This window comes from Agelaius tricolor, unplaced genomic scaffold (assembly GCF_023055355.1).
Source record: "Agelaius tricolor isolate 1412-34295 unplaced genomic scaffold, bAgeTri1.0.p SCAF_2, whole genome shotgun sequence".
Lineage (NCBI taxonomy): Eukaryota > Metazoa > Chordata > Aves > Passeriformes > Icteridae > Agelaius > Agelaius tricolor.
This window is the reverse complement of record NW_027269262.1, coordinates 17399447-17543625: the sequence shown is the minus strand read 5'-3', so window position 1 is coordinate 17543625 and position 144179 is coordinate 17399447. Positions and strand designations below refer to the sequence as shown.

Sequence of the window (144179 nt, the reverse complement as noted above, 5' to 3'; positions counted from 1 at the left end):
ACATCTGTTGTCCATCATTCTTCTGCTCAGCCACCCAGATGCTGTTGACAAGTTGTATGTAAATCGTGCTGACAATTTGTTCAATGTCTTTCCTGCTGTGACTGAGGTTGTTCTGCTGATGCCATCTATCAGATGTACAGGACATCGTGGTCCTGCAAGAATGGCTCCAACTGTTTTGTTGGTCAATGAGCAATGGTAGTCATTAAACCAGTGAAAAAGTTTCTCTACCTAGAATATGTCTCTATCTTTCAGAAGGAATTGTTACGTCTTTCCCTCATTCTGTGTGAAATTGAACATTAGTTACTGAATATTATGCATACTAGAAAATTCTAAATTGCTTTCTATGCCTTTTTCCTCTACCTTTATAGTGACAATGGCAGATATTTCTCTACTCTTGTGTTTTAAAATTATTTACATCTCAAGCATGTGACATACAAGTGGGAAATTGCACATACATTATTGTATAAATGTCAGGCTTTTTAGTTTGGAAATGCTGCTATAAAATCTTTACATTGATAGAAAGGGGATTTATACCTCTTATCAGGCTTAAATTTTCATCTTCCTAATTTTTACCCTGAATTAATCAAAAAGATTTTGATATGTGTTAGGGGCAGGAGAGGAAAAAATGTTAAGTGGTTTTTTTTTTTTGTTTTTGTTTTTGTTTTTGGTTTTTTTTGTCCTTTTTTTTTGTTTGTTTTGTTTTTTGTTTGTTTTTTTATTGTAGGTTTCCCAAATAATGAGCTAAACCACTGGATTTTAATAGGTCAATATAAAACTGCTATAGATTATTTTAAATCCCCTCTACTGTGAATGGAAAAAAAAATGTGTAGAATGTTATCCTACTTAAAGACATGGGCATATATTTATGGACTTTTTATGAGATGGATAATGCATAGTTCTTGTGTGACAAATAAAGCCTTGCAGATTAGTCATGATTGGGTTTAGTACGTTGATATTAATGGATTGGTGGTGGGACTCCCATGGTCAAATGGGAATGAATACAAGTTACATAGGATGGCCAGAAGAATCACAGAAAAAATGTATAATGATCTCTGAGTGCTCCCTGAGAAGTACTGAATATACTGCTAAAATTATGTTACCCTTAATGCATAAATATTCCAATAAACTTGCAGGAACATGTAGAATAAGAAAGACAGAATACATTGTATACCTGCAGACTGTGTCTCTATATTGAAAGAAACCTATTCTTTATAATTAAGTTAAATGTATGTCAATTGGGCTATACTTTGATTAATGTAAATTGCAATGTTTCCCATTTAATGATATTAAAAAAAAAAAATACTCCATTCAGAAAGATATTCAGAAAGCCAGCAAAAATAATGACAATGTAGCATAGTCCCTGAAACTTCACAGCAACATCCTTAAAAATGCACTTATTTACAAACTTTATTTCAGTTTGTTAAAATCTTTTAAAAAGTTAAAAATTGGCTGGGTTTAGTCCAAATTTCTCTAGTTTTTTTCCCCCTTATGGACTTTTGTTACTAAAAATCTTTGTATCATCAACAGCAGAAGTACTATTTCTAAATAAATATTAATCCATTCTAAAATAATTCTAATTAGAAAGGTAGAAAATAATGGTACTTATTCTGAAGTGCCACTATTTATTGGTTTTCATCATGATTCTAATGGATTTTAAATGTCACTAAAATTATTTATTTTTCAAATCAAAAATCAATAAAGATTTGGAGTCCAGCTTGCAAGAAAATTAGAGGCAAAAAAATCAGGCACTTTATACTTTGTGACAGATCTTTTTCATAAATTTATCCTTTTTAAGAGCGTATTTCATCACACTGAATAATAATGTGTATTTGCAACAAGATACACAACAGAAATAGTTCTTGAGATGGAGGATTAATGCAGCATTATGGTTCTACATCTGGGTTCTAAGTCTGAATGACATGCATTATCAGAAAACAAGTAAGAGGTCTGAATTCTGCAAACTTTTCTGAAATTAGGAACCCAGGCCTTCCTATGTTTCCAGCTCCAATCAGAAATAATATTTAAATTGCAATAATACAATAACAATAATTACAATAATAATATTAAAATTGCAAAGGAGATTGGAAATAAACTGCATGGAGCAGTGAAGCCCTGTTTTATTAGATTTATGTATATCATATAGTGTACTTAATTTCTGTTAAATGGTGCAGAATACCATGCAATGAAAACATTCATTCATTGAAGAAAGTAGAAAGTGCAGTAGGCAGACAACAAATTGTAAACTTCTGTCCAGTAATATACCTAAAAATAATATTCTAGTTATGTCTGGGAAGATAAAAACCCAAACCACAAAAGCCTAACCAACAAAAACAAAATCAAAACAACAATAACAAAACCACAAACAAACAAACAAAAACAAGCCAAAAAACCACCCCAAAATTAGAGTTTACTTTTGTGTGCCTCTAATTAATGAAAAGTGACTCGGAAAGAGTTCACAGTTTATTACTTTAATTTTTTTTCTGTTCCAAAAAATGTAGTTGGTACATTTTGTTTCTCTACTGCCACTCATCTGACCTCTTCAAATGACAAATGGCTAAAGTATTTTTACAGTCTTTTTAAGAAACCAGCAAGTACCTTATGTGTGTATATTGGGTTTATGTGGCTGGATTTTGGTAGTGGAGGGATGACAGAAGTGGCTTCTCTGAGAAACTGCCAGAAGCTTCCCCTGTGTCCAGTAGAGACAAAGCCAGAGGGCTCCAAGACAAACCTGCCTCTGTGATAACACCTTTCAGAAGGGGAAAAAGTTACTGCATCAGAACAGCTGGAGCCAGAGAAGAGGAGAATGAGAATATGTGAGAGAAACAACTGCAGACACCAATATGTTAAAAGAGTAAAACATGAAACAGAGAGCTCTTTCAAATGTGCTTCTGTCACTCCTGCATTCTGGTGAAAGAGTGCTCAACCAGTGTTATCAACTGCATACATAGCAGCTGTAGACTCTCTTGTAAATGTGGACAAGGTAAAACATTGTGATTTTATTTACCTTCAAGCTTCTGTTAACATTTAAACATGGCCATGAAATGTTACTTGCTGAGCTCAACAGCTCCAGTGCAGGCACATCCTACAGCTGAGCAGAGATGAACTTCACAGCAACTTCTGGAGCCAGGGAATGTGCAGGAGAGCACTGAGACCACCATGGAGACAGCAGCTTGCCCTAGGGTGGTGTCAATGTGAGCGGAGCCAGCACTGACAGCAGCTGCTCCCATGTGCTGGTGTTCACAGGGGTCTCAGGTTGAGGGAAGAGACGAGAATCTTGACTCCATGTTTCAGAAGGCTGATTTATTATTTTATGATATATATGATATTAAAACTATACTAAAAGAATAGAAGAAAGGATTTCATCAGAAGGCTAGCAAGTAATAGAAAAGAATTAAAACAAAAGTTCGTGACTTTCAGAGAGTTCAAGCCAGCTAACTGGGATTGGCCATTAATTAGAAACGACCAACATAGACCAATCAAAGATGCACCTGTTGCATTCCACAGCAGCAGATAATTATTGTTTACATTTTGTTTCTGAGGCCTCTCAGCTTCTCAGGAGAAAAAATCCTAACAAAAGGATATTTCATAAAATGTGTCTGTGACACTCCCACTCTGTCATACGGGGCCCACAGGGAGTGCAAGTGACCAGGAATGTGGTGAACGGAGCAGGCAAACAGGGCATGGCGCAACACCTTGCTAAAGCCTGTGCAACAGGGAGGACTTGTCTCTCACCATCTGGGAGCATCAAATAGAGGCAATGACCAGCCCCAGAATTTTGTGACAAGAGGTCACAAAGAGGTCTTTTCATCACCAGTCTCATGCCTGCATACTTTCTCAGCTCTGGTTTTGGCAGGCTGAAGAGTTCATTCTCCTGTCCACTGTTGTGCCATGTCAGAGGCCTCCAGCCAGATCTTCTGTAGCTCTCTGCATCTCAGGCTGCCCAGCATGCCTGATGTCTCTCTGGGCTGACAATCATTCCTTTTTGCTGCTGTTGCTGAGCTATGTTGTCAGGTGAAGGAGCTACAGAAGGAAGTGAGCAGTCTGTGAAGCATTCCTGAGAATGAGTGAGAGACAGGTAGGCTATCCAGGGAAATATTACAGTCCCAGGATCTCAGAAGTGGAGATACAGGTGGACTGAGAACCCTGACAAGTAGTTAGTCAAGGATCTTTTTGAACATGAAGGCTGGAGGCTGGTCACTGCCCATACTAGGAGGAGGACTCCTACTGCTGAAAACTTAGAATCATAGATTCATTTCCTTGGTATCTGCACAGAAGTAAGGAAGTGCATGTAATTTTTATCTGGAAACTGAAAAAAACCACTGGGAATAGGGTCTAAAATATAGGTCTTCCCATCAAGGTGATCAGTTAGTTACAAACTAAAATCCTTTCTTTTAAATCACATAATTCTTGCATTTCTCTCTGTACAATGATCAAGTTCCACTAGGAAAGGAGAAGAAGGGATGTAACTTATGACTGGTTCAAAACCAAATAAATTATTTTTGTACTTTTGCATTTTGAAGACTTTATGTATTCTGAGCAAATTCACTCAGTGTTGAGGACTTGCTACAGTTCTAAGATATATTATTGCTATTTCTTTATAACAGGAAAAGTAATTAAAATAAATCATTGTTTGAAGCTCAAAAATCAACAAAATTTTCTCTGGAGGCTTCAAATTACTTATTTCAATTATATTATCTAAATGTTGCCCAACCCTATGGCAATATCTATGCTACTTCTTCAGAAAGACTGAAAGGCTCCTATAAATACCCAGTTTGGGATGCACTTGTGGAGCAGGTGAGTCCTCAGGTTATTTCCAAAATAAACACATGGATCTTAAAATGGATTAATCTGCATATTTTCTGCCACGTTGAAAGTATTTTTGTTTCAGAAACTAAAAAAATGGAAAGTGAAAAATGGGATACTTAATATTTTTGTAAAGCAATGACAATTTCCATTTTCAGCACCCCAAAACGTAGGGAAGTTGAATCAAGAAAACTTATCAGACATCTAAATGTCTGAAAAGACATACTAATGCTGATAAAAGCTACAACGTCAGTAAATTTATAAAGATAATGACTGGCATGAAATAGTTCCAACTAGTTATTTAATATTCAACTTTTTGGCTCATGTTTTTTTGCTAAATTCCTGACATCTCCTTTTTTGAAATAGCTTTCATATAGAAGTCAAAGCAATTTTATAATCTCAAACAATAATTTCATGTTTTTAGGATACTGATGTTAGTTCATGATTCATTTCTTCAACATAGCCAATACCAAGAATCTTGGTAGGAGTGAGAAGCATTGCTTGCTTTTTTAAAAGTCTTTTTTCTTTTGTCCCATCATTTTATAATTCTTGATGTAATCTGTGAATGCCTTTAATTATTTGATTCTGTGTGTGACACAGTAACAATAAAACCATGCTGCAAAAGAAAAAAATACAGGAAACAATGTGTACCTATGGAAAATGGATGAAAAAAGGTTACTTTTGTTTTTTAAACTTATATTTCACAGCTGATATACACCAAAGATTTAGAGCATATTCCAGACTTGATTTTGGTATTCATTTTGCTTACTTTTTTCCTTCACAGTCCTTTACCTTTTAAAATATTCTTACTATAATACCATTTAGTATTTAGGGAATTGGTCTTACAGCTAAATTTGAACCCAGAGTGCTTCTTACTCCACAAAGCATTTATGCCTGGATTTGAATATGATAGGTTTGAATTTGTTTTCTAGTTTAGACCAGGTCCATTACATTCAGATTACTTCATATTTCTCCTGTGACATTAAATTCTTTTCTGTAATGGTGCTCATTACTTGAAACAATTCATATAAGTATCCTTTCAGCAACACTGTTTTTAATTTCAGTAATGTATTTTTTTTCCTAGAGATGAATGCCAAAGTCTTTATTTCAGTTTGTTTTATTGTGCCCATGAAGGAAATGAAAGCATTTGGGAAACCATTACAAGTAGCCAGATATTTGTCATAACAGTGTGAACAGTAAGGTTTCCATCACTTGTTCTCTTTCTAAAATATTTAGAAGAGTTTTGGGGGGACAGTAATATTTTTAGCCAAATATAGGACACAAATGATATAGGACTAGTTAGGAAACACAAAATTGAGGTTATAGATCAGTACTGATGACAGTAATAGGATTCACAAAAGTGAATTTTCCAGCTTTGGATATATAAATGGGGGTGGGAAAAAACGTACTTTTAGAGGCATAAGTCTATTTCCACATTTAGTAGGTACTGGAATATGAATACTTCCTATTTCAATTTGGTATGGGGTTTTTATAAGTTTTCCTCTGGAAAGTTTGGTAAAAAAGGATGCTCCAAATGAGTTACAGTCAGATTGTCACAACTGTTCCTATTGGGAAATGTACAGTGGAAACAATTTCATGCAGATCTTCTTTCTATTAAACTTAATTTTTTTCAGGAATAATTCTGAAGGTGAGAAACAGATGGAAATGTTAAAATGGATGGAAGTCCACGGACTAATTTAGTTCTGCAAGTGTTAACACTTGATATACTGAAGTATGATTAACAATACTAAAGTTCTCTAGAAACGTGATATTTCGTGTTGCCCTCTTGATGGGGAGGGGAATTCCTGCAGTCACATGTAATTCAAATTGAGTGAACCTCCCACAAAACAAGCCACAAGGTCAACAGCTCTCTTAATAAAGATAAGACTTTTCTTTTTGTTTTTTTTAAATATTTTACTTAGGAAAGCACAATTATTTTAAAATGCAATAAGGTCCTTTGTGAAATATTCTCTGAAAGATAAGCAGAGCAACTTGAATCCAGAAAATGGATATTTAAAACGTAGAGATAATGAAACTTATAGTATTTGTTCAAAGTTCTGTTTAGAATGGTTTCAAATTAACTTTTGGTGGGAGGCTGCTGTTATCAGAAATTTTTTATGATTTTCTAAAGCAACAAGAATTAAGAGATCAGTGTCAGCCTTCTACCTTTCAGTTTTTGTTATTGCTTTTTAACCCATGAACACTTAGAACCAAATGTCCCAAAGATGCAGAAGTCATAGAATTAACTTCATGTAAGTTAGACAGTTGGAAGACAAGTAAAAAAGGAGAAAGCTTCTGTGACCTCCAGAACAATGACTGGCCTGTTACTTGGTGTCTGTTGATCAGGAATGAAAATGTGGATACTTTGATAGAAATGAGTGGAAGAGGTATTGGAAGAAATATAGGAAATATAAGTAGGAGAGACAAGGTCCTTGCAAAAATGAAGAAGGGAAATATGAGTAATTTTTTCATCTCTAGGGAATTAGGTTTAATTATTTCATATGCCCTTGCAACAGCTTCTTTATTGTTAGGAAAAAAAAGTACTGGAGCTGCTCTGAAAAATGAAGTCAGTTACAAGAAAGATTAAATAAGACAGGTACCTTCCATTTCATGAGAATCATTTTATGACCCTGGGCAACCAACCATGATTTTCAGCAGTGATTATTTATGTTATGATCTTTATTCTTCTAATAGCCAATACGAGATGCAAAGGACCTAATGGTCAGCAATTACTAAACACAGCCTTTGAAATGTAGAATCTCTTTTTTTTTTTAAAAACAGAGAGATTACAGGCAGAATGCTTCTTCCTTTCAGCCATTGTCATGAGAAAATTAAAAAGCCTGGTTGCTGTCAGATGAACCATGTTGTGCTTTTATATTCATTCTACAGCTGTCTTGTTTAGTAATTAGGATTCTTTAATTGGTGAAATATTCCCTGGAGACATGGTTGTATATTATACTACCTACAGCTACACTTAACAGTTATCTTCCCTATGTTTTCTTCCTGATTATTTAATTTCTATAATAAATAATTAAGTAGTGCTCAGATTGCCAGCATAAGGACTTAATGGTGTAAGCTAGAAGATATAAACTTGAAATGCTGTTTGTAATATAAATGGGAAGAGAAAATAAATTACCTGGGATTTCAATATGCAAAAATTTTACAAAGACTGAAAACATTACCAGGGTCATCATAATCAGTCACTTAATTATCGATCATTCTATAAAGATGTATCATAATTTTCAAAAATCTCATTAAGAAAAAAACACAAGGCCATATCAAAAGTAAAACATTATTAAATGAAGTGCAGTACTGTCCTAGTTTCAGTCAGAACACAGTCCATTTTTTCAGCAGCCAGTAAGGATGCTTGGTCAGACCCAAGCATTATTTAATGCCATATCATGGGATGAGATGCAAGGGGCAGGAGTAAGGGACTTACTCCACGTGGGAGAAAGCAGGATGTGGTGGGGAAGAGCCAGTCAGTATTTTGTCATGGTTTTTCTATGTAAATAGTGTCTTACTAATATACCTTTTTAATACTGTTGCTGTTACTGTTTTTTATCTTATTGCTGTTTCCAGTAAACTGTTCCTATCTCAAACCCTAATTTTCACATTTTAGAGACTCCAGTTTTCAACTCCACTACTGGAGTGGGAATGTGGGGGAGAATGGGTGGGGAACGTGCAAGCAGCATCTCTTTTGGGAGAGCCTTGATTGCAGGGGGCACTAAGATGAAAAGTGCCATTCCTGAACCGTGACAAGCACAAACACTGTAAGTGTCATCTTACAAGTACTGGAAGTCTGAAGTTCATGTCTACCAGTGCCATGCTTTTGTGTCTGTAGCAATAAATAATGAGGCAGGTTGCTAAAATGTGCGACTGCCATCTAGTCTCACCCACTTGTCTTCTTGGAGTGTCAGAAAAAGTTCTCATGGAACTTCAATATTTCTATAGCCTGAGTTTTGTGTATTATTTTGTATAATATTTCATAGATTATATATGTATATTTTATTCCTGCATACTTACAGGTTAATACAGAAAGAAGCAAAATACTGTATAAATATATATACAGTATATATAAATACATATACAGTTTATACAGGTATAAAAGGAAATTAAAAAAAATTAAATTAAGATGCTTAGACTGATTGTGCTTTTATTAGTTGTATAGACTTTGATCATAATTATGATGAAGCCAAACTGTTCCATATATGTTGTTGAAGAAGGTATTCCCATAAGATACCTCAGGATGTTCTGAATATCTTTATTCTTAGTCTGGCGACTGTGCTTTAATTTTCATGTAATTTCATTTCAGTGTGTCACTGTTGTATGTATAGTTGTTAAATGCGAGTTTAGGAAATAAATGTATTTCCATCAAAAATCTGGTTCTGGAAGCAATTACTGGAGAAAAGGATATTTTGAGGATAGGCTTTAATGGAACTTTATGCCCTGAATACAGATCAAGTAAGTGTTTTGGCCAAACTAAGTGAAGGATATGTGCTATTCTTAGGAGAATCCCTCTGTTCCCACCTTTATAAAAGGAGCCTTAGAAAGAAACACATCTAGGATGTGTGATGTGGAAATCTGTTTTAACAACAAGCCTTGTAATTGTGTAGCCATTATTCAATCGCCCATTTTGCCTCTAGAGGCACAGGAAATGGGTTCCTACACATCCATTCAGGAAGGATAAGGTTGCCAGGAAGACTCTTGCACTATATGACACTATATTATCATTTTCTAAATAGAAATATTTCAAAAAGATAGGCTTAATTCTTAGGAATATGGAATCTAAATACTTCTAATTTGTAATAAACTAGTAGGCTTTATATAGCTGTGAAATGTTTCTCAACATTTTATTTTTGGATTGCTCACACTTAATAACAAGATTTTGTAAGTTTTGTTGCTCTTATTTTCTTCTCGTTCATTGCTCTCTGTGAGTCTTGTTTTTAAAAGCCTGTTAGGGCATTAGTTATTGATGTTTGTTTTACACTGGGCCCTTCTGGGGGCTTCCTGGATGGGGGAAACCCTCCTGTAGCAGTTCTGTGCCAGGAAAAAGGAGATACATGAGACTTTTTCAGTCTTTAGCTTCTTGTTTACTGTTATCTTATGTAAAGTTTTGCACACTGTCCACACCAGGCTCAGTGCGCTGGAAAAGCACTGCAAAATGGCCCCGAAATGTACAGTTTCAAGGTATTTTAAAGTTGTTTCATCCAATTAACTCTTAAAATGTACATTATTTCTGCTTATCTACCCATAACTCATCCCTTGACTGTACACATAACCTCTGCACTGTGCTTTCCTTGACCGATCACCCTGCGCCACCAACGCTGCAGAAAATGGAACAGATGAAGAAGAAGACAGGGACTACATCCAAATTCCTCCATCTTGCTTCTTATCTGCACCATACTAAAAATCCCTAAAGCTAAATTTCTCCCCCAAGTGGCATACTGTACTACTCTCTACTATCTATTTCACACGTTGGTAGACTCCAGTCTATCTCAAAGCCTTAGAAGCCCTCTCCATGGGAGAAGGTTAAAGGCAGTGTTTCTCTGGGGGTCAGAACACCCCAGAGCAGACAGAGAAATATTCCCTGGGCCCCAGATTCCTACAAAAGTCTGCTTTTTTTCTTGTTGTTTTTTTATTATTATTTAAATCTTGATTTTTTTTCTTTGTTTTTCTTTGTTGTGGTTTTTTTTTTTATTAAAGGTATATTCTATCATATTATTTTTTTACAGGAAAGAAGTTAGTACTTCTCTGTATTTGAGACTGGAGAAAATGTTAAATTATTTTCTTGTTATTATGAACAAAACATGCATGAAGAAAATTATTTAAAAATTAATAACCTAAGATATCTTGTAGTACAAATATTCAACAAATATAAGAAGGCTGTATGGCTCTCATGTATTATACATAATCACTAACATCTCTATGTTGTGCTATACGGTGTTCATTGTAACAGCCTATTATGTAGTCAGAAAAGTTTATACTACCTTTCCATGATTAATAAATTTTTTATATTGTCTTGGTCACCCGAGGACATATATATCTTATTTAAATGCAGTAACCATTACAGAAATGTTGTACATATGTTATTAATATTAAGATAATAATTAGAAAGATTATTTCTATTATAGATATAAAATTAATATGTCCATAATAATTAAAATATTTTAATATTAAGAAAAGTGAACAAAGATGCCATTGTTATATACAGTCCTAGCATCTAGTCCTTATATACATATAGTATAATTACTACAATGTACAAATAAAAACAAAATGTTCCATAAATGCAGTAGACACATTTTTATGTAAAGTGAAGAACATTTTGAAATAATTCCTACCATCCAACAAAATTTAAAATCTCTGTGTATAAAGATCCATGCTATATTTAGGTACATATTCTTCACATCTAGATTTCATCAGTGAGAACATATCCTAATTAATAGATTTGTTTAGGTTGGAAAAGACCTTTAAGATCATCATATTAAACAGTTAAGCCAGCACTGATATGTCCACCACTAAACCATATCCCTGGGTGTCACATCTGTATGTCTTTTAAATGCCTTAGCTTCTTTAGTCCCTGCCTTGAGGTCCATCCGCTCATTAGATGTGGGAAGAGAGGTTGCCAATGAAGACTGAGGCAAAAATGTTGTTAAGTACCTCACCCTTCTCCTTGTGAATTTTCTTTGACCTTCATTTTCTGGCTGACATATCTGTAGAATCCTTTGTCATTGTTATTATTATTATTATTATTATTAATTATTATTATTATTATTATTATTATTGGTGTCCTTTCCTGAGCTCTAGCTGTGCCTCAGACTTCCTGGCTTTACTCAGCCATGCCAGTGTCTTACCTTTCTTTTCTGATTTTCTGCACCAGGGCATCAAGAGCTCTTGCACACTATGAAAAGGATCTTTAAATATCTGCCTTCTCCTGCTCTTGTCCCTAATCTCTCAGGGCAGTTTCCCTGGGAGTCCTATTGACTAACTCTATGACCTCTTTGAAAGCTGGAAGTTTGCTTTCCTAAAATTCAGGGTCTTGACTTTACCCTTTGCCCACCCTATAACCCACAGGTCTGTGAACTCCACCAGTGCATGATCACTCCAGGTAAAGTTCCCTCAAATCTTGATGTCATTGATCAACTCACTTGCATTGGTAGCCATCAGGTCCAGTATTGCATCCACTCTTGTAGGGTTGTCTACTACCTGGCATAAGAAGTTATCTTCAGTTCACTTCAGGAATCTCTTGCATTGCCTACAGCTTATTGTGCTATTTCCCAAGCAGATGTCAGAATGGTTGAAGATCCTCACCAGGACAAGAGGCTGAGAATGTGGTGCCTCCCACAGCTGGAGCAAAAAGGCCTTGTTAATAGGCTTTTCTTGACCAGGCAGACTTTAGTAGACACAAACAACATTCCATTTCTTGCCTCAGTCTCTAGTTATTCCTCATAATCTTTCAACTTGCTCATGGCTGTTCTTCAGAGACAGCTTTATGTATTTCTGTTCATTTTTTGATGTAGAGGACAACCCCTCCACCTTTCCTCCCTCTCCTGTCCCTGCTGAACAGCCTGAAGCCACTGATAGCCAGACTCTCAGCTTTGTATTCATATAATCAAGTTTCAATTATGGTAACTAGGTTGCATCTTTTCAGCAGCACGGTGGCTTCCAACTCCCGTTTGCTGACAATGCTCCATGCGTAACTCTGGAAGCACTTCAGCTATCACCTTCTTAGAGGAATGCACCTTAAGTCCTTTGAGGTATTTCAGCAGTATTTCCCTGTTGGTTCTTATTACTCCATGAGCCCCTTGCCCATCTATGTAAGATGCCAAGTATGCTCCAGCATGACTCAGAGCAGTAGAGGCTAAGAGCCCTCTCAAGCAGCATGTCCCTCTACCCTTTGAGGAAGGTGATTCTCAAAACTGGACATCCAATACCCAAAAATATTTCACAGACATAAAGGAACTTGTAATATCTAGACTTTAGATAGTGTAAAGACCTACTTTTAGAATCTTTCTAGATTTTAACAATAAAAGAAAACATGAAAGGAACTATGGAATGCGAAAACCGGAATACTGGAATAGAATGGATTATCCCAATGGGAAGGAACCTAAAATATCAAAGTGCCTGACCATTTCAGAGTTGACCATAAACTAAAGCATGTTATTAAGGACAGTGTCCACATTCCTCTTAGGCATTGACAGGCTTGGTGCATCAACCACATCTCTAAAAAGTATTTAAGTGTTTGACCACCCTCATGGTTAATAAATGCTTTATGATATCCAGTCTAAATATCCCCTAGTGCATTTTTTTTCCTCTACACCCTATCACTGGATCAAGGAGAAGAAATCAGTTCCTTCCTTCCTGTCCACTTCCCTTTCTCAGGAAAACGTAGAGCTTTGACGTCAGCCATCAGCCTCCTTTTCTCCAAGCTAGGCAAGTCCAAAATATCCAGCAGAAAGAAGCACTTTAACTAGCCAAATTTTGTTGATTGGTGGCAATTTTTATGGATAACATGCCATATTTTACCAGTTTGGGTAGCCCTCCAGTGATCCTTATCCAGAAGCCAAAGTAATGGATAACCTTCCTGAAGCAGCACCTTTGGCCATGGACAGTCTTTCCCTTAGAAGATGGCTGCTAAGAAGACTTTGGCACCTGTCCAGGTGTCATGAAATTAGCATAACTTTAGTAGCTGTTACACATCCAACACCTTTTTTACAGGCAATTTTGCACATGGACTGTCAATTCAAAGATTTCCTTGATGTAAAGTTTTTGAAGGTGCACTGAAGAGGTGATAAGTGGAAACGTATATCCCACACAGTGGAAGAATAAGTAATATTTTGTCTTCACATTTCATACTTCTACAGGTTGACAGAATATAAAGATGTATTGAAAAGCGCCTGCAGGTAATTGAGAAATACCGGAAAGTACTGAGGAGATTAGGTCAGTGAATATTTGATTTTTAATCTAAAATATGAATTTTTGTAATAATACTAAGGAAACTGTAATCTTTTCACTCATATATACTAATATTCTGATGCTGGCAAACTGTGTGAAATATATTTTTGTCAGACAAGGTATAGTGGAGATCTTATGAATGGATAGTTGCAGAAACTTCCTTAGAAGATAATAAATGAATCTAATTTTAAAGAGATGCTGAGATGATCCTAAGTAAGGTACAAGCTTAGCCTACTTTTTCTCTCACATTTTACTTAGAATGTTTTGTGCTAGCTAATCAACTGATATTAATCATTCAGGTACCATGAAATACGTACAAGCCCTAGGGGCAGTACTGTTACATTTATCTTATTGTGACAGAACTGGTGCAGAACTGCCTTAAGATATCTGTATTCCTACAGTGTGTGTAATGTCACCTGGAGCTACCCCATGAACATGTGGCAGACTAATCAATTCTGTGAGCTTGCTCCTTCTCTCCTCACTGGTTCAGGGAGTGTAGGATGGAGGCAGAAAGAGAGGAAAAATTATGACTTTAAAGTAAATGTCTCTGGAAGGGTGAAAAAACATGGAAAACTCTCATTTGTGCAGGAACTGTCATATTTCTATCCTATGCCATAAACGAAAAGCTAGAGGCCTTTCTTTATCTTTCTTTCTTTCTTTCTTTCTTTCTTTCTTTCTTTCTTTCTTTCTTTCTTTCTTTCTCTTCTATTGATCATCAAGCATTCCTAAAAGAATTGCTCTTTTTCATTTTCCACTTGATGTTTTTTTGTGAAGAACAGGCACATGAGAGGGGTTATATTTAGTGAGTAAGGCTGACAACAAAAGGTTTTCACTACCTGGATAATCCATTTAGTATTTTAATGCATTTTTTTACAATCTCTTCCTCCATATATATCGAATGGGCCAAAGTACATGGAAACAAATCCTTAATTGCAGTGTGTCAAAATGAAAAACATAGCTTGAAATAAGGCACATGAAAATGCAAATTTTAGGGGTGTTTTGATATTTGGCTTGTTGACTGTTTGCTCCATTTAATTATTATTCACGATAAAAATGTAAGTATGTGGTATTTCCCAGGCTTTTGCCTGATGAAAAGGTGTGGACTTGTTCATATCAATTCTAGGTCAATATTATTCTGCTTACAGCCTGGCAAAATATTATTTGATGTAATTTGATCTTCATGGGTTAGAACAGTGTTCTGACCCCTTGTGAAGGCTGTATATTAATTTTGTTCTTCTAGTACAATTTCTTGTTTCTACATGTGTTTGTTCAAAGACACACAACTTAATAAATTTGGCAACTTTTTAAATTCTCAACAATATTGGAAAACTGAAGATGGATTAATGTAGTGTCTTGGGGCCTCTCGCTGGTCTGAGTGACCCCATGAAATGTTAGAAAGTCTCTTTTCTCAGCCCAGTGGTCAAAGAAGGAGTCAGAGCTCTTCAGTTCTCGGTCTCAAGGTTGTTTATTGTTCTTTATCTATAAAAATCTTTCTCCTGTCTAGCTGAGGTCCACTCAGCAAGACAGTCAGAGGCATTCTTCCTGCCCCCGGGGTGGTGTTATGTCTTTATACTAAAAACTACATATACAATGTTTACAATTACTTTCCAATACCTATCACCTATGTTAGACAGTGAGCTTCTACTCTAAACTAATCTAAAAGTGCCAACATCACAGCAGAAGATGGAGGCCAAGAAGAAGAAGGAGAAAGGCTGGACACACCCAGATCCCTCCATCTTGCCCCCTGAACCCCCATTCTAAAAACCCAAAAATCTACTTTTTCATCCCATGATAAATTCACTATCATTCTACTTAATCTGTCATGGCCTGCAGATCTTCATCTAAGGTTGGTAACTTGCTCCACGGGTCATAATCAAAACCACAGGCATTTTGGGCTCTGTGCCAGGGTCTCTGAGCCCCCTGGCAGGGGTCTTGGCTGCTCAGGACAGCCAGAGGAATTCTGGCAATCTAGGGTCTGATTTTAACATTCCTTAAATGGGACTTGAAAATAAAATGACAAGTTCTGCAACCCTCCTTCTCTTATTTATTTGTTTGGCCATAATAATATGCACTTATTGCAGAAAATTATAAGTCAAGAGAAATCTTCAGATTTGTAGCTCTAGAATTTGCTTTGTACAATGATAGAAAAATCTTGGTGAAGAAAAATTTCAGGACTTAGTTCACAAGAATGAAGCATAGAAAAAACTAAAAAAAACCCAAGAAACTGATTTTTCTTGCAACAGGTTTATACTACTCTTTTGATCCTTTTTTTAAGCTTTAGCAGAATTAATCCTGATATGTAGTAATTAAAGGGTAATAAAAAATCACATCCTAAGATATAATTTCAAAGTATAGCCTGAAATAGGTATACTCTGGCAGTCTTAGCTTCAAGCAAGTAAAGACTGGAAACAAAAGTATAACATTCCTCAAAAAATTACATCTATTTAATAGGGAAACTAGAATTCCTTCTTATTCAAATAATGTGTATCAATCACATGAAAATTCAAACTCTTTTTACTGTTCTAATTACATATACCATTCCTATTCAGATTAATGCTTCAAGGAAATATTTAGATGCTTCTAATTTTAAACTACAGGATTTAAGTGAAAAATTGAAGGTTCTTTGCCATATAACAATCTCATTGCTATTCCTGGATCTATACTGCCTAGGAAGGAGTCGTATGGTTTAGTAAAGACCTGCAGTCAGTGGAGTGGAAAAGAAAGTGCATTAGACCAGAAATAGTAACCTCTAAAGGAATTGTGCCATCAACACAAAAAGTATAAATGTTATATACAGCAGAGTATTTGAATTTCTCTTGTACATTTTGTATATACAAACATACAAAACCCAAAATACCGTGAATGCACACATATAAAAACAGACTTTAAAATAGAATTTAGCTGTTCATTAAGAGATATTTAAAATAAATTACATCCAAATAGCCAATATGTGCTACTTTTCCACACAGCAAAATGAGTTTTCCCTGCCAGACTTAAAATGGGTAATGACTTGTTTTCTAATGCAGATAGATTAACCATCCAAAAATTTCTCTTAATTCTTGTGATGGGCCTTAGTTTAAGTCAGAGCATCCTAATCCTGTCTGTCACCTTTTCTTTTGTAATTTCAATTCACCTAGTTTCTTCATGCTTAAATATTTCCGCAAAGTTTTGCTTTGCCAACACTTGGAGAGAAAAATTAAATACTCAAAAACATACATCAAGCTCAAGACTAATTTTGAGCTTTTTCTTGAAAAGTCACCTTCTCCTCCAAGTAAGTCTCTTTCTATTACACATATCTCAAACATGAAGTGGGTATTTTTGGATTGCATTACATCTTATGTGAGCCACCAGATCAGGTCCTGAGTTCATCTTAATCTTCATATAAGTGTTCTCAGATACAAGCTTGCAGCCATTAAAGTTCCCTTCCAACAAAAGCAAAGCATGTTTGCTTCTGCTTGCTAACTTTCCAATTGTTCTATTGATCCTATGATTTTTTTCTGACCCAAACAGGAAAAAAAAAGGTTCTGCAGGATTGCAGTGATTAATTTACTCTCTGTTTGTTCCATTCCTCAACAGTCAGGTTTAAGTGTCAGAGTTAGCATGTAGGAGGTGTCAGGAATGTTGCAGAATTTCAGGAAATGCACAAGAGAACCTTGTGAAGAATAAAACCTCTGTTTCTGGTGTCAGGAAGCTACTAAATGGACTCACCTGTATTTTTCAGCCATGATCCATTTCCCTGTTTGCTAGGCAATGATTTCAATAGTTTTACATAAATAAACATTTGTGGTGTGTTCAGACTTCCTGTTTGTTCTACCTGTGAGTTTGAAAGGCTCTCATAAATACATCTGTGATTTCATCAGACAGAAGAAAACCAGACACCAAACAATTCAGTACCAATAAGGATATTTATATTGACACATTTCCTATGTTCATTATCACTGTCATTCTCCTGAAAGGTTAATGTCTTCACAAACTCATTTGGACTCACTTAACACATAAAAAAAACATTTTTCACTTCCATCTGCACAATGAAATTAAATCATAATATTCTCAAATGACGAGGTCATGTAAAAAAACCATGTTAAAAAATAAAGCCAACAAACCAAAACTCAAAAAAACTACCAAAAAAACAAAACTAATTTCCATTGTTTTTCAGAGTTCTGATTTCCATTTGTGTCTGGCCATCTTATCCAGAGTAAGACTAAAAGCTGACATGTTAAGGGGAGAAAGAGGAGTAGAAGCTATTCCTGTCCAAAATACAAACAAGAATATGCTCACAGGGTTCCAGATCTTGAGTAAAAGTATTGTTTAAGTAAAAGCTGTGGCAAAGTATTTAAGCGAATACTCTTATTGTGGTATCTGGATATCTGGAGCTGTGTGCTTTCACCACCTTAAGGACTCTTCTGGTCCAGTTATTAATTTGTCAATGAGATACAACAAAGAATGTACCAAAAAAATGTGTTCATCACCCATCATGTAAAGCTGCCTGATGTTTTAGTTGTTGTCTAGTGAAAAAAAATTTATTTATATATATACATACACACACATGCATTTTTATACAGAGGTGCCTGTATTTAGGGAGAAAGTGGAAAAGAAGTCAATAAAATTTTAGGCAGTCCCAGTAGTCAAGGTAATAATGCCTATCGTCCATTCACAAGGCTTTAGATTGACACATTATTCCTAAGTTTAAGACATCTAATAATGCTTTAGTTCACATTTTTAAGGGTGTTAAGTTGGCATTTGGACAATTTTGAGGATACTTCTTGTATGTCTCTCATTAAGAGGCTAGGTACTTTCCAAGGGTAAACACAAAATCTGATAAAATTGACAACAGAAGCAATGTATAATGAGCTAAGAAAATTCATAAGGAATGTCGGGATTGTCTCTAGGACCCTTGAGTAAGATGTTGTCAGCTGAAAATGAGCTAAGACAATTCTTCTAATTGCTGAAGAGATACTTGGCAGATTTGCAAGTTATCACCATAATTTGTTTTTCAATCTATGCAAAATGCATGTGTGAAGCAGCACATGCACGTTAACTTGCTATATCTAATGGGAATACCATCACCATATGGCAGTTTTCCATTACTTCTAGCCCTATATAGGTAAGTACAATTCTACCCCTCGCTGCTGAAAGACTGCTCACAGTTGGAAAAGCATAATGATGTGAAAAGAATGACTGGAGAGACAGGACTCACAGCTGGAACCTGAAGGGTTTGAAGAAAACCAGGTTGGACCCAGCCAGTTTAATTACTGAATTACCTATGTTTCTTATTTCTAGAAGGTATCTTTGTATCAAAAGTGATCAATGACTTTTTATTCAATAACAAAACCCAGAAGAAATCAAGAAAGATGCTGCATTCTTTCTTATGAATAAAACCAAATCATAGATTCCCAGAACCCTTAGGTTTAAAAAAGACCTCCATGATCACTGAGTTTGACCTATGACTGAACACCGTAATGTCAACTGAACCACAGGGAATGTGTTGAACACCTCCAGTGATGGTGGCTCTACCACTTCCCTGGGGAGACTGTTTCAATGCTTAATCACCCTTTCAGTGAAGAAATTCTTCCTGATGACCAATCTGAACCTCCCCCTGGCATATCTTGGGACCATTTACTCTTGCCCTATTGCTAGCTGACACTGAAAAATGGCAGCTCCCACCTGGCTATGGCCTCCTTTCAGGTAGTTGTAGAGAGTGGCAGGGTCTTTCCTGAGCCTCTCACAAGACTTCCTCTCCAGACCCTTCATCACCTCCATTGACCTTCTCTGGACATGCTCTAGCACCTCAATGTCTTTCTTTTGGTGAAGGACCCAGAACTGGACATAGGACTTGAGGTGCAGCTTCAGCAGCACTGAGTACATGGGGACAATCACTGCCCTGGTGCTGCTGGCCACGCTGCTGCTGACATAGGCCAGGATGCTATTGACCTTCCTGGCCACCTGGGAGCTTGCTGGATCATTTTCAGCTGCTGTTGACCAGCACCCCCAGATTCTCTTCTGCTGGGCTACTTTCCAGAGCAGACACTCTGCTCCCACTACAGGGAGTGTAGTGTTGTAGTAGTAGTGTTGCATGGAGTCATTGTGACTCAAGTGTTGGACCTGGCACTTTACTTATTGAGCTACATACAATTGGCCTCGGCCCATGAATCCAGCGTGTCCATATCCCTCTGCAGAGCCCTCCTACTTTACAGCAGATTAACACTCCCACCAATTTAGTGCCATCCTGCATGGATGTGCTCAATCCATCAGACAGACCATTGACTGGCCCCAATCCTGAGCCCTGGGGAACGCCACTCTTGACTGGTAGCCAGCTGCATGTAACTCCATTCACCAGGTAGACTAAATCCACAACTTTTCCTTTATCTACTAGGCAAGTCATGAAGTTTTGTTTACTTAAAATTTTCCAAATATCTATTCCTAACTTTTTCAGTTGCGAACAATATGTTGCAACATATACTCGTTTTGTTACTTTGGTTTGCATTAAAAATCCCAAAAACAAACAAACAAACAAATGCAACCCCACCCCCCTCCCGCCAAACCTGTCTACAGTTTAGTGTCTCAGAACATATTTTATGCATAAATAATAATGACTCAATTTTCACATTCCTATCTGGAAAGGTTTTTCCACCCTCACCCTGGCAAAAGATCAAAAAAGTTAATGTGAATCCCACAGAGTAACAGATAGGCTTATGAGACCTCTGGTCACCAACATTCCTTGTCCATACATTTAGGAGACAATGTGTTTAATCACAAGTTAAACAAAACCTCTCACAGGAGTATTGCAGTCTGGTAAAAACAAGTTTCAAGGAAACATTTCACATCTGCATTTTATTTTTTTCTCTGTGATAGCACTGTATGTTGGTAGATTCCACATGCAGTTGATCACAGCTGTCTAATTCTTAGCCAAAATCTCAGAAATTACCTAGAGAAAAGAAAACAGCATGCAGACAGTCAAACCCTGCATGACATCATGTACAGCAGTGGGTGTTTCAGAGTCAGAATTCAGGTTTTGACTTTCAAAGAGGAGAAGTTCTACCTCACAAGATTATGCCATTCAGTTTATAGTGCAAACCCTCTCACAGTCCCTGACAATTAAAGACCTGTGAAAAATGTGTGAAATAACTAATTAGCATGAAAGTAAGGAGCAGTTCAGAAGGTATAACATCTGCAGAAGTGAGGTGTGAAACACTTTTTCAGAAGGGTTAAATGAAATTACAATCAGTGGTTTTCAAAGAAAATTCCTGGCTATTTTCCCCCTATCCTGAATTTGGCCAACAAAGGATATCTTAAGGGAAAAAAAAAAGCACTCAATGTTTATCTGAAAAAAGTATGCCAAAATTTGATTATTTCCTGTTAAAAACCCAAAGAAATTAATTGAAATGTGTTTGCTTTCCTTCAAAATTTGCATGGGAGCATATTAGATCAGTTTCACTGCTGTAAATGCTATGAAGACAGAAGCTGAATTGGCGAAATCAGGTGTTTTATTGCCATGTTTTAGAAAGCATTTCGGAAAAGATGAGATGCTATACAAAATTATATTTTTTCTCAGCCTGAAAAATATGTGTTCCATAGCCTGCAACAGCTGACGTAGCTTTCTTAGAGAAATAATATATCCTGCCTTTAATACTGCAAGTGTCATAGTAAAGAATGCTTCACATTTAATGAGAAAGGAATAAGATTTCAGAAAAGCTGTGAACACCATTGCATCTTCATACTTTGTTGTTTAAAAAAACCAGTACAGATCCTTTACACATGAAATGAACCTTCCCAAAGGTTTTACATGGAAAGGATGAATAGTTACAGCCTCTGACATCAGACATTGGATTTGGCTGACCAAGAATAGCAGCCAAGTCTTGAGCAGGATAACATGGCTGGCTGAAGAAGAACTAAAACTGTTCTGAGACTTCAGAACTCTTCAGAACCCAGAAGAGATGCTATCGAGCCACAATTTTTTTTGCCATATTTACAATTTATGTAAAATATACTGAGTGGGTCCTAATAGAACATCACTCAAAGTTGTAGCATGGGACTGGGACATGAGAGATCTTTTCTATGGAGATAGCATTAGGTAATATGAACAACAACAAAAAGAAAAAATGAAGAGCATTCTAACAGATATTTCTAACAGATAGCATGTAAAACCACTAAACAAACACCTGGATTCACCTTTTCCTAATTCTTTCTAATGTTTTAGGTTTTGCATTGATAACATTACTACAGGACATCTAGTCATGAGTATAATTTAAATAAAAGTCTTAAAATAATAGAGTTGAAAAAGCAATTATTACAGCAATATAATCTTCCATGCAGGGTCAGTTTAGGTCATCATTATGTGATTGAGTCCAAAACAGTAAGGTGAAAGCAGTTTGGCAGCATTTTTGCAAAATATGCCTCTGCTTGAAGCATCAGTCCAGTTGAAAAAAGATAATGTCTGAACGGGGGTGGGGGCAAATGGGGAAAGGCAGATGAAAGACACATAAATCAGAATAGGAGGATTTGAAGCCCATTAAAAAAAAATAAAAAGCTTTTCATTTCCAAATATAGAGTATCAGATTTTGTTGTGATTTTACTTCTTTTCAGTTGGCACATCAGTTATACTGAAAAGCAATAGAAATGTTTCACCATGTACTGATGCATTTTCCTAAAGCAAAGCCTCACTAAATTAATAAAACGTACAATAACAGTTTTGAATATGCTAACACAAACATATTTTAATTCTCAATGTAACTCACTTTTTTCTAACACAAAACAGTGTTGAAGTAAAATATTATATATGGGATGTTGTTCACTTGGTCATGAGGATTAATTGTCATTAATTCAAATAATGGTTAATTTTGTATTTGTAAAATAAATTTATCTAGTGAAGAAATTTCCAATGCTCTAATTTATAGTTTGTGAGCCATTTCCTATATATCTCTTAGTGAGATAATAATATGCATGTCCTGTGTAGTCAGAAATCTACATGACATGTTTCTTGAGCTATTCCATCTTTGTGAAATTGATACTTCTAATGATGTGCTGAAATGTGTCAGATATGTTTCAACAGAGCGACATAATCAGAGCTCTCTTACAAAGAGGGATGATACACCGTTATTGTGAAAATGTTATGAAATATACTAATACTTGTGAAAAATAATTTCTTTTATTCCTGTACACTTTTAAAATGTGTCTTCCTAAAATAAAATATGCAGTTAACACAGGAGTTAGGAGTTCAGTTTATACAAGGCAATATCGTAAGACCTAATTTTAAGTAACTTGATTTTTTTTTCATGCTGTAAAAATATCATTGTTGCTTGCTGAATATTTGGTTTTCTATTTAAGTATACTCAAGATGATATAACTGAAATATGCTGATATTTGCATATCATCAAGAAAACAGATGATAACTTGCAGAGGCATTAGAAATATAGAGCTTCTCACTGAAAGTCAGAAATATTTGTTTGCAGAGAATGTGTTTTAGACAGCTGTATCTTGAATGCCTCCTGAATGGCTTGGGTGATATTTTTGAAAAGTATGCAGTTCAGGTTTGTTGTTCTTGTAAGTCTTCTGGTTGTTCTTCGTAAGTCTTCTGGTTCAAGAAGAAGCTGTAACCACATATGTTAGAATTAAGTAATAGCTGTGCTCTGCTATTAACATATATATATCTGATTCTCAAAGTAATTGTGAAATATTAACAATGGAATTTCCCTGAAATATAGTAATAACAGGAAGGGATATGGGTCATCTGCAGTCACAGTAATGCCAGGCAGAGATACAGATAATTTTAGGTCTTGGTTTTCTGAAAGTAATAAGTAAAAAAAAAAAAAACAAACAAAAAACAACTTTATATTGCTTCTAGTTGTTTTTATGAATCAGGGAAGAGTCATAGACTTTGGACTTGAAATTTTCTTTTCCCTAGTCTCATTTTGCTCCTTAACCATCTAGAACTGATGCCTTTAAAGGAAATGAATGGTGCTTCTCTCCAGAACTGCACCAGGATATGGTAGTAGGATCTACTACAGCTTCTTTTCAAATGTAATCCCCCTCATGCTCAGTACACAATTTATGCCAATATCTAATGAAGAAGAGAGTTAAAAAATCCATAGCCCATTGTTTTTCTTTTTAAAACTCTGTGACTGCTCTTCTTTACTGAAGGACTAATGAGGAAAAAGTCGACTATCAGAATGAATAAACAAGTTGATTTTACTAGTACATACTGGTTTCTCAAAACAAATTTATTTTAATCATATGTTTTTATCTTTGCAAGTTCGACTTCCTTGATTGTGCATGAAAAATCCCACTACAGTTATGAAAGAGAAGAAACACCCGGAATTCATAAAGTAAATGGTCCTGACTAGCTCAAACTGCATCCTGCTGAAATTACATTAAAGTTGTCTTATCACTTTAGGGTTCTACTTTCTTTAATATCAGCAGAGGAATATCAAGGTGCCTAAAAATAATCAGTTAGGCTGTGAATGGCTCGTTTGTGCTTAACTGAACTGAATCTATTTGAGGTATCCACTGGAAGAAATAAAGCTGAACTAATGATAGAAGGAAACATTGGCCATTTCTTCAGGTTATACAACAATATTTTATTGCTACATTATTTCAATACTTTTTCCTGTAATAACAGTGCAAAAAAAACCACCAAGCCCAAAACATTTTTCAGCTTTCACTATTTTGTAAATAAAAAATAATTTATATTCAACCTCTAGTGGCAGCATGAATTGCTGTTAATTCATTTCACAGCATTTGGGTGCTAGAAAAAAACTAGACCACTCCCCTCTCCTGACATTTTACTTTTAAACATAAAATGTTTTTCCTTTAATATCTTATGTAAGATAATTGTGCATTAAATGGCTTAGATATATATAAATAGCTGACAGTGGCCAGGAGTAGTTATTTTCAGTGGGCTTAAAGAGATTTTATCTGCACATATGAATGTTGATTGCTACTGCTTTTACTTATATTAATTAAATTAAGGGATGTAATCACAGAAATATTTTGTTTTCATTGAAATGGAGAGACCTGACAAATAGCTACAAAGCTGAATCTCAACTGTGCAGATTCTTGTAAGCTCTGTAGGTTGATTTGTTTTTCCTTACATAAAAACTTTGAGAAAGGTTTCCTCTGTTTTTCAGTTGCAGGTCTTCAAAATTACTCCTAATTCTGGTTTTAGGCACCTTCAATGAAGCTTACTGGCATTCATTTTAACAGAGTTAAAGCATTCTTTGTGTGGTTTGCAACATGATGCACTTGATGCTGAAAGAAATAACATCCTTCTGTAACGAGCATAATCAGGCAGGTTGGTAGCTCTGGAACCACAAAGATTTGAATTTAGAAAGCAGATACACAGGACTGTTTGCACACTGTCTCAGTCAAAAACCAGTTCCAGTTTGCAAGCATGTTTTACATTGGCAAAAGTGTGTACTGAACCAAAGGTAGAAGATTAGAGCACTTTATAAGAGCAATTTTGCATTAGATATTTGATTTTATTCTGACAGTTCTTAAGAGTAGGGGTAAGGCATATGGTATTAGTCAGAACATGCCTGTGAATAAATATGACAGCAATAAGTCATATTCTTATTTGAGGGTTTCTTAATGTGTTATCCAAAAGGAATAAATACTGAAAAGATTGCTACATTTACTTTTAAGAATATTTACAATTTATTATTCAATCATGTTTTTACCCTATGAACTGGAATTTTAGGGAAATAGAATTTTCTTTTATGTGTCTGCTGATAAAAAGGCCTTTTTAAAATGTTTTATAGTTGAAGGTTTGGGGTATATTTTTTTCTATTTTCCTATACAACAGATAAGAACTCTGAAGTTTTACTAATATTAATATTAATAGAAGATTCTATTTTTTTCAGGGAACAATAATCTGGCAGGCCCTTATTTACAGTAAACAAACAAAACCCTAAATTTTCCTTACATTTTAAATTAGCTAAATCTACAAGGGAATCTTAGACCAGTCAGATTATCAAATTTTATGTATGAAATGGTTCCTTACACGTTACAATATAGGTACAACTGAATCAGGAAAAATCTGATTGACTTTATCACATACTAATGGGAATAACAAGTAAACTTATTATTAGTTATCAAAATTAAAGCTGTAAAGGCGACTCAGAAAATTCTGTTATTGAGGCTGTGCTTATTTCTTTATTTTATATGTGTGTTATAGGCGAGTTTTAATCATGTGGTGTTTTTTTCAGGTGTCTTTTTCTCTGCTGAAAAAGAGACTGCACTTCATAAGCAACTATTGACTTTGTCCAATGAGTACCCAAATATTTAATTCATCTTATTCTCTATAGAAGGGGCTATCAAGTATTTTTCTGTGGTTTGTTTGCTTGTTTGTTTTGGCCCTCCTATTGTACTTTCCACTATAGAAGACCAGTGTTTGACAATTAATTGAACAATAAAAAATCCTCATGGTCTAAAAGCCTTATTTATATGTCTTTTAAAAATAAGATCTGTGGAATAACTACTAAAGAAAATACCTCCCAGCTGAGATAGGTAGCTGTGAATTCTTGGTTTGAAGGACTGATGGTTTTGCCACAAGCTTGGAGCTCAGAAATTCAAAACTATATAGGTTATGGTTCTCAATATTTATTTTATTTTAAGACTCTCCAGTAGGAATAAAAATAGAAGACTGCTTCCTTGGGAAGTGGTATTTTGTTGGAATATTTTTACTACAAATGACAATCTCTGTATGAAATGAGGCAAATCTCTACAGAAAATAGTCATTTTACAGTAGCCTCTAACTATTCCCAAAACAAGTTTACCCAATGTGGAACTGAGGAAAATAGAGAAAGCAAAAATAAAATATGGGCGCATAAGAGCTACCATAATGCTTGGAGTACATGGAAATTTGCATTAAGGAAGAAGATTTTTCTCTCTCTCTAGTTCACTAATATGGAAGAAGGCCAGAGTGAGGCCTTAACTACAAAGGAACACTTTTTTACAAGAACGGTTTTTTGGATTACATAATTAAAGGTCAGAAGACAACCTTCATGATTTTCTTTTTTTCTGTCATCCAGCCTCATTTGTGCCAAGGCTGCTCAGGTCACTGTTTTGAGCTGGTGATGCAGGAAGGTTTCTATGTCTTTGGTATAATTGTGCATAGCAGTTTCCCAAAGTTTCTCTGCTGGGAGTGTCGTTCAGAAAGGTTACTGTGACATTTTGAAAACTGTGTCTTATTAACAGGAATGAAACATGTTTGTTTCCCTTTTCATCCATCAATATTGTACACATATTTACATATGTTGTGATATGTTTATCTAGAACATTAATACATACTTGTATACATATATATATATATGGAATATTGATGTTAGAAATAGTATTTTCTTTGGGTCATATTTTGCTTTGAATGTAACATAAAGAGTAGTAAGCAAAACTACTTCTCAAACATGAATTATTTGAAGGAGAGAAAGAAGTTGAGCCACAATTTCCTTCCAATAATAGTTTTCAGCAGTCTCTCAGTTATGAACAAGGTTTACTAAATAAGGTGATACTTATGGCAGCTAAATAAACTATAAAATCCTTGACTATGTCTGATGGAATTTCATGTAGAGGGAAATATTTTAAATTTCAATTTATATATCATCTCATTAAACCTAGTGTTTGTTAGCTATTATGTCAGCCATGTCCTAGAAAAGTATCCACTTGTATCCACAAAGTATAAATTTGAATTAATTTATATTTTGGCCCCACTTATATTAAAGTGTAACTGTAATGAAGGGAAGGTGAGTTTAGCTGAGTAAAGGTAAAATAGAGCTTTTCTGTCAGTGATGTTTAACATTTTCCTGGTCTACTTCTCTTCTGCATACTGTTAAAACACTTTCCGGCATGACAATTTAGCAGCACTTAGAGATGTATTGAAAGAATGTCAAGGATTTTTGATCCACTTGATCCATTGAGAATTATATGGTGGGATTTTTTGCTGGGGACAGAGGGAAGGTCATAAAAATGACAATGTATTAATCATTGTAACAGAAATCCAAATGTCTAGGTCATCAAAGCCTGTTTTTGATGGTGGCCAGCTGTGGGTGGTTAGGAAGACTGAAAGCATAAAGTAAGCATGTAGTGATAATTACATATAGAAGTTTCTTCTATGATCACTGGCAGTGTAAAATTGTTGGGCTTCTTGATTGATTATACATGGAGGGGCTTTTGAAACATTTCCTTCAATGATTTTGTAATCTATTTAAGCAGCTGGCATCTAAAAAATCTTGCAGCAAGGAAATCCACAGTCTAAAGTGTGTTTTGTATCTGAAAATAACCTCCTTTTCTTTTTTAACCTGGTAATTTTTTTTTTTGTTTTTATTATAAGATTCCTGATTCTGTTATTGAGAAACACAGTGAATATTAGATCCTGCATAAAATTCATGTTTTCATAGACATCTATTTCCTATCAGCTGGAAAATCCCAGCCTGCCTTGTTCTTTATAAAGAAACCATTTTCTGACTTTGATCATCGCTCGCTTGCCCTCTTCTTTCTTTTTTGCTAGATGGAGAACACCCTGTCTGAGGGAGGATATGCTAATGACAACAACAAAACCTTCACTATAAGGACATGCCAGTTAGTAGCATAAAATTTATTCTTCTTTTCCTAATAATTCTTAATACATTATTTCCTTTATTTACTTAGCACTGAGGTAAGACTTTCCCACAATGAGCTATAACTACGAGATCTCATTTGTGAATAACCATGTTGTACCACTTCATCCCTTCTCATTCTTTTGAATGGCCTTTTTATTTACTGGTCTTAATAACAATCTCAAATAAGCTCTCGTACCAATTATTCATTTCCTTTGCCAGATCAAAAGATCAGATCTAAAAGAATTCCACTTTTTTCCATCCTCTATTAGGATTATTTAATGTTTACTTTAATTAATTTTTCTGTATTTTGTTGAGGAGATTTTCTAGCTTAATTTCTTTTGAAATGTTGATGATAGACCTTGTCAAATACCTTCTGGAAAGCCCAGCAGATTATGAAATCTAAAGCTCCCTCTTCTGTATGTAAGAAGTGTAACTCCCTTGATTCATAGCATTCAAATGAAATTCCTGCGAGTGGCCAAATCTTAATTTCTGTCCTTGTGAACAAGCAGGGTACCACACTATCTGGAAACCAGCCAAAATTAAGAAAGTTCATTGATTATGTAATGTTTTACAATTCTGAAATGAGTAGGATGAGACAAACAATTGCAACATGAATATGATGGAGATATTTCTTATGCACCTATGTTAAACACACTGAAGTTCCTCAGTAAATTAAAGTTTTTTCAACAGTGTCATGACTTTCAAATCTTTTCAGGTGTTACCGATTATTTAATTTGTATTTTCTATACTTTCTGTGACTGCAAAGTTGCAAGTTGTGCTACCTGTTTAGAACATAAAAGATACTTTCTAGATTCAGCTACTGACTTTTCTCTGACCTTTTAGTGACTATAATAAATTAGAATTTGTTCTGCTTCCCTCAAAAAGTTTTGATAGAAGTTTCCACACAGAGTAGCTAGACATGGGTGCAAAAATATTTATAAAATGCTTACCTTCCAAAACTTAATAATTAAACAAGATACCAATTAGCAAACATTAATGGAAATGTACAAATTTTTTTTGCCAAATATAAGTTCAAAATTTATACGATTTCTGGTTTGCAGACAAAAAAGGAATATTTCATATTAATTTTCAGATATATTTTTAGTTTGTCCTTGTTGACTAGAGTTTACATCAATTTAAAGACAATGAATTTTCTCAAAATTTAAATGATTGTTTTGATTTTTTTTTTTTTGAGGGGAAAAATTCAGGAGAAACTGACATTCTGAAAAAATATTGGTTTAAAAACTGTCATTTTGATTTAATAGTTGATTACATTCTTTTAAAATGGAAAGAAAAATAGCTATGAAGAAGGGAAAACAAAAGAATTAAAAAAATTCTCTCTGGCTTATTGTATTTGTGAATTCCCATGTTATTAGCTCTATCTTCTGTCATGTAGAAAGTGACTTTTCATACAGCTTAACCATATTAGAATAGAGTTTATATAAGCCTCTAAAAAACTGGAGAGACAATAGAGAAGCCCAGAATACTTTGCTGGAAAAATAAAAGTTGCATTCACATGTCTCCTTGTGTTTCCAATTATTTCCTTATGTTTACTATTTATAGGATGGCTTTGAACATAACAGATAACACTGTTACGACTAAGTGAAATTGTTTTAGACTGAACATCTATTTGTGCATCTTGCTATGAACACATTACAGCTGAGTGATTTCTGTGCTGTTCAAGCCTGATAATGATAATATAGTGTTTGAAGGCTTCTGGTAACTTTTATTTCCTGTTCTCTAGTTCAACTTATTTGACACAAAGTAAGGAAACCTCAACTCTTTATATTTTTATATAACATGTATGCTACTAACTAGCTTCCTGAAAGGTTCATTGTGGTTTTTTTTTAAATTTATTTTGAATAGTTAGTGATGGGCCAAAAGAGTGTTTGCTTTTTATTCAATATTGGATAAACTTAGAGAAACACTGTCAAAAATTTTAATTCTGATAGAATAAGGGCAAACCAGTCTGAAGCAACCTGGAAAAATGATTGTATTTAATTTTCTCCATCATTCATGATGATTCTTCTGGGTCTCTTCCAACACAGAATATTCTGTTATTAGCATAATAAGCAGCTCTGTAGCCATTAACAAGTATTTATGTAGTTTACCCAGTAGGAGCAAATTATAATAACAGGTTTGAAGAGAAATAATGTAGAAAAATTGGTCCTCTTTCTTCCAACTTTGTGTGATAGGTAGAACAGGAAGAATTTAAGAAGTAATAGGAACATGTAATTCAAAGGCAACTGAGTCACACTGGACAATGAGTGGGAGGAATGAAGGGTAAACTCTTGACAGACAGTAATGCAATTGATAAATAGTTTGGCCTGGGAATATTATTACATATGATTGAAGGAGAAATGATGGAAATATGACATGCTGTAAGAGCGAATGAGTTAAAAACATCTGCATATACAGAGATGGAAGTGGTGGATATTACCTGATATTTGCAACATGAGGATTTTGGTGGTTTAAGTGCTTGTTTTATACTCTGGAGCTTTTTTACTCTCCTTAGACTGTTCTTCCCATCAACAACTTTCCTGAAGGCCCTATGAAATATTACTCTTTACATTCTTGTCACTAATATAAGATCTTGTGCACATCCGCTTCCATAAAATCCCTTTAAATATACTGGTTTTTTTCAACACACTCTAAGAACTCATTGTCAATTGCATGTCCAGTGGCTACAATTGTTTTTATATACTTCTGGCTTTTTAAACATTCATAAGGTGTCTTGTTATAAATAACTTGTAAGTTCCAACTGAAATGCAATATTAATGTATTTTCTTTGTTTCTGTGGTTGTGTGGCAATTTTGTCTTAAGAAAATATAGAAAATTAATTCAGTCTTAACAATACCATGATTTTGTTTACTACATGTTGGTATATTTTGTTAATTTTCATCTGATTTCATGTGGCTAAGCTTAGCAGATACTACTTGGGAAGCAGGTATCCTGTTTTACAACTTTTCCATTTTGAGTTGTCCAGGAGTTTCGCTTTCCAATTCCTCACTATCTTAAGGGTACAAGAAGACATTTGTAATAGTACCTTTGATTCCTAAACTTTCCTAAAAGGTACTGAGAAATAAATGTCCAAGGATATGGCAGCAAATAAAAAAAATTATACTATTTATATGATAATGTTAGTAGGATTTTTATATATGGTCATATACTTTCACAATATATACTAATATTTTATTTAATAGAACACACATGATTAAATTTTAAACTTTAGATTCAGATTCTGCTGAATAGTTATAAAATAACTTCCTCTAACACAGTGACTGAAAAATATTTCCTTATGTTTATTACTTGGATATTAGTACTGTAATGCAAATCAAAGTCATAGAGTCTTACTTGATGTTTGCTGATATAGATGAATAGTGAGGGAGATGTGTATTTGCTTTTTCTTTCTGGAAACAAACCAGAAATTTTATATGTAGAAGTGTTGTCTGGACCTGTTTAACTTTTTTGTTGTTGTTGTTGTTGGGGTTTTTTTTTTGTTTGTTTTTTGTTTTGTTTTGTTTTGTTTTGCTTTTTAGCAAAGAGGTAAAAACCCCAGATGTTTTACAGCCTATTTAACCTTCTGTCCTAGTATGTACTCAGTTAAATACATAGCAGGCCACTGATCTCAGTGTGGCTGTAGACTAAATTAGTTTTGGAAGAGTGTCTTTTGTCCATTTATATATTTAATGGCTGGATATTATTTGTTTGTTTCTTCTTATTGCATGCTGTTGAAGGACTAATGGGGATTTGGAAGAAATAAATTAGGTCCTGTTCACTAAATGGTCATAAAGAAGATCAACTGTTTGCATCACCTGTAAGACTTTTAAAAAACTTTGTAATGCTGATTATGTAAGACATGTCTTAATATTCTTAGATTCATATTCTAGTAAAGAATTTAAAAAATCATTAGTTAATAAAAGTACTACTGATTGAAATTAAGAAAAATCCATAATATTCACAGTTTGTTAATAGATCAAATAGTTAGCCTGATATCAGGTCAATAAAAATTTTGTCTCCATTGCACCAAAATAGATTGCTAAATAGTAGTGTATTCAGCTTTCAGCTTCACTAGGTTTTATCAGCCCTTTAAGGAGAAGAAATATCCAACTAAAAGAGAATGCAACATTTCGCTTTTCAAAGGACTAATGTATTTCCAATATCTCTTGGTGTTATGCCAATAATTAGCTAAGAGAAAGTGAGGAGGAATAAACCTTCAGGTGTTTTTCTCCCACAGTAGCTAATACAGACCTTTTAACATACTGCTTTGGCTCTGAAATGATTTAATCTCAGCAGCATTTCAAAATGGTCTTCAGTGCTTGTCTAGTACAAAACTTGCATAACCTAAAAATTATGGGAAAGGAAGAAGCATTTCAAAATGTTTTCGGATACCTACTCTGTTTTGTGATAGCTAAAGTATATTTTTGGTTACTGTTGACTAGTTGCTCAGGTTGCTTTTTACCAGACTTGAGAAAACTCAGTAAATTGAGGGAAGGGGATGCTGGTTTTCGTGACACTTTCTCAGTCTTCACATTGACAGCTTTAAAAGTGGTTGAAAAAGAACACATAGTGCTTGTCAGTAAATGTCTTTGGAAAAATAGAGCTTAAAAAGGATTGAGCATCTTTTTATGCTTTATCTGTTGCACTTACAGATCACTTCTGATGATGATGTAAGTATGATTCAAAATGGAGAACTATAGAACAAATAAACTGAGATTTTGAAACTAATGTTATGTGTTTGGATACATAAATTGTGCCAGCATGTTTTTAGAATAAGGCTATTCGAGGCGACACAAGATAGTAATTCATCTTTCCAGACTAGAATATGATTAGTTTAGTTAAAAAATAAAACCAAAAAAAATTCTCACAAACATTGAACTGTAGAAAGTAGCTCTTCTGAGCAAGCAAGTAATTGTATAACTTGCTCCTGTCTCAGTGAGCTTAAGCACTTCAGACTATGTTGTATGTATGGAGAATACTTCAGCACAGAAGTATTAGCACTTGGTTGTGATCTCACTGGAAAAATTCCATTTCTCTTCAAGTTTGAAACTCATGGTGAGAACAGGCAGGCAAACATTAGCATAGTTGTAAAAACTGGTTTATTTTTTAAAAATAAATACAAAAATATAAATATAAAACATTGGCAGATAGAATTTGATGAAATGAAGTTGCACAAACTTTTTTTTTAAACCAGCTGCATATTACACTTATTAACACCACGTGTACATTTTTTTTTATTTTAATGTACAGAACAGGACATATTGGATTTTTTTCTTCTTCGCCATCTTAAAAGCTGCACTTGCAGGAATAGGACATGTACCTAACAGAAGCGGCTTGTACATGAGGTTGCTTAAGGGATTATCACCCTGTTCAAATTTCTGAAGGTAAGATATTTTTTATTTTACTTACTAAATGTACAACACTGAATTTCCATAGCTTTGGCTCTTGGAAGTTTGATTAAATAAAATGTTGTATATATTCCAAGTGGCATCCTACTAGAAAGAATGAATGACATGAATGGACAAGTTTAAAACAAATTTTAAAAGGAAACCATTGTGCTGAGTGGCAGGAAAATTTTCCCGAATGTTAAATACTGTTGAGTGCAGAAGGTGTCTGTAAAATTACTTCCGCTCAAAGGAAAAGAAAAAAGTAGCCTACTGTAGGTTAAGAAGTGTCTTTGTCACTTTCTCCTCCACCGTACATCTCAGCTAGCTTATTAAACCGAGGGCCCCACTCTCGGAGGTAATCATAGTTTTGGTCTCCTTCGGTAGTACCTGACTCCAAGGAGCTCAAGGATTCAGCTATGGAATCATTTCCTTCATAGGCATAGGTTGCAAGTGAGTCATACGGCGGCGCGGAGGGATCAGTGTCGTGCTCTTTTAGCCTTTGGTTAATGAAATCTCGGACATCCGTGTTGTCTGGTGCCGAAGGAGTCCTCCGTGGCACAAATAACGTTTCAGGGATAATGTCTCGCCGAAGCTTCTTATCTTCGATAGCTGCAGGATTCCTCAGTGTGCCGATATCAAAGGCTTGGGTGTCTTCCTCTCCACCGCCTTCGTCATTGTAACTCACAATGTTGTCTCTGATGTCCTCTTTAGAGAGGATCAAAGGCTCCTTCTTTCGTTGCCTCTTCAGAGCAGCAAATAGCACCACTATAACTTAAAGAGGGAAACAAAGAATGGGTAAAGATCTCTATTTAACAATTTCTTAGCAGCAAATCCACTGGGTGCAAGAACGACATTTCAGCTACATTTCACCAACCCATTTTTTTCTGATAACTGGATAAACACCTCTATCTGTATAATGGTAGCACAATAAAGTCTATATCAAAAACCTATTTTGCACACATTGTGTGCTCTGCTGTACTGGACCATGAGCTTGTCTGCATGCTCCTTCTGTAGCTGTAATGAGCTTTAAAATAGCCAGGTCTATTCTGAAGATATTTTTCCTTTTTCAAGCTCAAAGGATATTGTTAAAAAGTGGGTTTGAGTTGAATTATAGGTCATTAAGTGTTATTCTGCAAACCACAAAATGGAGGTTTTACAAAATTTTTCTTTTTTTTTTATTACTGAAACCACTGGATAGACAGGGCTTTGATGTAGTAAAATTGCTGCTTACTGTTATATTATATGTGAAATATATACTGCATATTGATTTTTAGTAGTTATTTAAATGAAAAAGAGACTTTTCCTCAAAAAAAATTAAAATGAGAGACATGAAAGCAATTTTTGATTATACTTTTCATCCTCTCTGATCTTTCTTTTTTTGGGCAACTTAACGAAAGAACATAAATGAGCTTCTGGTTTCACAGTGATAGTTTAACAGTCTGGGACTCGAATTCTTATTTACGGTGTTAAATTAGGAGATAACAACGATAACGAGGGTTTGGCCTTGCTTTTTCCTTTTTATTTTAAGCTGCAGTTATATTCTTCTCGCAAAATCCAGGACCATTAACTCTATCCACCTGCATAATTTTGTGAAATGAGTCAGGCCTTTAATATTTGTTCCTGGGTAGGGGACGACACATTTCTCCCCTTACCTAGCAGGATAATGATGCAGAGGAGAATGGCCACCAGCGCTCCCGTGCTGAGGCCGGCAGGGAGCAGCAAGGCCTCGGCGCTGCAGGACTGCATGTTCCCCCGGCTGTCACAGGCGCACACCCGGATGGTCAGCGTGCCCGTGCTGCTCTGGATCGGGTAGTCGTTGTCCGAGATCACCACTGGGAGAAGGTAAGTGCTTATTTCATGCCGACTAAAGCCATTCCTCCTCGTCAAAATCCTGGCAGTGTTATCTAGATCGATTAAAAGATACTGTTGTAGGCTATACAAACAGAAACCATATCACTTATAGTAGATGCAAATAATCGTGTTTTATATGACTTCAAAACAGATCCTGATATCATAGTGATATCTCTGTTTTTCTAACAACATTCTCATTTGATCAGAAAGCTATTTATAAGTTTTTAGGTACATCTGGCCTGCTTCTCTGTGCCTCTGCACCACTTTGGCGTGTGATTTGAAAAGAGGATTTCTCAAAGCTTAAAATGTTTTATAGATTAATGCATGCAGTTCATGACACAGTTACAGTTCAGGGCTGAAATCCTGAGATGCAGCAACCAACCGAGGAAAAAGAGCCTTCCACTTTGTGCAGTTCAACAAGTACTCTGTTCTAGAAGATTCTTTCTATGGATCATCTGTGACAACACCCACAGGAATGCTGTCAACTCAGTATGAGATTTGTTAAACCAAACCGCTTTCAACACACTATAGAACAATGAATTATGTACCTTAGCACATGAAGTAGGGCTTTTTTTGGATAGAAATTGTCTTAGGAATTCAGAAAATGTGAAAGATGTTAGGTATCCTGCACATTTTTGAGAAGTGAACTTGCTAAACTGTATCTGTAGCAGACAAATCTTAGTTGTGTGCAAGATACTTCAGCACCGAAAGGTGTCCGCAGAGTGGCCATAGGGAAGGGAAGGAAGAGAAGGAATGAATAACAGGGAGAGACTATTTCTTCTACTGTTAGAACCACAATGCTAGAGTGGCAGTCAATACCAGAGCTGATAACTGTTTCATCCAAAAGACAGAAAATACAGGTTTAATGTGCACTAAAAAGAAAATTTAATTTTCATCATATTTGTGAGTTGCCTGAGCTATGTGGTTAACTATTTTGATAGATAACTTCAGGCACAACTAAAATAACCCATGTGCAAAAATAACTACAGATAATAAGGAAATATCAAGATCTATACCTCTCTGTACTCAGGGCCTAGTCACCAAGATAGAACCTTTGTTTAAAATATTAAATCATGTATTTTTTCATAGACTTCAAGATGTGAAACATAAAGTTTTTCTTTCTTGCTTCCCTTCACTGGTTTTAGGTATTTCAACGTTATTTGTTTTCACTCAACATCAAAAAGTCTCTTACGGATCTTTAAACACCTCTTCTGCAAAGGATTTTATAAGGTATGCAAAATATTTTATTTAATTACTTAAATTTCCCTACCATTAGAAGTTTTTTTTTTCTGCTGTTTTTTGTAGTCTACTACATCCTGAAATATTCACCAGGAACAGAGGATTATTCCCTTTGCCTTTATGCCTTTGACACATTTGAAGGCTGATACCATGTCCTCTCTCATTTATGTCTTCTGTAATCTAGAGTCCTCTCGATTAATCATACTAATAATGAAAGCCAAAATTCATAGTCTCACTTCCCCAACAGAAGCTTCTGAAAATTTTCTCTGATAAAGACAGATTGAGCAAGGATCAAAAGAAAAGCCAAAGTGGCTCTCAGAACCATTATTTTCATCAATGGTCAGAAAGAAGCAAAACAGAAGGCCAGGGGAATCAGAACAATGTCACAAAAGGCTAAAGTGAAAAATCTCAACTTTCAGCTGAAGACATTTTTGAAAGCTTTTTTCTTTTGTAGTCAAGTATTTAGTCTGTCTCTTACCCCAAACCAACACTTTTCTGATTTTCTTCATAACTTTTTTTAAATCACATTTTTGCTTTACACAAATACAAGTGTAGATGTCCTAAACCTCATTCAGGTAAAGTATTCTTGGTAGCAGCAACCTTCACAACTTCTCTACATATTGATAGACATCAAAAGCAAATATATTTCAGGAATGTAGCCAGACAGAAAAGATAAAACTCCTTCCTTGGAACAGGCATGAATTTTACCTTCATTGTCCTGAACAGTGAAGTTAGGGTTAACGGCAGCTAAACTGAAGAAAAATTTTTGTCCACCAAGAGGGTCATCTTTGTCTACTGCACTTATGGTTTGAATAAGCTGCAGGAAAAAAAGCAAGCAAACAAACAACAACAACAACAAAAAGACCAAATACACCTAGGTTTTTGATAGAGCTGTCTGATCAAAGAAGATGAAAAGCATTGGAATAACTTAGCATTCATACATATTGACTTAATATTTATTCTGTAAAATAAAAAACCAAACAAATGTTCAACAAGTGTCTTATATAAGTTTTTTTGAAAAAGAACATCTGTATTTTTCATGTGATAGAATATGTGCACCCATATTATTGGAGCTACATAGTGGACAAAAATTGCCAAAAATAGTTTTAGCTGTAGCTGGTAGTTGTTATACTTCATCTTTGATTCATCATTTTAAATTCAAATCAACACCTAAGACTGTAATTCACATGAAGTTTTCTATTTTTGTGATAAAAATGGCACTTTATCAAAGCGTTTTTTTTGAAAGGGAAGTTAATGCTTCAAATTACATTTCTACATTCAAACATTTTTTCTTAAACATGATTTTTCTATTTATTAGTATAGGAGAACACACCAACATGATTCCTGAGATTAAAAATTCCAGTTATATTTTATACATATTTCTACTCTTGTAAAACATTGTAGCACACCCTAGAGTTGCACAAGTTTGGAGTGGGATGAGAATCAGGTGTCATAATTCAGAGAGTAAGCTGCACCAGGTCAGTTCCATACTCAGACTCAGAGCTTTCTGCAATGCCTACAACAAATTTGGGCTATTTTTGGGGACAGTAATGGCAACCCCTTTATCAGTACTTCTTCACATGTCAGGCAAGTGAATATGTGGCTTTTTCAGTGAAATTTCTATACCTAAGAGTGGCTAAATATTGTTTCCCAAGAAAAATGATTTTTTTTACTATTATTTTTTAGTTTATTGCCTATTTTCAGTCTGGGGCTTTTTTTTATACTATGGCATATAAAGTTAATTTAAGTCTGGACTTTTGTGCATGCATGCTTGAAGGTTCAGTTATGTTCTTAAGTTTAACTTCCAAATATAGATTATCTTTAGTCTAGATCATTTTTATTCTTCATTTCTTATCCATCATTTTAAATTGCACTGCTCTTTCAACCATGGAATTACATCTAATTTTTAACACTATTCCTTCCCTGTGGTGTACTTGTTAAACCCTGTTTGTTTTTCCTCTTCCAGTTCTTCCAAATACAGCCATTTCTCTTCATATCACAGCTTTTGTCAGGTCTGATCATCTTTCACATCAACAACTGCAGTGCACTCCTGTTTGCCTTAAAAAACGCATGACTAACTCCCAATTTCTCTCTTGTCCATCCAGAAAATAGCAGTAAATATCTTGAGGAGGCAAGGATGGGATTTCTTTTAATAGAGCAGCTTCCTTGCTTTTTCAACAGGAGTTTTGTCTTTCTCTAAATCTGTTTTCTTACATAATCCTCCAATAACTTTCTATATGAATAAAACTGATAATGCAAGCATAGAATATTATTTGTTTTTGAAGAATGAATATTTTAATTATTTAGTGAGCAATTACCATATGAATTTTAATAGATATTTACAAAATGAAATAAAAAAACCCACTAGTTTATTTTATTTAACAACTAAAGACCATGAATATGGTCAGTTGCAGGTGTTAGGCTATTGAAAATCAACTGATTTGCTGAGTGTTCATTATCATAGTTTTTTTTTAAAAGAGCATGTAGAATTGAAAGCATTATATTGCAGCTTGAAAACAGCTTCCGGATAATATTGATTACTATTTTAACGTGATAAATCCTGTTTTACATGTGGTTTCCAAAAGGTCTTTTCTCTTAGACCTGCCAGCCATGGGAGACCCCAATTACCTTGTAAATAAGGGTATAAGACTCTTAAATTGTTTCTTTCTAGAAATGGCACTAAGCAGTAACTGCAGGGAAGCCAAGGATGTTACTCTGTATGATAACAGGTAGGAAATTAATGGCACAGTAGCAGTCATGAGGGTCATTAGCCACTAAAAAACTGATAAACCACTGGAAACAAGTTTGCTATATGGTCTGCTTATTCCAACAAAATTAATCTTTCTGCTTGGTAGGACTTCAGCAAGCATCAGTTCCATCAACTGTTTAGGTAGATGTTTTCTTCTAAAATATACTATATTTTTGCTTTTAACTTTAGGACAAACAAAATATAATGTGCTATTGAGAAAAAGAAAGCAGGACACTTTAGAAATTCTACATCAATTTGCAGTTCAGAAACTTTTCCAAGTGAAAAAATTAAACCTTTGAGAGTTTTTGAAAAAGGTAAGGCAAAGACAAAATTCTGACACTCATAAAACCACTGGAAAGTATAAGATCTATGGCTATATAGTGAAGAAACTAAAGAATGAATCAGGGGAATTGGGAAAGAAAGAGAACAAAATTTCAAGTAAATTGATCACAAATTGTGATTTGTCAAAAAAATGAAAGATGCAATAAACAGAGATAAAATAATATTTCAGCATTAAAGGATTTAAGAAATTTTTACAGAAATATCTGAAATATAGGAAGGGAAAATTGAAAGCTAGAAAAAAACTTCAGGGATTTTAGTTTTTCAATAGATATGAATTTTAGCTATTTTTAGAAAGACACTTGGTGAATATAACAAGGAAATTTCTGGAAATATGAAGATCCCAAAAGCCGTGTTTAAGCAAGATTATGATGAGAAAAGGATATCCTTTTCCTGATATGGACTGTTATATGGCTCAAATGAGCTGATAACATGAAAAGCAGCATAAAAATAATTGGTTCAAGAAACCTGGTGTGTTTATATAATCTATACTGAACTAAGGTATCAGAAAAAGGAAAATAGACCCCATGATTCATATTTTAAAATGTCTTTGAAAGAGAATCCATCATGAGCTAGACCTATTTACATAACATTTGACCATGTGAAAAGGTATGTATGGATTAGGTAAAAATGAAGGCTAGTAACAGCAAGACAATAACAAGCCTTTTAGACATCACACTGGACTTGAAAAAGGTGAGGCTGTCCCAGTGCTGGCTGTGCCGAGGCTGTGCCGAGGCCGTGCCGGGGCTGCCCAGGCCGGCCCCAGGTGGTGCCAGAGGCTGCAACAGCCCCAAATTGAGTCTGTTTTGCCAGTGATGGTAATTTTTAAGTTTGTCTCAAGCCATTTATTTTTCATCTTTTCTCCCCCTGTACTGTTGAGGGGGAAGGAAGTGGCTTGTTGGGCACTTGGCTGCTGACCAAGGGCAACAGCTGCCTTCCTTTTTTTGGCAGATCATTTACAGATAAAGAAGAAGGGCCTCTCTTCTGACATCTACTATAGGGAAAATGAATATCTAGAAAAGTTTTGCTTAGCTTCCATGCAAGATGTGTCTAAAGCAAGACTGACTTCTGCTTTCTAAACTGATCCTTATCTTCTACATTAGAGGATCTTTGGAGGCTGGCAGCTGAGCTGCCAGACGTGTGACAGCTGGGAGCTGACAAAACCAGTGGGATTCCATCTGTCCAGATGCCCAGCTCCTGGCTCTTCTCACCTGGGGGCAGAGGACAGCTGAACTTCTTTGGTTGCAGGGCTGCAGCAGTCTGAGCATTTTGCTGCTTTATTTCCCTGAACTCCTTTTGAGTCAGCCTTGTGTAGGTCACACGAATGCCTGTGTCCTCTTTATGCCATCACACCAAGACTGTCCTCATTTTTAGGGGGGGGTCAAAAGAACAGAAACCACCAAAATAGCATTCTGCCAGAGGTGCTGCTTGTGTATAGCTTGAGCTTTTTGAGATAGGATATTTGCATTTGTAAATTCATGGTAGGATCTGACATCAGCAGTAATAGCAAGCAGGAAAATAATCACAGGCCCTTTGAGTCATTCAGACTACAAAAGTCACATTTTTCTCTTGCTATATATTTGCATATATATGTAGGTTTGTAGACATGGATTTATGTGCACCTCCCTAGGTATCACATATAGTATGTGTATGTTTTTATATATATATATATGTATAAAATTTAGGTTTCTGTACAAATTAAGCAAATGGAAAAGTATAATATTCATTATAATATCTGTCTTTAGTAGATGGGAAATGCTGAAATGAATACAACAGAATCTGTGATTGATGAAGCATCATCAGTTTCAGTTACCTAATAGATATAAATTTCATGGATCAAATGTAATTATGAAAACGTGAAAGGGAAGAAAAATAGCAGAACTGTGGGAGGAATCAAGCTCAGGGAACCATGTTCAGTTTGAATTGATTACATTCTCTCAGGACAGATTGAATTCGAAAACTAAAAAGTCTTATTTATGAGCTGCCAGTAAACAAGAAGAATATAATTACATTCAAATAGATTATTCGTGTTATCCTGCATTACATTTTTTCTCTTCCTGAGAATTGTTTTCTTTAAGCAATCATTTGCAATTCAGATTTCGTAAAAAATGTTTATATTTATGGTCCTCTCAATAACCTTGGCAGGTTTTTTCTGATAAAGACACTATTGAGCCCTATAACAATTTAAATAAGCATTTGTGGATGTGCAAACTTATTTAGCATCTCATTTATTAGTTATAAGTGATTAGTGCTATTTTATTCAACTTTTTAACTGACAGCCTATTCTGATTGTAAACAATACAACAATGCAATGTTGAAATACTTTTATATTTACTTTTAAATTATACTAACTTTTATAGTCTAGATAGCACAGAAAAAAACCTGTTCCTTAAAATACATTTAATATATTTACATGGAAATTTAACTGCTCTCTTAACATTTCCTGTGCGCTCTAGAACTAGTAACCTGCTGCACAGAAAAAATTCTGAAAACTCAGATAGGTAAAATTTGTGGATTCATGTGGTTTTTTTGGTTTTTTCTTTTGTACCATTTGATGGTTTTTTTGTTAAACTGGAAGAGGAAAATTCAAAGTTCTTCTTTTACAAGTCTTAATACTTATGTCATATTGAAAATTATTAAAACATTATTTTAGCATTTATAGTTGACACTTCAGCTGTCCAAAATTCTACATTTTTGGCTACATTTCTCTTTATCTAACACATTGAATTCTCTTGTAACTGCCACAGCAGACAAATGCACTTGCTCAGTACCTTTATATATTTTGTGCATTATAAATTTGGGCCTCAAGTTCTTTGTTGTAAGTTCAAACTGAAGTCTCTTTGGAAGGAAGAATGGCAACCTGAATGCAAAATTTGCAATACAACCTGAATGTTATACCTGTGGGACTCCAACAGTTAAGACAAGCTGGCACTTGTACCACATTCTATTCATATGTACTGAGAGGGTTGCACTGAGGTACTACTGCTACCATTTTAAAGGTTTTATTATTGGCTGATTATGCTCTGGGACATGTAATAGGAAAAAAAAATTTAGAAGTTCTAATAAGTCACTGCCTATTGGACATTAGGTATTAAGCAGTACAGTCATTTCACTTAAATTGAAGTACACATTGTGTAGCCTCGAAGAAGAAAAAGAAAATATTATGTTACCATTTTAAAAATGCATGTTTTCTTTACAGAAATTTTTGGTGTGATAATGAAAGATGAATCTAACAATTGAAAAAAGAAAATTGTGACAGATTTTTGGTTTGTTTCCACTGTCAGCATGGATTGAAATATATCTGAATTTTGCTATTGGAGAATTATTAAAAGATATGGATAAAAGTTTTTAGTTACATATAATGTTCTACTTTGTGAAATTAAGGACAAAGTGAATCATGACCATGTCATGGACATATCTCATCAGGATTTAAAAGCAGTACAAGGTTAGGTAAGAAAAAGTGGTGATTGAAACACTGATGTGCTTGTAACATATTGACATTTCACCTAAACCTCACTTACAGAGCTTCTTTGCTTTCATTTTGAACACATCAAAAACTAATTTATATATGATTTTTCTTAAGCAATAGGCAGGAATGATCTACAATTGAGTTCTGTAGCAAAACTGGATGGTGGGAAGTGTTTATCAAAGGCATACCTGTCCAGCTCTTGCATTTTCACAGACAAAAGTGTCGTAGAATACAGCAAACTGTGGGGCATTGTCATTAACATCCAAAATTCTTACATAGACAGGAACACGAGTAGTATCTTTGGGGTTGTCTGACAGTAGAAGAGAGAAGAAACATGAGATCATTTTCTTATTAAGAGTTTTCTGTTTTCTTCCAAATTTCATGAGCAATACACATGCAAGACGAAGTTTGAATCTGGTCAATATTTAGTGTACAAACCAGTAACAAGGCAGAATCAGGCCTTCTGAAAAACAAAGGAATTATTTGTGTAGAGTAAAAAAAAGAAGTATTGGGATCTAGTGAGCAATTAAGTTTTACATGAAGATAGGGGGCTGCAAATGTTAATAATATATTCAAATATTGTATATGAAAAGTATGCCCACTACTACAGTAACAAATTTGATCTCTTGGTGGGCTTAAGGTTTTGTATGGTTTTGATCTTTAATTTTAAAATTCTTTGTTTATTGGGTTTGTTTTACAGAGAAATGATACCAAGGACATCATTTGTGCATTGTGTTGGTTTTGGCTGGGTTAGAGTTAATTTAGTCTATGACATGCATACATACTTTGAAAAAATTTTAAGTCTGACTTTCCTCTCTTACCCCTCAAAGAAATTCCAACAAAACAAATGAAAGTACTCCTCCAAAAATTTGGTAAAGAATTTATTATAATAAGATTTTTTAATGCTTAAATTGCCTTAAAAAATATGAATGTAAATTTTCATACCTTAGGTTCAGAAACAAGAATAACGTCCCCCTTGCCAAATGCCAAGATACTATTATTATTATTTAGAGTGCTGTTTTGTTAGTATAGGTTAATTCAGGAATATAACAGTCCCTGTTCTCACTTGCTGATCTTGTTGCCATACCAAAAATAATAAATAATTCCTGGGTGTAAAAAGTGCAGATGTTTCTTGGAATTCTGCTGTGTTGTAACTAAGCAGCATATGATTTTTAAATATTAATGGAACTGGATAAGTAACAAAAGTAACAGATTGTTCCAAATTACTGATTTTGCCCCCTCTTCTTCTGCTTTAAATAAAACAAAAGACATTTAGGAGCAGCTGGAATTACATTGGCTTGTTATCAGTAACAACTTTGCTAAAGAGTATGAAGTGGATCTTTTTTGACATCCTGAATTATTTAAATTTCCAGGTTTAGGATGCAGTTTTTCATAGCCTTCTCTATGTTCGTGCTAACTTTCCAAATCAGTTCTAACACTGCTTTCATTCTGTCATGCTTCACAGGTAGCATTTTAAAATATTTAAAGATCTCTCCCTTTTCACTTCTTTCTCCAAAATTAACATATCTCTGTGGAGAATGCTAGCTACTCCAGATATGTCCATAATGTAAATTTGCTCTAAGTTTACTGACAAGTAGATAAGTTTAGCACTAAGATCTAGTCATGCAAGGATGCTAAGTTTCATCATTATATAAATCTGAAAATAATTTGTACAACATTAGACAGCACTCTAAATGCTTGCAAACTCAGGACAAAGCATCAAAAGAAAAAAAAAATTTTTTTTTAAAAAAACCCCAAACTACTGTGGTTTTTTTGTTTGTTTGTTTGTTTTTTTTAACACAGAATGTATAATTGGCAGGACACAATGCTCCATTTAGTCCTCTGCAGTGTAACTCTTGCCAGACACATTTCACTGCTGACCAGTACTTTTTCCTTTGTTTTTTTTTAACTGATACAGAATTAGCCCTAAAAAAATTAGTGACTTTGAGAGGAAGTGATTCTTAAATGCTGATTTCAAAGATCAGACCTTTGTCCCTTAGAAAATTTTCTGTCCATTGATTAAAGCTATTCTCAATAATGTAGTAGGTTTAGGAGAATATCTGTTCTTCTCTTTATACTCTTAACATGAAAATATCTACAGACAGGTGTTTTAAATGGTCCAAGAAATGCTACAGCTTTGGGATGAAACTGAATGGAACTTGTAAGATATATTGATTCTAAGAGCTGTAGGTGTAGATACCATAGGAAGAGATAATGAAAGTATTTCTAAGGAAATGAAGAAAATAATAGAGACAAAAACATAGATTACTATGCTAAACTCGACTATTTTAACAGCAAAATCATGTTATTGTCTTCCAAGAAAAGGAATAAAAATAATTACTCCAGTCTTATAATTTAATTGGCCAACATTTCAGAAGTAACTTGGATATTAAAGGTCAGTGATGGAGGTAGCTGAGGAAAAGAGCAATGAGGAGACAGCTGCTGTTAGCTACCCCACAGTTCACTTTTCCAGAACATCTAGTATAAAGGGAGAGGGAGAAAATAAAGGAAGGGTTTTCATCACAAAGATGCAGCTGTAACTTTACAGGCTAAGGAAAACTGAGAGGAAAAAGAAAAACCAAATTAGCTTACTAATCTCAGCTGCTATTACACTAAGATTGTGCCATTGGGATATCTCACGGTCAAGTGGCTTAGAAGTATAGATGGACCCGTTTCCAGAATGAATGTTAAATATTCTGTCAAGGTCAGTGTGACGATCCAGAGAAAACCTAAATATGACAACAAAATAGAAAGCACCATCAAAATTATAAAAAGTGAAAGAAAACATATATTTCACAAGTCACTACAGGTTTTATGTTCTATATGACAAAGGTTAGTTTTGAAAAGATATATATTTAGTTTCTATAAATACTTCTCAAAATTCTGAATGTTAGCTCCATAGAACAAGGAATTAAAATTTGGATTTTAAGAATGTGATGCAATAGTGTAATATTTGATAACTGGAGCTTTTACAAGATTATAGGAGAATTATTTTAAAAAATCAGAATTTCAATGTATAATTAAAGAATTAATATAATCCTGAAAGGAAAATGGTCTTTGATATACTGTTTCTTCAGACTGAGATGGACAGCTAATTTACAAGCTGTTCAAAATTATTGCTATAAGCTCAGCTTCTGCTATTTAGGATGTATTAATTCACTAGAGATCAAGATTAAAAAAACATGTATAAAAATAAGTCCACATGCAGAACTTTCATGCATAGATCTTAAAGGACCTTCTATATTTCTATAGTTGCTGTACTTCTGGCAGGCATGATGTCCACCAACATGCTATGGTAGTGTCAAACAGTATCAGAAAATTTCTCTTTCCTCGTTTTTTTCTTTTTTTTTTTTTAATATTTAACATTGCCTTCAAATTAGAATTGGAATGGAATAAATTGCAGGATTTTGTCAAATACAGAATGATTTTTAGAATACGTGTCAGAATTTGGCCAAATTTTTTTAAAAGTTAAATAGTACACTTGTACAGTACAATAGAAACAAATGCTTATGTTTCTATGAAAATTCATGAGTGATCTAAACTGTTAATCAAGTGCATCTGGTTTCATTTATAGTACTTAACTAAATTGAGACAAATAAAAAAGTGCTGTTATATGAAAACAACATCTATACAGTTTTGGTGGCTGTTGTTTGCTCACTCCACTACACACAATTGCAGTAAATATAAAAGACGAACAAATAAAACCCCAATGAATAAGTCAATGCCAAAATGAATATGAAAACAACAAAAAAAGGAAATTAGAACAGCCAATGAAAACTTCTGATAGTGCAATAAAGACTTACTCAAATGTTTTTGGTTTTTTTACTACTAGCTTACTTTAATAACTCTTAACTAGAATAAAACAAAAACGTACTATTTTCTAGAGAAATTATAAAGAAGAGAATTATAAAGAGAAATTATTAAGACTATTTGGCTTATATGGTAAGCATTTCATTTTACTTCATACATGATGTTAGTTTTATTGAAGACTAGAACTTGTTTCATCAGCACTCTAAAAGCTTTTCACAGTGCAAAGTAAAAAGCAACCCTGATGGGCCTTCTTGAAATCAAGTTTTTATGAATTGTGACACTGGAAAATATTTTGTGTGTCTCTTGAGTGCAAGTAAATTGCTGTTGCCTGACATATTTGTAGGTTTACAGATAGCACCATTCTCAATTCTGTCTATCTCTGGGACACTAATAAATAATAGAAAAAACCTCTATCTGAAATTAATGTTGAATTACTATTTATCTTAATTTCTTTAGCAAAAAATATGTTTAGACACTGAAGTATTACCTTATTGGACTTGAGGCAGAATCAGGATCCCGTGCCATTACTGTTCCTATTATTGTCCCCAACTCAATGTCTTCATGCACCTCAAAAAGGTAAGAAGACCTGCTGAAAACAGGAGGCTCATCTACATCTTCTACAGAAATTTTCACAATAATTGTGTCTTTGAAAGGCCCAAGGTAATAGAAACGGGGATCCACATGGGTATTTTCAGCTTCTACTTTCAAAGTATAAAGTCGTCTTGTCTCATAGTCCAGTGGCTAAAAATGAAAATTGCGATAAATTTTATTAAATAAGATTTACATATTGGCAGATGTTGACCTATGTACATAATGGAAACTGAAGAGGGCTCAAGCCTTATCAGATCCTACCCCTGCATTCTGGGAGCACCAACACAGTTAATATTTTCCCCACCACAGGAGTCACTTTGTCAAATAAGAAATTACATTGTTTTTAGAAGAAGTATCTTTTCCTGTATATTAGTTAAATTATCGCAGCATGAATGATAAAAAGATTTTCAGTGCAAATTAACCAATTATTCAGGGAATTCTGCAGCTGTTTCATAAGAATATGGATTTGAAACAATCATATAACCATTTAAAAAGCTTGAGATACTGACTGGAAATACAAACATTCCAGAACAAGGTATTTAACACTAATGTTTCATAGGAAATTCTGTAAACTCCTGAATAATCAAAATGACCAGAGTATTGGTATCGTCAAGCCCATATGGTGGGCCTTAAATATCAGGAATATTTTAGGTGTCTTTTGAGGAAGGTATGTATGTCAAAGCTCTCTATATTTAGAGAAAAAGTGGGGTTTAATCTTGTTCCTTTTCATTTAATTTAATGAATCCAACATCAGAAGGGTTTTTTTTTTGAAAATATATTTGACATTTTTGTCAGCAGTTCCTTTTAAAATGGGAGGAGGAGCAGTTCACGGTTATAATTAGAAATCATTTTGGATAGAAAATAATTCTATTCCTTCAAATTTTTCTAGCTGTCATAGATGAAAAGTGTTAGCTAATTAATGATTCTAAGGAAATGAGCAAGCTGAAAATCTACCTTTCTGACACAAAGAAGACTTTATTAACTCCCACAGATTCTCAAAGAGATATAGAACTGGTGGTTTTCATTCATCAAAATGGGTGGTTGATAGCTTATTTTTTTCTGCCTAGCTGCTTTTAAATATTAATTAATGCTCACTAAAGATGCCAAAGTGACAGGTTATAGATTGAAGTACACTATTCAAAAGCAGAAAGATGCAGTCCAGCGCATGAGAAAGAATGAGTTTCCCCACTGCCTCAGACTTGTTTTAAACAAGTAGTCAGAGCAGATGGGAGTGTATCTATGAATACAAATGAGGAAAACAACTATTTAACCTAGATCTGAGGCTATTGCTGTGTCTGTAAAGTGTATCATTCAGCTGTTAAGGGACACTGGCTTCAATCCTAAAAGCAAAGAAGACATGCTAGTCCTAATTTATTCTAATTAGTTTAATCTGGCAGAATGTGCACCATGAATATGTAAACTTGCTACTACAACATTCACATCTGATTTGGATATATCTACCTACAGTGCAAAACATGGGTATGAAACCTGTGGATTATACAGGCATTCCAGCACATCCACAGTAATGAAGAAAAGTCTTGGCCAAATATATGAAATTGTGGAAAATCAATTATTTGGTCTGTGAGAAATTGTATAGAAAAATTTGTATAGAAAAAGTTCTTTTATAGCACATAATAAATTCAGACTTAATAACTTGGAAACTTTGTAAAGGAACACAAGCTATTTGTAGTTATTCACACTGAAAACAGAAATTACAATCAAAGTGGATAAATAACAACAAAAAGAAAAGAGACTATTTTAATTAATCAATGAACTCAGCATTCTCATCTCCTTCCTTGCTTGTTAGTGTTGTTGTCTGTGGTATTGAATAAACTACTTATTCATGACTGAGAGAGCATCCTGAAAAATGCAAATTCTGTCAGACTGTTAATAACAAAATCAGAAGATCTTGTTCATTAGTATTTATTGACATTTTTGGAACTGCTGTATTATAATTTAGGAAATTTCTTGTGCTTGATTCAGCGACTAGATTTTTTTCAAGATGCTATTGATTTAATGTAATTGTGTGAAAATCTGAAGCAAGCAAGAAAAGAACATCTCAAGAGAAGCCTTCACAAACTAGGAAAAGAAAAACTATTAGACCTCAAACTTTTCTTTTTTTAGTTTTTTTTTTTCCCAGATAAACAACTACACTGACTATGAACAAAATAAAACACAGAAATTAAAAAGGAACATTCTTTGCAGAACTTCTCTCTTCCTTGGTTGCCATTATCAAGAATGGGAAGGTATCTTTTATATCACTGTTTATTTCATTATTCTATGCTTAAGAACATTTGTTTGGAAAGCTAATATAAACAATGTTTTATCTTAAAAATGGTGCCTGGACTCTTTGAAGTTCATCTCAAAGTCCCAAGGACAAGGACCAAGGGACTTCTGGAAGGGAAATTTTTGAGGAGTAGGAGAGTAGCATTTCTACTTGTGAGATAGACTTAGAAAACAAGCATCTGGAAGTGCTCTGACAGTGCAAAACAGAGGGCAGAACTAAAGCTAGCTCTGGATCAGGAACAATACCTTCATTACATACACATTGCTCATGTGGCAGCCCTCTCACACATTGGAAACAGGAACAAAACCATGTCCTTTGTAACTCATGTCTGTGTTCTGGAGCACAGATCTCATCTCACCCAAGCAGATGAGGATCTCACAGAGAAGGAATCTGTGTCTCTCATTAGTGAGTGAGCTGCTGATTGCTTACTGAAGAAAACAGGTAATAGAAATACTTAAGAAGTCTGCATTTGAAATCACAGATAATTAGTGCTAAAACATTGGGGCTGGTCCACTTTTTCATACTTTGCTTACAACAATGCTTTGAACCTATGCATACCTTAGATATGGTCACCACCTTTTATTTCCAGTTCACCTTAAAGGGAAATAGTACCTTTCAGTCACTGATGGGGGATGCTTGCAAATGTTAAGCAATTAGCATGTGTTATCACATTATGTAAGCAATGAACACTTGTGACATAACATTGACATAAAAATCATTTAATGAATGCTGTTAACAGACACCTTTCGCACAGTGATGATGCCTTCCTGTGTGTCCTTCTGTGTCACAATATCAAACATATCAGTCCCATCACCATCTATAATTCTGTACTCTACTTCTGCATTCTTTCCAGTGTCTGCATCTGTGGCTTTAACGCTGCCAATGGCTGTCCCAACTGGGGAGGACTCAGGAATGCGGAGATGGATGGTACCTGTCAAAGAGACAAAGAGCCATTCAGGACCCCCACAAGCTGGTACACATGCATGAAGTAACACTGTGTGACACAATGGCTGGTAACATAATTGTTTGTGTATTTTTTTGTTCTAGAGAACTTGCCATTTAATACTGAGGCAATGGAGAAAATACAAGGCAGAGAACTATCCAGAGAAAAGTTTTATATAGAAGACTGAAAACAAAATTGTTGAAAAAACATTCATAGAAAATAGGGTTGAGAAAGACCTTTATTCAATCTCAGAGAAGAATCAACTATATCTGCACTCTTCTTGCCTTTCTTTTCCTTGTAAGTTTCTTGTTCTCATTTTTCTTTCATTCCTGAAAATCATCTGGAAAGACTGCTGTGTGTTCTTTCTCAGTTTCACTCTTCTTTTTTACCCCTTAATATCTAAGGGCAATCTTTGAGATATATATTACATGTATTTTATCACGGAAACAATAACAAGAATAGAATTCCTTGATTTTACTGGCCAATTCTATGCAACAGATGGACATTTCAGCTTTCAAAATTAGATAGCAAGATATCATATTAAATAAATTTGAATAACACATTAATGCAGGGGGAGGTATTTTAAAAATCTGCGAGCAGAAATTGTGCCTATACTTGTTAAAGCAGTTAATTCATACTGAAATAGGCTTATGAATATTACAATTCTTGGTTCGTGCTACTTTTCTTATCTCAGTTATATCCCTTTATGGTAGTGTCATACAGCTGATAAAATACATAGGAATAAAACTGTCATCATTCAGACATGCTGCAGTAAATTGAAATAAGTATCTTACCATATATTTTAGCATTCTATGTCCTAGCCTTAGTGTGAAAACTGTAAATAAGCATTGAGATATTTGATCCCATCTGTTGGAACATATGCTACAAAAACACGTGGGGGACATAATACGGTATGAAGAATTCTCAGAAAAAATATTTTAAAATTAATGCATCTCCAGTTGTCATTCCAAAGATGAAAGTGAATGCATCAAATCTCTCTTGGAAAGCATTTTCTTCTATGGTCTTTGTTAAGTTTACCAAGATTGTCTGTTCTACTTAGACACTACCTCAGTTAAAGGAGCTAGAAGTATGCTTGAAATAACACAAAAATGGAAATTGTAAAGGGCAGCAACCACAACAGTAAAAAGCTGGACAGGCTACACATAAAGCAACACATAAATACATTGCCCAAATAAGTAGTACAGAAAAGTCCATCAAGGGCATATTAGTTTTGTGCAATCAAGAAGAGTCATGGGGAGAGATTGGCATGGCTGTATGGGAAGGTCACTGGCAATGTGATTTTTACCATAATTCAGGAAAGCATGAGTCATTTGAGGATTATTGGTGTATTACAAGCCATCTACAGAGTGACACTTAGTACAAAAAACCCTATTATTTATTGGGTCATTAGAGATTTTTTTTCTGCTTCTACAGAGTTATTTTTTTCTGTTCTATTATGGTATTATGTTCCCCTTTGACAGACCTAAAAAAGAAAAAATGCAAAAATTGAAAAATAAATGCATTCACATTTAGTTTGCAATTAAACACTGAATGAAAAATATTGAAATATTTAAATTTAATTTCTTCATATAATTTTACTTAAGCATATTTTAATATGAAAGGGACATATAGCAGCTGAATGAATTCTTTATGGCCATGTACACCCATTCTATTTGTATGTGATTATTTTGGCTCAGTCACAGTTTGATGTTCAGTTGAGTATTTTAACTTGCATATTCTCTAATATTTTCATTACCTTTCTCTAATATCTAAACCTGTAATACTTCACTAGTAGAGAATCTCTCTCTAATCACCTAATGGTAAAAAAAAAAGCAAAAGTAAAATTATCCCTAGTTTAGTACTTAAGCAGTACTGTAGGAGACTATGGTGAAAGACTGTTGGTTTTTTTAATCCCCAATTAATATGTTATAATTATTTTTATGAGGTGTCAACTACTCTCCATTTTTCTTTTTTCAGGACTTAAAACTATCTCCCTATACCTTGTGGACACTACTTGGACTCCCAGAGCAATACCCAAGTCATTATTTAGTCTACAAAGTTGTAAGAGCTCATATCATGAATTGCTAATAAGGTAGTGGAAACAGAGAGGGAACATAACCAGAAACTTATCCTCTAAAAGATAATTTTTAATCTAGCCTATCTATTTCTGGAAATCTCCACCATAGTATGAGACGCTTCATTTTATTCCTTTTGTCACTGAATACATTTCATTGACTAAGTATGGGATGCAGTGCAGCTTTGGACACGGTATCAGAATACAAAGTACACCAAAGTAGACTCATCCTTGCAAAACTCTGCTGTCAATCTTATTTCTTCCTTCTCAAGGAAAGCAGTTTACTCTTTGCATTTACTCCAGTGAATGATGTCCTTTCATTTGTCTGTCAGGAAAAGAAATGGGAGGATCAAGGAAAGGAATACTTTTCCATAGACTAAGGAGAGCAGAAATCAACTTGAGGATTACAGTCTACACACTTGGGATTGAAAATACTTCAGTCAGTCATAAAGAATGAAAAACCAGTCTCATTTTTCCATTTACCCTTCTTCCCATTCACTCTTGAATAGGCATATAATGTAAGGGCAGAAATTATAAATTACCACAGGCTATAGTCTCACAGGATACATGGGCTGCCATAATTCAGGTGCACTGAGTTTCACTGAGTTTCAGACTTCTAAGTCCATAAATCACATTTTCTGTTTATCACTGGTCAACAGTATCTCCTTACTTCTGAGAACACCTGGAAGTATTATAGTTGAAACAAAGATCCAGTGTTTGAGGTGTTTGAAGACCTTTCTGTAGCACCTTGAAAAAGTTTTAAATCTCATCACCACTGTTATCTATTTGGGTTTTAGTATATTTTTAAGAAGAGAAAAATATTCTGAAGAATCCTTGTTTCATAATGCAAACAACAGAGGAATTAGGGGTTCTTCTATATTTATTTTTTTAGAATGTATGATACAATACATTATGTCAAATTTTCCCCAATATTAATATGAGTTTCTTGTGGGAGACATATAAGCTGATATTAAACATTTTATTGAAACATATAGCTGTAATATGCTGTGGAAACATAATGGGAATTCTAATACTTAGCCTGATAATTTATAAATCCGATATGAATATTATTGTTTCATTAACCTAATACATCTGGGTTTTTTTATTATTGGAATAGAATAAGAATAATTTAACTTAATCAGTTTCAATTCCAGCAGTCTCACTGAACTCTGTTAAAATCACAAATCGTTATGTCTACTTCCATTTTGAGGCTAAATATATATATTTTTAAAGTCAATAGCTATTTTTACTTTCATATATTTAGTAAAATATGTCATCCTTATAAATGTTTTAGTTTTCATCTCCAATGAAACATGCATTTATATCTAACAAAGAAATTGGAAGAGAGAAAGTAGAGAGAAAAATCAAACAAAAACAACAAAAGCCCATGAAAGCAAAATTAAGTTTCTTTAAAGCAAATGACATGTCTGATTTAAACTGACATTAAAGAAAAATGCAGAGATGCTACATCAAATCCTTCTCTATCTCAAATATTATGTTGGAATCCCAGATAAGTCATGTTAAAATGGTCTGGAAAGTTGATTCCATCATTCTAACTTCTAATTTACCACACTGTTTAAGAAACAAGAAAAAAGAGAAAAGTATAAATATGCACTCTTGAAGCTTCTATGCTGTCTTAAGTTTAACTTATTTTTTTTTTCCTGCAAGGCTTTGAACATGGCACCTCTTTGAATGGCCTTCTTCAGTGTGTCTCCAGAGAAGAGTAATACAGCATTCCTGTCCTACACAACAATGGAAATACCATAATCTTCTATATACATATTGAAACAATAAAAATAATTTTTAAAAATTGTGGGAAAATGAAAAAAATAAAATTATAAATTAACAATAAATTCTGTTTAGAATATGACCTTTGTAGAAATGCACAAGTTCTACTTATTTAATGGTGTATGGCTTTTTTTTTTGTTAAAGTGTGAATATGAAATTACATGCTGATAAACATCTTGGCTGAATGCATATATATTAACTTCAATATTAAATTGAACATAATTATGTACTCCAGTTCTGCCATAAGGAGCATAATTTGAAGCTGATTCTGTTATTTTGATCAAGAAGAGTGCATCAGTAACTACTGGATTGAATAGAATAATACAGAGTGTATAAAATGTGTGGTGAGGATACTCTAAATCCTTTACATACTAAGTAAATCTAAATCATCGCACAAATACTGCAACTTCAATTTATGCAAAAGGCTTCAAATGTATTTAAAATGCTTAACTGTTACAAGTTCAATGCTACATAGTTTAATATTTTCATATCAGATAGAGACCAAAAATATTTTTACATTTTGGTTTGAGGATACAAAGTCTTGACAGTGGTAGTATCAAGCAGCAAAAAGCATTATAAAAACCTTCACTAAAGCTGTAAAAAACAAACAAACAAAAAGTTTAATGTAATTTGCTTTAATTTGGGAAATTTTGTATATTGTTTTGTAGCTCTATAGCTGAAAAGTACAAATCTGTCTGATTCCCTTTGAGTAATTTCTTTTCCACATTCTTCATGATTAAATATTTAAGCAGATACCTCAATTCAAACATTTCTGCATATCTAGAATTACAACATGTCTTATTCTCCAGTGGGAGAGAATGTAGGATTTAAGCAATAGGTAAGGAAAGAGCAAAAAACATTGATTTAATGCTCTTACGATTCCACCTACTATTGCTCCCCATATTCCTGGGAGGAATTCCAGGTTTACTGCAGTTATGTTTCATCATGTAACTGTTTCTTAACAAAAAAAAAAGCTTTAACATTTAATATACTGCTTTAATAATAATAATCAGCACATAAGCCTTTTGTTTATATGCGCCCCATAATCTAGATTTACTCTAAATTAAACCAGATGGTGACTGCTTAACTGTTCCAGCACAAGTCAACTATTAAATGCAGCTTACTCTGGGGGAAGCGAGGTGGATTGTCGTTGACATCAGTCAGTGTGATGTTCACCGTGGTGGTCCCTGATAATCCACCCATCTGGCCTCCCATGTCCTTTGCCTGGATAACTACTTGGTATTGCTCCCTGTTTTCTCTGTTCATGTTCGGCAACGCTGTCCTGATGATGCCTAAAAGAAATAAATTGGAAAACAGAATCGCTAATAATGTATTTGTTGCTTATCTTTTTTATATTAGTCTTGAAATAAATCTCTAAAATATTCATTTAATGTTTCGAAGAACAAATTTCTGTCCATAAGTATTATAGTAGTCTTATAATTATAGTAGTCTTTAGTACAGGCTATGTCTTGGTTGAGTACTTGTTCTACATCACAGGTACTTTTCCAGTTTCATGCTAAAAATGCTTCAAGATATTTGTGTCAAAGGTTTAGGAGAAAGAACATATTTTATTAATCTAAGTAGAATCATTAGGGAAAAAAAGAACAATATTTTCTAAGGAAAAAAACCTTTATGCCTGCCTTTATCAGAAATGTTGTTATTTAAATCTTAAGCAATAAATAGTCCCACTGTGAAATTACTTATACTTCATAATTTCAGATGTCTTGAGTTTTTATATGTATTATAAAAGTTATAAATAATGAGAAAAAGCAAGAAATGCTCTTTCATTTCAGTTAGTTTTTAATTACATTTTTTATGTGATCCAAGGTCTTTTAAATGAAAGAAAAAGTTTAAAGTTTATGGTAAATGAAAATAATGAAAATATTTATTACCTGTTTCTGGTTCCACAGAGAAATATGGCTGCCCTTGAAGTATGCTGTAAATTATTCTGGCACTGTTTCCATATGAAGGGTCATCAGCATCAGTAGCTGTTACTTGGACCACAGAAGTACCTGGAACATCCAAAGCCAACTTAGTTGCATATGACACTACACGGAGGTGTTAGAGCATCAATTTCCATTCCAACAGACACCAAAGAAAATGTCAGCTAATACTAATTGGATTTTCCAAATATATTTGTGATCTTCTAGTCAACATTAGGAACATTCTTCCTTATTCAGGGTCTCCTTCTACATAAATTGAAAATAAACTTCCGTAATCCCAAGTGTGATTGAGATTTAATTAGAAAATATAAACAATAGCTCTGTCTGAGCTGAAATCTTATCCTTACCTAGCTACAACAATTTCATGTATTCACATCCTCTTTGCAGAAGACACTTTTTTACTTGGAATAAATGCCTTCATTCCATTGCCTAGAATGGGTTTAGGGTGTTTTGTGGTTTGTTTTCTTTTTATTTTCTTTTGTTCAATGATATGAGTATGATATGAAATTACACATGCAGGAGCATGACAGAAAAAGATGATTAAACAGGTCATTGGAACTTGTGAAAAACAAGGCACCGGTTCTCCCTGTTTCTAAGTGTTTCTACAGATAGATATTACCAGAAGACACACTGTCATATGAACTTTAAAATCTGCTGATTATTTAGATTACAGAAAATTTCCTAACCTTAAAGACCTTTTCTAAATTTTAGTAGAATATACCAATCCTTTAAAACATGAAATGTTTGCCGTTACCACTGACAGTTTTTCCACAATCAAAATATATTCTACATCATGTTCAACTCTTCCATCACAGAAACAAAGTATAAACAAGGATCCCCCCAACTGTGCATCCATAAAGTGGAGATACTATTTTAAGTATATAGGAAAGAATTGGAAAAAAAAAAAAAAAAGGAAAAACAATCATCGTAAGCACATGACTGGCTAGCCATGGGCTAATCTGAGGATCTTCTAGAAGACTTCAAAACTTGTTTCTCCCAATTCTTTCAAAATTCTTTTCCCCACCAAATATGAAAAAGGCACCTGGAATCCAGGACCCTTGGCACAACTATTTAATCCCTCACATTATCTGCATTGTCTGTCCAGATTACATACTTATTCTAACATACACAGAAAAACATAAAAAAGTAAAAGTAAATGCTATTTCTCCATTTATTTGGGATTTTATGACATGACAACAAACCCACTTTTTACAAGTAAATTGTTCAATCATAGCACCAATATCAAGGGAATAAGCATGTGCCTAACTGTTGAAACAGAGATGAGTTCTCCGAAATGTTCAGTTTTCAACTGCTAGAGAATCAAAATACTTGGTTCAGTGAGTCCTTAAAAGTACTGGCTTCTCATAAAGAAGGCAGAATGGGCTGGTTATAATCATGAATTTAGCAGAGAAAAGACCCAAACATAAAATAAAATTTTAAAATGTAAAAACTGCTACACAAGTGTAAAGAAATTAAGAGAAAATAACTTTCTATTGTATTACAGATTGCATCTAAAAAATGGCTGAATCCAAAAATCTGATTTTTTTTTTAAAAAATAAGAATGTGGGGATGACAGGTCTGTTCTAAAAGCTTTGTCTCTATGATTCTCTATGTCTCATGTCTTCAGCCTTACTGAACTCCATGTGTAGATAATATGTCTATATAACTATTCTGCTAAAAGGGGAATAGGCCTTTTGCTTAATATATTTAAGTTCTGAAGAGTGTTGTCTTGATTCTGAAATGCACTTTCGCACCATCCTACTACTATAGAGAAACTGCAGTGCTAGAATGCATACCTGTTCCTAAAGAATACCTTCTCTGAAATAGCAGTTGTGTAAAAGAAGGATAAGACAAACCATCTTCAGTAACTGAAGTGCTGCAAGTTAAAAAAAAGGGCAAAAAACCCCCAAGCCACTGAGTATGCTGACCAACACGTGTGCAAGTAAAGTTTACAACTCCTCCATTTCATATCCATACCAACAGAGAACAGTCATAATCAACACATATGTCACAACAGCCTGATGTGTTAATCAGAAACTTCTACATTGTAAATACATGAAAATAAATACTATATTACATGTAACTGAATAATTTATTTTTTCTAGTTTTCACATTCCCTTCACTTGTCAAACTAAACGTATCTATTAATAGGTCAATTGTATGAGACTTTTGTTTCATTTTAGTTTAAAAATATAAGGAAAACCAATTTTGAAGAATAATTTGGAAGGAAACTGAAGAAATTGTTTAATAAATTTAAAATATATTTTAAACAAATCAATTTTAAATGCAATAATATGTGTCTAACAGTTACTGCTGTCTTATTTGGGTGTCATAATGAATATATTAATTAATACTCTCAGCGCACATGCACATGAAACAGCAAATTACATCATCTATACTTCTCCCCAGCTGGAATTAACATGGCTGCATATATACACCCCCAAAAAAACCTGTCAGAAACTTCTGAAAACTGTAGATTTGTACCTATTCCCTTTAAAGTCTGTGGAAAGAGACTTGGGCTCCTTAATTTCATTGCTATCACACCATGCAATTGGTGGGTTATGTTCAGGACAATGTACACTCTATTACCCAAATACAGTAAGGATGAACTTTACTTTTTAATGTTACCTCAGCACTTTGGTTTTTATGGGTCTGGTACCTGGGAGGAGAAGTGCAAGGGCACTACTACACTTCCAAGTGCCATTGAGGATGCAGAACTCCCCTTGCTATGAGAGGAAAATAGATGTGCTCCTCAGGCTTCCACAGGGGATCAGCAATTCCTGTAAAAACCTGACAGAAACCACATCAAGAAGTAAACAGGAGTAGTGCCATCAGTGTATCAATTACATTCTGCACATCATCTGTCAAAGCACCAGCTGGTTTTGCTTTGCTTCAGTACACTGAAGACCACTGATGCTCAATAAAACAAATGTATTGTTTGTTCTGGTAGGAAACCTGGACCAGAAATCCAAAGGCATTGAAGATGATCAGTTATGCCAGGGCTTAAAAACTACAGTGTAGGGATCACTTAATAATCATCACTTAGTCTAGATCATGCTCTGTCTTTTACATAGTCACAGGTCGCTTCTGATGAAGCTGGTCTTTGACTTTCAGAATTTAAAGCCTAATCTGACCTCTATAGCAGTGCATAAAGGAGACAGTGATTACATACAGGAGAGATGGAGATGGACATTTTACAAGGGCATGTAGTGATAGGACACGGGCGAATGGCTTCAAACTGAAAGACACCAGGTTTAGATAAGATATAAAGAACAAATTCTTTACTGTGAGGGTGGTGAGGCACTGGAACAGGTTTTCCAGAGAAGCTTTAGCTGCCCCATCCTTGGCAGTGCTCAGTGCCTGGTTGGATGGGGTTCTGAGCAATGAGGTCAGTAGGTGACATCCCTCCCATGGCAGGGGAACTGGAACTAGAAGATCTTTAAGGTCCCTTCCAACTCAAACCATTCTATGAATCTATGAATAAGGCACCATCTACATTATTAATAACACACCAGTGAATTCTGTTATTTTCTTCTGGCATAATTGCCTATTTTACATACCATGAAGTAGAATTTAGCAGTGGTAAACTTGGCCCAGACACAAACAGTCTCTTGGCAGATTATTGTAGTTCTCAGAAGGCATATTTTAACATATCTTTAATTGTAGTGTTTGACTCTCCCTTGAGTCTAGGACTATAAAAGTAATTAATATATTTGGCCCTTGCTGCTGTTTTCTGCAAGCATCTTCAAACACAATACAAGTATTAATGACTTTGACCTCACAATTCATTTATGATGCATACATATTAGATAAAAATCACTGGAAATAATTATCTAGGAAAAGGAATCCACAAAATATCCACTGTGGAGCTGGATTGTAAGCTTAGGTTTTGTTTTCTTTACTCCCAGCTGAGTTATGTGATACTTGACTAGAGTAAGTACCCTCTATAGTAAATTATCCATACAAAAAACAAGCCAAATTAATAGAAATTTTCTGCTGTTTTTAGTGGAAAAGACAGGAAATAATGACACCTATTTTCCCCAGAAATAATGACAAATGTTTTCCACTGAAATAATCTATTTTAAGCTGCAGAATACAGAAAAGAACTGAAAAGGGCTGCATGTTCAGAGAACTCAGCATCAGAAGGATCTTTGACTACAAGATAGTCTTGTAACTTAGAAAAAAATAAGTTGCAAACAAGCACAGGAGTGGATAATTTCAATTCTTTTAAGATGTCCTTTTTAAGGAAAAATGTTTTAGCTTGGTGGGTTTTTGTTTTGTTTTGGGTTTTTTTTTTAAACTTTTTGTTTCATCTCCTAATGGCAGGATTTGTGTGCAGAGTGAAATTAAACTCTGTAAAAAAATAAAAAAAAAAATCCTGATTTGGGTTTTTGAAATGTCCTAAGTCAGAAGATGCAAAAGGGTTTGTTGAGAGAACTTTGTATGAAAAAAAAAAAAGATTTTGAAATATCTTTCTAAGTAGGAAACCAGAAGGAGGTGTTGTAAGATGAATTCCATGGCAGAGAGGACTAAGCATTGGGAACTGGTGAATAGCACTAATAAGGGAGTATAGAAGAAGCTGGGGTAAAAAGTTAAGCAGCTCTAACTGCTGTCTCAAGAGAAAGAAAATATATAACAAGAGGTAGAGATGACAGACCAACAGGGCACCCTGTACATCACATGTAAACCCAGAAGGAGGTTACATCTTCTGAATATCATATATTGATATCCCTAATTTAGAAGCAGAAAAGTTACAAGATGCAATAAGGATAGGGAATGATTATAGAATATATAGGCTGTGAAGATATATAAATATATAAAAAGAGGTCTAAAGAGAAAGTTCTGAAAACTTTTCTAAAATACACTAATAGGCAAATTCTACAGGAAAATCCATCTAGACGAAAATAGACTATTTGCAGTTCTGAAAAGAAACCTCCAAATGAGCAGAAAGAGATAGGTAAAAAATATGATGGACAGAGCAGAAGACTGTCGTCAAAACTGTAAGAATATTCTGGGTCACAAACTCTGAAAGTAAGGAAAGGAAAAAGTGAAAGAAGATAAAAATCCAGTAATCAGTACAAAGACTTCAGGAGAATAAGTTGTCTTCTCAAATATCGACCCAGCTGTGAGATCCTGAAGCTGGCCCATTTATGTCTGCCTTTTCAATGTTTAATAAGCAACAAAAGAAAGATGAACAAGACAACAAAGAATTTATGGGCCTTTGTAAAACACTCTATTTGATAATAGAAATAGCCATATCCTCCGGTGTCTGTCTGGTTAGTACCACAGCCGGAGGAAGAAATCAAAACTGCTCTTGTGGTCTGAAAGAGGCTGGTGTATGGCTGCATCATGACTTGATAAGGTTTATGGATGGAGCATATGGAGTAGATAAAGACTAAATAGTGCTTTTCTGACTTCCCAATCACCTTATCATTCCTTCTAGTACAGGAAACTTCAGGATGGAGCAACCCCTGTTCTCCAAGGGTGCACCGATTACAATCACTTCAAGGTTTTTTTATATAAGCATTTCATTCTTTTCTTTGCATGATGTGATACCATGTTTCTCTTCTTTCTGATATCCTGATAAGTGTATACAAGGTTCATATGAACACCTCACCATTGTAGCTGCTTTACAGATGTGTAGAAATAGACAACACAGTGGCAAAATTGCAGAATAGCTGACTTTTTGGGGGTTTTTGACACTTCTTAAAGTAGAGATAAGATTAAGCCTATTTGAAACATTGATAATCAGTACCAGGACAGAGAATGCAGTCACCAGGCAATGGCCAAGGTTTTGAGAACACAGACAAAGCACAACATAAATACAAGGCACAGTTACAAGTTCTAAGTTAGTAGTCATATTAAAGACTGATATGGATTTTATGTATAACAAAGGAAAAAAAGAGTAAATATTTATTATCTATGAAACAGTGCTTGTGTGATGAATATACATATAAAAGATTATGACTACTTCCACAGGAATTGGAAACAATGAACAAAGAGAATTGTTCCAGTGTTCTGTCCTCCATTAGGAGGCATGACATCTGATCTCTATCTGCACCATCTATGTGCACAGGTCCTCTTTCACCTTTGACAGTGAAAGTGCCATGTATTTTATTTTCCTTTTCACCCCATTTTATTATACTATACAATCCTACTTTTATATATAAGGACCTTTCTCTGTGCAGTTGGTTTGAATAAACTAGTATCTTAAAAAACATTGTTTGGATATGTTTATGTGTCTGTCTAGTGGTCCAGCCTTTAGACCTGATTGATAGTAAACTATTGAACTTAGATATACCAATAGTAGCAGGAGCGCAAGTCATCCTATAAGAATATAGATGTATTTTTGGCGGATAATGCTATCATGGAATCATGTAATATACTGGGTTGGAAAGGACCCATAAGGATCACAAGTCCAACTTCCTGCTTCTCATAGGACTACCTAGAACTAAACCATATGACTAAGAGAAGCATTCAAGACACTGACACTTTTCTGGAGAGCCTGTTCCAGTGACTGACCAATCTGTCGATGAAGAACTTTTTCCTAATGTCTAATTAGAGCTTCCCTTGACACAGTTCCATTCCATTTTATTGTGCCTTATTGCAAATCAGCAGAGAGGGGAGATCAGCACCACCCCTGCAAGGGCACCTGTGACAGCGAGGTAGTTGAGGAACAGATGCGCCTGCAGGACTGAGCAGGAACTTGCCACCATTCTCCCCTATCCCTGAAGTCATGGCATTCAGCAAAGTGGAACAGAGTGAGGACAGGGAATCCTTCACATGGGATTCTGTCTGCTTGGCAGGTCTGACACAGGAAAGGCAGGGTGTGGTTCCAGCAATATCTCTCTTTCTCAGACTCCCAATATGTAGCATAGTGCCACACCATGTTGAATATTCTGGGTTAGATAATGAAAATATTACAGTCCTGATAGTAGCACACTTTTTTTAGAACCATGTAACTCATCTCTATTCAGGGAAGGGCCAGAGTAATTTAGCTTTGTAATTTCTCTTTCTGGTACCTATCACTGTGAAAATATTAATATCATAAACTCCTCTTAATGTTTGCAGACATTTATAGAAAAATTAACTGTTTCTACTTTCTCACAGAAGTGACTACTACAGGGGATATTCAACGGAATGTGCAATTACATCCAAGACTGCAATTTCTATCTGCATTCCTTACATCAAGCCTGACAGTTTCTTAGCCCATGGCCAACAGTACTGGGCAAGTAATGGGCTGCTCACAATACCATAACAAAAAAAAAAAGAAAGTCCAGAGAGAAAGAAAATAGAGAAATGTAGGAATTTCTTCCTATTTTCTTTTGAATGAGGAAGTGAAATTGTAATAAAAAATGTAATTGCTCCTTTTTTCATAAATTTCTCATGTAAGTTGCTGTACTAAAAATTCTTGAATTGTATGATGCCAGAAAAAATACAAATTTAAAAATATTTTGTAATAATGATGTGATAATATATTATTGTTGTACCAAAATGTGAGGAATTTTGACATAATGACTTCACAATTTCTGATTAGTTCTATTTTTCTCAAAAGTGTTATGCAGCTTATTCTTTTAGAAGATTTCTCCCCTTCTTCCCTTAGCCTTTAGTTTTCAGATTACTGAGTAGATTTTTTTTAAGTTGGAGAATTAAATTAGTGTTATGAAGAAATGAATCAACTTTGATGAATACTTTATAAAATCACGTCATTCTCTTATGGACTACAGATGAATATAAACCTCTAGGGAGCAGAAATAAAGCTAAAAGTAATAAAGCTCAAAGAAATGCTGCCCATCAGGTAGACAGTCACTCTAACAGCTGAATGACTGCATTTATAAAACTCAGGAACATGACAGATTTGAACTGAGTTACAATTCTCCTAATTATTATCATTTTATTGACAAAATGAAGTCCATTTGTTTCAGCACAGCTATTTATGTAAGATATAAGGTTAACACACTAAGTACACCCAAGTTGGTGTGTTTGTTGCTCTTTGTTTCTCTATAAATTATTATTTTGTAAATATTTTTCTTATCATATTATCTTATTTTTTGTTGTTTTAATGCTGACATTTTGCAGTTTCAGAATTTTATGATCTATGTACAGCTGTACAGATACACTGGAACCTTGCAATCTGAATACTTCAGAAGCATTGAAATAATGCTGTGAATATTTGAGAATACTTATAGAAAAATGTTATTTATGGAATTGAGACTGATGAAATGAAGAAACAATAGCTAAAAACTTAGTATTATATAATAGCACAATACTTAATGAAAACACTGATTAATTTTATTATATCTTTCCAATCATGTTTTAAACAATTCATTTTGGAATTTACAGAAAGACCATAAGAAATGAAGTTGAAACTCTGAGACATACTTTTTCAACCCTCCTGTAATCTAGCCAAATGCTTCTGTAGAAAATGCTCCAGAAATGTTCTTTCAGGATGCACTTTCAAGATGCTCTGCCTAAAGCTGTATATGTTTATGAAAATTTAGAAAACTGACCAGTATGTTAGTAAATTGGTATTACACTTTGTTAGATTTTGGAACAGTAAAGGTGGAAGATTTTTCAGTTCTTCTCTTTATGTGGGCTTATTTGATGAGATTTCAGTACAGGCCTACACAATCATCTGTCAGATTTCTCTAACTTTCTTTATAAATTTTATTTTCCTTTACAATAAAAAACACTTGCTGAATGCTGGAATCGTAAAAACTGATTCAATCACAAACTGAAAGTAGATTGAAATATTAAGAACAAAAAGATATTAGTATTATGCTTCCATACAATGCTGCACAGATTTGCTGAGGGCATTCTCTTTCAATAATTATGTTTTTTTTTTTCTTTTAGCATTTTCCAAGGTCCTGGAAGTTAAATACTCAATTATCAATGCGTATATATTTAAAACATCTTTAAATCTTATCATCTCAACAGGCTAATTTAGTAATCTAAAATACCTGTTTGACCTATTCAGGCAGTGGAGGTGATTAAAATGGTAATAATAGCCTAAAATTACATTGAATGCATTGTTTGTTTTCTGAATTTTTAGAATTTAATATTATAGTAGCTACATTTATGCAATTAATTAATTAATATTATATTTTAAAAGAAACATAATATATTTTTAAGTTTTTAAAAATTATCCTTAATGAATTGTATGCACTAATATCAATAATAGGTCATATTTCAAAATGTTATTGGTTATAAAATTCACCAGCTGGCATGATCCAGGCCACAACTTTGTAGTTAAGATAGGAACTGAAAATACATTGCAAAGAGAAGAAAGATCAAGTCAAACAGCTGTTTAACATTCATGAAGGTGTCATTCGTGGATGGAGTTAAGAAAGTGAAAGCACAAGTGAATTTGTCTATACAGTAAAAAAGTGAAAGAAAAAAAAAATTAAGAGGGTGTCTACCTTCAGACAGTGCATCGACAGTGCATGAGTCAATATGTAATTCTCCTCACCCACAGAGGGAGTGGAGATAGCTCTCCATTCAGTGCTTATCACCACTGGGAACTTACAGTGAAAATGAAAGAAAAAAAAATATTGAGCTTTCAACAGGCTAATTTAGTCATCTTATTCTAACAGTTCCTAAGGAGGAGGATGATTCACCATTCACCTACTATCTATAATATTTATATTCCAAAGAACTGTAAAGCCAATAATTTGGATATTCCAAGTAGAAACAGATCTTAGATCATAAAAATCTGGTTCTGAATGCCATTTCAGTATTTGAACAAATATGTCAAAATGAAAAAAACTTATCAGGTAGAATTCTGCACATGACTGACTTTTGAAAAGATGGGGAAATAATTTGCCAAGTAATGGAGAAAAGGCATTTGTACCTCAGTACAGAGAACTCACCTACTACTGACATCTCAGGGACACTAGCAGTGTAAACTTCTTCTGGAAATGTTGGTTCATTGTCATTGATGTCATGGATCTTGATGACAAACTCAGACTCAGGTTCCACTGGTCTCAAAGTTCTTCTATTGATAGCTTGGGCACGCAGGGTGTAAAAGGCTTTCTCTTCCCTGTCAATTCTCCGAGTTGCATGAATATCTCCTGTTTTCTCATCAATTATAAAAAGAGTACCAGCCCCATCTCCTGACAAAATGTATTTGAGGGATCCATCTCCTTTATCCTGGTCAGAATGAAGCTGAAATGGAAGAAGACAGTACTTTGTTTAGAAGCAATGAAAAGAATGGTTGTTTTTAAATATCATTATTATATTTTAAGTTGTTCTGTATGCCACATATGTGGTTGATACGATTAAGAAAGTATTTTTTATTCACCACTGACTGACAGCCAGTTTCCTAACTTAGTTCCAAGAATCTTTCAACTTGGCTGTTCTGGAAGATTTTACTTTTGCAGCAACACCTGTTCTCTGCTAAGAAACCTCTGCACCACATTCTTAAAGAAGATTTTTATGTTAATACTGACCTTTTCTTTCCTTGAAGAGATCCTATTAAAAATTCACAACTGCTGTGCTAGTTGTAAATTCACTAAGCAGATAAGGAACATGGCTAAATACAAGACAATTAAGGAAAACAGAACCACTGGTTTCATGAAATAATATATTTTTTAAAATTTCATTTCATATTATTTATACTCCTCCCAAATCAGGGAACATTTAATTTTAAATCATTTTCACTTGCACTTTATCAACTAATATAAATAGACTAAAGGAAAAACACCCAAATTTATTAAGCATTCAGTATTGATTTAACACCCATTATTTAAGTTGCATAAAGCTTAACTTAACATATATAACTTGCAGTCCTTTATATGGAAAATTATTCAATTATGCTTTGTTGCTCAGCACACCTGTGTGGATGATGGCTCATTTGATCTTTTGGATACATTTAGCATAATTTCTCTAAACACCTTGTTGGAAAGGTCCTTCCAATCTCATTGATTCCATAATTAACTGAAAGAATCTGGCACTCAGATTTATTTTCACCATGAAATATATTCTTTTTAGTACACTTAGTTTTGAGTTCAGCAGAAGGATCAAATAAAGTAGAAGGTCTTATTACAAAACTGAAGTGCAACTACATTTCTTTTAAATCACACTCAAAAAATAGCAGAATATTCCAGTTTAAGAACTGGTGCATTTTTTCCCTTCTAAAACTAGTTATTTGCACACGTAATTGCAGCACTGATTAAATCCACGGGAAGATTATATTTAGTCATGTGAAGAGTTTTTTTTAATTTAAGCCTCCATTTCAGATAATGAAAAATGTTATACATGTAGCATAGCATAAATACCCCCCCTTGCTTTGCAGCCATGAAAATATTTCTCTTTTTCATCTGTGATGCCCTCATGTTGTCTTCCATAGCAACTGTTTCAAGTATAAGAATAGAAATAGTTAATTATTCTGGTTTCGAATTTGTCTTTCCTTGTCTTTTGTGCTGAAACCAAGCATACAGAGTGGACTGGTGGGATAAGCCAAAGTCAAACAGTAGACTTTTAGGTTGTGCAAAATTTTCAAACACTGAATATTTCCCACAGACTTGATGTTGTAAAAAATTCTCAAACACTGAATATTTCCCACAGACTTGATATATGTGGAACAGACAGAACTCACCAGGCATCTTGGATCAAAGCCTTCATGGTAGAAATTTGAATACTATCATGTTCTGAACTTTGATTTTCTACATGAAAGTATTTAGACCCATTAAACTTTGCTTACACTACACACGTGCATGTTTACTTTACAAAGTGTTTTCTTACTGTTTCTTTTCATTCTACAACAAATAAAAAAATATGAAACTCCACCAAACACAAAAGAGTAGGAAGGTAGACGTTAAGAAAAATCCTTTGCAAATAAATATTTTTCTTTCTTTTCCTTCTGTTTCTCTTAATGACTTCAAACTGAAGGTTGCAAGCCATTCTCACACCTCTTTTGAAGAATTAATTTTTAAAGTGAGCTTTAATCTCTCCCCTGATGGCTCACAAAAATTGTGACCTTTCATGCCTCCAATTAACCCTTTCACCCTTCTTTAAGGGACTTGACAGCATCTTCCAAGCTGTGTTCCATTTTAAAATGTCATCTAGTGTAAGTAGTTCTTGAGTGTTTTCTTCTCCATGTCTTCCTAGAATATAATTTCACTTCAAAAACATTTTGGTCCTAGGAACTCACTGCTGAAATATTTGACCACTCTATGAAACATGACCACTCTATGAAATATTTTCATACCAGAATGATGAAGAGTACGGTAAGAGCATGCTCTTCCTTAGACCTGTGACAGAAATATAAAATAAGGTTCTGTTTGAGTGGAATCCTTAAATGGGCACATTGCAGTTTTCCCAGATGCTTTCCAAGCCCAGGTCTGGTATTACTAATTCTTGCAAAAGTTTACAATAGTGTATTGGTGCTGCAGTGCCTGTCCTTTCACTCAGAAACCATTAGGCAGCCTGGCAACACCCATTCTAATAAATTATCTCCAGAACAGAATAACTCCATGCAAACAATTCCCAGCAAGAGTGTCTGGCCAAACGAATGATGCATGTAAATTGTTTTGGAGAGTGATATTTAGCAAAACCATGCCAGGAACTTGTAAAATAATTTAGCAATCCAATAATTATATTCTGGTGCCTTAAAATATTGCCTGGCACTTGAAGCCTGAACAGTATGGTGAAGAAAACTAAATCAGAAAACTAAGAAAATCCCTGCACTACAAAATATGGAGTTTTTGAACAACTGTATTTAAATCAAATTTAGCGTGTAAAGATCTTTTAACACAGTTATTTGTCTAATATGTAAGGTACCATCATTGTTGATTTTCCATTGCCTCTCCTGTAGCCATGTTTAAGCCTTAGTGAGGTGATTTAAAAATGTTTTTTTTTTTGCCCACAAAATCATTAACCTATTACCTCTGCCAAATTCAAACTTCCTACTTGTGTGTGTTTTTTTTGTTTGTGTGGTTTTGGGACTTTTTGTTTGTCTGTTTTTCCCCACACATATATTAGCCAAAAGTCTGGAAACAGAGCTGAATATAGGACTTTGAGACAACCACATAAAGACTTCTAGGGAGCCAAGAGTTGCACCTCACAGTAACATAAAAGGAATACAAAAATACATAGTTAGAAGAACACTTTAAGCTATAACACTATGCTCACTAAAAAAATATTAATAATGCCTTTAGTTTGGTAATCCAGTTTAAATTATATGTATATACATAGGAGTCCAGAGTTATGGTAGAAAAAACTTCAAATTCAGAATAACCTTTCAGGTCTTTTTGAGTGATCAGGAAACACAAAGCTATAGATAAAATGAACAAGTCTTCCAGACTTAATTCAAGGGGTGAAAATGTGTAGTATAGTTAAACAATAAAAGAGAATACTTCTGATTTTGTTTTTTTCAGTTCTTAATTCAATCCAGATGTTAATAGAGGATTCAAGGTGACTAAAGTCTGCCCAAGGTGTTTCACAACCCTGTATGGTGAATCATTATCCAACTCTGAAATGCCTAAACACTGTCAATCAGTGCTGCAGAGTTTTTTTCATTTTACTCAAGTACTAAAAAAATATTCTGTGAAATATTTTTCTGCTACTTTTAGCATAAAGTGTTTCCTATAGTTATTTTAGCTAATGGGCATCTGTGATTCATGTCAGCCAAGCTGAGAAATGGAAAGACATCTGTTTCATTTAGCAATTTCATTGCACAAAATGATCAGCTGTGAAGATGTGGTTTTGTTTTCATATCTGTCACTGATATTTTGCAAACTCCTGAATTTCTTGCAGTTCTTCCACAGAAATGTTTCCCTTTTCAGCTCCACTGGTATATGTATTTTATGTGTATTTTTTCTCACTTCACAGGAAATCAGAACGTCAGTTGGTATTATTTTATGTAGCCCTGTTTCATTATACAGTAATTGCAATTACTATGATATTTTTGCATCTCTTCTATCTAAATCAGTTGAATAACCTTTTTAATCCAGAAGGATTTAATATAAATAAAAAAGGAAGATCTTGTTAAATGGAAGATAATATTTACAGAGTGCCACAAAATGGATTGTTATGTGAATACTTAAAAGTGAAACTGAATTAGCAATCCAAGGCAGACACCAAAACCGGTTTTAAGAGAAGTTTACTTTTATTTCATTTGTGGGAAAAACACAGGGTTAATGAACATATTACATCCTTCTTTAGGGTAAATGCAACCATAAATAAAATGAGCTCATGAAAAGATGCCCCATTCAAATTCAGCTCAATAACTTTTTAGATCTGTATAAGATCTTTGTAAAAATACAAAGATTTGTATTTGTATTTCTAAAAATACTTTCAGAAGACTTTAGTTGAACAACATAATAATTTTGCTTCAAAAATTACAACAGAGGAAATCCATGTTAATTAGAATACAATGATTCAAATCAAACCTGTCCACTCAGGATTTTGGGATTTCTCCCCATCTTCCCCTATGAAATCCACGCAATTCTGAAATCTCCCAAAATGAGTATAAAGTAGGTGGACTTTTTTTGTAATAGCATACAAATTGTTAATCCTATTTTCACCAAAAAGCAAAAAGATGCTACTGTAAAAATCAGAGAGAAGATTGGGCTAGTCAGATCTATTTTATCATACAAGCTACTTCTGGAATTCAAAATGATTTATGACAATGAGAGATAGACTTCAGGATTTGCCACACATATTTCTATTTGAATTTCTGATTCAGAACTCTCTCTATGATTTTTCAGTGATGGGTATTCAAATAACTAGACACCAGATATGAGTGCATTAAGAAACCTCCCTCTAGTTAGAAAATTTACTGTAGGCATTAATGCAGTTCAAGTTATTTTTAATCTTAATTTAATATACTATAATGTATAGGACACCTTCCAAAACAGTTTAAAGTTTTTGTAGTCTTTGCAAACTGACAGACTATTTTATTATTAACTTATTATTAACTAAATGGACTCTTAATCTCTTACTTCATAGCAGTCATTTTTAATTATATAATGCAACTTTTTTTTTCTACTTTCTTCGGCAATGTGTCAAAATTTCAATTTAATTCTAGCATCACAGGAACAATGAGACCTCAGTACACTCTTGAATTAGTCTGTCTTTTAGATTTTATACAAATAAGTCCAGAGCATCTCCTAATTCTGAGGATAAGTTTCAGGGCAAATTGTAACCTATTAGCTTTTTGTAAGTAATTATATTAGCAATGTGAAGCCAGAATACACCATAGAAGCATCTGCCATTTCATTCATTGTTCTAGTGCACACTTAATATTAGCAACTTGACTGGATACTTAGTTGAATAAGAATGATTGTGTCCCTAAACATAATCACAACAGTGGGAAGATTTGACATGAAGTCAGCAGAAAATAATTGATACAAAATTCCCACAATGGAGATATTTATTTTAATCATCATGAACTGAACTATTAAATGATGCAGTTGTTTAACAGTAGCTGCATTTACTGTCCAAGATTTTCAGACCAGCTCATATCCCGTGTGGTATTCTCACAGTTGACAGATGTAACAGTCAATGGCTTTCAGACACATTTACTCACCCAAGAGGTTCACTTATTTAAATGTATCCAAAAGGTAACATTTTAAGCAACTCTTTTCAGCGATTCTGTAATTTTCACATAGTTTTATTCAGACATGTCACGCATTAAATTTTCTCGCTCAGTTATACTGTCAGTTTGCCAGGACTGTGCTATTGTATGTTATTTAAGAGGAGACAGGCAGAAAGGAAAAAGATTTTAAAAAAAATGCTTTGTGAGACTGGGAAAGATAAGGGATGAGCAAACTAAACTGGAAGTGCAACAAGTAATGTAAGATGACAAGTACTCTGAAATTCTTTTGCAAGAAACAGAAATTAAAAACTCCAGTCTGCAATGCAGACTATTTTCAGACTGTGTTTGCTTAACTTGATTCATTATCAAAAGGAAAGAGAAAAATATTTTCCACTATTTTTATTGATAAATTTCACAGTAGTTCCTTGATGTTCAAAATATTTGTTTGTTCTTAACAATGTTTTAAAATGGTAAGACATAAATTAAAATTAATATAATTTTTTAGCATTTCTTTCCACATCCCTGCGTGAAATACCATCACATAGATAGAATTATAATTTTCACATCTCCCTACAATTTTCATTACTGATAGAATCTTGAAGATTCTCACTTCCCAGAAAATAACCATACAACAAACACATTTTTTCATCACTACATTTGTATCTTTTTCCTCTTACTGTAGATTATTTTAAAGGGAAGAGTCAAGCCCGGAGAAGGTAAATAGTCTTGTCACTGACAAAATATTCTAGGATTGCAGGTGAGAAATGCTGGATTTTTTTTTTAAGACACATCATATGAGCAGCAGCAAAAGGTCTTTCATAGATGCACTAAGTCAATATGCCAATACCCAATCTCCCTCCTCAAGGAGGAGAGATCTTTATCTGATGTTCAGAGAGTTAGAACAAGAAAGTTTCAGCTTCATTAGGTTGTTGTAGCTTCCACTCCAGAAGACACACAATCATTGAGCTAAGATGAAAGACTAATTGAATTTCATACACCAAAAAGTTCTTACATAAGCCAATATGCATATTGTCTTCCAATTTTCATGTAATAAATAAAATCTGTACATTAGGTAAAGACAGAAAGAATTGCCAGTAGACCTGAAGTGCCCTTATTTCCTGGCTCCTCCAATACATGGGTATGAGTAAGCAGAAAGTAATTCTTGTGTTAAAGAGAAGAAAAAAGTCCTGACCCATGGCAGTTGTCCAGGTCCCCATTCATTAAAACACTGGACTGAACAAAGAAACATGGTTTGGCTCTCCTCCTACTGAAATCAATATGGCACAAGCCTACATTCCTACTTCTACGAGTAGTCTCTGTCCTGTGGTCTCAGAATAAAAAAATATCTGGTAAGATCTTCCTCAGATTTGGTTGAAGGGTCTTTTTAACATCCATGGGTTTTATGTGCTATGTTTTTTGCCTAAAAAAAATTTGGTACTAAATATTGTATAAAGGAATAAGCAGCTTCCAGAACAATCTCTCTATTCCACCAAGGAACAGTCTAGGAAGGCAAATATACACTAAGACAGCACAGATTTTTATTTGACTGAATTCACAATAGCTTCATGTATTTTAAAACGTAGGGGTTCGTCTGTTTAGGTTGAGGGTTTTTTAAAGGAAAAGTTGCCACTTATTCCTATGCTCTCTGAATTAATCACAAAAGAGTGGTTGTAAGAACCAATTGTAGGTTTGGGGTTATTTGTAAACAAGAATTATTTTATTATATATATGTTCATATATGTTTTCCTAAAGTAGCCTAGTTATTAACAAAATAACCATTGAAACAGTTAGTTTTTTGTATCCTAATGTATAATTTGCACTATACATATAAAGTATTGTATTTTTAAAAATAAAATAAAATTTAAAATATTGATGCTTGGTTTATTTTTCCTACTGCTGGAGTCCATTTAAAAACACATTACACAATATTGTCTTTGGAAATATGGTCTTTGTTTCCATCTGAAATTATTCTAACATGTCAATTGGTAAGAGCTTTGAAGGTTTTCTACCATTATGATATATGTTTTTTCTTTTCATGTATACTCTGTATTTATGACACAGAAATGAATAACAATGTCTGTCAACCCAGGAAGTGGAAAATGTGAACTTAAGAGGAGACTGTATATCAAAATTACGGAATAAAAGCTATTTTAATAGTCTCCAAAACAGTGTTGTCCACAATAATTGAGTATTATTGTTAAATTCAATCCCAAGGAAGGGAAAAGAAAGAAGGAGAGAGCTGACATATGTTTTTATACATTTCAGGAGACTTCTGATGAGTCTGAATTGATACTATTTTTAATCACAGCAACTAAAAAAATGAGAGATGAAGATGTCCTGTATCAATCCTGACCTCATATATATCATAGTGAAATCAGTGTGACTATATATCCAGGAAAGAAATCTTATAACCCTAAATAGGTAGGTAAGGCATTAAATGAGGATCAATGATATAAAAGAGGTGGAATATGTATAAACTCTTAAATGCAACTCATATTTTTATTTTTCCATCAAGTTTGTCTCTTCTTTTAGTAAATTATGAAATCTGTTATTCTAGGGAACACTATTCTCAAGAAAAATCCTGTGTACATACCAGCTAAATACTAAATAAAGAAGTTGTAATTTAAATCATTACATAAAATTACATTCTGGCATGATTTTTCCAGTGATAGCACTGGAATGCTATCACCTTCACAGGACAAAAGTGTTTCCTGATGTTCAGAGGAACCTCTTGCTTTCCGGTTTGTGCCCATTGCCTCTGGTCCTGTCAGTGGGCATCTCAGGAAAGAGCCTGGCTCTGTTCTCTTTGTCCCCTCCCCTCAGGTGTTTGTGTACATTGGTAAGATCTCCCTGGGCCTTTTCTCCTCTGGTACAAAGAGCTGCTCTCTCTCAGCCTTTCCTCATATGTAAGATGCTCCAGTGCCTTAAGCATCCTTTGCTGTACTCTCTCCAGTGTGTCCATCTCTTGTTCTGGGATGCCTAGAACTGGACACAGCACTCCAGGCATGGCCTTCCCAGAGTTGAGCAGAGAGGAAGGATCTCCCCTCTTTGCCTGCTGTGAAGGCGGAGGCCACTTCTATCTGTTTCTAGAGAGCCTCATCTACTTGTTCTTCTTGGTCAAGTGGCCTAGAGCAAGCACCCATTATAATGTCACCTTTTCCTGTCCTGCCTTTAAACCTAATCCATAAACTCCCCATTGGCTCCTCTCCCATCCCCAAGCAGAGCTTCATGTGCTCTAGCTGCTCTGTCACATACAGGGCAACTCCCTCTCTTTGTGTTCCCTTCCCATCCTTCCTAAAGAGTCTGTATCTGTCCATTTCAATGCTTCAGTCAAGCAAGTCATTCCACTAAATATCCATATTCCCAACAAAATCAGAGTACTGCAGCTATATGCAGACCTCTAACTCATTGTGTTTATTACCCACACCTCATGCTTTATCATACAGGCATTTAAGAGTGCAATCCTAGCATGCTAAGTTCCTGGAGACAGTTTGGGGACTTACCCAAAATGGTTCCTTGTAGACACCTTGTAGGCACCCCAATTATGTAGGGAATTACAATCACATAATTAAATTTAATTGAATTTAATCATGTTTCTATTAATACTAGCTGTACTAGCTGTGTACGTAGCTATAATTACAATTAATTACAATTTTTCTACCAAAGCAGCATATTTTATTCCACTATCAGAGTGCAAAGTACCAAAATAACCAGATTTGGGTGTAAATCTTGGCACAAATCATACAGAGAATTGCATGTTATGGTGTATACAAAAGGACAGCACCATCAGCCCCAGTGAACTCTATTCCTGAAATACTTTTACTGGGGACAAAAAGCCCATCGTGATCTTGAGTGATAGAAATTAAAAACTGTATTCTATAGTAATTATTCTCCCTTGCAATGTTAATTGCTGGTTTCAAAAATGTGTTCTGTGGACTACATCACTGATGAAAAATTTTTTCTAACTTATGTGAACTCCGGTAATCAGCTGATAGGCCTAGCCAGTATTTCCATAAAGCTTCTGTGACATTTGCTGACATTTGTAAGACATCAAAAGCACCCTTTACTTAATCTCCCTTTTCCTAATTACAAATAAAGTACACTATATTAGTTATGCTGCTGGTCTTTCATTCTCTTTATGTGGGGTTTTATGTTTTGTCTATAGAATAAAAGAAATCCTTTACATTCTCTTTTTTTTCCCTAGAATTAGTTCATTTCCATGAAGCTTTAGCTCTTGCCTTGTGTATTATTTACTCCAACTTTCTTCTTTCGATAGTAAAAGGAATTCTAAACTATCCCTAGAAAACTTAATTCTCTTTTATGATACAGAGACTTTTACATGGCACTTGAAATAGTATTCCTTATTCCTTTAATGACTTTGTTTTCTATAGCATGTCATTATCCTTTCCTAGGAAATACATCAATATTACTGAAATCTCTTCCATTATTCTTAAATGACAGGCCTTGATTAATCCTGTGCAGCTCTTTCCAGTGTCACAGCCATCAGCAGTCCTCTAGCTATTCCATTTATTTTACTTGGCTTTTCGTAGACAACATGCCACTCCTGACACATAGAGAATGGTCTGTCACATAACCTGACCTAACTAAATAGGTAATTAAGCAGTTTCCTCATTTTCCAACTGTATTATTTATATAGCAGTCTCATTATCCTTTTTGAATGACCTAAGACATTCTGCTGATTGCTAGAGGTATTTCTAAGTCCTCTATGACATCTTCAGTAGCAAAAATGTGTAAAATTGTGTCTATATTTCTGCATAGTAGTTCTCACAAGGGACAGGTATTTTAAAAGTACAAGAGCGTTCTGTAAAATATTTAAATTTTAAAAACTTAAATAAATTAACAGAAGTTATGTTTTTTTCTGTCTCCTCATATATGTATTTATTTGCTGTATGGCTGCACCCAAGTGGCCTCTCCTGAAGCTCACATATTCTACTTGCCTCATTAATTTTACTTTTTACAAGTACTTTCACATCATTAAAACTTTTCTTAAATTTTAGTAACATGGCTTGGAACACTGCCTTACTCTCTTTCCAGTTTCCTGCCTCAAAATGGATTTTCATGGCATTTCTTTAAATTCCTACTCGTTAAAACAAAATTTAAAAAATAGAACCCTCTTTTTCTCCCCCCATTTACTTCACCTCTCACTGTTGCAACAGAGTTGCATTAATCAATCTTCTCACTGCCAAAACTTAAAATATCAATGTCATTTTAATAATTTGGTATTAAGATAGATAATTTCTATCCAAGATTGCCTAGGTACTAATAGTTTTTAATTATTACATTCACTCTAAGATAATATTTCTTAAATATTTCAAATTCCTAAAGATATCATTTCTAATGGAATTTACAATCATCAGCATGGAGACTCAGAAATTTGAATTTATGCATACTTCACAGCAAATGTCATACATCAAAATGGATATGCAAATGCTGTCATTAGAAGATGGAGTTCTTAATATAGAAAGAAGAAATCTGTACTACTACTTCATGTTTCTGCATATTAAGTGTAATTTATTCTATTAATTCCTATATTGTAACATATGTACTTCTAAATTGCATATAATTACCAAGAAAACTATTAAAACATTTTAGGAATAAAACCAAGAAAAGCACTTTTGTAACATAAACGAGCTTCTAAACCAAATGGACAGAAAGACTAGTTGCATCTTTTCTCAGCTGTTCCTGAGTGTGGAAGAGAAAAAGTATCCCATATTATCATCTCTAATGCATCATGCAGTCTTCCAAACTTTTCTACAAAGTAGGTTTTTTTGTGGGTTTCTGTTTGTCTTTGTGCTTCTTTTTGCCACCAGTTTCACCCAGAAATATTCCAAATCATCATATCAATCTCTGTTTCCTGTTGTGTTAATAAGTGTCATTTGCTTGAGAATTATTAAGAAAGTACAAACATTCTCAACCAAAAAAAAAAAAAAAAACCACAAAAAAACCAAACCAACAATCCAACGGGAACCTGAAAAAAACCTCAGATTACCAAAACACTGGCAGTGAAAGACAGTATGATTACTCCTAACTTTACACCAAGAGTAAGCCTAATTTGCTTATGTCTTCCCCCACAACTGCTTTGATCCACATATTTAGGCAAGTTGAAAGGAAAGGCAGGACTGAAGGAATACAATTTCAGAGGCAGGGAGAGCATCTACACTACTGCCTAAATAAAAATATCACCAAAAAAGTTAATTTGGTATAGGTTTGCATTGTGTGTAAGACAATAATTTTAAATCCAGGTAGCATAACTGGACTTTGGATCAGAGATCTATGAAAAAGAAGAAAGGCATAGCCAATATGAAGAAGCAAGGCTTTTCTACATGGTTGATAAGGGAACAGGAGAGATGATCAGAATTGCTGCTGAGCACCTAGGTTTTCTTCAGCTGTTCCATGTTCTTGCAAGTATGCACTCTTTTCCCACTCAAATTTTAATTCCCAGTCCTCTAAGTATACAGTGAAGGCAGCAATCTTTGTAACTTCTTAGTTTTAAAAACTACAATACCATGAGTATCCCAGAACATTATCTTTCTTTGTTCAGCACATATTTTCCACCTAGCTCTTTGCATAAATCTGTTTATGAATGCCTTTTATGATACCAAGCCTCCTAACTATTCACTAATAATTTTCTAAGTTCTGACATGTGTTCAGATGTGTAAGGTACCTTTGGACCTGCCTGTCAAGAATTTGGGTGGTCTGTGAATTCAATCTTTGAAACAAAAACAAGACAGCTTCTGTTCTCAGGCTTGAAAAGATTAGGAACTCATCTAGGGTTATATATTTAAAATTACTACAGACCAAAATATTGTAAAATTGAAGGGTAATTTTTTCCCTCACTGGTCCTGTCCTCCTTTAATGCTCTGAAGTAAATAGCTATTGAAAAAACTCAGGAATCAGAAATAACTCTTTGAGAAAGTAACGCTGGTGAGCTGGACAATGATATTTGTTTACTCCTGCAAGCAAATCCTACTCTATCTTCTGGGACTTCAGATACTTCCTGCCTCAAAACAAAAGGTATTAGAAACTTTGGAAGAACTTACCATTACAGTCTTTTTGCTTCATCTTATTTTAATTATCTTCAAAGACAAAACCACTCACAGATATAAGGAAAACCTTCTAGCAGGAAGACATTTTAAAAGGGTAAACATCAACTTTTAACTTCTTAGAACTCTCTCCCTCATGGGTATTTTGTTGCAAGTCACCAATTTTTCCACAGTATTACTCCCAGATCTTCCTTGCTATCTGTGTATACAGGATATTTAAAAGGTCATCTGCATCTGATTTAACAAAAAAAATCAAGAGAAGGAAAAAAAAAAGCCCCTAAGGAGAATCAGCCTTTAAACTGCTGCTGTAACTATTGGCTATTTACACATTTATAATTTCAAATAAGGTATAGGTCAAAATTTTGTAATGCTCTCTTTTATATTATGGTTTTTAATTCCTTGAGTGAATGAATGTACTGTGATGAAGCAGACTCTGCTTTTCCTGAGTTGTGGCTTTGAATATAAATCATTTCAGATTTATCAGTTCTTTCCCTTTTGGACTATCTTTTTTTGTGACAAGCAGATAAAATTCTAAAACTGAAAGATAAATTGAACTGAAAGGAACTGGAGAGTTCAGATTAAACTATTTCTCAGTTTCTTATACTATTTTGAAGTATGATGTTGTTTTAAGTACAATGCATAATCAGATACAAACTCTAAATGAAAACCACCCAAGAGAGCTATAGGTGTTCTTCATAAAGGCAGCAAAATGTATCTTATTGGTGATTTTACACCTGCTGGAAGTATGCCTGTAATTTAGACTATCTTCCTTCTAAATATTCCTGACCACTGCTAGATGTTATTTCACTTTGTGCTTACACAGATGAGAATTATTTATTTTATAAATTATTTTCAAAGTGGCAGATTACTGCTACTGGGATTACTAGAATAAATTTAAAATCTACCATTTAAAAATACTTTTCTCAGATACTGAGTAAAGCAGTTTCAGGAAACCTACCTCCATGACTAGCAGAACTGTATTGACTCCTCAGGCTCATTTACCAGTTCTCATCAGATTGATAAATGGCTTGGACTCAAATATCAATGTGCAGAAGAAAAATGGAGAAGTCAAATAATATTATTCACTCTTGTATCAAAGTAGATAGTTTTCATTAAATCATTTAGGTAAAGCTAGCCTGCCAGAATTCAAGAAACACTGGACAATGCTCTCAGGCACATGGTGTAATTCTTGGGGTTCTGTGCAGGGCCAGGAGTTGAACTCAATGCTTGTGGGTCCTTTCCAGCTCAGGAGATTCTGTGGTTCTATGATTCATACATTCCCAGTGTTTTGCATTTATCATGCCACCTCTAAGCACTCAATAACATTAGACAAGTAGCTTCCATTTACTTGACAGAAGAGGAGGAAAAAATATTCAGTTACTTGTCCCTACTCATATTTGCATTAGTTTATAAGTAGACTTGCAAATTATTTACATAAGGGTAAAACACTTGAAAGCAATTAGATGGATGGACTTGGAAATACATGAAGTGAAATACCCACACTGTTTGGAAAGTGGTATTTGTGAAGCACTCATGGCAGATTAAGTATGAACAAAGCATGTAATTCTGCAATACTGAGGACTATTGACAGATGGACAAGGAAATAATAAAAAGCTGTGTTAATATACGTGAGCCAGGCGTGTTATCATATATAGGGCAGGTGCCCGCTCAGTGGCAGGGGCAGCACTGGGGGCCCTGCCCTGCGTTCCCTGCGCGGAGCTGGGGCTGTGCCAGAGCTGCCCCGCCCGGCGCCAGGCTGTGCCAGCGGCTGCAGCGCAGGGCAGGCTGAGCCCCTCAGGGAGCGGTAAAACACTGCCCCGGACATATGACAGCAAACAAGAAATACCTTTTAGTGCTTTACCTCGAAAGTTCAACATACCAGTTTTAGCATGCAAAAGCCGTGCTTGAAACAGAAAGCTTTAAATTGCCTGCAAAGGGTCATTTTGGTCAGGAAGAACAATTAAGTTCATTTTATTTTCAATTGATTCATAACTTTGTTCAGTAGAACTTGAAATTTCCATTAGTATCTTCCTCTACTTTGCATCTCCTACATTCAGTTTTAGATAGTTTTCCTTAAGAGGGGAAAAAAATAAAACCACCTTGTTTTTTGTAAAGATCTATTCAGATTCCAAGACCATTGAAATTGTTAAACTTGGTAAGTAAAATACTTAGGGTCCTATAGAGGCCAAAGAGATATAAGAACAGATTATAAAATTAGTATTTGCTTGAAAGTTGAGCAAATATAATTTTACAGATGATATCCCACTTCTTTGACTGTAACTCCTTCAGTTATCATGACCTTTAAAACGATGCAAAGTATGCCTCAAAACAACGCACGGAAGTGAAAGAGGTCCTCTACTATGCTTCGTGTTTAACTTCAAGCTCTTGAATAAAAGCACATTTACATGTGTCTACCTGAGATATAGATATGTCTACCTAAGCAATTTAGTGTCTTACTGTTCTTTTTCTATGTATTTTGCTTTGCTTCTCTTTTTGGAATTGCAAGGAGTTGAAGAGCACAGTTGCCTGTCTTGAACACTGCTCATCCCACAGAAGGACTGTGCCATGAGATAAGAACAGAATGGAGCAGCAGAATGGCATGAATCCCAGGCCTCACAGAGGTGAGGTCTGGTTAGCTCATCCTGGTTAATGCATCCGGGCAAAAATTCGTCCTATGGCAAACTGCGTAAGGAAGCAACTGCTTGTACATATATCACTGGTCAAACAAAGACCACCCCAAGTTATGGGACAGATGGCATCTGCGACCACTAATGAACACCTAGGCCCACCCAAACATCCTTCCATGGATACCCTGAACTCGAACTATAGGAGAAGGCCCCATAGCAGGAACTTGGGATAAGATAAAGGTCATACTATTTTCTGGGTGTTTCCCCAGATGCAGGGGGAGGTTAAAAAAAAACTGCAGGAGAAGAACACATCACTGATATTGGACACAAAGAATACAGAATTTATGGACTACAAGGAAAGCCAAAGAAGCAACTGTGCTGAATCAGCTCTCATTAGGTAAAAGGTCATTCTGGCCAGGGGGACATCATGACCCATCAACTTAAAAAACTCACTGGCTCAAAAGAAAGGAACTGGGAGTGCCCACTTAGGTCTTTCATTTAAAGTGTGGGACACATCTGAGCAAAAATATAATCAGATAATTTGGACACTGGGAATCGTCTCCTTAAGCAGTGGGTAAGGAAGTATGCCCTCAGTATGCCCTACTCAGGTGACTTAACCTCTCTTTTCTTCTAAGCAGACAACACTTTAAAGAAAGTTACACACACAGACATCTGTCCAAGGCTGTGAAGCCACAGTCTTTGAACAAATATATCTGGCTTCAAATTCAGGCGCACAAAAACTGTGGCTCTTTTGGTCATCACTAAAAGACTTGTAAACAATACAAAGCCTTTGCATTCTTCAACAGTTGCCCATTGCATTCTGTATCATCCAACAAAACCCAGTGTATTGTAGGGGTACATCCAGAACAGTAGCTAACAAACAATTCATTATTTATGAAAATAAAACCTTAGTATTCAGCCTGGATAGCTCTTTGCCACCAGCACCTTTTGCTGCTGTTTCCTGAAGCAAGAAATCAGAGCCTCCAGCATACACTGAGGTTTCCAATGGAATAATCCTTCTGCAAACAGAAAATATCAACCCTCTGCACACTAAACGATTTAGAGTAAGTGATGAATCTAAGCAGTTATAGTCATAACTCCCACTAAACTAAGACTCAACAGACTTTGAGAATGAACCTTTCCCAGACTCACTGAGAATCAATCAGCCTTCAGGACAATCCTACAGGAAGCTTTTGATGTCTCTGATATTATGGGAAAACAATATCACACTCTGACACTGTTGACCTGTTCATAAATTTCTAGGCCACACATGTACCCCCAAAAGCAATCTTTCATAGACTTGAGACTTAAATAACCCTCTTCACATTCTGTATTTTAAGTCTTGCTGAGAAAGAAATAAATTTATAAATGTTCTTGTGTCTCAAATATCAATTCCATCACAGTGCAGTATCTTTAATAAGATAAGGGTTTTGAAGATACACAGCTGTGAATAACTTGGGCTTTGCTTCATGTGGAATTGTACCAAAACCACCTCACGTGGAAACTGTTAAAGGACTAGCTGCCCTCTTTCACCTTGACAGATCACTATTCATTTATTCAGTTTGTAGAATATCTTCCAACCCTTTCCATTCTTTTTTATTGATCTCTGTCATGAGAATCTGCTCTAGCTGAAAATTCAGCCTCTACAGAACTTCAGTGCCACAGAGCTGATTACCATCACCTGAAAGAAAAGGCATTTTATATTTCTCAGTCAGAGCTTCACACCAAATATTAAGCCTGCACATTAGCACTTGGAATTCAAAACCCTTCTCTTCAGTCTCTCATAGCAGCAAAGGTCTTCAAAAAAGAAAGAACTATGGTAGAAACCCTCTTCAGAAATCAAAATGCAGAGATTTTTAAAAGGGCTTGGTAAGTCTTCACCTTACCACTACAATAACATCACTTCATTGGGACCATTTCTTATATGTGTCACACCTGATGATGAATTCTTTGAAATCAAAACATGATATTTTATGCTACCCTCCTCAAACCAGTACTTTTGATAGCTACTTCATCAGAAACAAATATACAAGCAACATCTGAGGCTTCACTGCCTTATGTCTTCCTGACTGTTATGTGGCACATCATCCACAGTGTCAATGGATAGTTACTGAAACTATAACTGCTGCTCCTGAAAATGTGTCATGCACACACAGCTTACTAAGTCTTTCCCTCAGAAACATGTCTGGGTTGGGATTCTTTAAGTGAAAGGAACTAAGTGAGGCTGACATGTTCTGCTCTTTACACCATCAAAGATAATGACTACATTACAAGCATGTGAAAGTGAATACTGCCAGGATAATCCTTTCTGGTAACAGTTCTAATATGACACACACAAATGTTATATACATTTATGTGCAAATATATGATAAATTATCCCTTGAGATACTAAAAGGCACTGCAGTGTTACTAAGAACTTCAGTCTCTCAAAGTGCTGAAATATTTGTGTCAGTGGATTGTTTATGCAATAAAACAACTGTAATGGAAATTGCCAGAAAAAGTCAATATTTATCTCAGAAATCTAAATTGGGAGAATATCTGCAAAAATAAACAATTGACAAGATCTGTTGAGATAATAAGAGGGGAAATGAACTTTAATATGGATAAAGAATTTACTTGTAAATTTATTTTTGAGTGATCCTGTACTAAGATATTGTTGGTACATAGTGCTTCCTTTAGATGACAACTACTAGAAAATAAAAGTTTTGTTTTAAAAGCTTTTTTTTTCTGGATATACTCAAAGTAAACTGAAGTTTTTCAGAACAGGTTTGAAAATGCATAATATTTTATAATTTCAGCACTTAATTTGAAAAACAATAAATGGGCCTTGAAACTATATACTAAGAAAAGAAATAAAAATTATGAATCAACTTTCCATAATATTAATGAAGGGGTTTTCTGACATGAGATTTACACTTCTTTTAGAACATTCCTGCATTGTTTAATTAAAATGGGAGGATGACTTTTACTCAGATTTTCTTCTAGTAAGAAATTTCTTCTAAATTTCTTCAGATTTTCTTCTTTTTTTTTTAAAGATACCCCAAAGACAAATTATATTTTTTATATATATATATATATATATGTAGAGAGAGAGAGAGAGAGGGGTTTGTTTTTCCACATGGCTCTTCTTTGTGACTTCAACCTTTAGTAGAAATACAGCTGGAATCATTATTTGAGGTTCTGCATATACAAAAATCACTTACATAATTTTGATTTCTGTTCTAAGGATGCTCTGTGTTACACGAAGGAAAGGATGACCATCCTCTTACTTGTGATAATAATAAATCCTAATCTAAAGAAACCTGGGAATGTCCATAACCAGCCAATATGTACTCTGCCACCATTCCACACAGATTAATGAAGGCATGCTTCAGTAGTTATGGGATTTTGTATCCCCTTAATTCAGTGAACCCCATTTCCATCATATTATTGTAGTTGAACATTCTCAAGATGAACCAAACAGTGAATAAATGAGTGCATAAATTGCATTGTGAATTGCAGACAATTGTTTCATATTCACCAGTTATGAAGTTTCCCTGACAGATATTTAGATGCAGGTTATGAAACAAGAAAAAATATATCAGTCACGAGATCAGACAGCAAAAGATGTAAACCATAAACCCAGATGAATCAGCTTTGGAAGTTCTGCTGATTTGTCCACTGGCATTGTACAAAAATTCTCTCATTGTCCTTGACCATGAATCATTGAGTTCTCTTATTATCTCCCAAAACTTCCAAACACCATCTCTAAACATGCTGCAGAGAAATTAACAGGAAAGTGGCATTTCTTGTCACCTACCTATCAAAATAGTTGTAAGCAATATACTTTCAATACAATAGTAAACGTTTTGATACAGTGACCCTTCTTATTTTGTGGGTAAGGTCAATTTTCATAAACTATCTACCTGACCCAGACTGAGGAACTGGCCTACTTGCTTAAGAAAACTTGGTAGTCATGACTTTACACTTGAGAACTGGATGAAATAAATATAGGGACTATTTACAAGACTCAACATGCTTTGGAAATGGCTGCAGTATTTAAATGCTAGTGCTAATATTACAGACTCAAGGCAACAAATAAAAAATTACTTACATTCATAAGCCTGCACTCAAATTTTTACTTAGTGTTTAAACTTCATAAGTTTTAATAAGCATTTCTTTTCACAAATCCTCCAGTATCCTTAATTCTTCCAAGAAATATTTTATAATATAATGCTCCCATACACCAGTACATGCTGGGGCCCAGCTGGCTGGATAGGAGTTTTGCAGAGTGACCTTGAACAGCAAGCTGACCAGGAGCCAGAAATGTGCCCTTGCAGCAAAGGTCATCAGCACCCTGGGCTCCATTTGGAAGAGATCACTTGGCGATCAAGAGAGATGATTGTTCCTCTCTCCTCTGCCTCGGTGAGATAAATCTGTACTTCTGTGTCAAGGTCTGGGTTCCCCATGTGAAGAGAGGTACAGAACCACTGGAATGGAGTCCAGGAAGTAGCCAGAAAGTTGAGTAGGGGATTAGGGCATTTTTCATACGAGAAGAGCTGAGATTGCTCAGCCTGGAGAAGAGAAGGCTCAGCACAGACTTTATTAATGTATATAAATACTTGTGGGGAAGAAGTGAGGGAGACAGGCCCTGCTCTTTTCAGTGGTGCTCAGTGACATGACAAGAGACAATAGGCACAATGTGATATACAAGAAATTCCCTTTAAATATAGGAACATATCTTTTACTGAGTGGATGGTCAAACACTTGAATAGTTTGTCTGGTGAGATTGTGAAGTCTCTACCTTTGCAGCTATTTAAAATCTGACAGGACATAGCCATGAGAAAAATCAAGCTTACTCTGCTTTGAGCATGGGGTTTGAACTTGTTGATTTCCAAACATGCCTTAAAATCTTAGCTGCTCTGTGGTTCAATGATTTTCAAAAAGTCAATATATCACTGTGGTATTTTTCAAGTTCAAAACCATGTAAATACTCAAAATCGGCTTTATAGAAAATTGAATTTGTTTAGAACAAATCATTGGTTTTAAGTTCTACCCATTACTGGTGACACTAAATTTCATTTTCAAGAAAATTACCACTTTGAATTATCATCTTGTACCTGACTGAATGTTATTTTAGCATTATACATTATATATATTTTCAATAAATTACTTGGAAAAACCTAAGCATCAACAGAAAATGATTTAAAGGACACTTCCAGTGTCATTTATGTATACCTCTAGTAAGCTATACAGTCACATGTACCAGTCTGCTGTCTTCTATTGCAGTTCACTTCCTAACCACGTCATTTCTATCACATGGTTTGCAAGTAAACTTTACTCCCTGCAGTTAATTGATTTTCAGGGAGAGGTAAAGAGGAAGAATATTTTTTTCTTCAAAATAGGCTGCATTCCTCAAACATGAGCATAGAAAAAGAATGAAATATCTTGTATGAAACATGAAATATTCAGAGACAGAGTTAAAAAATTATTTAATAATGATTTATATAATATTATGCTTTGATAATGAAGACATACTGAGTGGGTTGCTGGTAGTTATTATGTCCTTAACAAAAAAAACTGTGAAAAATATTTTTATTTTTTTCCTTCAGGTATTTCTCAGTAGCTCTAACTAGCAACATTAAGTTAGTGGTTCTAATAGGAGAAACAGTTTATCTGTTTCTTGGAAATCTGCTTCTTACACATTAGAATAAGACATAGAAAATAAGACTGTGGAAAGATAAGAACACTTGAAAATTATACAGAAAACCTTATGAGAAACTTACCTTGCCTACATACTGATAATCAGATCCTGTGTATTCCTCTAAAAGAAAAAACTGATTCCACATCCAGCCTCGCTTCTGGCGGTGAATTGCTTTCCCATCATTCCCTAAAGCACGTCCTCCAAAGCTTCTGGGTCTGAGATCAGGAGTCCTTCTGAAGAGCATTTCTGTATGGCAGGGATGTGGCAGCCACATCCAGAGCAGCAGAAGTAATAGGACTTGCTGTATTGTCATAGTTCTCCACTGCTGATGCTCTTCAAGCCAGTCGGCAGTGGAGCGTAAAGTCCTGTTTTTTCTTGGCTTGTTTTTTTATGTATCTAGTTTCTGATGCAGCCAAGCAGTTTCCAGCAGCTCATCTCTGAACTGTATACAGTAACCAAATCCTGAAAGTAAACAGAGAAGAGACAATGTAAGTTGAAATGCATTCACTCCTTAGCATCCAACATCACTGCTGCTGTACCCTTCACATACAAAACATGATGATATAGAAAGCAATCTGGTCAGAAATATAAAGGTTATCCATGTAGGGGGAACACTGAATATATCAGGAAGCTGCTGTAAGAATACTTCCTTAAAAAAAGTAAGAGTGCCATTTTAAAAAAATTCAAAACTTCTAAGAGTGTTCTTTATTTAGACTGGTGGATAAATATTGCTGAAACTTACACATTAAATACTGCTGCCTTTGTTTCAGACGTTTTCCACCCAATTTCATTTACAAGAATTTCAGTGTTTTATTAATCTTAGTATCAAGAGACATGAAACTCTAACACAAAGTAGTTTTAGAAATTACAAATGGTAAAACACCAGTTCTCCAGGGCATTTTAAATGGTAAAAGGAAATATCATATGCATCAGAAGAACTACAACATGATACAAAGCAAACTTTTAAACAGAAAAAGTTCTTGAGATGGTCTTGCAATATAGAGTGATGCGAGCTTAGCCTTAAAATGTAGGAAACATTTTAAAAAATATGACAGCCTGTTTTCCAACTATCCTGAAATACTGAATTTAATCTCATTGTGGGAAGTGATATTGCAGGGAGAAGGCAAGCCTCTCCCAGCTGACCCTTTTTTTGTCTCCACTTTTGTTTTTTCACTCTGCTTTATTTTATTTCTTCCATCATCTAACAGAATCATGAGATGTTATTTCAGCAAGAGAAATTCAGTCAAGTTCTCTTCACTTTACTTCTATACCAGCATTTAAAGAATAGCAGTTTTTGTTAGTGAGACCATTTGGTAATTGTTTCCTCCAGTAAACAATAATAATCTTTGACTTCTCATCTTAATAGGGTGTAGTTTCTGCAAACTTTAATCGAGGTGGTTTTGCTATTCTTCCTAGCATATTCCATAAAAAACAAGGACGGGTTGAATATTCTTCCACATGTGGCAAGAAAATCAAGTAGTAATAAGCTTGGGTTCTTTTTTTCTCCTCTTTGCTGATTTTAATAGGTAAGTAACGTGCTCTTCTTTCAATAACTTTACACTATATTTCACTATCATCTTAAATATTTTTATTTTTCAAAGAAGAGCTATGTAAACATTTCAGAAACTCTTCCTGTATTTCAATTTGATATTGATGTGTTACTTAAGCTATTTCCGGTAAGCCTGTGTTGATTAAAAGAGCTTATAATAAAATGTCAGGAATTTTAAATTGGGTACACTATGAAATACAGTGACATAGTTTAAAAACTGTGTGTCTGTGGGCAGGCATGTTAACAACTGAACAGATACTTTTCAGGAACCGGTTGTTGTCTTCAAGTCATATTCACTCAGGAGAACATTCTCCCCTCTCTCTCAGCATTTGGAAGTCCAAACAACTTCTCAAAGCCACTGCCATTAAGGATTTTGGCCCCAGCCTTGTTCTCAGTAACTCACAGATACACATTTCCATAGGTCAAAACAAACACCAAGTTATATATAATTTTGTTTACCCCTTTTCCCTTTCTCCTAAAATTTTGACATTTACCTCATTTGTGAACTTCGATTAATACACAGAAAAATCGGTTCTAATATAAGCTACTAATGATGAATATGTTACATATGCTGAATTATATCAGCATGTACAAACTGGAGGTCCTCCACCTTGGAAATAATTTATCACAACTCATACTTGCGTTCTTTTAAGACAAAGGTATTCTAAGTGAGAGAAGAGGGCAATGATTTATTCCATGATAATTATAAATATTTCTTCTCAAAGACCTTAAGAAATTGGGAGTTGAAATTCTCTCTCTCAATTTCCCTAAAATTTTGAAAACTGTTTCATTAAAATTTTGAAAACTAGTGGGTTTTTGAAAAGGGTATATAGAATTTTCTTCTCTCACTCTCTCTTTTTGTGTGTGTGTGGGTGTGTGTGTGTGGGTGTGGGTGTGTGTGTGTGTGTGTGTATGGGGGGAAGTGTTTCCTTTCTTTTTTTCCCTTTTTTCACTTTCTTGTTGCCCTCAGTATATATATTCCATTATCCACACATTATTATTTGATGTAGAAGTGTTGTTAAATGCCTCTTGGGAAATAATGCTTCAATATTAGGGGTTGTTATTGAATTTCCTTCTTGTTAAATTAGGTCAGCAGAATGAAAGCTCAGATGAAATTTGTTAAACTCACAAAAGTAGCTAATGTACTTGGCAAGCACAGCTGCTTAATGGATGTACATACCAGCAAGGACTTTTCTCTCCTTTGAGAGTCCTGCTGGAGTTCAGTTTCCTGCTTTAAATGTGATGAGTTTGATAGTAGTCTACTCTAAAGTAATAACATTTACCTTTAAAAATGAGCTAGCAAAAAAGAAAAAAACAGACTAAACTAATAAAAAGCATTGTATAAAGGTAAAATTTGAAGACAATTAGATGAAGGAAACCTTTTAATCCATAGCTACAGAAAGTAAACAGAAATCTGAGCTCTGTATTAGATTGCATATCTGGATTCTCTGCTGGAAGAGAGGATGGAGGAAGAAACATTTTTCATCTGTTTGCTTTTTTGGTGTTTAGGGTTTTTGGTGGTTTGGTTCGTTGTTTGTTGTTTGCGTGGTTGTTTTTTGTTTCTTTTTAATTCCCTGGAAAACAAGATGGAAAACCATCAAACTTGTGAAAAAAAATTATCTTAGGGGAGGGTTTGAGAACTCAGAAGAGTTTAAATAGCTTTGTTGGCTCAAGTATTTATTTTAAAAAGAATTTAAAGAGTTTAAAATAGCTTTAAATAGTTTTAAATTAAACTGTTTCACCAATCTTTCTCATCAAATCTCTCTCTACCTTTTTTCCCAGAAGATCACTTCTTGAATTTTTGTCACAATAGAAAAGAAACAAAGGGAAAAAAATTACAGCTTTTTAAAATCTATCAGATATGCCCAATTTCTGTGTAATATCCTCCTGTGTAATTCCCATATTTTTGTGTTATACCCTTCTAAATTACAGTAAAATTACTACAGAAGAACATTGTGCCCAACTGCGCTCTTGTTTATACAGGTTTGTGGATTTGTATTATTTCTAATGAGTTTTCTTGGAACAATTTCTATCATCATTAGCTTTCAGGTAACAGTTTTAAAACCATTACGCAGTACTTTCCACAGGTTGATCACTTCTATATTTCTCAGAACTTAGAAGAAAATGTTTTAATGCTGCTCAAATGTATTCATGTGATTTTCAACTTCTACAAAATTCAAAAAATACTATATATTGCTTCTCATTAATTCAACCCCTCTCTCCAATACTAAAACATACTTCATGCCATTTGAAACTCGTAAGATTTAACATCTGTATAAGATGGGCCATGAATGCTTTTGACTGATGCATGAGTCCAAGTTCTACTTACTGGTTCAGGAGACAGAACTTTTACACTAGGAATTTTATTTCTATATTAAGTTATGTCCTCTTCTTGTCTGTTTTTTGGTATTCATATATAGTTCCTTTTGGAATTCAGCAGAACCAAATTTAAAATAGAAAATTTAATACAGATCAAAACACTGTGTTTATTTTTTTAATAAAGAAATTTTAGTAAATTTCTCTTCTGAGGAGCAAATTTGAACAATAAAAATTTTACTTGGGATACCTACCATTTAAGAATTTTGTTCTGTATTTGACCTTGGTCAAACTTGAACTGAATTTTAATTATGTGATATTTCAAAAAGCTTGTTTAAGGAAAGATATTTATGCAATGCTGGTCCTGTTTTCTCCATTTCTCTTTCAGCTGGGAGCCATTCACAGCTCTAATCTTGTCTTTCAATCCTTTTTGCTATGTTTGTACAAAAGAAAGAAATTTTTGGAACTGAAGATGCTTTCTGAAAAATTAGATTAAATTGTGTTGGAATCTCATGAGGAGAATAATATTTAATTTTATTATACTGGAAGCAAGCAGAGCATATTTTGTTCTTGTTTTGCTCTTGCTCTGCAGAGCTGATGCCAACAGTGCTATTCTTATACACAGTCACAGTGAGACTGTCTTACTTCACCAAATTTTTGGACCCTCTCCAGCCACTGGTAGAGAGTTACCAACATGGTTTCCAGACCTTCTGTCATAGTTCCTCCGGCCTTCAGCCTACTGCCAAAGTTCCTATGGCCATCAGCCATGAGCCATAATTCCTACCATTTTGGTTCTTCCTTGAATTAGGCAACTTGCTAAGGTGCCTCTATTTCATTAGAACTATGGTTCCTGGCTTATGGTGTCAGAAATGAAATTCAAACCTCTGGCTAAGATTTGAAGTAATAGGGACTATTTAACAAGCTAGTAAAAATAGAAGTAACAGGACAGCTAAGTGCAGAAAAAGCTGTATTTTCACTGAGCCTCACAAAGAGCCTTCAGCTCAGGTAGTTTAGTTGTGTTCATTTATTTGCCATCTCTATCAAAATCAGAAATTCTAATGCTTTAGAGCATAGTGTGAATAAGCAAGTACTTTAAAAAGACAGCTTTGCAACAGCCTGTAACTCGAAACACAGCAAATCTCTCTCTCTGTATGTGTAACCCATTGGTGTTAGATATCCATTAAGGGAAAAGAAGACTATACATTTTTATAAAGAATTTTAAGAGTATTTGAAACAGACAAATTAGGTCTGTCAAATGATCAATTCATAATGGATTCTAATCTCATCATTCCTTGTATTATAGATTTATGTTCATTACTTTATGTATTATATCCCAATGAAGTCAACTGAAGTAATTCATAATGTAATTGCTTGATTCTGAACTAAGAAGATAATTGGTAAATTGTCAATAAGCTGCTTATTTCATAGCTTGTAGTAGAACTCTTGCACACCACAGTGACCAGACTTCAAATTATTGAATTATAACAGGAATTTGCAAAGTAGCAGTTATACCTTTGATCCTTATAATTCAGTCTTCTTTATGAAGTCCTGCAACCATTAATCTGCTTAGGAATTTGAGTTGAATATACATAGTCCAATGCTACACTAAAAAAAACCCAACAACTACCATTTCAGGAATAAGTTATTATAATTTTTAATACTAATAATATTTCCTAATCCTCAAAACTACTTCATTCAAAGGAGTGTTTTGGGGAGAAAGGTACTGAAAAATGAGCAGAGAAAACAAAGGAAAAGGAAATATTGAACTTTACAACTTTTGCTACAGAGGTTGATTTTTTTGGCTACAGGAGATTATATATAGACACACCTTATGTCTTTTTTTAAAGTATATTTATGTACTAAAAATTCTGTTAAAAAAACCCAAAACAAGTAAACATGCACTATACTAAATTCAAAGTGGAAGATTAAGGATGCAATCTATGTTCCACTGGTAGTCCAGTAATTGGATATCCACAACTATAGTTAAGTGAAGAGAAATCCAAAACATGGAAAAGATAACTCCAAGCTGATGTTAAACTGAAGAGGAAAAAGGTATTGAAACCCACTCCTCCCAGTTCCCCTCCTGTGAAGAATATAGTCCTCCACCCTCTAAAAATCTTTGGATGCCTCATCAAATCTTCTCCCATGTCTTCTTACAGAAGAGTGAGACCCTTAGGCTTAAGACAGAGTGGGACATTCAAAGAGTGAGCAGAAGACCAGAGAAAAGGCAGAAGGTATTAGTAAGTTATTTTGCATAACAATTTTGACTGTTTATTAATGAGGATTTTTTTGTTAATTTGGTTATCTGGATAACAATAGCTAACAAAAATTCTTAGCTCTCTACATACACTGAATATACCTTTTCTGACAGTAAGACATTGAGAGTGCCACACTATTATAGCAGTTTTCTACATAGATAGATAAATTTACCACTGTCACTAAAGTTTTGTGGGAGAAGTTATACATGCAGCAGTGACTAAATAGTGGGTGACTTGTGAACATGCAAACAATATTTGAATCTTTATAATTGCCATAAATTGTGAGGTATCCACAGCATTTTATTATATGTGGCACTCTGCTCTCCCTTCTAGATGACTCTTTCCTATCTGATTGCATATACTGAGTTAAAGTTCCACAGGGCAGCTACTCAGTACTCTTCTGCATGATAAGGATGAAGAAGTATAGAGTTAATTTAGTAAATTTATAGAGTATATAAGCCCTTCCTGCTGAATTAAAGAAAGAAAATCAAAGTATTAAAAAAAAAAATAAAGACATTATCTGAAATTTCCAGGATGTAGCAAAAAAGTGAAAGATTGCACAGCATAACAATAAACTACTGTGTTGAGTTGACACAGGCAGGCAGCCAGAACACCTACAAACCCATGTCTGAAATGAAAAGAGTAAAATCATTTCGTTACTCACTAACCAGAGGATCCTGAAGCAACACTGGGCAGAGACAGCCAGGAGGGAATGCAGGCACCATCAGGCTCAGTCCACCCTGATGGACAGCAGCCCTGCTGTTCACACACATTTCTCAAGGCCCTGTGTACATGTAGTTTACCACCATGCTCTGATCTCATCTGTGGCTTTTATGATCTTTGCTTTGATCTCTCCCAAAGCAGGGAGCTCAAGCATGTCTGTGAGACTGCCTCCAAATCTCTCAAAACACTGACAGACATCAGCAGTAGGTGTAACATGAGAGGTTTCCTGCACTCTTATTCTCCAGACCTTGGCATTCTCAGCTGTAAGGTTACCTGAGAGATTCTACTATCCCCCCTTGCCATTCTTCTGCTTTTAACCCTGTCCTCCCAACAACTACCTAGGCACAGTTCTGGAGAATATAATGCAGAAGAAGTATAATAGTTTTGAACAATCTCAATATAGTGGATTTTTTATCACTTATCTTCAAAAAGAAGATAAAGAAAATGGGAAAGAAGATATGTGGACAGGAATATTATTTTTAAGAAGTATGAAATAGTCCTTCCTCTCCACTCAGCCTCATTGTAAATTCAGCATTCAGTTTTGAGCACACATCTAATTATTTATAACATACAAATTATTAGACATCAGGCTAGCAACAAAATATTAAGGAAAAAAAATATTTTTAAGGAAAGAACAACTACACCTAGCTACCCAGTCTACAGAAAGAAAACAAAAGGAATAAAGGGATATGGTTGTAGTTTTTAGAACTACTTCTTGAAATTAAGAAATTATTTTCAATGCATACCACTGATAGTTTAAGCAATTTACTTCATTAACAGCCACAGTGATTTAGGTTAAGTGTTAACTGAAGCTTCCTATATATTTGCAGGGATAGTTGGCAGCTGAAGGATTTGAAGGACAGTCTGAGCAACCTGCTTTCTGAAATGGGCTGCCTGTAGCTGGTATGACCAGAGTATTTCTCAAGATATTTTCAAGTTTCATCCCATTGAATTCTATCCTTTCTTTTTCCATGCCATTATTCCTTTTCATTATGTCTTTCTATGTCTGGTGCCACTGCTACCAGTGACCACTGGAACCACTGGTCACCCTATTCTCCTGTATGAGTATGGATCGCTCATTCCAGATCAACTACATCCTTTTCCATTTATCTGATTTAATCTCTAAAGTGGCTTTAGATTTGCTTTTGTGGGTTGAAAGCAACTGAAATTCTCTTGCTTGCCAGCCAGCATAACATGCTTTTCCACATCAAATGATGCAGTCCAAGACACGTGGTTTAGAGAAGGTCTTGCTAGACCTCTGAATTTCCCTCCATAAGATTTTGTAGTTGTATTTATCCCATAAATTGCCTGCTATACTCTCCCTGATAGTGAATTTAGCTCTTTCTTCCTCTAATTCATCCCATGTAAATCTTCCTAAATAATTATCTTTTTTTTTGTTTAGCCTATAGCCATGCTGTCTTCTAAAACATCCATATTTACTATTAGTAGAGATTTTTCTTTTACAAAGAGGGTAGTCCTCTGCTTCATGTATTATAAAACCTAACTGAAATCCCAAAGCAGTTATAGCTTTTTAGTATTTGATCCTTCCTTCCTTCCTTCCTTCCTTCCTTCCTTCCTTCCTTCCTTCCTTCCTTCCTTCCTTCCTTCCTTCCTTCCTTCCTTCCTTCCTTCCTTCCTTCCTTCCTTCCTTCCTTCCTTCCTTCCTTCCTTCCCCTATCCCTATTTTCTTTTTTTTCCTTACATTTCATCTTTGACAGACCATGGCTTTTCAGGAAATAAAAATATCAGAAAATTCCATATTAATTTTGCCAAGAATGAAACCTGGGAGATCACTGAATATCTAGACCTGGTGACTATTCCTTCTCCCTGTAATGAAATTTGCCTGAGCAGGGTGAATTATAATGAATAATGCTGAACAGTTAAGAGAAAGACATTCTTTTCCTCCAGGGCAGGTGGAATTTTAAATCTCCTAGCCTTTGCTATCCAATGCTTTCACCTGCCAGCAAACTCTAAGCCTTATTAGGGAAATAGAATAAGCACAGAAGCGTGCCAAATATCTAAAAACTCACTCTAATCTCATCAGGAGTTTATATCTTCAGCTCAGGCTGAAACCTTACAGCTTTAGAGAGCAGAGGCAGTTCACTAAAGCGTAAAGAATTGGGGCATTGAGAGACTGTGCCTGCTTAGAAAACTGTGTAATTTAATAAAGTGTTCATTGATGTCTACACAGTGGCTCCTCAAACTTGTGTTAGTGCCTGTGCCTGCAGCATGGATAGTCACATTCCTGCTAATTAGATGATAGCAGAAGGACTACATTCTTTCTTAGCAGTCAGGAAGAAATGGAAGCAACCATTTCTCACGAAAAATCACAGCTGAAATTAACAAGAGAATCAAATTTTAAGAAAGTTTCAAAAATACATTATTTTATTTCCCAAGTTTATTTGAATAAAAGTGTAAGTATTGCAAAATTCATTCAGTTACTGACAAATTTCATAAAACTCATATTTGGAAGAAAAATAAAATCTTGAATGACAAGAAGGTATGTTTGCAATGCATTTGGATTTTTTTCCTATAAATGTTTCTTAAAGTGCCGAAGTTTCACCTTGTGCTCAATTACTTTATAATTATTTTAGCATGCTAAAATTCTGCTATGGCTTTTTGTACTGTTCTCAGTTAATCTAGGAAAGCAAAAGTGTCCTCATGGGGTAATTGCAGTTTGTTGGACCATGATGATCTTATATTATGGAAGAAAAAATTGTAAGGAGTGTTAATATTCATTATACTAGTTTGCTGTGGCTGGATGAAATTATCAAAATTTCTTCACTTTCAGTGAGTCAGAATTATAGATCCTCTTTTATAACCTCATTCATAAGCTGCTACAAATGTCAAACCATGACAAGAAATCTTTTAAGAATATAACAGATACATGCATAGTTTATAACAGTCTGTAGCCTTTTGTGCCTTACATTAGACCATCTGCAGTACATTGCAGCATCATGAAGTGTTTTCAATTTAGGCAATATAATATTTGCTGTTGCCTATGCAATGTGAAACTATCTGTTGTATGAGGCATGCAAGAAGAGCTCCTTCTTCCCAAATGGTTGTTGCTTTAAACCACTACACAGCAGGCTGCATCTGAGATTTTTCAAAATTAGTTTTTCAGAGGGATTAAATGCAAAAATCTGTAAACCATATAATAAAATTTACCCTTTTTTTGCATATATCAGTAATGAAAAGGAAGTGTCTTGACTGGTATTGTGAAAGGATATCTGCTTTTAAGTAGAACATAAGCATGGCCATGATAAACTGATGATGTACATGGGTCAATTAGAAACTTTGGAGGGAAGAAAATTTTCACTTAAGAATGTTTCTGTGTACTGTACAACTGAACTATAGTTACACTGGCATTCAAGAGTACTTTTCATGCTCAGAAAACATAATTTATACATATACTAGCAATGCTGTATAAAAAAGGGAGGTAGACATTGATAAAATAAATTAAATTATGCATAGTCTGACCCAGGGCTCCACACTTGGATCAAGTGTGTTCTGAATGCCTTCTGTAGTATCTGTATAGTTCTATGCTTTATACAACCTCTGTTTGTGTCTCAGCTTTCAAGGTACAAGAGGTCAGGCCAATGCAATAGATTCTGTTGGACTCCCAAGCTGAGCTGGAAAAGTCAGTTAAACCTGTGGATTTCAGAAATATTCACTGGACAAATCTTTTGACATTTAAGAACATATTTGTATTGTACAACTTTTTTTTATACATCTGTCATGTTTGATGGTTATACAGAGATATATATGTTAGTTTGCTGGCCTTCTATATGTTGTCATTTTTTGGTGTTGACCATAGCATCTGAGGAGACAGTAATAATATTGGACTATTGCAGAGAAAGCCTGAAGAGAACCACTAAATTTGTAATAAAAGCCAAATAAGGACATGCCTACTTTTTCCTGTCCAAGTGTCATCAACACAGTACACTTCTTGAAAAAAAACAAATACTTGAAAATTATTTCAGGAAAAAAATCAATGTGCTGAAAAACACTTGTAAGGCCCGCATCAATAATGTGATAATGTCAGGAGAAACTTTTCCCAGGAAGAACACTTCTCTGGAGAACTAAATCACTGAATTCTACTTTTTTTTTTCCCCCCGACATAATGTTACACATTTCACACTCTTTGCTGTGTGCTTTTCTGAGAAATACATGAGTGGAAATCAGCAATCACTTGGACTGGAAATGACCTTGCATGGGTAATTGGTAAGGGCTATATCTAGCTGCCACTAAAAAGATTTTATTCAAAATAGTTATTTTATCTCTGATCTTTCTCTCTTGATTTTCAAGGGTAACCAATGAAACACCTTTCAAAGATAAACGTGGAACAGAACTTCAAAACTCATATAGGAGAAAAAACCGATGAACTCAAGTGAGTTTATCTTTTTACTGTGCATCCCATTCTCTCTCCCTCCCCTTTTAACCTCTGTATGTCTGCAGGTTATAAACTAACTAAATCTCTCTTTCCCTTGAGAGCTAAATATCTCTTGTTATTCTCCACAACACTATTTTCATACCAGTCTATTTCATTGGTGGCAAATATATATGTATATACATTTTTTCTTTGCAGAATTAATGCAATTGATAGCTATCCAATTTAAATTAGAGAAATTTCTTCAACTTCTGTATAAACTCCATTTTTTCTATTTCAGATAGAAAGTGTTTCTATGCCTGTAAGAATATTTTGGATTATGGTTTTCATTTTGGTCAAATACATCCAGATAGGCTAGCAAATTATTTTGACATTATTAAAATAGTTATACCTCATCTGTAACATCTCTGATCATTAGTTACAGCAACACTAGCAATCTTTATGGTGTTCACTACTGCTTCATCTATGATACAGAAAAGGAATATACTCTCTTCTATTGACTCTTCAGAACACAATAATAAAATATTATTCTGTCATTCTATATCACCTGAGATTGCAGAGAAATTATGTGATAGGCAAGAAGGCAAATTGCACCTTTTGAAGTCTCAGCATACAATACTGAGTGGTCTTTCATTTAACTTCTTCTGAGAGGCTTTTATTCTGTATCCTGTACTTGTGTGCCCCGTTCCAAGCCTGCTTGGCGAGGTCATTAATATATGACTAGCAATACATTTACTATTAGTCAAGTGAAATCATTTGCCTTCTCAGTAAGGAGGATGTGTGGTAAACAAGGAAACAATAGTAAGCTCCTACCTGTAGGATAAAGCAATGCTCTGGCGAGTTATAAATACACTGAAGTTATTTTAGTTGCATAACTCAAGTAATAGAATATTAGGTTTAAAATTCACATTTTGTGGGGTCAGTGGTTGGAGGGAGGGACAACACACCAAAGCTCCATGTGAACAACAGCCTCCAGTTTATTCCTCCAGCTCCTTTTATAGGAGCTCCAATCACACATGTGATTGGTTGAGGCCTCAGCCCATCCAGCTCTCTGGCCAGTGACAGATCTGCATTTAGAACTGCATGACAGTGGCTGAGAGTCCCTGCAAAGACTGAATCCAACCTATCCTTGCTCACCCAGGGACTCCAATGCCACAACAGAACATTGACATAATTGAGTGTGAACTAATGAGCGACTACAAAATAGAATAAGAGGGAAAATCTCCTTAGTCCATAGGGAAAATATCTGCTTTGTGGCACCAAATGACGAAACAAACCTGTGTGTCAAATGGAGCATTATGTGAAGCTATGTGGGTAAGCATAAGCAGCCCTTTTCTTCAAAACATCCAAGAAATAAGGCAAACTCAGGAGGACATTTGTAACTTCTGCATGAGGGGTTGCAACTTGAAGGTTTGTTTCACAGTTTCAGGGTCTGGAGAATCAGTAGTTTAACAGCTCTCATACTGACAAACAGGACAAAGAGGAGAGTGAGAAGAAAAATAAAGACTGAAGGGAATCAGCGCCCTGCATCTCCTTTCCTACAACTAAATCTTGCTTAGCAGCAAGTTATGAAGTAGCAACATCCACAGTGTAAGGCATAAAATCATTCCAAAGTAATGACTTTTGCAAGGAGAGGGACTAAGCAGCAACCAAAAAAGTCTGACTCATGGTGTAAATTAAAAGGAATGATTAGCCCATAGTGGTGTGTCTGCAGATATATTTGCTTGAACTCGGAAAGTAGAGATCTTCCAGAACAAGTGAAAATAAATGGAGACAGTGATTTGATTTAAGAAAGCCTGGAATAATCCCATGTAATTACAGATTACCTTGTTCTTAAAAGAGCTATAAAGAGAAGAAAACTGAAAAATGCTTGCAAAACTACCCAGACCTTGGCATTCATCCGAGATGTTTTCTTGTGATGAGCAGAGATTGCCTGAAGGAGTATAGAAGCCAGACCAACAATAAAAGTAACTTTCTGCTATTTTTGGTTTTAACCAAAAATAGCAGAAAGTTACTTTTATTGTTGGTTTGGCTTCTATACTCCTGTTTGGTTTTGGTTGTTTGTTTTTTTTGTTTTAGTTTAGTTTGGTTTGTTACTGTTTTTGGTTGGTTGATTTTGGTTTTGGTATTCATAAAGCAATGATTTGGAGGTGAGAACTTATGTAAGGTTTACTTTGACAACATGTTACTTTTTTGAAACATAACAGTTTTTGCCAATCAGTCTTCTAAATTGGAACACTGGAATAGAGTCAATTGGCAATTGGCAGGTAATACACAGCACCTACAGTGTTTATTGGCATATTATTTAAAATGAGCATTGGATGGAGAGTTTTCATCCTTTTCAGCCAAGAGAAATGAGAAATTTTGCTTTTGGATAAAATTGAAATCTAGATGAATGAAGTAAAGAGTCATACAAGCAAATAAATGGTCTGTAATTATTTGTTAAAATAATCAGGAACTAGGAGTAACAGAATATCAAGATAAAAAATAATTTGAGGCATATGGAGAGAATTAGACTTTTGGATAGATTTTTAGTGTTAGCTGGTTTCTTTTTCATCTGAATTCTGTCAGGTAATTCCATGGATGGCTTTGGAATTGGGATTACAATACTGGAGCTTTTTAGATAGTAAAGGCTTTATTGTAAGTGCCATCTGAGAGGTGGTTGGATAGCTGATAAAGGTTTTAGTTCTGGATACAGTCTTATTTGTTTTGTTTCTGTGTATGTAAGTATGTGTGCATGTATAAATTTTGCAGGTGTAGGGATGCTTATTGAGCAAAGTATATATTAGCAGGAATATTATATGAAGATAAAAAATATATTCTGAAGAGAAAACAAGCGAAAACCTAACAAGACTTTGTTTTGCTATTAATTTCTATTTTATTGCTCATTCTTTTCAATATTGTGTTTCAAGGAAACTCACTTCTGTTTCTCTGATAAGTCCCCTCCAATAACCTCTGCTAATTTTTTCTGTGTTTTTTTCCTTTCTTCCTTTATTATTTTTTTTCTCTATCACTACAGCAGATTCCTTTTACATGGCTGCTGGACACTCATAAAACAGCAACCAATATTAGCTGTTCAACCAGTACTGGCCAGCCCTGCACATCCCATGTAACATCAAGCCAGACTTTTTTTTACCTAACAGCTCTTTTTAGTCCAAACTGAAAATACAAACCTGCAAGAGGCTCTGCTAGGCAGAGTCTTGGCCTGTCCACACCATATCCAAGGTGACAATGAGTCTTGATGTTTTGATCCAATAATTCTCCAACTGCACCCACAACAAAACCAAAAATCCAGAAAACAAAATCCAAACAATGCATATGATGTCACTTTTAGCTAGCAAGCTCACAAGAAGCTGTCTGACAGTTTAGGAATACTGAATTAGAATAGCAAAGTAGTGTCATGGTCAAAGGGAAGATGGATTCATACCTGATAGGTTTATGCAATTACTTCCTTTGTTAAACAACAAACAGTCCTAATTAAAAAGATACATTCCCACAAATAGCTAGAAAATCAATATTTTTCCTGACATATTCCTGTAGGATTACAATTATCCCAGTAAAACTCAATGATTTATAGCAATATACCTGATGTATTGTGAATTCTCTGGTTTTAAATAAGTAATTGATGCATGCAGTATTTACAACAGTTTATAATTACCTCTCTTTTTTTTTTTCCTTTTTTGGATCTAAGATGAATAAAATACTCTTATAATTGTAAAACAAATGTTTATAGTTTAATTACAATTGGAAGTCAATTAGGATTAAAACATATTTCTATGCAAAAAAAAATCTTGTTTATTTGTATTTAATGTGACTGAATGAAAATTGTACAAGAGAAATACAATTAGTATATAGGAATAACGTATGCCTGTCAATTACCATCCGGTCTCTGAGTTTTGGGTTTTTGAGATTGTTTTTTTAGAACAACGGCCTGTTTCACTGAAATATGGACAGCTAATAATTTAACTATGTTTTTTTAAACAACAGTCTTTTTTAAAAATGGAAAGAAATTAGAAGTGATTCATGATATATTGATCTTTGCAGTTAAAGACTTTGTAAAATGTTACAGAGAATTATTCCTACCTTGTCCTATATTATATACCATATTTTGATATCATTTCTGAATAAATCATGCTGTACTAGGCAGTATCTACACATTTTTCTCTAAATAATATTCTTCTGTAAATTTACCAAATCTCAAGAACAGCAAGTGAATTCTCTCTTGTAGAGATCACAAATGAGTAACCACAAGAGGACTGCAAAAAAAAAAAAAAAAGAAATTCTCTAATTCCAATTCTTAGAATTAGAAATGTTCTCAAAGTGTCTGTTCAGTTATAAATATATTTCCATCCGAGCCTCATAACTGAAATGATAATGATGTATATACCACCCAGATACCTAAGAAAACTATCTGGAAAAAAAAAGCTTTTCTTCTTAGGACAACAGAAATTTGATAATTCTGTGTATTTGAAGGCAAACCCTTTCAAAATGTGAAATATATAGAGATATATGCAGCATATACCTGAGATATTTTACATATAGTTTCTTGTCATTAGAAAGTAATAGTCTGGACAAACACAAAGTATTTCTGTAGAATACTTAATATTAAAAAATGTTATTCAACTAAGGCAAAAAGAAATCTCACCACTTAATCCCACTAGGTGCATAACATCCTAGAATCCCTCAATTCATTTTCTCATTGTACAGATTTTGTCTGTGGTAGAATTAATTTTCTTTGCAGTATCTTTTATTGTGCTGTGTTTGGGATTTTTGTCGGGAACAGTGTGGATACCACAGGGATGTTTTCCTTCTTGTTAAGCAGCACTTGCCTCGTGTTGAGGCCTTTTTCTGCTCCTTACCCCATCCCTCCAGTGAGTAGACTGGGGGTGCACAAGAAGATGGGAGGACACACTTCCAGGACAGGCCACCCTGACTAATCAGAGGGATGTCCCTTGTCATCGGACATCATGCTCAGCAATAAATCTGGGGGAAAAAAATGGAAGTGGATGACATCAGGAAAACTGTAGTTTGTCTTCCCACATCACCTTTGCCACATGTGATGGATCCCTGCTTTCCTGGCAATGGCTGAACACCTGCCTGCCCATGGGAAATGGTGAATTAATTTCCTTCCTTTCCTTTGCTTGTGTGAGCAGCTTTTGCTTTTTCTATTAAAGTGTCTTTATGAGTTTTCTCACTTTTACCCTTCCCTTTCTCACCCTAATCCCACAGGAGGGGGAGTGACAGAGCAGCTGTGTGGTGCTTACTCCCTGCCAGGTTTAAGCCAGAAAATCCATGCTTTTTTTCCTCTTCCCTCACAGAAAGTTATTTTCAATAAAGTTACTCTTTTTGGATATCAAGAACCAGATGATCTGTGCATTCTTATCAGCAGATTTCTTCAAATCACTTACAGGGAGGAGAACACCATAAAAGATCAAAAAATGTGATAGATACATCTATATGTGATAGACTCTCCTTATAATTCTTGGGTTACAAAGTCATGACAAAAATCTGAATGTCCCATCTTCTGTTAACACCAATGTCTAAAAGCTGGCTAAGAAATAAATCCATAAAGATACAGCTTTTTTTATGTGTAGAAGAGTAAACATAAAACAATATATTCAGACACTTTCTGCACAACAAAATTCTAGGATTTGTCAATATAGGAAATGTTGACCATCTCTTATCAAAATCACTCCAGGGGAAGCAAATCCATGTCCATCCAATGCATACCATGACTTAACTAGTATATAAAAAATTACTATTTTATCCAATCTGCCTTGATATTTTTACAGGGTGTCATCCAGCTTCTCACTTCTGAGAAGTTTATGTCAGACTGGATCTGTGTCATATTGCTACAAACATCATTTGCTGCACCTGGCAAGAAAAAAACATATTGACCCAATGCTACTGTCAGCATGGAAGAAGCAATGCTGAACATTTTAAATGTCCTATTTTCATTTATATCTTGCTTTACAGTAAGGCAAGCAATTACAAGAAGGTTAGGATTTTAGACAAACAGGAGGAAGATTACTTGAGGTCCCACATCAATTTATTAGGATCCAATGGATTAATGGCTCCAAATAGAAAGTAAAGGTGATTCTTAGGAGGCTATAAAGGTCACAAAAATTAAATGGTAATACATTCCATTGAATGTTTTTATTCTTATGAATCATTGTGTTCACTTTTCCAATTTCCACCCAGTGTCACGCACAAGTTACTTGCTCTAGCCTATATTTTGAAAATAGATTTTCATTGGCATGTTGACAACTATCCTTCCTTTTCTCCACAGCTTCTTTTTTATCTCTGGTGGTTTTTTTTTTACTCCTCTTCCAAAGACCTATTTGAGAAAGGCAGACTAGCATAAGAATCTAATGTTGGTGACAGTGTTATCCTTGTGCTACTACAAGAATGTCAAGGATTTGTTTCAGCAACAAAAAGCCATCTACTTCAGTGACTGAAGTGTACTTGCTAAAGATATTCACTGATGCTACTCAAAGGAAAATGTGATATGTAATTAAAGTGTATATTATGATTTTTAAAGAAACTACAGGGATTTTTTTCCTCAGTGCTGAGAAGCACAGAACTACAATATTATGAAATATCTATACATACACATTAGCAAAGCTTAGTGAAAATGTCAAGCAATGTCTTCCTCCCTCTTCTCAAAACATTATTTTAGAGTAAAACAGATATTTCATCTCTAATAACTGTTATATGAGTGAGGATTGAAGAACTCAAGTGTAATTTCTTCCAATGCCTATAAACAAACATTCTAATTTGCAATCACTCCTTCATGTTACTCAGTGCAACTCTTTAAGACAGACAGCTCTATGACTGAAGAAAATAAATACCGAACCTACAAAAAGTACACCAGTTTTGAGAGAGAAAGGTGTTTAAAAAATGTCCATACACTGAATGTGATAGAAAGTCACTCTCACACTGTTGTAAATTTTGGGCCTTTCTGGAAACTGGTGAGGTAAGATGTTAAACATCATTGACAGACTATGAGGTCAGCAAGAAGTCATGTCACAGAGCAGCCAGATCAGCAGCAGCACTGCTGCTGTCATTTCTATCCCCAGTCCTGACAGGTGCTGCATGTGAGTCCCTTCTGCTCTGCAACTGGACAGAAGCTTCTTCAATGTCTCTGTGCCTTGAGGTTTTTCCAAATCCTGTTCCATAACCTTTTCCAATTTAATTTCCCCTCCAAAAGCTTTATTTATGCAAATTGCAAATTATACAAATTATACAAATGCTCATCCATGCCAAGGTTTGCAAGCTTTTTCCACAGTATCAACATTTGTAAAAACACCTTACTCTTTTCATTAACAATCTCTTTTTATTCATTACCTTATAGAGAACCTTCTCATAAGAAAAAACCTCCACTTCTATAGAACAAATTCTGTAAATAAATCTGTGACTGATTGTGTCATCTGGACTTCTCTGCCTTCCTCACTTAGGGGACATTTTTCACTGAGTTATTACATAAAGATTACTTTTTTTTTCCTTAGGGGACCTGAAGGGGAATAAGGAAGGAAAAATTATGTACTAGCTTAGTAAAAGGATTCTAGAGATGAAACATGCTAACACAAACATGTTAGTTAGGTATGGATAAGAAAAAGAATATAGGACAGAATAAGTAAGAGTTGAGGGACAAGAAGGATAAAAAAACCAAGTAAGGTTGAGATACTGCATTAGGCATCTAATCAGATGTCTTGGGCATCTGTACATTAATACAAAAATGAGCAAACCTAGAAAATCACACCATCTTTTGTTTTGAAAGTTCAAAACCATATAATAAGCATCTTAGTGAGCTGGTGCAGTATGCCAAAGGACTGGAAGATTATGATAATATTATGTGCAGGAAAGACAAGAAGACCAAAGGAGGAGTAACTTTTGAAAGAAACTATATGGCACAAACAAAAGCTTTTGTACTGCAAAACTGGAATAGAAAATGCAGTAAATAATAGACTTTGGCTAAGACACTGTAATTTCATTCAAAACATAGTGAAACAAACCTCAAAAATATAAAATACATTGTGCTTTTAAATATGAATATAAAGCAATAACAGGGAAAGAAGTAGGTAAAATAGACAAAGTCAAGGCACAAAAAAATGTCAGAGATGTCTGGGATGAAACAATTCTGTAAGAGAATTAGGAACAGAAGCAGGATTGAAAATTTTGATTCAATACTCACTGGAGGAGCAGTGTTTGACAGATAAATTGAAGGAAGTTGGAGAATGCTGCATTCTTTTACAAATAAATTTAGGACAGGTAGCTAATACAATTTATATTGGTAGCAAGATATTATGATCTCTGCATTAAACAGGAAAGAGTAATTAAAGAATTTAGATGTGAATGGCCACCTTTTTCAATCCTATTAGCTGAGTTACAATATGTTTTACAACCAAGAGACATAATATACTGAAGAAATCCACAAACACTTTGTAGGTGAGAAGTGATGTAAAGTCCCCCTGATGGGGATGGAACAACACTGGACAAGGTGTGCAGCTGTAAGCAAGGCAACTGCTAAGCTATGGGATGACTCAGTTATAAGACATTTGGAAAACCCAGCAACCCAGCAGCAGCACATTCACATGTTGATAAAATAAAACCAGCTCAGCAGGAGAATCAGGGATTCTCAAGGACCACACACTGTTCACTGCAATTTGCAGGTTTTCAAAGCATGGGCTTAATGAATTTACTATGAGTATAGAACATGAATTGGCTGAAACAGCTTCAGAATAATTAGTCATTCCCTGATTAAAAGTATACATTTTCCACTCCAGTTCCTCTCTTAATTCTTCCTATGATTGAATAATTATCATGCCTGGTGGACAGAGAAAAATTACTAAATGTCAACCATCTTAATGCTTGTGAGGCAAAGATCACTGAATATGATTTAACGGCAGGCATCATCAGGATTCAAAAAAACCCAAAACTGATATATAAGGAGGACTATTACCTATAAGAAAAATAAAGTATATCTTCTCTACTCAAGCAACTATGGGAAGGGTTCAGCTAAAATAATAAATTCATTTTGAACACCACATTTTAAGAGGTGTGGAGGAGAGGAAATCTCATGACTGTCATGGCACATGGAACAAACTGGTGCTGCTACATTATAGAAAAAAAAAGCATGTGAGAGGGAAGAACAAGTTACAACTTAGAAATATGAATGACTTGGAAAGAGGTTAATCTTTTAGCATTATTTACTGAATGTGCAAGAAGTAATGTTTAAAATTATTTGGAGCTGAGAAGAACAACTGAAAAAAAACCAAACCACAAGCCCCAGCCCAGTGAATTTCTTTTTTAAATTTTTTTTTATGATAATCACATCTACAGACAGAACTAGCACACATTAACATAGTACAATTAATCTCTTAAGACTGTCTTGGAGATTAACTTCCTTCTCCTCCTCTATCCATCCTTAACCTTGTAACTGCTATACCCAAAAGACCAACCCTGAACTTCATTTTATCTAGACTGAAAAAAGTATTAAAATGCTATTATATAACGTATAATTTGAGATATATTTCACATCCACACAATAACTGAACAAAGGAGAACCAAGGTTTTTGAGCCAATCTTAATCATACTGGCCCTATTTTGTTAAATCAAAAATAATGAAGTGTTCCATTAATGTAGATTCCACATAAAATGGGTAATATTTGCAGGCTGGACTTCACAGCTGTTTAGGGATTAAACATAATTTGAAAAACTAAATGCTTACTCATATTTTGTTGACTATATCTCACCTTATGTTTTTTGGGTTTTTTTTTTTGCAGTTGGTCCTTTAGACTGCTGGATTTTCAGCAGTACTTCATAACCTCACTGGAAACAGGAAACAGCCCAAGGGCCTGAACACAAAATGGTTAATGCTTATGTACCCACTGTGTCTTCAAGGAAAGAAAGATGGAATGATTCTAAGCAGGCAGAAGAAATGCTGTCTGAAAGAGGAAAAATCCTATGAAAACTGTAATTACATTGCTATTATGAACGACCTGTCTCCAATGTAACATTTGATTCTTTTAGCTGTTTCATTTGTTTCAAATCACACTAAGCTCTAATGTGACACGTCATTCAGCATTAAACATAAAATCTTATGTTTCCAAAGAGACTGTGGAAAGAAGCAGAGGAAATAAATCAATATTGTTTACAGAAAACTTCTTAAAAAAAAATAAAATCAACATTTCATTAAATTGGCAAACGATTTCATCAGACTTGAAAGTTCCCAGATTTATTTTATTATATATTACCATGTTATTTTACTTAAGTATACAAATACAATCCATATCCAGTGGACAGGGATGAACCTGACTTAGGCCAAGTTATTCCCAAACTCTGTGAGCTATTCCCCAGTCTTAGTTTTACAAATGTCTTATCTTTGTGACAGTCTCTGACAGGCCACAATATTCCCATACAGAGGATTCCATAGAAGGACTTCCAAAAAGTACAAGAAAATACAAGCATCTTGTCCTGGATTGCCAAGGAAATTGTTTTCTGTTTGCCATCTGTATGGCAGTTGTCTTCTGTTAAGTGGGAAGTTTTCCTTATCTCTATTGAATATCACTGCATGACTGATAAGGACTATAGCACCCCATTGTGAGATGCTCCGCCCAGAGGGAGGAGCCAAGCATTCCTACGCAGATATAATCTTGAGTTTCTGGAACACCGGCACGGGTTTCTTCACTAGATTTCCCAGAGGAACAGCTGCCTCTTCCACTGGATCTTCAGAAGAATACACCCCTTCTACAGGATCACTGCTCCAACAGAACCACACCTGGAGGACTGCAGCCACGATTCCAATTGGACTGCTACCAACACCTGGACCAACAGGATGTCAGGTCGTGTTCTGACTCTGCCAGTGTTATTTTAGTTTACTGCATTGTTTATTTTATCTTTTTATTTTCTTCCCTAATAAAGAACTGTTATTCCTGCTCCCATATTTTTGCCTGAGAGCCCCTTAATTTAAAATTTATAGCAAATCAGAGGGAGGGGTTAACATTTTGCATTTCAGGGGAGGCTCCTGCCTTCCTTAGCAGACACCTGTCTCTCCAAACTAAGACACACCTAAACATGGCAGTTTACATAGGTCTGTCTTCATGCTGGAAACCCAATACTCACACACTGTAGAAAGATTTTGTTTGCTTTTCACTCCTGTGTAGTGAAAAATGGGTAAAGCTGCATACGTTCAAGCAACTGTACATCATATGTACCCTGGGTTATGTTTCCCCTCCCAAAACACAGCTCAGACATTCTAGTTCTTCTGTTCCCCATGAACATTTTGCCTCAATGCTTACACAAGCATTGTGGCACAGGACCTCAAGGAAATGGAAGGCTTTTGAAGAGAATGAGCAAATCCCACCAGAATCTGTTTACAAAGAAGGAGCCCCAGAGATTAAATGCAAAGCAGCCCAATCATTAGTAGAAATTCCCAAGATGCAACTGATATTAGAATGCTGTTTTCAACACCTATATACTAATAACTGTATTCCATAATTTTTGATAATCTCAAATGATCAAGAAGACTTATTTTATTTGCTATACAGTGGTAATTGCAATGCTCCCTCTTTAGGCTAAATACTGATTGTTAGTTTTGTTTGATTTCAAAAGAAAAAAAGCCGCACCAGTTATGGAATTATAATTTAATTCATCAAATTTCACTAAATAATGTGCTGCCCAAGCATCCATATAACATTTCTAGGAGGTAACAGAACTACAGACTAAGCAGAGTGGATATGGTCTGGGGGTGGAGGTGGCTGTATTCTTTCATTCTAATATATTGAATGGACAAAAAACAGCCTAAAGCTCTTCAGCAGTTCTGAAGCCTTTGCTGTTTTGCAAACAACCAGGCAGTGCACAAATAGATAAGAGGTCTATGCCTATGCACAAACACTGTTGCAGCCCAATAACCCCCATTACTTCACACACCTATTAGGAGCTAATAACTAAGACATGATAAAACCAGACTTTTCTTTATTGTTAATTAAATCTTTATAAATAATAGCCTTTATACACTGAAAATTATCTAGGAATTCTAGCTGTACATCATGAATACCCTTGAGAGCATTGAATATTTTTAAAAGCACTGAATACACCATAAAATCAATGTTTAAAAACTAGCAGAAGGCTGAAGAAACATTAGAAAAAATATATTTGTAAGCATATGCAAAGTATTACAGCATCTCCAAGAATAATCCGTATGTGTGTGTTGACACCTAGAGATAGTCTTTTCTTATGGATAGATGTAAAGGGACTTATCACATGATTGCTGATGTCTGAACAATTTCTTAATTTTTCTCCTTGCTTCTGTGCCATATGGTCTCTTACATGGTTTCAGGGCATTGCTGCACCAATTAGGTCTCCTCAAGTTTAACCAATTTTTGTGGATCCTGGTGATACAGCCCAGGAAGGGCATATCTGGAAGAAGTATGACATTACTTAGCCGCCCACTTCAACAGAAGTTTGGATGCCTGAATTAATATATTTTGATGCTAAAAAAAGAAGTGTTCTATGTTTTAGCTACATAATAAAGTTTCCCACACAGGACTTCAGACTCCTTTCAGCTTGCCACAGTAAACCTTTTGTTCACAAGCACCAATTGTTTTGAAGCACTCAATTGTTGATTGCATTTCAAAGCATTCAGTTGTTAATTTGCTATATTACAGCACACAGATGAAGATAAACATCTGTGATTGACAGGAAATGTGAAGTGAGAAGCAACGAACATAAGAAGTATGTCCTATGCAAAGAACATGACACATAAAAGAAACTTTAAAATACCAATACCCACACAGCACAGAAAGAAAGCCAGTGATCAAGAACTGAATAAGAGCTGGGCCACATTGGAATAAAAGTAACATTACAAAAACATTGCTTATAATTTTGGAAATTGTATGAACAGAAACACATAAAGGAAAATGCAACAATCATTAAAATTCTAGAAGTAAAATATTTGTATTAAAAAGGCTTGTAATTTGATTTCCCTAATAATTTTATATTAAAGTCTTATGTGGAAGATTTAATAATTCTAAAATAGTTGGCAATGTTTAACTTACCACACTGTAGTATTTCAGTGAGGTAACTTATTAGTATTCTATTAAATATATAATTCCCTATATTGCTTTGGATGTGAAAATTTCTGCTCAATGTACCCTGAAGCAAAAGTGCAATTGAGCTCTTCCTAGGCAATAAGAATGTTCAGCTCAGTGAAAGTTCTCATTTTGCACTTCTCTTCCACGACAAGCTCTAATCATATGAGTTCTCTATAAAATTTAATCATTCCAACTGTCCTCTTCATTTCAATACTAAAGCAGGCTGCTCACTGTGGTCCTTAAATCAATTAAATCAACTTCCTGACAAATACTTACTGGACATCATTGAAAGGCTATGAACAAAGTCACTGCCTCCTAAGAATTATGTGAGCAATTAAAATTACCCTTTTATTAAAATGAAGGTGGAAACCAATGAAGAGTCGGAAAAATTTTAAGTTCTGAACATAATACTACTAAGCACTAGCTGAGACAAATATGTAAGGTTGGTGGTTAACAGGGAGTTAGAAGAAGTTAAGTTCAGAAATACAGAGCTGTTTTATTCTTATTTTCTGTTAGAAAATTCGTCTCAGAACAAGGCACAGCTGTGTTTAAGGACGAAATTGTCCACAAGTGTGTACATATCTGGATAGAGTAAAAAAAAAATAAATGTGCTGAACTTTGTATATCTGATCAAATCCTGTCAAGAGTATTGGAAATTAAACATAAGCTTAAATAATTTTTGAACTGCTGGGGTGTCCCCTGCACAGAAGTGTTTATCAACATAACCTGGCCTCAAAATTCTGTGGTTTTCTTCATACAATCTCCAGGTTTGAAATACATAGTAGGAGGTGGCTTTCAGTCCTTCCTGGAGGCAAACTCCTTCCCTGTTATTGCAAAGAGGGCATCAGAAATCCACTGACAATGAGGAGCTTCTGCAGTGCTGTCCAGCCCTGAGTCTCCTGGTTCCTCACATGCACGACTCTTCCGCCTGAACAAGCCCCAGTACTTCAAGCGTGGCCTAATTGACACCTGACTGTTGCTGTTAACCAAAATGCCTTTCAGAGAAGTACCAAAACACACAGAAAGAGGAAGATTAATTCTTACTTAATCTCCTGCAGGATTTTTTTTTTTTAATGAGTGGCAAGGCAGACTAGTTTGGTCTTTTCAAAGGGTAAAATCTGTGAAGTCCTTGTGGACAGCAATGTGGACTAACAAAAAAGAAGGAGGAGAGCTGATCATTGCCACCATTCCTTTCCCATGGAAATCAGTCGTCACAAACACCTAAGGAGCTAGAAAAGAGCTGTAGGCTGGTCTAAAACTATCATAAAGACTTCTGGAATATCTGGTCATAAAGGTGTTTTTTTTCCTTAGCTTGACGAGAACGTAATTGAATGCTGTTAGAGAGACACTTCTAGAGAAAAAAGGGTTTCGTTTCTCTGAAAGTGTTTCTATCCTGCACAAGACATTGTGAGGCTATTAAAAATTATGGTAAAATCAGGGAAAAATAAGTTCTAAAATTTCTTAAGGCTGGAAATTTTTGTCACATTTTTAAGGAACTACAATTCCTTTTGCCTTTTGCTTCCTGAACTCTCTTAACAATACTAAAAAGTGACAGCTATCCCCATGACAGTCTGTCATAGTGCTTTACATCAGAGTGTATGGCTATAAATCCATTGCAGGAAAACACATTTTTATTTCTGAAGCATGTTGATTTCAACCCATCAGTCCAATAAGAGATAATTTTATTTTTTTTCTTATTTCTATATTCATACATAATACAAATTTATTATTAGTAGTAGTAATAAAAATAAAAATTAAAAAAATAATAATAACAATAATTTAAAATATTTCTACACTGTAAAAGGTAGGGAAGGAAAAAAGTGCATCATTTGCAGATAATACATACCCAGGCTTCTCTGTTTATCTTCACAAGAAAACAACCAAGTTTACTTTGACAAAGGTAAGTTTAACCAAATGCCAAAAATTACATATCAGTGTCACTACTTCTAATTTTGCAGTTCTCTTTTCTATTGAAAAAGCCCTTCCCAGTTTGTCCTAAGAAGTGCAATCTCCAAAGGACAAAGTCATAGCTACAAACTCATTCAGACTGTTTCTGCAGGAGTCTGAAAAGATGGCACAGCAACATTGTGCATGTAATAACAGCACCCATGATTGTCAGGAGTCTGTGCTTTTGTGACCTTTATGTCTTGTTTAAAATTTCTGAAGGCTTGTGGGCCCTGAAACATGTCAGTTATTTACTACTGCGGTTGTACAGCAGGATGATTTCTTTTCTTTCACTGCCACAGCTTAGGTATGTGTTGCTTAGACTAACTGGTCGTCACTCTAGATATAAATAATTTTGACAGTCAGGAGAACACACTAAATACACAAGTTCCACAGCTCAGCGATCAACCTTATCTGACAGACTAACCCCAGAAACAGTTTTAAAAAGCATTTTTTCCCTTTGATCATCTAGACAAGTTCAGTGACAGACGCTTTTCAGTCTCCCCTTTATATATAGGATCCAACAGTTTCCATCATAAATAATGTATTTACTTACCTAAAATTCTAACTAAATTATGCACACTGGGATTGAAAGAACAAAATCTACTGTTCAACAGGTGCCATTTGAAGAAAGGGAATACAAGGAATTTTACAGCAAAAAATGAGGAGATTCTAGCATTTTTCCAAAAACGTATTCTGAAATTGTGCTATACATATTTCTAAGCTTTTCTGAAGATAATCACAAAATCATTAACTTTTCACCTCCAGAAGCTCTACAAATAGGAAGAATCACTTAAATTGACCATGTTTCCTCTTCCCTCCCTAACTTCAAAGAAGACATTCATAGATTGAATTATTTCATCTTTCTAATGCATTTTCCTATCTACATATTCTTTTTATCCCTTAAACTGATTTTACTTCCCTCTCATCCACATAACACTGTCTGCAAATTTTCTTAATCTCATCTCTTTGGAGACTTTCTCTTCGGTGACTTTTGGCATGCTGCATCATCTTTCTGTACACCTGTGCTTGCTCTTTTGCCCATCTCATTCCATGTTTCAGGTGAAGCATACTGCCTGCCTTTGCTGAAGCTTTTAGAAGAAAGTACATATTAAAAATGCCTTAAACTAAAAGTAAAAAATACCTGTCCAAAACATATAACAGAATTCTACTTTCCTCCTCTTTAATAATCTTTAAAATATTCTGTAATGTTTGTATTAAAAGTAACAGAAAGACATTTACACTGACATGCATAAACAAATGTGTATTAATTCAGAATAAGAAGTTAGGAAGATAATATATTGGTAAATATCTTTCTATAAACCTTTTTAAGATTTAGTTTGTACCTTTTTAAGATTTAGTTTGTGAGGCCTTAAGCTTCACACTTTTCTGTCTGTGTTTCCATCAAAACTATGACATTTAGATTTGTTGTTCTTGTAAGGGAATATACATCTCATCAACTCACTGGAATCAGCAATTGCAATTCTCTCTTAAAGTCACCATTTTAATTTTGTAGTCTATTACAGGAGGCAGATATAGAAAGAGAGACAATATTCAATACTTAACTGTTAAGGGAATTTTACTGGGATGAGGAGGAAATAATCACATTATCACATACCTGTAAAAACTGTTGAAATTCTGTATCTTATTACATTAATATTATGATTCTTGTCTTCCTTCTAGCTGATAGGCAAGGGAGTTTTATACCTAGCTAATCCTAATCAGAGAAATCACACAAACTCTAACCAACAAAAATGAATGCTTCTTCACCTGTTGACTGACTTATCGTAGTACACTGAACTTATCACACTGGTACCTCAGCTAGTGACTGATTATTAAAAATCATATTCTAGTGACTAACATTTTAATATTTACCATATAATTGCTATAAAAGCTTGATTTTTTATCCTTCTAATATTATTTTCTGTAAAAATACACAAAGTATACAGTACATAGACAGTAATGCCAATGTTTACAGAAAGTAATGGAATCATCTGACACGAAAAGAACAGGTGGGATCTTAAAACAGTGTTCTCATTTGGTACTAATTTTGATTGATAGTATTTTCTTCTTCAGCTGGGAGGATATTATCATAACTCACAAAGTAATAATCTGACATCTATTTCCAATAACTACAGCATATTTGGATGTTACTTGAACAAGGTATAATTTCTTTTCTTTTTTTTAAGAATAAAAACATCGTTACTTTTGAAAGAATGAGAACTCCCCACCATAAGTAAAAGCAGGACAGACATCTCGATTCTCTTTCCAGTTCTTTAAAGAGAATAGTGTATTTGCATCGAAACTTTCATCAGACTGGAAGTTAGAGATATGTAAGCAAATATGAACTATTGTATAGAAAATTCCTTCAGAAACTGAGCAAGAATGTGATCTTTCCTGATTGCAGATACCTACAAGCATTATCTTTAAAGCCTCTCTGTATTAAGCTAGTATTTATTTAGGACAGAACCAAAACTACTGATTTTTCTGAATCCCAATGAAAATACCAGAAAAATATATAGCATTCTTGTGCTGTTCTTGCTCCTTTTTTTGGATGCAGGTTGAATGAATTCTACCAAGCCAAAACCAGAAAATAAAATGAAACACAAGAATGCTATCACAGACCCTGGCTTTCTGTTAAACATTACAGGATGCTGAAGTGAATATTGCCTTGAGCTAGCTAAGTATTAAAGTGTTCTACAGAGATGTAATGCACTGCTAGAATAAAAATATATTGACAATTGCCTTGAACCAGTTAAGTATGCTACAGAGATCTAATGCAGCAGACTAAAAATCTATTTCTATGTGCTAATGACAGTCAATTTTTGTGAGATTTCTCAAATCGATACTTATAGGCTCTTAAAAAGGAAGAAAACCGAAAACCAAAGATAGCTTTGTCCTATGCATGAATTAGTTTGTTATTTTACAGTCACTATTAAAATTCATACATAAATATATATCACCAAAGCAAGGTACGTTTTTCCCAAGCTTAGAAAATACGTGCTGAAAAGACTACCTCTTTGTTACATATAATTATGTTCTTGCCACGAGATGGCACCAAAAGATTAAAAATATCTGCATTCCTAAGGCTCCCATCTGAAAAAAGGAACACTTTTCAGGGAATTGCACAAGAAATGTCTTCAATATTTGACTTTCAATTTGGTCAGCAAGTTATGAATATCATTCTGCTTACTTTGACAAATTACCAAAATGTAGAGACTTACCAAAGAGTTAAAGGAGAAAAAATTGTTATACTAAAGCTTAAGTTTCCTACAAATTGCAAAGAATTAGCTTTGGACATTTAGAATTATATATTTCCCATATAGGACAGGGAAGTAAAACCATATCTAATATATTAATAAAAACTGAACAGACACAAAAAACTTAACTCCAAACCTATCAACAATGTATCATTTCCCTTAAAGAAAATTTATGAAACTTCATTTATGCATTATGAATTGTTCCTTTACTCTGCTCAATTATACCTCCCAAATGCAATTTAAAAAAAAGCCTATCTCAAATTTTTTGAGCTCTTTATAAATTTGTCTGATATAAAACATGAAAAGTGAAGAAACTGTTTCTAACTTGTAGGATACCATATTGTCAAATGAATGCTCTTTTATTCCCACAGCAACACCTCATCCTGTATGAAGGGCATTACTATGTGACATGAACAGCTTGGAGAGGGCTAACTGCATAAAACCAAACCAAAACCAGACCCCATAGTCCCATGTAGGACAAAAAATTCAAGCCATAATCACTTCACTGGCAATTATTTCATGTAACACATGTGTCTATTAAAATTCCAGCAAAACTACTATTAAAAAGCAGTTCATAACCTCCAACGAGAAAGAAAGCAAGCATCTCAGAAAAAAGAACTACAAATTCCACAGCTAATTTCAAGTCACTATAGCTTTTTGCCTTTAAAGAAAAGTTTTAATATTGTAAAAGAAATATGTTTATGTCAGTATTGTCCTGATCTTCATCACCAGTATTTCTGATTTTACAGAAACATATTAAGCTACCTTCAAACATTTTTTTCTGCACATCACTTCATTTTAGCTCATATATTTTAAAGAATGAATGGATTACCCTTGAGAAGTCAGCACTTGATTAAACATTAGAATCATTGAGATGATTTCTGTTTACTTAGAATTAGAAAGAATACTTTAAAGTATACTTTTTTTTGCTGTCATCATGCCATTATGACTTTATATTTTTTTTTCATTTTATCTTTCTCATAACTAATATCCCAGTTTGAGTCCACTGTTATGATAACTAAATAGCTTCTAAACTTGTCCAGGAATTAATCTTTTAGTACCAGGGCATCAAGATTTTTTTTCTAGTGTTCTTTTATTTTTTTTTTTCAGAGAAAAGAAGGATTTTAATATACTAGGAGTAGAAATGGACTCCAACCAGCATACTCAGAGTAACAAGGAACCAGTCACATCACTAAAGTGACCCAATAGTCATGGATACCTCTAAGGCAAAACCACCTGGGTGCTTTTCCAGAGATTCAGCAGGAACCATGTAACTGGCAGCTGTGGGACTGATCCACCTAGGCTGCTTTTATCCCATTAGCCTTGACTTTCACAGCCTGTCCAAGTGGCAAAACAACCTCAGACCCACACGCATGAGCACTTTCTGGCTGGATCTTGACGGCTGCAGCCATGGAGAAGGGAAGTGGCAGGTATTTTCTCTCCTGCATGTACATAACCTGAAATTTAACAAGAACTCACTGCTCTGTTAACACAGGGCGTCTGGTCCTGTAATTTAGAAGGCTGAACTACTTTGAGCTTTACCACTGGTTTGTAACTCCAGCTAAGTGGTTGTTGCTAGAAGTAAAAACTTAAAAGCTCATTTGTAAGTTCTGTTCTAAAGCACTATATATAGCAAATACCATTTAAATCCCTGAAAGCAGTGAAATGTATTTATACTGGTATTTAAGAAAAAAAAAGCAACTTCTGATTTCATAGCTCAAATAATTGGTTTCTCCTTCGTCACAATATTTTAGGCATCCAGTTTAGAATATCTCAAGCCAAGTGACCTTTTTTTAGTCACATTATAAATTCTCTAGAAGACTTATGTTCAACAAAACTTTAATGGGATTAATAATATAATGCACTATGTCTTAGTTATTTTCTTTCCTTTCCTACTTCTCATTATTTTGGCTTCAAATAAAAAACTGGAGAAAACCAACCACAGTCAGGATATATTCACTAATAGCATGTGTTTCAGAGTGATTCAGATGCTTTGTTAATCAAGGATGGAAAGAATAAAGGTATGATTTTGTCCTAATTTTCCATCCTGTACAAGTATTCCACATATGTGCTTAAATTTAAGAGAAAAGATCAGTTTATTCTGATGATCAGAATGATTAAAGACTCTAAATAGTATAAACTAATAAACAAACAAAAAAATAATACATTTCTTCCTTAAGAGATTAATTAGACTAATCAGGATACTATTTGGTTTAAAACCACTGAAGAAGGGAAATTTGAAGGAATAGTATCAGCAATTTTATAAAACAGTGCTATTAGAGAGGAAAATCCATCTATCTCTATCTGTTCACATTCCATTCTGTTGTGACTACTAGAAAACAAAGTAGTTCCAGTAACACATAGCACAATTGCTTTTAACTTCTTAATCAGAAACTTAATAAAATGCCCCTAAGTCATGAAGAAAACCAAATGTACCTAACATGCCTGGGACTCTGTTCACCCATTTTAATCAAGATTCCAGCTTTAGTGCTATCTTCACCATGAGGACCACAGTCTCACTCAAGGGAAAGAGCACATCTTAGCATGCTAATATCAGAAAATAATCTTTGTCCAACAGAGGGGGAAAAAATCACACTTCCTAAAATGGTTCTCACGATAGTGAGATCCCACTCTTTTATTGACACTAGAAATTTCTGCCAAAAGACTGTGGAAACCATCCCTAAGAGAAGATTTAGAAGACTATTTTTTTTACGACTATAATATTTAAAACTTGGCCAAGAGAAGTGGAAAGCAGAAGTATATTTAGGGAACTTAGATGTAATATGCTTAAGTAGATATTAAAATATATTTCATGCCATAATGAAATGTCTAACTTCTGTAGTCTCAGAAGCAAGGAAATTTTTTGATTTGGCTACAAAGTAATTATGTGTGCCCCATTAACACATTCATGAACTGAGGTCTACACCATTACTTACTGCTTAATACAAGACTATTCTTTTTAACAGTGCTTTTATTTTTTAGCAGAAAGTCAGGAGAGCAGGGTAGCAGCTCTGCATAGCTTATGCCACAGAATCAAACCTCTAATGCATGAAAAAATAATATAGCATGAAGTGGTATCAACATGCAAAAACCGTGTCCCATATTAAATAAAAAACCCCAAAAATTAGAAGGTATCTGTACTCTTAATGAAAATATGATTTATAGCATGAGGTAAACTTTTTGTAAAAGATTATTTGCATAATTTGTTACTAAAATTTATTTTTACAGATGGAAAGGAAGTAAGAACTGAAATATTGTCATTCTCTTGCTTCAATTCGTCATGTTTGGTGATTTTTTGTGTTAAACTTATTCAGCTGGGTCTTTTTTCTTTCTGTGCTTTCTGTTTTTCTTGGGTTTCGTTTTGCAATTATTTCTAAAAATGGAAAGTCCAGATCATCTTCTGAATAAATCTCAACATTTAAAAAACAAACGAGCAAATATACACCCAACGTAAGTTTAAGAATGAAATTTATCAATCTAATTAGCCCATGTAAACTTTTAGTAGATGTATTACCTATCATTTTAATGGTTTATAGAATCAATGACATTTTATCATAGTGTCATAGGAAGGGTGGGGTTAGAAGGGACCTGAAAGATCTTCAACATCACCTAGTTCCAAGGCCCTCCTACCATGAGTTATGATGCCAACTAGTGTGGATAGGATATCTACAGCTTCCCTGGACATCCTGTTCCAGCGCCCCACTACTCTACGAGTAAAGAATTTATTCCTAATATCTAATCTAAATGTCTACTTTTAACTAGTTTTCTGGTGACACAGAGATAAAATGGATGTTCATTTATGGTTCCCAGTTCCATACACCATGGAAAAGGCATCAGGGAAATGACAACTCACTACTTCAAAGAGAAAATAATTGATACATTTATGGGATAATTTTTCTTGGAATACTTAGAATCAGAATAAACCTAATCAACTTCCCTCTATTGTCAATATTAACTCCAAATAATTACACATACTTTGGCTTCTTGTATATTTTCTCACTCTCATTTAAAATCATAGATTTACTCCATGTATTTTGTCTTTTGTGTAAGATATGAAATGTTTGAAACTCTCCTGATTAAGGCTGTGATACTTAGTGGAACTAATGAGAGAATGCACAGCTTCTAAGTTTTCTAGACACAGGTATATCTCTGTTTTATTTGTGCTTACTATTAGGAGAGTATGGCAATTGGTAAGATAATTTTTGCATGTATTAAACAGATGGCATTTTGAGTCTTGCCAATAATGCTGCAAATTACATTGGTATACATTCTTCATGTTCATAAAATCTGGGTATTGCTGCACTGCAGAGTTCATGAGGATTGCAGCCATCTTTAAGGATCATGTTCTGGTCTGGATAAGTGGTGGCATATCATGTTCTTTATGTTGTAATGCAAAATATTGCACTAGGTGATACAATAAATGCAACCCGTAATGTGGTAGGTGATGGAATATTAACAGTAAATACATGTACATACATTCATATATATCATACCATATACAGTTCTTCATGAGAAAATATTTGAAGAGGGGTTTTTGTTTTCTAAGAAAATAGAAGAATACAGTTGTAGCTTTTTTTTTTTGAAGCAACAGAATTCTGGAAACATCTATTTCAAGTCATTTTTTGAATCATTACCTTTACATAAACACACACACATGAACTTTTCATTACATGATTCCCTACTGTTTTAAATATAGTTCAACATTCACTTTAGTTAAAATTAAGAGATGCCATAATAAGTTACAAATAAAAACATCATATGAAGAATGACATACATAATATTAAAAAGGACACCTCCCATGTTGCTTTTCATTATATCCAATTAACTTCCTAAATCTTTGTATTTCCTTGATGCAGCCTGTTGGTACAAGGTACACACTTCCAGATAGCAGACTTGAGTTTGTATCCCAGAGCAGATGCCCTGTGACAAGCTAGGAAGTACCTCTGAGATTCTACTAGAGCTTTATGCCTCCTGATGGACACACTCCTTTAACAAAAACATGATAAACATGATCTATTTTATCGAAGTTAATAAAAACAAGAAACAGCAGTGGGACTTGCAGAAAAAGTCAAGTAATAAAAGGCTGAATTAAATTAAGAAAGAAATTTTACAGTATTCTGCTTCAGAATGCAAGCCCTGTTTAAGATAAAGGTTGTCCTTGTTTTACCTCTACTGTAATCACACATACACATCTGAGGTAATTGTCTCTGACATTAAATAATTAGGAAGACTGCATGTAAAAAGAAATATGTATAAGACTTCAAATGGCAATTTTTTTGCCAGATCGCCCACATATGAAAAAATAGACTGATAGGCCAGTAGAGAGAATATATAAGCTCAATAGCCTTTGGTTGGGTGGTACTCTGGCCTCCCTCCAGATGAAAAGAAAAAAAGTGTTCAGGTTCAGCTGATACCTTTTTGGGGTTTTTTTTGTTTTTTTTTTCCTGTGTTCAGTAATGCAGTCTGGTCACTACAATATACACAGTTCCCAGAGATGACAATTTTTTTTTTCTATTGCTCTCTTGTAGAGTCATAAACCCAGAGGAATAGGCATGTTAGGGAAGTCACCATGCCAATGATTCAAAGCTGAAGACATGTAAATCCAGGGAGCAAAACACAAGCAACTTCAGATATAGGAGTTCCTCTTGGCCTCAAGAGAGAGTGGGAGAACATTTAGAGCTCAGAATACCATTGCTGCTTCTTTTATTTCTTTTTGCTTTTAAGGTTTTCCAGAAGTTAGACAATAGAGGAATTATGGTTTTTTTCGCAAAAGGCAGGTGTTCACATTAGCAGGTATGAAAGTGCAGGATGTGCAGCATGTGTGCTGTTTAATCACCTAATCTTTCAGTGAACTGCACCTTTAGTTTCTATGAGCTTTCATTGATAGTTACATACTATTATTACATACTATTGCTCATATAGAGCAAATGAAAGTGTGCTATGATGTGGTATCCTTATGGGCAGTGAAGTCACCCTTCATAATGTTTTACTCAGGCATATTTAAACTTCTCATGAGAAGATGGCTTTTACTTTTCTAATTTCGGTTTTTTCCTCCTTTACAAAAACCAATGTATCAAAGAGAATGCTAGTAAAAAGCCCATAGTAAACTCAGTGGTAATATTCATGTGGTTCACTGAAGTCACTCACAAAATGTTCCTTAGACCCTTATATTCTGCCCAAATAATCAGTGGTTTTCTTCTGTTTCCGTCAGTCACAAAATTAATAATAATGTCAAAGAATTAGCAGTACAGCAGGTTTTTTTCAAATCTATGAAGGACATTTTATGAAGTCCAGTTAAAACACCTTGGTGTTCACAAACATGATTTCAGGTGATAATAACGAATAAATTAAAAATAATATTACCATAACCCCATATTCACCCCATTACTACTATTCAACAATAGTTCAATCTTACTTTGACCCCCTGTACCAGTGCTGCAACCTAGTGGTACAAAATTATACTCCTTTTCAATCAGACTGTAAGTATGGTTAGCAGACCTAAAAAAAAAAATAAAAAATTCACTTGCAGAATTATCCAGATGAGACAGGCTCTATTGCATTCATTTCTTTCCTTGGGAAATCACGTTGAGATGAGGAAATTACTCTCTCAGAATCAGAGGCAGATATTATCTTCAAATTAACCTTTTCTGACTTTTACATTTAATTATTCAGCAAGGAAAAAAACTTACATCACTTAGCTGAAATTTGTATACTGCTTTGTATGTCTAGATGTGTATTTTTTTAATCTCTCTCTACATTTAATTAATTCTATGCTCATTTTCCCTCATCTATAACATTATTTTTCTGCATTTTTAACTACTGCTAAGCACAGAAAAGAACAGTAGACACAGTGTCTACTGTGAGCACATTTCAGTATTTCATCATTCTTCACAGACCCTTTGTCTATTGAGAACATGCAAGTGTGAAGTTTTAGTGTATCTATACTCATTTATTCTAATGCAAAGCCAAAAAGATAATCTAGGAATATATAAGATTCTATATACAGTCTTTTTAAGTTGTATTTTGCTATTTTCTTTCCCACAAACTGCTCAAGTATTATAAATGGTTGGCAAGGCAAGTAGCCAAGACATATTTTCGAATGCTACTCAAAGTAACAAGAAAATCAAATAATCAAGATCAATTTTCAGTTTAAATACATGCATTATAATCATTACTCTTCAGGCATTTCAGTGTTCCTCTTTAAGTGCACATCATTGTCTTGACATCACAAAAAAACATCTTAAAAAACCCACAGACTAAAATCTAAATTAAAATTAAAACAAACTGCTGCAAAAATTATTACCTATTTATTCAAACTTTTATATAACAAAGTATATAAAAATATGAGCCCTCAGGCCCAAACTAGATTAAGAGTTGATAATCCAAGAAGTATTCTTCTCTTGCCATAAACCCATATTGACTCTAAATAGCTGGTTTTCAACTCTTGAGGAAGATAACCTGTTTCCTTCTTGCTTTCCTTAGTTCTCTAAGTTCCTTCTTTCTTTTTATCCTCTAAAAGAGCATAGACTGCTATTTCATTCAGAAGGTAAGCAATTAATATCAAAGTTTGTGTAGCTGTGAAAATCTCAATAAATCTTAGTACCAGACTCGTAATATTCCTAGTAAATGCCATATGTGAAAAGGAATTAGAGATTCAGAAGTGTGTTCCAGTCTCCCACTCTCTGCCTTTCCCCTCCAGTAACATCACCATGTAAATTTAAAGCCTACTACCTTTAAAAGAAGAAGAAAAAAAAAGAAAAGAAAATAAGCCCCACACTATTTTTTACAGACCTGCTTCCTCACACTGCACACATACTCACATATGCATCCACACATACATGCACAACAAGTTGTATAATTAAAAAATACCTTCAAAGCAGCAGGAGTGCTGTTGGGGTAATACAGAGGCTTTTACTGAAATGAAAGACGAAGATTATAGGCAACAGCTCCATTTGTGTGGAAGCAACAGAGATGATAGGTCCGTTTCAAAATGCTGGCTGCTATTTGTCACTGATTGCACGTGTAGATGCATTCTCCTAAGCTGAAGGGCTGTTAGATTTTTACAGCTGCAACTAGTATCATGTACAGTATGAGCCTATTGAAAATTTCTTGTGCAGCTGACAATGCCATCAATAGTTAGTAGTGCATGGATTTAGATTTGTATTGTGCTGAATTAATTTAACACCACATCAAATATGGATTTTATTGCAGCATTGACAATAAATGCTCACACAGGTGCAGACTGAATTTTTCCTCCCTCCACCTTTTCCCTTCTAACCCCTGTTTTTTCTTTCTCCCTCCACTTCCCCTTTACTGAAATGTCAAACCAGGCAATTTTATCCCTATCTGTGTGCATATAGCTCTGTACAGATATTTGAAATATTGCTTGTATCCACTTTGCTATCCCTCTCCACAGGGATTTCCTTCATAAGAAGCATTTTCTGTGAGTGTAGGTAATTATTCTGAAATTCAATCCAGGGCAGAATGATTAACAATGAAAGCTGCAACAGACTTGCACAGGTATACAGAAAGTGAGGGCACATATGTGTATGTTTCAGGCTATGTTCATAACTGTTACACTAGGAAACATTGTGCTTTTTTCAATTCAATTAGACTTGCTCCCCCCATTCTGAATTTTCAAGAACTGACTATAGATGGAAACTGCTGCTCAAAAGACAGCCTGCTTACTAGGAGAAGAAAAAATATAAAATGCTTAGTGTTTCAATCCTGAATACATATGATAAAATCAGTATACTTTGAGGAGAGAATGCACAGCAGTTATTTCCTATCCCTTGTCTCATTACTCCTGACGCATATTTATAAAATGCAAAAAGTTGCATACAGTAGAAGAAATATAGGAATCGCATTAAAGAACACACTGCTCTAATATAATAACTGTAATAATATCAACAGAAAGAAAATGAGAAAGGTTCCTACCTTTTATTCTGCAGAGAAAGTGGTGTCCACCCCAACCAAACTGAAAAACGAGCTATTAGAGTCCTTTTCTTGGTCAGTTTTCTCCTGTTATTTTTTAAGACTGATTCTACTTGGATCTAACTCAGGCTTTTTCTCCCAGCATCACTTAACTCTGGACAGTCCGGAACCAAAGCTAAGGGGGGAGCTCTCCCTCCGACTGGCTTTTATTCAGAGCTTCTGATTTACGACCAAAAAAAAAAAAAAGACAAAAAAAAAAAAAGACAAAAAAAAACCACAAAAAAAACCCCAAAAGCGAAGACGCACCACCGCAGACACACACAGGCGCAGCGTGCACGGACACACAGACACACAGACACACACACAGCTCTCACTCTCCCTCCTCGGAGGGGAGCGGGAGAGAGGCGCTGCTGCTGCTGCTGGAGCCGCAGCACTTACCCTGGGAAGGTTGGAGCCCGGGGAAGTGCAGGCTTTCCGAGCACACAGTGATTTGCAAGTGAATGCGGTGGGAGGGTACAGCAAGCGGAAAGCTTTTTTTGTGAAAGCCTGTCGCCCTCCCTTCGCTGCCAGAATGGTTCTCTGGTTTTGAAGCCTAAGCCTCATCTGCTTAGCTCGGCGTAATAATGAATACTGAAAACACCTCCACTTTTTGTGGCGTGTTTTTCTTCATTAAATGGAACCGCTTCATTATATCAACAGTGGTCTCACAGCAGTGTTTATAAAAGATATATCTGTTTTAAAAAACAGCATGCCACCAAGTTAAAGGAAAACCTTTGAGGGCTGAGATGAAACCAGAGAGTAATTATTTTCTTCACTGAACTGCTTTTTTCTATTAGATTAGTAATTTTTCCTCACACCTCGTTATTTTGCCTTATGATTAATACAAAACAAGACAGGTTCATATAAAACTAGGGTTTTTTCACATTTCTAGAGGTTCTAAAAAAAAAAAAAATCAGCATCACTACTAATTCCCCATTAATATTTTTTCCCCAGTTGGTACTTGTGATGCCTGCTTTTATTTTAGTCATCGTATTTGGACTTCACATTTTGGAATGTGTTTCTTTGCATCGAGTAATCTGTGTTGGTTTCATGTTTCTAATACAGCAAATTGGACTTAGCACAATCCTCCTTGGATCATATCAAATTCAATCCTTTCATTGTGATACTGTAGAGAGTTATGTGTACATTAGTTAGAAGAGATTTAACAAATAGTCACATAAGATTAAACCAATGGATGTCAGTATTGCTCTATTTAAGAAGTGTCATAAGAGGCTTTCTCTGGTTGCAAAAAAAGTCTTCAAAAAAAAAAAAAGGAAAAGCCAAATTCTCTTAAAAGAGTTTAAAAATGAGTTAAAAATGTGTTTGGGAGTGAGGAAGAAAGTAACAATGAAAACTATTTCACTATTAGGAAATCAAATACAGAAATTTGTAGCTCACTGGGTGTTGTTAGGCCACTCAGTTTTAACGGTTCCGCTTGTCTTTAGCTGCTTTCAGGAGAAAAGACAGTTAAAAAAAAGAATAAAAGGCAAGATCCTTACCACAACTTACCATCATTTCCTGATGTAACCACCTGCTGTTGCTTTCCCTTATTTGTAATCATCACTAGGAACAGAAATGACCCATCACCTAAGCACAACCTTTTGGCAGATGAGCAAGTCAGCATTTCAGTAACATACTATACTAGCGTGTGAAGATATCGTCTGGAGACAGAAACAAGTAAAGCAGCAAAATGCCAAGTTGTGGGGGCAGAGGGAATCTCTTTTTACTGCCATATATGAAATTATTTTGTTTTGAAAAATTCATCTACCCTGACAGATTTTTAATCTTTCAAGGAAAGCAATTAAATTTATTGGCTTTCGTTGTACTTGGGCTCATAAATACACAGTGCCATGTATAAAACCTCTGTAGGAAAAAAAATATTCTTTTTATCTCCCTTTCCCATGCTTTAATCAATATAAAAATCAGAACGGCCATGTGCCCCTCCTGGTTTCCAAAGACTTTCATTCTTAGATCCTCATCTTCTCCTTTCGTGTCAAAGGACTAACTCAAGTTTCCTAGTCTCTACCACACTATGTAAAGATACATTCACTGTTCCCATTAATCCATGTGGAACTGGCAATATTATTGAGGCACCTGTGCTGTTTTCCAAGTTTACATATTTATTTGTGCTGAACTGGAAGCACAGGATTCTTTTATTTTAAGCAAATCCTCTCATATCAATCTGAAGGTAAAGTTCACGGAACTTCCTTTTCGGACTGTACCAACTGCGCTTCTGTCTCCTAACATATAAGATTTAGGCTTTGATCCCACAGCAGAATGCTAAGGATTATGTTAGAATAAAAGTCGCACTTCCAATTTAATAATGCTAACAAATTAAATTATGATGAAGGGAGACACAAATATGAGCAAATGTATATACATGGATACAAAATAGCTTTTTAAAGCTGGACTGCTTTTTGGATGATGAACGGAATATTAAGTGTCAAATATTAAGGTAAAAACTTCATCTCTATTTATCATTTTTCTCATTTGCAACCATGAAGTTGGTAATAAATGAAAATTTGTGTAAATGCACAAAAATCTATTCTACACATGCACACACACATACACACAGAGATCTATGCCAAATTTTGAAATCAAGAAAATAAATGGAATAATTCAGGAAAAAGAAGGTCAGGGACCCTGACTGTGTGCTTATTCCCTTTTCTGAGAAGTATTTTGGAACATTTCTTCTAGGGTTTTATTCAGCTGAAGTGAACCTGTCTTATCCTAGAGAGATATTAATTTATTCAGGCGTAGTTACTGCAAGTCACACTTGTACCCTTAAACTGGACTGACTTTTGAGAGTTGAGGTTTAACTCTGGAAAAGCCATACTTTTTCACAAACTACTGTTTTTGTTGGTATGGTCAGCTGCTTAAAATTCAGTGTCTATGAATACTGATAGCATATGGTCATCTAAGGAAAAACATTTATTCAACCATATACTTATTCATACACATGACAGTAATTTTAAAACAAGGTGGCATCATAACCTATTTTTAACACTGCCTAATACCTCCCATTAGAAAAGTCCATTTTTAGTTACTTATAAATTTACCAAACAAATTATTTAGGATTAAATTTTCTACGCTGATGGTCTGCCTTGGGCAGAAATCATATAAAAACATTTCAGCCAAAATGACACTGAAATTTCAGAGAATCAGAAAAAAATTATACAGCTGAAATTTTCTCACAGAAGTGAAACAACCTTCATGTTTTGAAGGCAGAATGTGAAACTCCACAGGGTACAGCTGGCCTTTGAATCACAGAAGCTTAACAATGGGGACAGATTAGGTCAAGGAGCATGAATATAAAGGGTGGTAGAAGCAGGAGTGGAGGCTGAAGGACTCATTCTTCTTGGACAGCAAAGGGAAAGAAAAACAACGTATATCTGATAAAGAAGCAAGAAGGAAGAAGTAGTGGCAGAATAGGGGCAAAGAAATAAATTCATGGAAACTGAGCAAGGAAACCTGAGGTGGGAAAAAAAAGAAGAAGCACGCAAATGAAAAGCCAGACAGATAAAGATCTTACCAGAGACTGTGGGGTTGCTTTTTGCCATCTTCAAGGTACACAGTTTTATCATCTGAAATTATGTATCTACTACCACACTACGGTGGAGATGCTTTCCTTTATTTTCATTTCTGGTTACAATAGTGGCAGAGATACCATAGGCCAACATTTTTTGCATTTTTAGGAAGATGAAAAAGTATAAGAAAGATGAGAAAGAAATATCTGGAATTGGACCCCATTCTCCTAAGCATTGCTACTGGCAAATGTCTGTCCTACCCACTGGAATTCTCTCCACTCAGTGTTGGCCCACATGGAGCATGACAGTACATTAGTAGCCTCATGAGCCCTTGAAGTATTGATCACTGTGGTGCTTGTAAAGACTCCAAACCTAGCAGTGACCTGTATGGAACTTAATGATCCTATTTCTCCATGGTTTTATTCCGCATTTGAAACATTTTTTATCTCTGTAATATTTTATACAGAAACCTAACAATAAAAGTCAAGTGTCCCAAAGTTAACAAAAGCCAGAATTGTTTGTTATAAATACAGAAAACTAAACTAAAATATTGTAGTACATATATGAAAAGAAATCAATTTATGACACATATATCCTAGTTATTTTCCATCTCTCTTCACACAACCCAGAAAGTACACTTCCTTGCTGCACAAGATGGACTGGTTTATGGGTAAGTTACAGTCTGGCAACAGTTATCTGGAAAAAATTGTCTTTTATGGTAGACAGAAAATTTTTAGGGAATGGAACTGAATGGAGGGGAAAATAGAAGTTTTCACAATAAAAACATTCTTCTTTGAATGAGACCATATCTAATCCTCTGCCACTTACACCTGTGTGATGCTGAACACATTACTTGAACCAGATATCTTTAATGGTTGCTTTCCTGTTATATCTGATTCTTTCCAAGTTTCTGACTGAAGTGCTAGGTGTGATATAAAGAAGTGCTGAACACTCAGTTTCATGTGCTGAAGTAACAGCAAAAATTGTGAGTGAAGTCCGTGTGTTTTCACTGAGTCTGCCAGTACTTCTGATCATGGTTTCTCTCTATGTCTTAAATTCTATTGTTTTGGAAAAGGTTAAATATCATGGCCCCTAGTCAGACACTTAATAAGAGGACAAGCTAATGTTTGGAAAATATTAATGTTAGGAACTACAGAAGTGATTAAGAATTATGTAAAAAAGCAGGATTTGAAAAGTGTCCCTCAAACAAAGTCATACACTACATTAAATAATCACAATGAAGCAGAATTTTTTTAAAAAGTGAATATGTGCCTTTAAGACAATAATCTAGGAAAATGCAATGATCATTATGCACCACATCGTAGCTTCAGGATAAGCAAATAATATTAATATTTCCCGAATTTCTGTAAGTTTGAGTCTAAAGTCTTATCTGTTTTCTTCTACAATGACTACATGCACATCTATAATGTGGATTATTTATTTATGAAATGCACATGAATGTACCAGGTACTTAGGTATGGAGTCTAGTTGGAGGCCACTTGTTAGCAGTATATCCCAAGGATGGGTATCAGGGACAATACTGTTTTACATTTTCATTAATTATCTGGATGATAGGGCAGAGTATGTCCTCAGACAGTTTGCTGCTGACACCAAACTGGGACGAGTGGCTGATGGGCCATGCTGCCATCCAGAGGCACCTCAACAGGCTGGAGAAACAGCTGATGGGAACCTCATGACGTTCAACAAGGTGAAGAGCAAAGTCCTGCATCTGGGGAGGAACAACCCCACACACCAGTATATTCCAGAAACTGACCTATTGGAAAGCAGCTTGGCAGAAAAGGACCTGGTTCTCTGGGCACCAGGCTGAACAAGAGCCAGCAATGTGCTCTTTCTGCAAAGCAGGCTGATGGCTGCATTAGGCAAAGTACTACCAGCAGGTCAAAGGAGGGGATCCTTCTCCCTGCTCAGCACTGGCAGCGCCATGCCTTGGTGTCCTTTGTCCAGTTGTGGACATCTCAGTTCAAGAGAGACATGGACACACTGGAGAGAATCCAGCGAAGAGCATCTCACATATGAGGAAAGGCCGAGAGAGCTGCAACTCTTTGCACCAGAAGAGAGAAGGCCCAGGGAGATCTTATCAGTGTACATGAACACCTGAGGGGAGGTGGCAAAGAGAACAGAGCCAGGCTCTTTCCTGAGTTGCCCCATGATAGGACCAGGGGCAATGGGCACAAGCCAAAAAGCAAGAGGTTCCTCTGAACATCAGGAAACACTTTTGTCCTGTGGGGGTGACTGAGCATAGGCACAGGTTGTCCAGTTGATTTTGGAGTCTCCATCCTTGGAGATATTCAAAAAGCTGTCTAGGCATGGTCCTGGGCAACCAGCTCTAGATGGCCTTTTGTCAGAAGGACTGGGTTGGACAAGACAACCTCCAGAGGTCTCTTCGAACCATAAAAGTATAACAATAAATAGTAGAGAGAGGTGACAGAAATAAAGGAGCAGAGGATACAATATCAAACAGTCTAAGTACTCTGGATGAACATATTGGTAGTACTAGGAACAAAAAGAAGGAGGAGCAAAATATCTCACAGTGCATGCATTAAGAAAAGAAATCCAACACAGCAGTACTCTATTACTTTTCTAAAAGTAGCATCGCCTCTCCATTCCATCCAGTAGTGTTCATACCAGCTGCTGCTCTGACAATGCCACCATTTCCTTTAACTCTCCATGCAGTCTCAGCAATGTCTTACAATGCCCTGACTTCTGTTATAAATTCCCCTTGATCTATTGTTACAGTAAAAAACCAAAACAACAAAAAAGTTGTTTGACTTCTTTGGGTTTCTGGCATCTCATTTTAACCAAAACAACAGGGGTTTTTTTTGCAATTTTTGAAAGCTAAAGTAACTGGCTCCAAAGAATCAGTCCAACATCCAGTCTTTCATTATTTTAGTTATTTCAGAATCTGCACATCCTGATATCTGCTAAAACTCTTTTGCTTTTATAAATCTGCATTCCTACTCCTCTATCTTAGAGTGCAGATGTTCTGATGCTACAAGTGAATTTTAGTACAATAAACTAAAAAAGTTTATACTTACATTGAAAACATCTACAAACATGAAATTATGTGCCATTTATAAATGAAACATAATTTGTACAGAAGTCTACACACAGAAAAGATTAAATTACTAAGAAAGGTGTCAAAAAAATCTATGTTGTATAAAAACTTGTCTTTGGTTTACTTAATAATTATGGAAAAAAATTTATAGCAACCAGCAGGACAAATCTTTATGGATTATTGGTAGCAGTCTTCAAATAGCCTTTCATTTCTTTAGCAGTTAGAATAGACAATATAAAATAATGCTTTATCAATACAAGCAAGCAGAAGCCTTTTGATAGAACAGCTATCCTCTGCTTTGGACAAAATTTTTTTCTGTATAATACTATGAAAATAAATTTGAAAAAAGACATCTTTACTTGACTTCACTAAAATTACTCTGTAGATTTCCCTTTTTCAAGTCAGCCAGTTGTTCATTATTTTTTTCGTTAGTGCTAGTTCAAGCCTTGTTAAAGTTAATTTGCAGGTATAAGACATCACACGATGTAAAAGACCCACTGCACACCAAAGTGTTCTTAGTAATAGTTATGTGAAGGTTGCCAGGTCTCTCTTTTCCTTGATCTTTCCATTTCTTAGTTTTCATTCAGTGATAACTGCACCAGAAATGTTACACACAATTACAAAAACTTGTTCTTTGATTCCCATTAATATGTCTCTCTGTATTCCTAAGTAAATGGTATTTTTTATACTTCAGGCTTATTGACATGTTTGCTTTAGATGCATGGTTTTGATTTAATATCATATAACAATGCTGTTACACAAAAATCTGTCTCTGCAGGTTTATAAGGCGGTTTAGTGTCATTCCATTCCATTCCATTCCATTTAAATAAGAATGTGCATGCAAATGCAATTGAAAATAAATTAACAAACAGCCAAGAAATCCTACCTCCCTTGACAACATAACATAACGTATCTGGAAGAACACAGATTAAATGTATCAATTTTTCATTTGGCAAGTGTGATGGTGATACATTAAGAACAGCTAAACTGCTAACCATCTTTAGATCAATTGCTCACAATTGAAAGAACCTATATTCCCTCAGAGAACAAAATCAAATTCAGCATACATTTTCAGTCTAAATAATACCAGGAATTATATTTATAGACAAAAGCAGACAGTAAATCATAACCCTGCTCAGTAGAAAAGACAAAAATACTAAAAAAAGCGCTACATTTCAACATGTGTATAATGTTTTTGTCATATTACATTTGAATTCAAAGACTTAGGGACATTTTAAGCTCTTTAGTCATTGAATGGTTCATATGCAATTAGCAGGATCCACATTGACTCTTCTCAGCTTTATCAGATTATGAAAAGTGCTACTCTTGTGCTATCATCTACTTGTCAAGAGGTACACCTTCTTGTCTAGCATGTAAGAAGTGAAATAAAGAAGGGGCCTGTTATTTCTTATGCTGTCCCTGTTATGGGTCAAGTTGCCAATGTACAAAGCAGTGCACCTGAGGAAATGTTTTTTTCCACAGAACCAATCTCATAGAGAATGACATATAGAGGGCATAAGTCAGACAAAGAGAAAACATTTTAAAAAACAACAACAAAAAAAGAATTCCCCCAATTCTTTCTTTGCAGGTCTTAGGTGATTTGCAAGTCAAGCTGCAATTAGCAGGTCTGGAAGTCCCATTAGTAGTCTTTCCTATTCCTTCTAAATTTTACCTACAGGTTCTCTTACAGGAATTAATCACATGCTTGTACTCCAGCTTTACTTTGAAACCTCTCCTTAGGAGAGATTTTACTAGGGACTGGATAAGAATTCGTGTTCTGACTGAGAACACAAAACTATGTAACAGGAGAGGTTGCAAAATATTTTTTATTTTCTTACTGGAATTGATTCAGATATCTGTTCTTTTACAGGTTCTATTCACAAAAGCACAGAACAAGGGGAAATGACTTCAAACTGAATGAGGGCAGGTTTATATTAGATAGTAGGAAAAGATTCTTTACTGTGAGGATGGTGATGCACTGGAACATGTTTTCCAGAGAGGCTGTGGATGATCCATCCCTAGAAGTGCACAATACCAGATTGGATGGAGCTCTTTGCAACCTGGCCTTGTGAAAGGTGTCCCTGCCCATAGGAGGGGTTGGAACGAGATGATATTTAAGGTCCCTTCCAACCTTAACTATTCTATGACTCTGTGATTCTTGATTAGCAAGCCTAAGCATATTCAGTCTCTTCTATCTATAATTGGACAAGGATAAACTCATTGGTTAGAGAGGGGGAAGTTGTCTAACAGCAGAAAAGTGATGTAGCATTGAATGTTTCATATCCTACGAAAACTAACAGTAATGATAAGTCCCCTATTAAATATCAATCTGCTGTCTTCCACATAGTTTAGACAATATTTATTTCTACTCCAGATTGTCCAAGTAATAATCCAGCCTGCCCTTGAGAATAGGTAGAGGGAGACTTCTCTATAATTTCTTACTCAGCACCAAAATTCAGATAGAAAACCAGGACTTCATATGCTTAAAATACATGCATTTAAATACTACAGAAATGATAAAACAGAACCTAAGATTTTTACTGAAGAGCAAATCAGATTAAAAACATGCAAATCAAATACTTCCAGATTCTGGTTATAGTTGTTTTATACAAGATTTTTTAGGGGTATCAAATACAAACCATCAATTTATCTATACATCTAAAATACTTTGTGTATATAAACTGACCAAGACTTAGTCAGATATCCAGATATAGGAGGAGAGCTTCAGTGTTACTGACATATTTTTGACTACAAGTAAACAAAAACAAATGGTGAGGAAAAAATTAAGGTGCCTTTGTAAAACAAAATAAAAAATTATAACTTTTATAGGTGTATGCTAAAAGAAGTGTTCCAAGCAGCAGTTACATTATTCTTGTAACAAAGGAACAAGACATTGAAATAACAAATGCTAGCACCTTTTCTTAACATCAGAATTTACCCTGAACTTCCAATCTTCATCTGTGCTTAAACAATGTAGCTGTTGCATAATGTTGCACATGGCATATTTTTCTTTTTTTAATCCCTCCCAGTATGCCTACCTTTCTTGCCTTAAACTTTCCTGACTACTACAGGAATAGCAGTATCTTTCTCTGAGGAAGGAGTAAAAAATACAAGGAGTAGAAATACAAGGAGTAAAAAATTGACAAGGAGTAAAAACACGAGGTCAAACAACTCATTGTAGTTTACAAAACCATCATCAATATCTGTGAGCAGAACTGTTTCTTTTCTAACTTCACTTCTGTATTCACGTGTTACAGATTTTTTTTTCATGAACAATTTAGTGAAATCATCATCTTCCCTATTCCAAATACAATATCAGAGAGTTACCAGTCAGGGGACTTGTAGGGATTTAGGTCTTAAGTAGCACCCTTGATTAGAATTCATGCTCTTTATATTTCAGTGGGGTGCCAAACAGACACAGAAAAGGGACTGTCCTCATCTGACAGTGACTTCAGAGTGCAGAGTGCTCAACTCTAACACCAGGGGCAAGTTACATGAAGTCAACAAGTGCTCCTATCCATGTTTGCATGACACAGTTGTTCCTCCTTGAACCTTAATCTGATCTTTCTGTATTGAGAAAAGAATCCTACTGAAGTGTCACTGAAAGAATGTCTCATTTTCAAGTCAGTCTGTCCTTTACCGATTCCTGAAAAAATATCAGCACTTACATTGTGTGCAGAACTATCATCATTAGGGTTTCTAAAAAAGATACATGTTAATTGTCAAAAGGAAAATTTTAGCCATATAGCAACACACTAAATTGCAATACAAAATCATCTGATAGCTACAGGCAAGTCTCTTTTTAGAAGTGGTTGTTTCCATAGTCAACAAATATATACATAACCAAGGACACGGCTATGCACATGCCTTATATGAAAATTCAGTCTGTAGTTAATATAAGAAGTCATCATCATTTAATGTCCAGTTAGTGGTTTAAATAAAATCACTTTGTTGCTTGGACAACCGCCCAAAGAATAAGGACCCAATGAATAAGGATCATAAATATGCACTTGTAAAAATTGCCATCAGTACTCATTAGAGTAGCAATCTTGTTGGCAGACAACAAAAATGGAAAGGAGATTTGCTTAGGTGACAGCATAACATCTGATGCCAAAAATAAAACTGGATGAAAAAACACAGAAAGAACAAGTGAAGAAAACTGCCTATGAAGTCAGATGAGCTTAAAATGACTGAATGAATCAATTAATCAATCACATTTGATTGAATCAAAATCAAGTGAAACTAATACATAGAGCGGGTTGCTTTGTTGTTGGTTTTCATGGCTTAGTCAAAATAAGGCAAGGGAAAGTTCTTGCAAATAGTATAACACAACACAGTCAATCCAATACATACAAGACATTATATATTACTCTTGTGTATAACTTTGTTTCTTTCTATAAAATTACACACTTCCTGGTATAAACAAGAATTAAAGTGTCATTTCTGTGTTTCGCTAGATATTTTAATATCAACAGCTATGATTTTCTTCCCTACTTGAAATTTAGAAATTGTTACATTCATATTACTCTAAATGGAAATGTAAAATTTTTCTGAAGGTTTATACATGTATTTGTTACCACAACAATATTACCAACTGTTTCTTATCTTCTGAAAAATACAGTGATACATAATGGGAATATACTGGATAAAATTTAATAGAAACCATTCTAGAAAAATATTCCTCTGTGACAAGATATTTTTATGCAGGAGTCAGGAAGTGACCTCAAAAATTTACCAAAAAGTAATTTACCTTCAAACTCTGACTCTTCAACATTTTAGCAAAATATGGCCTTTAATAACATAGCAACATAATAATAAAATAAATCTCTAAACAATGATTCACCATTCAGTCATTTAATACTTTCTCTTTTTCAAAAATGTCACAACACAGCAGAAAATTAATTTCCCATACAGCTTTCTAAAAGACCATAATATTTTAGCCTCAGGACAATAGCTTTACAAAAGAAAAAAAAAATCAAACAAACTTGAACCAAACAAACCTACAAAACAAGAAACTCAATCAAGAGGACAAAAATGAGCCAACACCATTTTATAGCTTATCTTCAAACTGAACATCAGATTAGAAGCCTGGGTATGCACTCTTGTTAGGACATTTATTGTGCTACATTCTTAATTCTGGTCCCAAAAAAGCAAGTATTCAAGAGTTCCGACTTCTGGCATTTTTTAATTATGCTTCTGTGCAGTATAACATGAAGTTATAAGGTATAATGAAGGCCTACGGGAGACTATTAGCACAGTTTTTTTGGGACCTAGCAAATAATTTTTAATATTTATTTTGTCATAAATGTCATATGCAGTATTAGTAATTAGGAGATGTAGGCAAAAGTAAAGAACCCTGAAAACCAGACTAACATTGTTTAATATTTTTCACTTAATATTGCCCTTGTTTAGGTTTTGATTTGAAGTAAAACCAGTTAATTTAAAAAATCTTTAAAAGGTAACTGGTCTCTTAGGTCTCAAGACAGTTAAATTGTATGGAAAATACAACGCACAGTGCATTCAGAGAGAACACCATGACAGCCTCCTAGGTTTCATCATGAAGAAAAGAACATTCCTGAATTTTTGAAAAACTGACATAACTTACATGAATCAAAAAATCTAAAATTTAATACTAAACTGTGAAAGCTGTAAAATGATGCATGGAACATAACTCACTATTAATGGGTACTAGGAATAAGATGATAACTGCAGAAAATCCCTTCTATAAGTATTATAAAATAGCTTATTAACTATAAATGCTGTCTAGTCTAACTGTAACCACACATGTCAAGTTCTAGAGATAATAACCTCTATTATAACTTCTGTCATAAATTCTTTTTTTGAATTTTGGCCAATCCCTCATCTCTGTTCATCACTACAATGGAGATATTAATTAAAGAATTAATATATTTCACCTTCAATTTGCAAATTGCTCAGATAAAGCTTACAGTTTCCTTGCATTTCTTCTGCATAATTAATCATTTAATTCTCAGATGACAATGTTTTTTTTTTTCCACTGAAAATTACAGAACGCTAGCTAATTTTTCTTGAAATATATGTGATACTGTTTTTTTCCCTAATTGTGTAAGTCTAAACTTTAACCAATTAAAATTCTGTTACCAGCCACAAAATATTCGTGACATATATTGGGAAAGAGTGTCTCAGTTGTCATTAAAGAACATGAAATAACTTCAGTAGAAACTACCAAATAATGATTGTATTTATTAATTTTTATCATTGGCTTTCCCCAGAGCTGTAAGAAGTATCATACTAATGTTCATACAATGTTAGAAAGCAACTGGATATTAACAATAATGGCAATAAACAATAATTATTTACATGTTTTCTACAAAGGGTATTTTTTTTTAAGACTATTTGAGGATACTTGTTTTATTTTGATCCAGATGAACAATTCTCAGGTTTGCAGTAAATTTTGAAGGTCACCATTCTCACTGAAATGTCAAAAGATTTTCCCCAGAACCCAGGAATGTTTCTGGAATATTCTTTTACTCACAGTGAGAAGCTAAACAAAGAGAGATGGAAATAGTGTGTGTGGAGAGGAGCAGTTAATGTTTCACTATGACAAGAAACATTTGGGTAGAAAATACTGGTCAAAAGAAAAGAAATATCAAGCTAAAACATTCTGGCCTACAGAGTTGAGGTCACTGCAAAGTTAGGATTAGACAAACCTTGTATGGATCACCAGAAGGGCAAAACCAAAACCAAAGTAAGACAGCTATTGTGTTCATTAAAGACATGCTGCTTTTCTCAAAATGACAATCTTTCTGGATTTAGCTAACAGAAAGTCAGTTTTTCTGGTGAACACAATATGCCTTATCATACAGGAAAGACACAATTATGTTATTTCATAACAGCATGCTATATTTCAAAGACATTTGGATTGAAATCTTTTTTCCTCGCTTTAAAATGTTGCAGAAATAAGAGAGAGAGATTAATCTTATCAAAATACTCAGAATATAAGAAACAACATCCCTAGGTTACAGTCATATGCTGAAGTTTCAGTCTTATTAGAATACTTTTTTTTTCAAGATTTAAATTAGAAATGTCCCTTCTGTTGCTGAGAAAATGACAACTGAGAGAAGCAAGAACATTGTGCTTTGTTGAGAGATGACGGGTACTGCTACAGTTATCCTTGTAGTAATCTGTCATCTACCTACTGACTTTCCTTCAGACCTGCTGTGGACATGCACTTAAGTGAATTGCCACATCAAGATCTTCTTTGCTTCATTGTTTAATTTTCTGTGCATCTCTAATGTGGAATATTTTTAAAAATAAACCTCTTTGCTTTGAATTGAAGCATTCAGAAAAGAACCTTGAACATATTGTAATGGAAAGAAAAATCAAACAGTACTTCATTTAAACAGTAATTTATGTACCATGATTTAATTTCAAAATGCCTTCTTTTTAAACTCTGAAACTTGCATTTAACATTATTTTCAAGCTATATATCAGCCTTTAACATTCTTTGTCTTTGAACAGGGGTTCATAAAACCATCTTCAAGCTAATCCTTAAAAAAGGCTATTTCATTATATACTTACCTTGACTATGAGCAACTCTATTACATGAATTAGTTAATTTCTGATTAATCATCATCCAGTTTCTACTTCATAATTTCTATTAGATCTTTATTTTCCTGTGGAAAAGAATAGAAAAGAGGGATAAAGAGTGAAACTACATTAAAATAGCAGTATTTGTTAAAAGATGGGAGGGTCAAACTTTAGCTTAAATAAATTACAGAAGGCCTTCATGTGAGTCATATAATGAATTTAAAAAAATAGAACCCTTCTAGTTTAACCAGGTTTTCAGAAATAATTTAGTTTCTCTTGAGCAAAGCAAATCAATCATAAGAAAATTAGTTAGTAACAGGGAATACAAATGTAATTCTTATGTGTGAGTAAAGAAACCATTTAGGACAACAGCATGGAGTTTCTAATTTTAGTTGCATGGGAACCAAAATCAAGAGAGCTTCTGAATAGCAAAAGAAGTTATAAAATTATTCTGGCTAAACTATTATAGTTGTGACATTTTTCTGTAACCTAGTGTGGGTTTTTCTGTCAGCGTTGGAAAAGGAAGAAATTGTATGTGAGTGATCATGAAACTTTTTAAACTCTTATTAAGTTTTGTTTTTATCTCCTTTACCAGTGAACTGAAAAGGTGTGGAATTAAAAAAAAAAAAAAACAAAAAAAACCAAATTGGCTCAGCATGATTATATATGCAGCAATAACTGATTTCTAGAATAAAAAACTGAACCAAGCCAGGACGTATTAAGGAACTGAAGATAAGGACACACTACACTGAACATAGAAATGCACTATCATGTTGAGATGTAAAGACTCACAACTTTTCAAAACCAAAACATCTACTTTTCATTAAAGTAAACTTGTGCGTGAATAACAATGTGGTCAAATAGTAAAATAGTAGGCAGAGGGAAAAATAGTTTCTGAATACACTCTAGTTTTTAATCAAAGAAAATATGGCTAACTGCATGTGCAATCTCCTTGTGTTGTTCAGAGGTGATTTGACATTGTTTGGTATATCTCTACAGTTTTTGAGTCATTTAGGTATTTTTGAACTCATCATATTTTGTACTATATATGATGTTGCCAGTTTACAGAATAAATCACAATAATGCATAAGCTCTTTACACATATTCCACTTTATATATTTAAAAAATAAATGTATGAAGTAAGATTATATACACTACATACATATACATACAAGCTATTGTATTTCACGTAGGAAAATACTACTGCACATATAATAAAACCTCCCTATGAATGTCAGGAGATTTTAGAATGGAGGACTAGGAAGCTGTATGATTTGCATGTCAAATAAAAATTAACAATTAACAATAAATCCCTACAGAATTTAGCAATACACAGATTAGGAAAAATGAGATTAATACTAAACATTTTTATACCACAATGAAATATTAGCCTTAATTGCATAAAAAAAAATAAAGGGAGAGTGGGGGACCCAGCAGCCGTTGACAGTGGCAATGTGTGCCTGGGATTGTGTCACAAGATGTGCTGACCAAGATTTTTCTAGGCCATATGACATGTGCAACACTTCTCCTGAATGAACGATTTCTGATATCTTATGAAGGATGCGTGCACATTCAAATTTTAGCACAGTTTAGCTCAAAAATTCAGTCAACTACAATAACAAAAAAATGCACTGGAAATCAGCCTCCTACAAACTCATAAGTCTTCCAGTAACTCAGAGAACTATTAATATTTTTTTATTTATTTGAGCTTCATAAATATATTTTCTTTTTTCTATTGTTCTAGAAGATCTCCAGTTTATTGGCTCTCTGTAACCAAGTTCTCCCACTAATATGTCATTCTTAGTCCACGAATATGTCATTTTATTTTAGTTGTTAAGTTAATTTCCAAAGAGAATTAATGAGAAAGAGAAAGAACTATTCTCTTTCTCTTGCCAGATGCTTTACTTACAGAGCATTAGCAAGTTAAGAGATCTTGGTTATTTATCTCAGTCTACATTAGTAGATTGAGCCATTAGTTATGAAAAGCTTTAATGCTGTTAAAACAACTGAGATGAAATAGGGAGGTGGCACGTATATTGTTTGTAATCTTTGTTCCATAATTTCAAAGAAAACTTATTCCAGAAATAAATACAACATTTTTTCTGGGGGAAAAAAGGAAAGAAATTTACAAACCACAATTGGCAGGAGACAGTGTTAGTGTATCCATTCAGTAATGACCGAAAAATTCTGCTGCCCAGGAGACATCTTCAAACTGATAATACTAGAATGCCAACTTACTTTTCAAGTTGAATTTTTGTTAAATATACAATAGTAATATAGTAATTAAATAAAAGCTAAAGAGGATAGGACACTGGTATGCATCACCAGCCATTACTTGTCATTAACCATTTCCTGGATTTGTACTGCATAGTCTTCCAAGCCAGACAGGTTGATTTTAAAGTGGCACTAACGGCCATGTGTAAAGAGAGAAAGATGATACTTGAACCTTGGTTACATTTTTTAAAAAGATCAAAAAGTATATTTCACCTCTCCCCCAGGGAAAACTTGTTTTAACTTAGTCAAATGCAGAAGTTTTGAGTGGGATATAATTTATCAAAAGTCATCAATTCCCCATCTATAGAAACGGCAACTTTTTCAATTAGACAGCAAGCATTTTTTCATTCTGTCCTATTGAAGCTCCCCCTGAACATGACGAAGAACTTTTTTATTGTGCAGGGCTCGTTACTGAGCTCTGGAGCTGATTGTGCAGAGAGGCTGTGGAGCCTCCCCCACAGGAGATATTCAAGAGCCTGCCACTCTGGCAGAATGAAAGGCAGTAAAGGCCGTGGCTCTACGTAAGCCCTGCTCAGGAGCAAAAAAAACATCTCTTTATTATCAACCTTTGTTACCGCAGCCAAAATCAGCACAAATGTTTATTCCATCATCTTTTGGTCCCAGTCTTTCTTCACTTAGTGAAACTACTCTTCCTAGAAATTTTTGATTTCTTCATTAACCAAAAGTTACAATGAATTCCAGTATTAGGTATCATAAAAAATGAGTTCATTAACTTGCTTCTGCCAAAAGTTAGGGGGCTACAGAGAGAAGTTAATAACTTGCCTAACTTATCTTGGATAGGTGTTGTAAAAGTGTTTAATTGTTTTCTACCTTGTGTATTTGGAAGGTGCATTAAAAAACACTGTTTAACAAGTACACTTTTGTACAGTGCACTACATAAAAATTGTATATATTACTTTGGAGGAAATTATTTCAAGAAACATTGCAATTATATTGGTGTTTGCCTCTTCTTTTCCAAAGCAACTGTTTGCATGAATGATAGCTCACATTCTATATCTGCAATGATTTACGCAGCTCATCTGAAATGTCTATTCAATATGCCAAACAATATAATCACGTGTCACATATGAACATTTGTTAGAAATTGAAGATATTCCTCTTATACACAAATTTATCAAATAGTTGCATAAACTTTACATATTCAGTTAATAAGGAAAATGCAAGTTCACAATAATAGTAAAATTACTGCAAAAGTACTGAGTCATCTCCAAAGGCCTAGGAAAAGAACATGTGATGCCAAATACATGACTTTTCAATTTTTCCAAGTTGTTTGATTATATTTTTCTGAATTTCTGAAAATAAAGCCCCAATTTTTAGTTTTTAAATTTTTTTTGTTGAGTTTGTTTTTAAAATCTTTGTTATTATATCTCCAGTAACTAAGATTCATTCTAACCACAAAAAAAAATCTAAAGCAACAAGTACAAATGCAAATTGTCCCATAGACAAGGTTTTCTACTTCATATGAAAGGTTAAGTCAAAA

The 144179-nt window shown here is 34.7% G+C and overlaps 1 protein-coding gene across 3 annotated transcripts; it reads right to left on the bottom strand.

Annotated features, from left to right (window-relative positions):
- Nucleotides 1–33425: 33425 nt before the first annotated feature.
- On the bottom strand, nucleotides 33426–126778 carry CDH10 (cadherin 10). 3 transcript variants are annotated; one of them, XM_071453709.1, is made up of 12 exons: nucleotides 126632–126778; nucleotides 87808–88187; nucleotides 66683–66977; nucleotides 56763–56882; nucleotides 55995–56162; nucleotides 50809–50996; nucleotides 47675–47928; nucleotides 45970–46106; nucleotides 43566–43687; nucleotides 37529–37637; nucleotides 35383–35634; nucleotides 33426–34501 (listed from the first exon to the last, which is right to left on the bottom strand). In XM_071453709.1, exons 2-12 carry the CDS (start codon nucleotides 88036–88038, stop codon nucleotides 34008–34010), a joined length of 2370 nt encoding a protein of 789 aa, XP_071309810.1. In that variant the 5' UTR covers nucleotides 88039–88187; nucleotides 126632–126778; the 3' UTR covers nucleotides 33426–34007. The 3 variants fall into 3 exon arrangements, with proteins under 3 accessions (XP_071309810.1, XP_071309804.1, XP_071309818.1); XM_071453703.1 differs by lacking the exon at nucleotides 126632–126778 and adding an exon at nucleotides 126197–126625; XM_071453717.1 differs by lacking the exon at nucleotides 126632–126778 and adding an exon at nucleotides 125129–125257.
- Nucleotides 126779–144179: the final 17401 nt, after the last annotated feature.

Coding starts and splice junctions, on each gene's coding strand:
- CDH10 (XM_071453709.1), bottom strand. CDS start 88,038: ATGACAATACAGCAAGTCCTATTACTTCTGCTGCTCTGGATGTGGCTG. Junction 56,163..56,762: donor CTCTGTGGAACCAGAAACAG/GTAATAAATATT, acceptor TATTTCTTTTAG/GCATCATCAGGACAGCGTTG. Junction 43,688..45,969: donor TGTAATAGCAGCTGAGATTA/GTAAGCTAATTT, acceptor TTCTACTGTCAG/ACAACCCCAAAGATACTACT.